Below are 142,279 nucleotides of genomic sequence, written 5' to 3' on the forward strand. Positions count from 1 at the left end.
ACATGTATTCACATATATTGGAATAGTGTTGTTCAGAATATATTTGACTTTTATATTTCTGCTCTATCTGCAGCTATACTTTCTTTATAATTCTTATAACTTAATTATGTCTTTTCTTACTCTAGGAGGATATTGCCCCCAGGGGTGAAAATTAGTCTTTTTTTTTTTAATTCAATACCTTTCCTTTATTTTATTTTATTTTTAAATTTTTTTTTTACTTTATTTTCAGCGAACAGTATTCATTGTTTTTGCATCACACCCAGTGCTCCATGCAATCCGTGTCCTCTCTAATACCCACCACCTGGTTCCCCCAACCTCCCACCCCCCACCCCTTCAAAACCCTCAGATTGTTTTTCAGAGTCCATAGTCTCTCATGGTTCACCTCCCCTTCCAATTTCCATCAACTCCCTTCTCCTCTCTAACTCCCCATGTCCTCCATGCTATTTGTTATGCTCCACAAATAAGTGAAACCATATGATAATTGACTCTCTCTGCTTGACTTATTTCACTCAGCAGAATCTCTTCCAGTCCCGTCCATGTTGCTACAAAAGTTGGGTATTCGTCCTTTCTGATGGAGGCATAATACTCCATAGTGTAGATGGACCACATCTTCCTTATTCATTCGTCCATTGAAGGGCATCTTGGTTCTTTCCACAGTTTGGCGACCGTGGCCATTGCTGCTATAAACATTGGGGTACAGATGGCCCTTCATTTCACTATATCTGGAGCAAATAATCCTAAAATTTATGGAATCAGAAGAGACCTCGAATGACTAAGGAAATGTTGAAAAACAAAAATAAAACTGGGGGCATCACATTACCTGATTTCAAGCTTTACTACAAAACTATGATCACCAAGACAGCATGGTACTGGCATAAAAACAGACACATAGACCAGTGGAACAGAATAGAGAGCCCAGATATGTACCCTCAACTCTATGGTCAAATAATCTTTGACAAAGCAGGAAAAAATATACAGTGGAAAAAAGACAGTCTCTTCAATAAATGGTTCTGGGAAAACTGGACAGCTATATGTAGAAGAATGAAACTCGACCATTCTCTTACACCGTACACAAAGATAAACTCAAAATGGATAAAAGACCTCAATGTGAGACAGGAATCCATCAGAATCCTAGAGGAGAACATAGGCAATAACCTCTTTGATATCAGCCACAGCAACTTCTTTCAAGATATGTCTCCAAAGGAAAGGAAACAAAAGCGGAAATGAATGTTTGGGACTTCTTCAAGATCCAAAGGTTCTGCACAGCAAAGGAAACAGTCAACAAAATAAAGAGGCAACCCACAGAATGGGAGAAGATATTTGCAAATGACAATAGAGACAAAAGGTTGATATCCAGGATCTATAAAGAACTCCTCAAACTCAGCTCACACAAAAAGAACAGACAATCATATAAAAAAATGGGCAGAAGATATGAACAGATACTTCTCCAGTGAAGACATACAAATGGCTATCAGACACATGAAAAAATGTTCATCATCACCAACCATCAGGGAGATTCAAATTAAAACCACATTGAGATACCACCTTACACCAGTTAGAATGGCCAAAATTAGCAAGACAGGAAACAGCATGTGTCGGAGAGGATGTGGAGAAAGGGGAACCCTCTTCCACTGTTGGTGGGAATGCAAGTTGGTGCAGCCACTTTGGAAAACAGTGTGGAGATTCCTCAAGAAATTAAAAATAGGGTCTGTTTTTAATTATAGGACACAGTACATTAAGAAATATAGAGTCAATCAGCAGTGTTAACATTTCAGGGGAGGCTATAAGGAAAAATATGTTTAAAAAAAGCTCCTGGGGGACTGAGGAGCAAGATGGCAGAGGAGTAGGAGACCTAAATTTCATCTGGTTACAGGAATTCAGCTAGATAGTTATCAAACTATTCTGAACACCACCAACTCAATAGGAGATTGAAGAGAAGAGAACAACAGCAATTTATGAACAGAATAGCAACCACTTTCTGGAAGGTAGGACATGTGAAGAAGTGAATCTGAGGTGATATACAGGAAGATAGACCATGGAGGGGAGGGTCCAGATCCTGGTGGGTGATAGAGCAGTGGAGCACAAAATCAGAAGTTTTAGAAGTCTGCTCTGTGGAGGGACATCACTCCAGTTGAGGGGTAGTGAAGTCCTCGCTGGGTCACTGTGGCTCAGGACCATTTGGAGTCACAGAAAGACCAGGGGTGCCTGAGTGTGGTAGAGCTCCCAGGTATTGGAGAGAGAAAACCAGTTGAAAAGATGAAGCCAAGGAGGAGGGGTCTCAGTTCAGGGTTGCCAAAAACCATGATCTGATGCAAAGTTGGGCCACTATTCTTCAAGCAGGGACCCCACAAGTGGCAGATCTGGGGATACCCCCCTCCTTCTTCCTCCACTGGGAGGAGTGACATGCAGGAGGAGTGACTGCAGGAATCTGCTGGGTTTGGAGACTCCAAATGGAGCTGTGTGCCAGAGACAGCAATGCTTGTTCACAGGCTAGGTGACTTCAGAGTACATCTGAAGACCAGGGAGACAGGAGTGATTGACTGCTTTTCTCTAAGGGCTCACTGAAGAGGGGAGCCCCCTGAGCACTTGGCTCCTATGGGGTTGGAGATTTGGAGGCTGTCGTCTTCATTCTTGTCCTTCAAAGCTGTATAAAGCTTTCAGGAAACAGAAGCTACCAAGAGCAAACCTGAGCAGATTACTTAGCTGGGCCTCTGGCAAGGGTGGTGCAACTCCACCTTAGTCAAAGACGTTTGAGAATCACTGCAACAGGCTTCTCCCCTGAGAAGATTGGCAAGAACATGCAGCCAAGAAAAAGTTCATTAATCAATGAGAAATGCAAAACACCAGTGCTAGGAGAATACAGCACATAGAATTCATGGCTTTCCCCCCATGATTCTCTAGTCTTTTAAAGTTAAATTTTTAAAATTTTTATTTGTTATCTATTTTTCTTTATCTTGAATTTTTTCTCTTTCCTATTTTAACTATTTTATCAATACCTTTTTAAAAATCTTTTTAAACTTTCATTTTTATAGTCACATTCTGTTATTTCATTGTATTTAACCTTATTTTTGTATACATATAAGTTTTTCTTTCTTTAAAATTGTGGGATATGGTTTCTTCTAACAGACCAAAATATACCCTAAATCTAGCATATAACTTTTTTTTTTAAGTCTTATCCTGATTGTATTCCCTCCTTTTTTTTTCTTCATTTTTTTTCAACCAACTTCTTATCTTATTAATTCCCTTTCAAAATCTTTTTAAATTTTCATCTTTACAATCATATTCCACCCCTTCATTGTGTTTACTCTTATTTTTACATATATATGGTTTTCTTTCTTTAAAATTTTGGGAGGCAGTTTCTTCTAACGGACCAAAATACACCCAAAACATGTGTGTGGCTCTGATCTATTCACCAGCCTAATCATATTTTTCCCCTTTCTTCTTCCCCTGGATTCTGGTATTTTCTAATTTGGTTAATGTATATTTTTCTGTAGCATTTTGTTCTCTCATTCTTCTATTCTTCTCTGGAAAAAATGACGAGGCAGAAAAACTCACCGCAAAACAAAAACAAAAACAAAAAACCGAGGCATTATCCACTGCTAGAGACTTAATCAATAAGGGCACTAGTAAGATGTCAGAACTAGAGTTCAGAATGATGATTATCAAGGTGCTAGCTGGGATCAAAAGAGGCATGGAAGATACTAGAGAATCCCTTTTTGGAAAAATAAGACCCTTTCTGGAGAAATAAAGGAGCTAAAATCTAACCAAGTTGAAATTTAAAAAAAAGCAATTAATGAGGTACAATAAAAAATGGAGGCTATGGTGGCTAGGATAAATGAGGCAGAAGAGAGAATTAGTGATATAGAAGACCAAATGATGAGAATAAGGAAGGTGAGAAAAAGACAGATAAACAACTACTGGACCACAAAGGGAGAATTCGAGAGATAAGTGATGCCATAAGATGAAACAATATTAGAATAATTGGGATCCTAGAAGAAGAAGAAGAGGGGGCAGAAGGCATATTGGAGCAAATTATAGCACAGAACTACCCTAATTTGGGGAAGGAAACTAGCATCAAATTCCAGGAGGCACAGAGAACTCCCCTCAAAATCAGTAAAAATAGGTCTACACCCTGTCATCTAATAGTAAAATTTACAAGTCTCAGAGACAAAGAGAAAATCCTGGAAGAAGCTCAGGACAAGAGGTCTGTAACATATAATAGTAGAAATATTATATTGGCAGCAGACCTAACCACAGAGACCTGGCAGACCAGAAAGGACTGGCATGATATATTCAGAGCACTAAATGGGAAAAATATGCAGCCAAGAATACTATATCCAACTAGGCTGTCATTGAAAATAGAGGGAGAAATAGAAAGCTTCCAGGACAAACAAAATCTAAAAGAATTTGCAAGCACCAAACCAGCCCTACAGTAAATACTGAAAGGGGTCTTCCAAGCAAAGAGAGAGCCTAAAAGTAAACAGACTGGAAAGGAACAGAGACAATTAACAGTAACAATCACCTTATAGGCAACACAATGGCACTAAATACATATCTTTCAATAGTTACCCTGAATATAAATGGGCTAAATACCCAATCAAAAGACAGGGTATCAGAATGTATAAAAAAAAATAAGACACATAGATATGCTGTCTGCAAGAAGCTCATTTTGGACTGAAAAACTCCTCCAGATTTAAAGTGAGGGGGTGGAAAACAATTTACCATGCCAAAGGACATCAAAAGAAAGCTGGGGTGGCAAACCCTCTATTAGACAAATTAGATTTTAAGCCAAAGACTATAATAAGAGATGAGGAAGGACACTATATCATACTTAAAGGCTCTGTCCAACAAGAAGATCTAACAATTTTAAATATCTATGCCCCTAACATGGGAGCAGACAACTATATAGACCAATAAATAACAAAATCAAAGAAACACATAGACAATAATACAATGATATTTAATGTCCCCTTCACTGAAATGGACAGATCATCTAAGCAAAAGATCAACAAGGAAATAAAGGCTTTAAATGACACACTGGACTAGATGGACACCAAGGCTCTCTCCAGAACATTCCATCCCTAGGCAACAGACTACACATTCTTCTCCAGTGCACATGGAACATTCTCCAGAAGAGATCACATCCTGGGTCACAAATCAGGTCTCAGCTGGTACCAAAAGATTGGGATCATTCCCTACATATTTTCAGACCACAGTGCTTTGGAGCTAGAACTCAACCACAAGAGGAAAGTTGGAAGGAACTCAAATACATGGAGGCTAAAGAGCATCCTTCTTAAGAGTTAATGGATCAACCAGGAAATTAAGGAAGAATTTTAAAAATGCATGGAAACAAATGAAAATGAAAACACAGCTGTTCAAAATGTTTGGGATGCAGCAAAGGCGGTCCTGTGCAGAGAGTATATAGCAATACAAGCCTTTCTCAAGAAACATGAAAGCCTCAAGTACACAACCTAATCCTACACCTAATGAAGCTGGAGAAAAAACAGCAAATAAAGCCTAAACCCCATGGGAAAAGAGAAATAATAAAGATCAGAGCAAAAATCAATGAAAAAGAAACCAAAGAACAGTAGAACAGATCAATGAAACTAGGAACTGGTTCTTTGAAAGAATAAATAAGATTGGTAATCCCCTGGCCAGGCTTATTAAAAAGAAAAGAAAAAGGATCCAAATTAATAAAATCATGAATGACAGAGGAGAGATCACAACCAACACCAAAGAAACAAACAATTATAAGCGCATATTATGAGCAACTATGCACCAGCAAATTTGACAATCTGGAAGAAATGGATGCATTCGTAGAGATGTATAAACTACAACTGCACCAGGAAGAAAGAAAACCTGAACAGACCCATAACCAGTAAGGAGATTGAAGCAGTCGTCAAAAATCTCCCAACAACGAAGAGCCCAGGGCCAGGCAGCTTTCCCAGGGGAATTCTACCAAACATTTAAAGAAGAATTAGTACCTATTCTCCTGAAATGGTTCCAAAAAATAGAAATGGAAGTAAAACTTCCAAATTCATTTTATGAGGCCAGCATTCCTTTGATTCACCAAACCAGACAAGACCCCACCAAAAAGAAGAATTACAGACCAATATCCCTGATGAACATGGATGCAAAAATTCTCACCAAAATACTAACCAATAGGATCCAACAGTACATTAAAAGGATTATTCACCATGACCAAGTGGGATTTATTACAGGGATGCAATGTGTTTCAACACCAGCAAATCAATCAATGTGATACAATACATTAATAAAAAAAGAACAAGGACCATATGAGATTCTCAACAGATGTTGAAAAAGCATTTGACACATTACAGGATTTTTTATTGATCAAAACTCTTCACAGTGTAGGGATAGAGGGACATACCACAATATCATAAAAGTCATCTATGAATAAACCACAGTGAATATCATTCTCAATGGGGAAAAAATGAGAGCTTTTGCCCTAAGTTCAGGAGCTATGGCAGGGCTGTCCACTATCACCACTGCTATTAATATAGTACCAGAAGTCCTAGCCTTAGCAATCAGACAGCAATAAGAAATAAAAGGTATCTGAACCAACGTCAAACTCTCACTCTTTGCCAATGATATGATACTTTATGTGAAAAATCCAAAAGACTCCACTCCAAAACTGCTAGACCTCATACAGGAATTCGCTACAGTGTCAGGATATAAAATCAATACACAGAAATCAGTTGCATTTCTATACACCGATGACAAGACAGAAGAAAGAGCAATTAAGGAGTTGGGTGCATTTGCAATTACACCCAAAGCCATAAGATACTAGAAATAAATCTGACCAAGGAGGCAAAAAATCTGTACTCAGAAAACTATAAAGTACTCATGCAAGAAATTGAGGAAGACACAAAAAATGGAAAAAATGTTCCATGCTCATGTATTGGAAGAACAAATATTGTGAAAATGTCTATGCTACATAGAGCAATCTACATGTTTAATACAATCCCTATCAAAACACCATCAACTTTTTTCAAAGAACTGGAACAAATAATTCTAAATTTATATGGAACACAAAAGACCTCAAATAGCCCAAGGAATGTTGAAAAAGAAAGCCAAAGTTGGCAGCATCACAATTCCAGACTTCAAGCTCTATTACAAAACTGTCATCATCAAGACAGTATGGTACTGGCACAAAAGCAGACACATAGATCAATGGAACAGAATAGAGAGCCCAGAAATGAACCCTCAACTCTACAGTCAACTAATCTTTGACAAAGCAGGATAGAATGTCCAGGAGAAAAAAGAAGTCTCTTCAACAAATGGTGTTGGGAAAATTGGACAGCCACATACAGAAGAATGAAACTGAACCACTTCCTTACACCACACACAAAAATAGACTCCAAATGGATGAAAAACCTCAATGTGAAACAGGAATCCATTAAAATCCTTCAGGAGAACACAGGCAACAACATTTTCAACCTCAGCTCCAGTAACATCTTCCTAGATACATTGCAAAGGCAAGGGAAGCAAGGACAAATGTGAACTCCTGGTATTTCATCAAGATAAAAAGCCTTTGCACAGCAAAGGAAACAGTCAACCAACAGATAAGGAGAAGATATTTGCAAGTGAAATATCAGAAAAAGGGCTACTATCTAAAATCTATAAAGAAATCGGCCACAGCAACTTCTTTCATGACTTGTCTAAAAAGACAGAGGGAAAAAAAGTGAAAATGAACTTTTGGGAGTTCATCAAGATAACAAACTTCTGCACATCAAAGGAAACAGTGAACAAAACAAACAGGCACCCCATGGAATGGGAGAAGATATTTGCAAATGGTGCTACAAACAAAGGTCTGATATCTAAGATCTATAAAGAACTCCTCAAACTCAACACTCAAAACATAGATAATCACATCAAAAAATGGGCAGAAGACCTTGACGAAGTCCCAAGATCAAAAGCTTCTGTACAGCAAAGGAAACAGTCAATTAAACAAAGAGGCAACCCACGGAATGGGAGAAGATATTTGCAAATGACAGTACAGACAAAAGGCTGATATCCAGGATCTATAAAGGACTCTTCAAACTCAACACACAAAAAACAGACAATCATATTAAAAAAATGGGCAGAAGATATGAACAGACTCTTCTCCAATGAAGACATACAAATGGCTATCAGACACATGAAAAAATGTTCATCATCACTGGCCCTCAGGGAGATTCAAATTAAAACCACATTGAGATACCACCTTACACCAGTTAGAATGGCCAAAATTAGCAAGACAGGAAACAACATGTGTTGGAGAGGATGTGGAGAAAGGGGAACCCTCTTCCACTGTTGGTGGGAATGCAAGTTGGTGCAGCCACTTTGGAGAACAGTGTGGAGATTCCTCAAGAAATTAAAAATAGAGCTTCCCTATGACCCTGCAATTGCACTACTGGGTATTTACCCCAAAGATACAGATGTAGTGAAAAGAAGGGCCATCTGTACCCCAATGTTTATAGCAGCAATGGCCACGGTCGCCAAACTATGGAAAGAACCAAGATGCCCTTCAAAGGACAAATGGATAAGGAAGATGTGGTCCATCTACACTATGGAGTATTATGCCTCCATCAGAAAGGACGAATACCCAACTTTTGTAGCAACATGGACGGGACTGGAAGAGATTCTGCTGAGTGAAATAAGTCAAGCAGAGAGAGTCAATTATCATATGGTTTCACTTATTTGTGGAGCATAACAAATAGCATGGAGGACAAGGGGAGATGGAGAGGAGAATGGAGTTGATGGAAATTGGAAGGGGAGGTGAACCATGAGAGACTATGGACTCTGAAAAACAATCTGAGGGTTTTGAAGGGGTGGGGGGTGGAGTGTTGGGGGAACCAGGTGGTGGGTATTAGAGAGGACACGGATTGCATGGAGCACTGGACGTGGTGCTAAAACAATGAATACTGTTATGCTGAAAAGAAATAAAAAATAAATTAAAAAAAAAAGAAATAAAAAAAATTTAAAAAAATGGGCAGAAGACATGAACAGACACTTGTCCAAAGAAGACATACAAATGGCTAACAGACACATGAAAAAATGTTCATCATTGACCGTCAGGGAGATTCAAATCAAAACCACATTATGGAGGGCACATATTGCATGGAACACTGGGTGTGGTGCATAAATAATGAATTATGTTACGTTGAAAAGAAATTAAAACAAAAAAACAAACAAAAATAACCACATTGAGATACCACCTTACACCAGTTAGAATGGCAAAAATTGAGAAGGCAAGAAACAACAAAGGTTGTTGAGGATATGGAGAAAGGGGGAACCTTCTTACACTGCTGGTGGGAATGCAAGTTAGTGTAGCCACTTTGGAAAACAGTATGGGGAAAAAAAGGAAAAGTGAATTGGGGCAAATTGGATGGGGAGGTGAACCATGAAAGACTGTGGACTCTGAGAAACAAACAGGGTTTTGGAGGGGAGGAGGCTGGTGGTTGGGTGAGCCTGGTATTGGGTAATTAGGGGGGCATGTATTGCATGGAGCACTGGGTGTGATGCATGGATAATGAATCTTGGAACACTGAAAAAAAAAGAAAAGAAAAAAGAACTTATAAAATTCAATGCCCAAAGAACAAATAATCCAATCAAAAATGTACAGAAGACATGAATAGACATTTCTGCAAAGAAGACATTCAAATGGCCAACAGACACATAAGAAAGTGCTCAACATCACTTGGCATCAGGGAAATCCAAATCAAAACCACAGGGAGATACCACCTCACACCAGTCAGAATGGCTAAAATTAATCAGTCAGAAAATGACAGATGTTGGCAAGGATGTAGAGAAAGTGGAACTCTCCTACAGTGTTGGTGGGAATGCAAACTCATGCAGACACTCTGGAAAATAGTATGGAGGTTCTTCAAAAAGTTGAAAATAGAGCTACCCTATGACCCAGCAATTGCACTACTGTGTATTTACACTAAAGATACAAATGTAGTGATGATGAACATTTTTTCATGTGTCTGAGAGCCATTTGTATGTCTTCATTGGAGAAGTGTCTGTTCATATCTTCTGCCCATTTTTTGATATGATTGTCTGTTTTGTGTCAGCGGACGAATGGATAAGATAGATGTGGTCCATATACACTATGGAGTATTGTGCTTCCATCAGAAAGGACGAATACCCAACTTTTGTAGCAACATGGACGGGGCTGGAAGAGATTCTGCTGAGTGAAATAAATCAAGCAGAGAGAGTCAATTATCATATGGTTTCACTTATTTGTGGAGCATAACAAATAGCATGGAGGACATGGGGAGATAGGAGAAGGGAGTTGGGGGAAATTAGAAGGGGAGGTGAACCACGAGAGACTATGGACTTTGAAAAACAATCTGAGGGTTTTGAAGGGGCGGGGGGGTGGGAGGTCGGGGTGCCAGGTGGTGGGTATTATAGAGGGCACGTATTGCATGGAGCACTGGGTGTGGTGCAAAAATAATGAATACTGTTATGCTGAAAATAAATAAAAAATAAATTTTAAAAAAAGATACAAATGTAGTGACCTGAAGGGCACATGCTCCCGAATGTTTATAGCAGCAATGCCCACAATAGCCAAACTATGGAAAGAGCCTAGATGTCCATCAATAGAAGAATGGATAAAGAAGATGTGCTGTGCTCTGTGTGTGTGTGTGTGTGTGTGTGCGTGCGTGTGCAATGGAATACTATGCAGCCATCAAAACCACAAAATCCTGCCATCTGCAATGACATGGATGGAACAAGAGGGTATTATGCTAAGTGAAGTAAGTCAATCAGAGAAAGACAATTATATGATCTCACTGATATGAGGAATTTGAGAAACAAGACAGAGGATCATAGGGGAAGGGAGGGAAAAATGAAACAGGATGAAACCAAAGAGGGAGATAAAACATAAGAGTCTCTTAATGTCAGCAAACAAATTGAGGGTTTCCGGAGGGGATGGGGGTGAGAGGGTTGGGTTGGCGGTGTGATGGGACTTTGGGGAGGGTATGTGCTATGATGAGTGTTGTGAATTGTGTAAGACACAGACCTGTACCCCTGTAACAAGCAACACATTATTTGTTAATTAAAAAAAAAAAGAACCTTGGGGAGTTTATCATGAAAACATAGGCTGGGAAGCACTGTCTTGTTTTTTGTTTGTTTTTGTTTTTAATTCATTTATTTATTTGAGAGAGAGACAGTGAGAGAGAGCACGAGAGGCAAGAAGGTCAGAGGGAGAAGCAGGCTCCCCATGGAGCTGGGAGCCTCATGCAGGACTCGGACCTGGGACTCTGGGACCATGACCTGAGCTGAAGGCAGTTGCTTAACCAACTGAACCACACAGGTGGCCCGCACTGTCTTGTTTTATGATCAAGTTCATTATAACATTATCTATATTAGTAAACTTTTCAAATAACCTTTAGCTTTTTTATTACTTTCTATTGAATTTTCTCATTCTAGTTAAGTTTTTCTTTCTTCAAAAACCTTTTCCCTTTTGCTTTCTAAGGTTTATAAAATTATTCTTATCTAATGTATTTAGTTCCATGCTTAGCTCATTTATTTTCACTCTTTCTTTTCTGTTACATGAAACTCTGCACCTCATATTATCCTCTAAGTTTCTCTTTTAGAGAATCTCCTAAGTTTCTATATGTGATATTTAATGTCATTTAATCTTAAGAATATTCATTTATTTATTTTTAATTTTATTTATTTTTAAAATTTCTTTTCAGTGTTCCAGAATTCTTTATGTACCACACCCAGTGCTCCATGCAATATATGCCCTCCATAATACCCACCACCAGCCTCACCCAAACTCCCAACCCCTGCCCCTCCAAAACCCTCAGATTGTTTTTCAGAGTCCATAGTCTTTCAAGGTTTGCCTCCCCCTCCAATTTCCCCCAACTCCTTTCTCCTCTCCATCTCCCCTTGTCTTCTGTGTTATTTCTTATGCCCCACAAATAAGTGAAACTATATGATAATTGGCTCCCTCTCCTTGACATTTCACTCAGCATAATCTCTTAAGAATATTTAAATTAAAAATTTGATTTGTCCTTTGATCCATTATTACTTACACATAATTTAAAATTTGAATTTTATGTGCTCTTCAAAAATTATTTTTGTCATTGGTTTACAACGTAATTGCATTATGAGAACATGGTCTGTATGATGTTGCTTCTTTGAGTTTTATTTGGACTCCTTTTAATACATGACTGGGTAGAGGATGCTTTATAAGTCCATTAAGCCAAGTTTATTGTGTTATTCAAATATTCAACAGTTTAATATTTTATAATCTTAAGAAGTGAGTTTTGCAATTTCCTAGCATAATAGTGAATTTGGCAATTTCTTCTTATTGTTTACCATTTTCATTTTATAGGTGCATATCATTTTAAAATTGTGTAGCTTCCTGGAAAATGGAACTCTATCATTAGGAACTCACCCTCTCTAACCCTAGTACTGTTTTCCTGTACTGAAGACTGTAGTCCTTTGGTTTGTCCAGCATTCCTGGCATATCTTTTTTCCATTCTTTTGCAATCAACTTTTTCATTTCTTTATGTATTAGACAAGTCTCCTTTAAAAAGTTTATAGATAGCTTAACAACAACCACCACCTGAGGAATTCTGCCTTTAACTGGCGAGTCAAGCCTGTGGGACCTCTGGAAATACACCAGCCAGATCTCTGACCTCCAGGGAGATGGATGCTCTGGGATCACTACTCACCATCATCACCCACCCCATTTTATCAAGAGGCAGTACCCTTGCTGGCAGCCAAGTACTAAGCCCAAAAGGGACAGTGTTGCAGACTCCTCCAGTGGCCCCAACACTTCCTGTAAAGATGGCTGAAATTTTCTGGAACTATTCCGTTCTTTGAGACCATCCTACTCATCCTACCTTGATTTTCTCCATCCTTTTTAAGAGATAAACTCTCCCAGATGGTGACTATCCCTGTGATTTTCAGTATAGAGGTATTTCCAGTGGTCAGCATGTTTTCCTGGCTCTGCTGCTCACCAATGGTTCTTGAAACCTTCTCTTTTCATCTGAGTTCAGTTTCCTTTGTTCTGAAGCACTTTTTTATTAGTTCTGTTACCAGATTTGTGTGGGTGATAAACTTAAGCTATGTACATCTGAAAATATCTGTTTTCTGCTTACTCCTGAATAATGGTTCAGTCAGATGCAAAATTCTAAATGGACAGATTAGTTTTCAGGCTGTCCTAGATATTTTGCAATTTCACTTAGGCTATATAAATAAAACAAGTTTATTATGTTGTTCAAATATTCTACAGTTTAAGGAATAGTTTATAATCCTAACAGATGAATGTTGAAATTTAGGGATTTGGTATCTCGTTTCCATATTCGCAAATGGGCTTTCTTCGCCAAATAAAGTTTTGCTTTGGGGATGATCCCCCAAAGTTTTAATATATCTTCTGAATCAGCTCTCCCCACCTTAGGCTTCCCATTTTTGTCCGTTACAATCTTATCTTTGTAATAGATTCTCCGAAAGCTTGGGCAAAAGTACAGAGCCTTGACACCTTATGTTGCTACACCATTTCTCCCTGGACATCCTGAGCTTTTACTGAGTGAGTGAATTAAGGAAGGAAGGAGCAGGGACTCAGGACTAGTTTTTCTTTCAGTCCCTGAAGGATTCTCTTTCTTTTCTAATCTGCTTTACACTCCCTGGATCCCTGAACCCCACATCTGCTACCATTGCACCAACGGTTCAGTTACTTGAGTCACTTCTCCCATCTCCTCTCAAGTATCACTACAGGGAGAAGTCCTATGTTGTTCAATTCTTGGCACAAAGGATGCCTACTCAGAAGCCATTCCCTTAAGCCCCTTCTTAGACATTACCTACTCCACCCTGAACCAGTAGTTAAATTCCCAGACTCATTTGCACTCTGTCAGGTCACAGAACTCACTACTACCTGGTATAATCCTCCCATATCATAACTGTGGAGGGTCGCCAGAGGCAGAGAGGCAGAGGGAAAGCTCCCAGTAAAACCTGGGAGATTCTCAGGGTGTAGCAAAGATACAACTTGTGTGGCCACTCAGCTAGGATGGGGAAGGAATATCTTGAACTCTAATGTGGACTCTTGGTTATACATGGTGTATTCACAAGTGTGGGATGTGACCAGCTGGGTTGATATTTCAGCTATCACTTGAGCCAGCAAACCCAAAAAGGAAAGGTCTCAGCCCCAAGGGTGAGTGAGCAGTGGCTAGTGCAGCCTTAGCTCTGGCCCAGGTGCCACCTCCAAAGACAGCATGGGGCCGAATGCACCATGGGGCGGCCTATGCCAAGATGTCTTCTTATGTACCACAGCCTGGAGGAAGCCAACACTGGCTAAAGCCAAGTGGGAAGGTGGATCTAGGTTCCAGGAGGTGAGTCTGCAGTCAGTGTCTGGTGAATGGGTAATAAAAAGAAACATGCTTTTAACACTTTGTTATGGGTGAGGCTTCATTTCTCAGAACATAGTATATCTTGTATTAGTCAATAGAATCATGGGTAGTGGCCCAGGAAGGTTGAGAGATTGAGGGAGAAGTATCCTTTATGGCAGAGAATGCTGGATATTGCCAGAGACCCTATTGACTTGGGGAGCCCAGTATCCAAAGCTTTCTAAGACCCATCAGTTAATATCCTATGATCCAAGTTCTCAGAGAGTTTGGAGAGTCTGGGATTGAAATCAGTTTCAATAGGACAACCATGGGATGTTACTGAAAGATATGTGTATGACTCTGAAAGTTATTTTGTTGAACTTGGCCTGAGAAGAACCAAAGAAGACAAGAAAGCCTCCTCTAAGGACACAATATTAAGAGTGACAAGAACACATACTATCAGTGATGAGAACCCAGAATGAACTGAGTTTCTTAAGGACAGTGGAGGATAGCAAAGTGTTCATTAATATTGGATGGGAGCAAGAAGAAGGGGGCTATATAGACCCATTCACTGCCAGAGCTTCTGTCTTATTACTGGAAGTTTGTAATTTCTGACCATGTTTTCCCATTTCTCCCACGTGTGCCCTTTCCTCTGGCAACCACCAATCTGTTCTCTGTATCTATGAGTTTGGTTTTTGTTTTTAAGTTCACAGTAAGTAAGATCATACTGTATTTATCTTTCCCTGTCTGACTTATTTCACTTAGCATAATGTCTTCAAGGCCTATCCATGTTGTAGCAAGTGCAGAATTTCCTTCCCTTTTATAACTTTATATATATATATATATAACTTTATATATATATATATAAATTTATATATATATATAAATATATCTCCATATTATCTATCATCTATCTATCTATCATCTATTTCCATTCATCTGTCAGTGGGCACTTACATTGTATTTTGGCTGTTGTAAATAATGCTTTATTAAACATAGGAGTGCAGATATTTCTTCAGGTTAGCAATTTTGTTTCCTTCTGATATATACTCAGAAGAGGAATTACTGGATAATATGATAGTTCTATTTATAATTTTTTAAAAATTTTCAATATATTCTTTAAAATTTCTGTATAGTTGACATGCAGTGTTTTATTAATTTCAAGTGTACAATACAGTGATTCAACAGTTGTACAGATTACCTAGTCCTCATCAGTATGAGTATACTCTTAACTCCTTTCACCTATTTCAATCATCTCCAAATCTATCTTCCCTCTGGTAACTAGCAGTTTTTTCTCTATAGTTAAGATTCCATTTTTTGGTTTGCCTCTTTTTTCTTTGCTCATTTGTTTCTTAAATATCAAGTATAAGTAAAATCATATGGTATTTGTCTTTCTATGACTGAGTTATTTCACTTAGCATCATACCCTCTATAATTTTTTGAGGAAACTTCTTAGTGTCCACAGTTTACATTTCTATCAACAGTGCACCAGGACTGCTTTTTCTTCTAATCTTCATCAGCATTTGGTATCTCTTGTGTTTTTTATGATATCCATCCTACTAGGTCTAAAGTGACATCTCATTGTGGTTTTGATTTCCATTTCCTTGTGATTAGTGATGCTGAGCACCTTTTCATGTACTACTGTCATTTGAATGTCTTTACTGGAAAAATGTCTGTACAGGTCCTTTGACCACTTTAAATTGGATTATTTGTGTTTTTTCCCCAGTATTCCAAGATTCATTGTCCATGAACCACACCCAGTGTTCCATGTAATACATGCCCTCTTTAATATCCACCACCAGGCTCACTCAAGCCCCCACACCCTTCCCTCCAATTGTGTTTGAGTTGTAAGGGTTTCCTTATCTATCTTGTATATCAATCCCTTTTTAGACATGTGGTTTGCACATATGTTTTCTCATTCTGTAGGTTTCCCTTTTTATTTTGTTTAACATTTTTTTTTAGCTGCACAAAAGCTTTTAATTTTAATATAGTCCCTCTTATTTATTATTTTTGCTTTTGTTACTTGTGCTTTTGGAGCCATGCCCAAAAATCCTTTGTGAAGGCCGATATGAAGGAGCTTTTTCTTTACATTTTCTTCAAGGAGTTAATGTTTTCAGGTCTAACATTTAAGTCTTCAATTCAGTTACAGTTAATACTGTGCATGGTGTAAGTTAGGAGTGTAGTTTTAGCTTTTGTATGTAAATATCCAATTTTCCCAGAACCATTTATTGAAGAGAATGTCTTTTCTTCATTGAGTGTTTTTGGCTCCCTTGTCAAATATTAGTTAATGGTATATATAAAGAATTATTCCTGGGTGTCAGTTCTGCTCCTTTGTTCTATGTGTCTATTTTTAAGCTAGTACCCACTGTATAGATTACTATATCACTGTTACATACTTTGAAATTAGAAAGTGTGATGCCTCCAGGTTAGTTCTTCTCAGGTATTTTGGTTATTTAGAATCAGCTGTAGTTCCACATGAATTAGAGTTTTTCTTCCTATTTCTATTAAAAAAAAAACTCCATTGGGATCTTGACTGACATTGCATTGAACCTATAGATGGCCTTAAGAGCATGGACATTTTAACAATATTCTTCTAATCCATGAATACAGTATATCTTTCCATTTATATATTCCTTCTCTAATGACTCACAGTTTCAGTGTGCTGATCTTTTACTCCTTGGTTAGAGTTATTCCTAAATATTTTGTTGTCCTGCTATTGTTAGTATATATAAATTCTTTTCTTCTTTTCCATTGTTAGTATATATAAATTCTAGTAATTTTTATATGTCGATTTTGTATTCTGCAACTTTACTGAATTTGTTAATCAATTTTAATAATGTTTGAGTTCTTTGGATTTCCTATATATAAAATCATGTCATCTGTGAACAGATTATTTTACTTTTTCTTTTCTGATCCAGATGACTTTTCCTCCCACATTATTGCTGTGGCTAGGACTTCCAGTACTAAGTTGAATAGAAGTAATGATGCTGGGTCACTTCGTCTTGTTCCTGATCTTAAAAGCTTTCAATTTTTGATGATAGATTATGATGTTGTTTGGGAGACTGTCCTATATGGCCTTTATTATGTTAAGGTACAGTCCTTCCATATTCAATTTGCTGAGGGTTTTTATCATGAATAGATGTTGGTTTTGTCAAATGATTTTTCTGCACTGATTAAGATGATCATAAGGTTTTCTTCTTTCATCCTATTAATGGGATGTATCACATTTATTCATTTGTATATGTTGAATCATCCTTGCATTCCAGGCATAAATCCCAATTGATCATGATATGGGGCAATTTTTGCATTATAATCATCAGTGGTATTGGCTGGTAGTGTCCTTTCTTAAGGAGTCCTTATCTAGCTTTGGCATCTGGGTAATACTAGTCTTGTGAAAATGAGTTTTGGAGTTCTTTTCAACGTTTTGGAAGAGTTTGAGGACAGTTGTAAATTCTTTAAGTGATTGGTAGAATTTGCCAGTAAAAGTTTCTGGTTCTGGACTTCCTTTTTTTAGGAGGATTTTGATTACTGATTAAATGTCCTTACTCATTATCAGTCTTCTCTAATTTTCTATTTGTTCATTATTCAATATTGGTAGGCTGTATTTGTTAGGAATTTTCCGTTTCTTCCAAATGATCCAGTTTGTTGGTGTATAATTATTCATGGTAAATTTTTATGAACCTTTTTATTTTTGTGGTGTCAGTCATAATGTCTTCTCTTTCATTTATAATTTTATCGATATGAGTCCTTTTTCTCTTTTTCTTGCTTAGTCTCAGTAAATGTTTGTCATTTTTGTTTATCTTTTTGAGGAACCAACTATTAACTTTTGTTAATCTTTGTATTTTTTAATTCTTGATTTCATTTATTTGTGCTCCAATTTTTATTGTTTCTGCTCTTCTGCTAATTTTGTGCTTAGATTATTTTTTCTAGTTTATCAAGGTGTAAAGTAAGGTTACCTATTCAAGATCTTTTTTTTCCCTTGCCTTATGTGTTTATTGTATAAACTTTCCTCTTAAACTGTTTGTTCTGCATCCTATATGTTTGGTATGCTGGGATTCCATTTTCATTTTGAAAGATATGTATTTTTTATTTTCCTTTTATTTCCTCAAGTTCCACTGATTGTTCTAGAATGTGTTCTTTAATTTGTGTCTATTTAATATTTTCTAGGTTTCTTCATGTTATTAATTTCTAGTTCCATACCTTTGTAGTTGGAAAAGATACTTGTATTTCAATTTTCTCAAATTGGCTAGGGCTTGTTTTATGGCCTTTCACATGATCTACTTTAGAAAATGTTTCATTGATTCTTTAAAAAATTGTGTATTCAGCTGTTGTTGGATGGAATGTAATGCATATGTCTGTTAGGTCTTGTTAGGTCTGTAGTGTTGTTCAAATCTACTGTTTTCTTATCAGTTCTGTTTGGATGGGCTTTCTACCATTAGAGTATAGAATAGGTATTAAAGTTCCCAACTGTTATTGTATTGCTTCTTTTGTTCTATTAATAATTGCCTTATATATTTAGGTGCTCTAATGTTGGGTGCATAAATGTTTGCAATTGTAATATCTTCCTGATGGTTTGATCTCTTTATCATTATAATAAGGACCTTCTTTTTCTTTTGACCATTCTTGAATAAAGTCTCTTTTTGTTTGATTTAAATATAGCTATTGTTGTTATTTTTTGGTACCATTGCTTTAAATATCTTTTTCCATGGGGTGTCTGGATGTCTTAGTCAGTTAAATGTCTGACTCTTGGTTTTGTCTCAGATTGTGATCTCAGGGTTGTGGGATAAACAGGTTCTGCATTCAGCAGGGAGTCTACTTGAAGTTTCCCTCCCTTTGCTCCATCCCCAACTCATGTGCGTGCATGCACATACTCTCTAAAATAAACAAATCTTATAAATAAATAAATAAATAAATAAATAAAAATTTCCTTTCCTTAATTGTCAAACTGTGTTTCCTTAAGCCAAAGTGAATCTCTTGTAGGTATCATATCATTGGATCTTTTCTGGCTTTTATCCATTCAGGCACTGTACATCTTTTGATCAAATAATTTATTTTTTATGATTAAAGTAATTCAGAAAATCAACAAAGAAACAAGAGCTTGGAATGACACACTGGACCACATGTTCTACATATATCATAGATATATGTAGGACATTCCACCCTAAAACAACAGAATACTCAGTTTTCTTGAGCGTGCATAGAACTTTCTCCAGAATAGATCACATACTGGGTTCACAAATCAGGTCTCAACTGATACCAAGAGAATGAGATTATTCCCTGTATATTCTCAGACCACAATGCTTTGAAACTAGAGCTCAATCACAAGAAAAATTTTGGAAGAAATTCAAACACTTGGAAGCTAAAGACCATTCTGCTCAAGAATGTTTGGGTCAATACCCAGTAGGGCAATTACAGGGTCATAGGGAAGCTCTATTTTTAATTTCTTGAGGAATCTCCACACTGTTCTCCAAAGTGGCTGTACCAACTTGCATTCCCACCAACAGTGTAAGAGGGTTCCCTCTTCTCCACATCCTCTCTGACACATGTTGTTTCCTGTCTTGCTAATTTTGGCCATTCTAACTGGTGTAAGGTGGTATCTCAATGTGGTTTTAATTTGAATCTCCCTGATGGCTAGTGATGATGAACATTTTTTCATGTGTCTGATAGCCATTTGTATGTCTTCATTGGAGAAGTGTTTGTTCATATCTTCTGCCCATTTTTTTTATATGATTATCTGTTTTGTGTGTGTTGAGTTTGAGGATTTCTTTTTAGATCCTGGATATCAGCCTTTTGTCTGTACGTCATTTGCAAATATCTTCTCCCATTCCGTGGGTTGCCTCTTTGTTTTGTTGACTGTTTCCTTTGCTGTGAAGAAGCTTTTGATCTTGATGAAGTCCCAAAAGTTCATTTTCGCTTTTGTTTCCTTTGCCTTTGGAGACATATCTTGAAAGAAGTTGCTGTGACTGATATCGTCAGCTTTGGGTCAATGGGACCAAGTGCATTTGACATCCTATGACTACTCAGAGCTATACACATGGACTATCGAAAGGGATAGATCTGGCATTTAGAAGGACTAATGGCAGTACTTTCGGCCAGGTATTGGAGGGCCTCTAAACATTTTGCTAATTGAGTCTTAATAGTGATGCAAATGTATCTAATTCTTAAAATTAAAGAAGACATGCACAATAAAATTGTGGTGAAACTGTCCAGACAACACACACTTGTCAAAGCACCCAATAAAATGGGTTCTCTGATCATTATGAAGCCAGAGGGTTTCCCAGGTAGGGACACTCTTTTCTAGCAGAATTTTAGCCACAAAGAAACACTGACCTATTTATAAGGGAAAGCTTCAGTCCAGTGGGAAAAAAACCCCAAATCATCGCAACAACATCTTTATATTTATATATTTATATTTATATTTATGAGATGGGGAAAGCTGTATGAAATATATTTGTGCAAATAGGTTTACCTGGATTATGCTTTGAACAGGTGGGATAAGAGCAGTAGGTGCTTTTTGGGCCTTAATATCTCCCCACAAATATTGGCTCATGAACACTATAATTTTGTCAGTAGACTAATGTATATACAATGGTAAGTAGTGAGAATTTTATAATTTCTGGTAGGGCTGGATTATTATTTGGTACAAACTAGAGTTTTTTTTATTAAGCCAATAGTTATTTTTTTAATTTAAAATTTATTTTATTTTTTCAGTGTTCCAAGATTCATTATTAGATTTCCAATATTGGTTTTCCCTTTCTGGGGCCAGTTGTTGGGTATCTCTTGTTAGTTTTTCCAAATGATTACTTGGGGAGTATCCCTTTGGTCTATGACAGTGGTTTAGCCAAACTACTGGTTTCCTTGAGAGCAGAGTTTTTGGTGGAAATATCAGTGAGGTGGTTTACTTCTGCCTCTAGGGATTGAGGCTGGAATGTCCAGGAACCTTAATAATAACCACAGCAGCAGGTAAATATATGATATCTAATAAATTTTGGGTGGAGGAGCCATTTAAAAATTTTATCCTCATTGGAAATAAGGACACATCATTGTTTCAATAATATTCTAAAGTAACGAGGTTCCCCAAAGGCATACCAACTATTGGTATAAATATTTGTGCTTTTTACTCTTGGCTAAGGTACCATCTCAAGTAAGGGCATGTAACTTAGCCTACTGGGCCAAAATAGCCAAAGGGACTGACTAACTTCAAGAAGAAGTTGCAATAGCATACCAATCATGATTCTTATCATTTTCATCGTTTCAACCATCAATAAATCATGAAAAATCTGCTGTTGGTAGGGAAGACTATTGAAAATTGTCATGAGAAGTCAAAAGGTAATCTGTCAATAATAAACAGTCATTAAGAATTTTACATGGATCCATATAGGGTCCTTGCTCCAAGGTCAAATGCCTGAGGAATCAAACATGAGCTTGAGTAAACTGCAATTTTTCTTTGGCTACTGGATGTTCTTTTAAGGTCAAAGGTTTTCACAGGTGGATGCTATTTTCCTGTGAAAAGGTGTGAGAAGGGAAGCAGAGCAAACTGTTTAAGTATTTTAACAAAGCAAAAATTTTTCTATCATCCAAATCAATTTTGAAGGCTTATAAAAAGTAAGAAGGACTCTGTGAAACTCGGACTGTTATTGTCCAGGAGGATTTCCATTCTTCCCAAGTAAAAGCAAAATGATATTGGCTATGCTTCTCAACTGAAATACTAAAAATACATTGCATAGTTAATTACAGTGAAAAATTTGCTGGAATGGATGTTAGGGGGTTAGGGGTTAGAATCAATAAAGTACCAAAGGAAAACAGTGTTATTTATTACTTGAAGATCCTGGACAAACTTCCTTCCTCAGTTGTTGGCTTTTCTCACAGGGAAGATAGCGGCATTATAGAGATTAGTACAGGGGATAGCGAGACCTTAATTCTTGTAATCTTCTGTTATGGGCTTAATGCCTTGAAAGTCGTCTTTATTTATAGGGGATTGATTAATTCTGGGAAGAGGCTTTGAAGGATCCATTAGAATCTTGATGGGAGTTGTACTGTGGATTCTGCCAGTATCGGTTGAAGGATTTTTTTTTCCCGTATAGAAGATTGTAGCTGATCGAATAGGAACAAATGATCATTGTTCCCGGCTGTAGGGCCAGATACAGCAAACAAAAGGTGCTGAAGTGTTACTTAATTCTCTGGCTGGCTATTTTGATTACTACTGTCAAATTTCATAACTATTTCCCCCCATTTGAAAGGAAGAAATTCTGGCACGATAATTTTCTAAAATATATCAGCCCAATATGTGAATAGGGCAAAGGAACTAAGGAGAAAATGGTATGTATCTCTCAAAGGGCCTAAACAAAGGAGAATAGGTTCAGAGACAAGAACCTGTTGAGGTTTATTACAAACCCCTACTATTTGAACTGTTTTAGTACTCTGAGACTGGGGCTGCTTTATAGCAGTGGGGTTGAGTTCTGAGAGTGTAGCTTCAGTGTCAATAACGACAGAGACAAATTCTGTCAATAGCAATTGAAGTTCTAAAGAAGAAAGAAACCACCTGGAGGGTGGTTTTCTTTGAACTGATTAAAAGGGAGGATTGTGAAGGATCCCTGTAGCTCCTTGCCCCATCATTAGGAAATAAGGAGAGACTGGAAAGAACGACCAGAGGTCTGAAGCTGCCTGGAGTGTGTAAGTTTGTAATTGCCTTCCCCATCTCCACAATGTCCTGGTGCTTTTCTTTCTTTCTTTCTTTTCTTTTCTTTTTTTTTTTATATATATATTTTTTTATTTCCAGCATAACAGTATTCATTATTTTTGCACCACACCCCGTGCTCCATGCAATCCGTGCCCTCTATAATACCCACCACCTGGTACCCCAACCTCCCACCCCCCGTCCCTTCAAAACCCTCAGATTGTTTTTCAGAGTCCATAGTCTCTCATGGTTTCTTTTTTTTAAAATTTCTTTTCAGTGTAACAGAATTCATTGTTTATGCACCTCACCCAGTGCTCCATGCAATATGTGCCCTCCATAGCTCACAGCCTTCCCGTTGAGATCAGGAACACGACAAGGATGCCCACTTTCACCACTCTTATTCAACGTAGTATTAGAAGTCCCAGCAACAGCAATCAGACAACAAAGAGAAATAAAAGGTATCCAAATTGGCAATGAAGAAGTCAAACTCTCTCTTCGCAGATGACATGATACTTTATATGGAAAACCTAAAAGACTCCATCCCCAAACTACTAGAACTCATACAGCAATTCAGTAATGTGGCAGGATACAAAGTCAATGTACAGAAATCAGTTGCTTTCTTATACACTAACAATGAAAACACAGAAATGGAAATTAGAGAATTGATTCCATTTACTATAGCACTAATAGCCATAAAATACCTGGGAATAACCTAACCAAAGAGGTAAAGGATCTGTACTCGAGGAACTATAGAACACTCATGAAAGAAATCGAAGAAGACACAAAAAGATGGACGACCATTCCATGCTATTGGATCAGAAGAATAAACATTGTTAAAATGTCTATACTGCCTAGAACAATCTATCATTTTAATGTCCTGGTGCTTTTCAATAATAGCAGAGACTAGGAGATTGTAAGTTCTGTAGAGTAGTCTTCATTTGCTGGAGCTAACAATTTAGAATTGTAGTGGTTTTTCTTTTAGGTGAAACAGTTTGCCAAATTAAATAAATCTGGAGTGAACATAGTTTCCCATTCCTTCTTGGTCCTTTTATCTAAAGAAGAAAGATTCTACCTCAGTCCATTAACAAACACAGAGTTAAATGCTATTTCGAGGGTTTCCGTATCTAAAGGGAAACCAGAATTTTCTTTAAAAAGCAATTTGGAGTCAACTGTAACAGTCACGGACAGGTTTACTAGGCTTTTGAGAGTAAGACTGAATTTTGTTTCAATCAACAGCCTTAGGAAAAGCTACTACAATTGCTCAGTGGAGATTTCTAGCAAGTGTTCTAGCATCTTGACAAAAAGGGTTCTCTAAATCTTTTTCAGGATGTTCCCACTGGGCTAGTTTTATCCAGTGTTTAACCTTGTACTTACCAACAAGCATGTGGAGTAATTGATATAAGCCTGAGAAACCTGTTGGTAAGTTTGAAGTACTTCAGCAAACTTTCCCTCAGTTGCTTTAGGGAAACTCTTTAACTATGTCTTGCAATTCAACCTTAGTCCAAGGAACATAAAATATCTGGGGTTTATTTAGATTCTCAGAACACATAACTTTAAAGAAGCAGGTTTTAACAGATTCAGGAGAGGAGGGAGTAAGGACAGGTTTGGAGGAAAAGTAAGTTTGACAGAGAGCCTAGGATTAGGGCCTGAGCACAAAGTGGTTGCCAAGTGTCTGCGGACAAAGAAGACAGGAGAGGGGGAAAAAGTTCTCAGAAGCCATTTTGACTTATTTTGATTGTTTGCCTCAGTTAATTTAAGAAATAGTCTTTTGCAAAGAGCAACCTTAGAATCCTGAAAATGCTTGGAAATTTCAAGATACCAGTTAAAATAGGCATCCCATTCGGTTGTTTGTTTATTTGTTTTTGTTTTCTGGAGCCATGGCTTTCTAAGTTAATTTAGAGAAAACTAAATATGGGGAGATTGAAAGTTCCCCATAATAGCGATTGAAGTTCTAAATTAGGTTAGGTTGGCCCATTTAGTTATAAGTGTGCGTAAGGAGAGACCATGGTTTTTAAATATAAAATCAGCTAGCATCCCAGTGGTGGTGGTGGGGAGCCTCAAAGCATTTTGATAACTGGGATCTCATTTCTTGGAGGTTTTTTCCCCTGGAGCATGAAGAAAAATTTCGAAGTGGCACAGTTTCGATATGAATACCCTGGTTCAAGAAAGAATCAGACGAAAGGCCAGCACAGTACTATTGGAACAGTCCAGTTCCAAACAATAGTCAGGCCAAAGGCTAAACAGGATTCCCAGAAAGGACAAGGCCTTAAAACAGATTCTGAATAAAGCCAGGAGAACTCAAACACAGAGAGTAGGCCTCAAATCCAGGAGAAAACTTACCCTCAAACTCCAGGGTTGGCAAGAAAGTAATGAGTCCAATTAGCTCTGGGGATACCGGCATCTTTTTACTCACCAGCCTTGGAATTGTTGGGGGTCTTCTCTGGATCCCGCTTCTGACTGCCAAATACTGTTAACTTTAGAAATAAAACTGTCAGTTATTTTACCAGCACAGATAGGTTTATTCAGGAATAGCAGAGAATTGCAATTTGGAACAGGCAAGTTACTGCAAAACCATACATAAGTCCTGAGAACAAAGGAGAGGAATGTTCTTTTACAGAGGAGTAGGTAAGTTGGGAAGGCTATTATGAACAAAAAGTCACTAGAGAAAACTGAGAGTCTGAAATATAGTGAATCTGCATTGGCTGAGTTAAGACACTTTCTCATTAGCAGGGCTGTTGCTGGAGCGGGAGGAAACCTTTCTTCCTCCTGTGTTGTATAAGCTAAAGTACTGGGACCTTGCAAGATGGGTCTCTTCACACCTGTGGAGTCTGCAACTGATGCCCCGAGAGAGGGGTCTGAGAGCTCCCCCTGCTGGCCTCCTGACTCCACTTCAGTGAGGCCTCTATTTCCTTGACCTCCTTTGGTTCTGGCATTGTTTTACTAATTTTGTTTAGTTTTGTGTGTGTGTGCTCATGTAGTTCACTAAAATTCTTTAAGAGGATTATTCTGACTTCTCTGTCAGAAAGCTCATATATCTCCATTTCTTCAGGTTCACTTATTGGAACTTGATTACCTTCTTTTCATTGTGTCATTTGTACTAATTGTGATTCCTGGCGTTTTATGTTGGTATGTGTACATTTGACTGAGCAGTCTCCTTGTTCTGACTTTACAAGTTTGCTCTGGCCAAGACAGTTCTTCACCAGTCAGTTCAGCTTGGGGTTCTGGAAGGGTCAGTAGACGGTGTACTTGAATAAGTGGGGCTTGCTATTGGGGTTTCTATTTGGGGGAGACCACTATCCAAGCTCAGAGGTCAGTGGGATGACACGGGCTGGGAACAGCTGGATAGCACCACTTTCTTGATTCCAGCCTGAGTACGCTTGTAGAATGGGCTCTGTAGTTGCCCCAGTTGTCTGCTCAGGCTTCCTCTTGCTCTACTCAGTAGTATGTAGAGCCATGAACCATTTTCCTTAACTATACAGGATCGCAGAACAGATTCCAAGGCCAGCATGGTTCACTGGTTAGGGGAAAACATCAGGCAGAACTGTCCACAAAGTTCCCTGCCCATATAGAGCCACCACATTGGTTCTGCAGTTGGGAAGAGTTAGTGGATGCGTTCTTTGCTTGGATGCCATGGTCACCAGTGCAATAGGTTGGGCAATACAGCTTTCAGGTGTTCTAGTTGGGCTTCCTGAACAAGAACTGGGGGCTATACTCTTCAGTGGATGGGGACAGAAATTTGCTTCCTTGCCTGGGTGAGGGACTACAAAAGGCTCCAAGGGCTGCATGTCTTGTTGGCTGGAGACCTGAATCAGGAGGAACTGCCCCAAAGTTCCTTGGCTAGATGGGACCATTGGCTTGAGTCTGTGGTGGGCAGAACCATTAGCTGAGGTCTCTATTCAGGGACCACTGAGAAGAGGAACAGTCTGCCAATATCTGAACACTGGTTGCTATAAGATCTGCCTATCTTTTCCATCCCAGTCCAATATCACACTCAATCCCTGCAGCTTTCTCCTTTGATTCTGGTAAGGAGAGAATAGAATGGGCCTCCTGGGAATGTGCCCTAAAACTGGGAAAAGCTAGATGTTCACCTTAGGCTCTCTTTTTCCCCCTCAAGAAACCACAGGCCTGGTGGGAGTCTGGGGGTTCTCCTGCAGTGCAATGACAGCCTGGGAGAGGGGTGATGAAGAGGGAGTTCAGTCATTTCTCCTACCTTTCTCAGACACTGGGGTCCATAGAGATATTTTAATCTCACTCCCATGTTCTGGGATTTTCAAAATGGAGTCTTTTCTATAGATAGTCTTCAAACATGTTAGTGTGGAAGAAAAATGTTGATCAGGTCAACAAAGGCTTAATGAGAAAGGATTTGAAAAATTGGGCGGTCTGCCTCTGTCAGGAGGGAAGCAGATTTTAAAGCTCAGGAAAGTGGGTACCATAATTTTCCTTTGTATCATGAGAAATACTAAGGGTATGGAAAGGGAATTAACATTTCTGGAGAAGGCAGTTGATGCCAAGGCCTTTCCCAATGGTGTCATGGCAGTCACGTAGCGGGGTGGATCTGAGGGTGTACTATCCCCATGCGCTCGTGTCCAAAGCAGAAAGGCTCAGACATGGCCTCCACTCTGACTGCCCTGACCTCACCAGATATGTCTTGATATCTCTTGGCTCATCTTTCTGTCCACTCCTGGAGCACAAAAAGAAGACGTTAGTTCCTGGATACCTGAGTATTTACCAGGCACCTGGCCCTGTGCTGGGCTCATGGCAGCCCATATCACTACCCTCAAGGTGATTGTGTAGAGGAGATACAGTTATCCCCATCTTTTCAAAGAGTTAATTGAAGCACAGGGAGATTAAGTGACTTGCCAAAAATACTAAATAAGAACCAATGACTGGTAGACACAGGGTGTACTTCAAGGACATTATAGACTTTCTTCAAAGAACAGAATTTGGCTAAACCCACATGTGACAGATGAAGAACAGGCTGTGGGGAGTGAGACTCATCTATGTCCACACCCACAGGACACCAGAGTGCTTTGTCCAGACAAGAGCAGTACAGACTGTACGTCTCATGCAGTGAAACAATGTTCACCAAGTAACAAATTCTTGTTGATCAGCAATAATTTCAACTCCTTTTGACCATAAGCCAAGCCTCAATATATATGTCCAATTCAGTACACAGAAGGCTCTTAACGGTCTTGGGTTTTGGGGGTTTTAGAGGCTGGACTGTGGGAGTGGGAGTGACAAATAGTTCTTCAGAGAGCCTGGGAAGAGGGAGAGACCAGTGACAGCATCTTGGTGGGTGGCTGGGAGCACACGGGTGGGGGGTGTTGGCACTGTGAGCACCAGCTATCGAGGGGAAAACACTCCTAGCTGGGTGGAAGGCTGATCTTTGCCTGCAGAGTGGCTTCACTAGGATGAAGCCAATATACCTCTCCTGCAGGGAAGAGAAGAGAGAGAAGGTCACTGAGGAGCCATTGGAATGAGGGCCAGAAGGCTGTAGTGTCCTTGGCCTAAGGGAGTTGAACTCAAGAACTTTCAGGACATGCATGGTAGGCCTTTGTTGATACCCTTCTTCTCCCTGGGTGCTGGCTTCCAGGACGGGCTGCTATTTCAAGACTATGTTCAGGTGATGGAAGTCAACCCTGCCTCCCCAGACACCCCAGGTGTTTGGATTCTGAACACCTTTTGCTTTGCATTGGACTTGATGCTCCTTGCTGGACTGGGTGCCTTGAATCAAGGAGGAGGCCTTGAAGCTCCAGTGTTTCCCGGGCTTCCTCAGGGAGTGTGCGATGAAGGGATGAGCCTTCAATTCAGCCCTCAGCCCAGGATGCAGGCCCCTAAAGCCAGGGAAAGTAGGGACATGCTCCCATGGGTTACAGACTAAGGAGGTAGCAGAACCTATGGGTCTCTTGGTATGAGAAGAAAATGAAACTGGCTCAAAGATTCTGAATGACCACAAGCCCAGTCACAGATAGTGAGTGTCTGAATGTGACCAAAGCAGTCCTAGCTATAGATACGGGTGATCAAAATGTTCTCCAGACTTCTGGCCCAGTCTGAGCAAAGGATCTGAACATGGGAAAACCTAAGCATGTGGCTCCCAGATGAACCAGGAATGTGCTCTTCATGGGGTCTAGGTCTGAGCCCTACGAATATTGTGGGATAGCTATCACGAGATCACTGACCTCAGTGCTGACATGACAAGGGGTTCAAGTGTTGACCAGACCCTGAGGTTCAAGACCAACTCTGCCATGCCCAGGGTTTGTGATCTGGGGCAGGTCACTAGACCTCTCTGTGCCTTATTTCCCTCCTTGGTAAAATGGGCATATTACTTGTAACTGCTTGGAGAGATACTGGCAGGATTAAATACTGAAAATACGGAAACTTCTTAGACTGGCAGCAGGCCCACAGGAAGAACTCTATAAAAATGAGACATCACTACTATTCAGTTCCATGGAGGACACCTTTAATAAGCTGGCTTCACCCTACTGTCAAAGGCAATGACAGAAGGAGGGACTCTACTACCTGGTAAGGCAGTCAGTGTTGGCCAAAATATGGAGGTGTCACCACACCCCCCACCAGTCCTAGCATGCGGGTCAACCACACAGGAGAATCTCAGTGGGTGGGGGAAGCCAGCAGACCTCCAGGGGGGAGCTCAGTGGTGAGGCATGATGGTGAGGGGTCAAGAAAACTCTCTGGCTGGCTCCCATTAAAGGAAAACTCCCTTTACAGCTTCTTTGACTTAAGTTTGGAGGCACTGGGTCATAATAACTTTCCTGTTATTCTGGAGAGGATGTGCATGAAAATGTAGGTGCCAGACCCAAATTGGCCTGTGAGCCTCATGAACACCACCTCTCCATGTCTTGGAATCCTCCTGGCAGGTGCCTAGACACAATCTCTGACCCACAGTCCCGGAGTGCAATGGTCAAGGGCAAATAGCAAAGGCCTGCTGGCCCATGGCGAGCATCCCCATGCTCCTGCTTACCTGGTCACCAGGCTGACACTGACACCACATGAATGGCAGCTGGTTGCAGCTTTGAACAAAGTCACACAGGGTATCCAGTTTGTCCTGAGAAGCAGATGTGGCCATGAGGAAGCTGTAGGCATGGCAGTCACCTCCAGAGGGTACAGTCCTCTCTGGCTTGAGATGGTCCCAGAGGGCTCTATCCCCAGGAACACACTGAGTGAGCCCTAGAGCATCTACCTGGGGGCAGGGACCTAGTAGCCTTTTATATTTGGGGTCTCTGGAATCGGAAACATGTCTTCCTCATGCTGGGCTGCCTAGGGCCTACCCATCCTGGTTTTCACAACCCCCTGCAGAGCTGGGGGCTCCCTATTGGGTGGGGGCCTAGCACATCCTGAGTTGAGAACATTTCCTGCAGGCCTTCTCCTTCACGAGGCCCTGGTCCCTCCATGTCACTGGGTCCTCAGGACAATGGAGTTAGCTCAGTCCCTCACCCTGCTGAGCAGACGCATGAAAGGCTCGCAGGAGCCACTGGTATTTCTGGATACTTTTAATAGTGAATAAATCTTGCTCAGAATTCTCCTGTAAAAATTTTTGTTTCTGACCCATAGGAGCCTGCTTATGACTGAGTTTGTGTTTCGTCATCCCCCTGCTGGCTGGTGAACCCCAAGCCATTGCTGGAGCTGCTGAGCAGCTCTGAGCGAGCCCGGGACTGCCAAGCTATAGCCAGCTACCAACTTCTGCAAACCTGGGCCCATGCCAAGGGGGAGACACTAGTGCTGGGCCCCGCGAGGTAGTGGAGGCAGGAACCATCCCTTCTGTTCTCTCCTGGGCCTGGGGATCAGGATGCAGTCTGCTTTTCCTCTAGTGCCAAGGGATCAGTGTCCATTTCCATAAACTTCATCTCCCCGAAGCCACGGTTCCCGTGGGCCATGAACGGACTGCTCCCTTTTCTTCCTCAGCCTACCTGGTGGTCACAGCACCCTCCCTAATGCTCTTCTTACCTCTATGCGACTCATGTCTTCCTGGTAGGGACAACAAGGGATGACCACTGGAGTGCATCTCTGTATACACGTGTCTGACTCCTACGAAGAGAAAGTACAGCTTGCTTCTTTGTCAGCAGCTCCTGGACAGAGGCACATGACATGTGGCCCCTCAGTGGCCACTCAGGAAAAGAGCACTGCTAGGAGGTTTAGAGGAGCCTCAAGGAGCACCGTGCTCTGTGACAGTCTCCCCAGGGGGAAAACAAGCAAACCCAATGCACTTGCAAATATGGCACTTTCCCAGAAGACCACCAAACTCTACCCTGTCCCTTTGGTCTCCTGGGGCTACCCCTGGGGGAGAAGCCCAGTCGTGGGTTTCTGCTATCCGGGTGGGAGCACTGGCAGGGGACAGGGCCGCACTCACCCGACCCTGGCAGATTCTTTCTCAGCACGTGGCACTGCACCCAGTCCCTGTACAGCCACAGGCAGTGAGGCCTGCTTCCTACCAGCCATCCTGCTCCAAGAGGGCTCCAAGAGGCTCTTGTGTTTTGGGGTTGATGACTTCCCAAATTCTCAGTCAAATCCCTCCTTCCCCTTGTCCACATGGGTCTATCCTCACAATGTTCACAGTGCATGGTCAGCAAGGGCTCTGAAGGCCTGGCTGGCTGAGGGGAAGGCAGCCTGAAGTGGGGGATTTGTCACTTGGAGGCAACATTGGGGCTACTTACCGTAGAAAATGCTGCTTTGAATTCCAACTTGTATCTGCAAACAATTTCATCCTTTGTGTATAGATCTAAGGCAGTATCATAAAATGTCACAGCATATTCTTCTGCAAAGGCAACATTTGAAGGTCTGTGTGAGGCAGAACTTAGGGCTGCCTTCCCTCTTATCTGCTAGTTATAGCAGGTCACCCCAGAATCTTATTCCCAGGGTCTCCTCCTGAGGAAGCAACTATGTTCAAACCAACATGTGTGACACTCCAGGGCCAGATCCTCACCCAGTGTCACTGAGAGTCCTCTCGGAGTGCTGAGGGGACTTGAGCACTCAGGGTTCCCTCACATCCATCCCTGACCCACGGAGCCCATGAAGGCATCCAGCCTTACCTCCTCCATGGGGGCAATGCTAGTCCTGGTTTTCAAACCCTGAAATGCCTAAGTACTCCCTGAGGGGTACAGGCAATGCTCTCCATGGGGTCTCCCACATGAATGAGAGAAGAGCCAGGACCACAAGCCTGGAGACAGCCCTGACCCATGCCTGAGCTGGTTACCCAGGCCTGGTGCCTGTGTGACTTTCTGATGCTTAGGGTTTTCTCATCCTGCCTCTCCTCCTCTGTGCAGGCTGGAGATCCCAGGAGTAGGACCTGGACTAAGGCGTGGCAAGCAAGGAGCCCAGGACCCTGTGCAGAAGAATTCGCCAGGGAAAGAGAAGTCCAGTCTCAACTGTGGTTCTGGAAGTCTACAGATGATTACATTTCCACTGCCTCCTCCTGAAGCTTCATGGACATAACTAATCCACCTGGGGTTCAGCAAACACTTCCTCTCTCAGTGTGGAGACACTGAGATACTCAAGTGCAGGTCTAGGCCCTAGACCTTCACCAGGCTGCTGTATGCCCCTGGTGCTTCCTGGTGCTGGAGGTAAACAGCAGGGGACAGAGAGGATAGTTAGTAGATAGGCTCTAGCCAGGAGGGATAAATCCTAGTAAGGATTTAGCCAGGATAACAGGCAGGTCTTCAGCTGCAAGTGCAACGTCATTAGCATCCTCCTCTGTACCTTTCCCAGCATAGGTCATTCCAGTTCCCAAAGCTTGATTTGCCTTAGGTCAATGAGTTATTGGAACAATTTCTCAGAATTCCAGTGCAACCTTGGATATGGCTGTCCTGATTTCTCCTACTTCAGTTCTTACTGCATCTCCCCCTGATTGAGGGGAAGTTTGAAAATTTTCTGCTTTAAAGAAAACAGATTCTTACTCTGTAGATTTTGCAGACCTCCTGACATGGTATGTTTGTCTCTCAAGTATTTTCTAAAAATGGAAGTCAGCATTCAAAGTCTACATAGTTTCCCTAAAAATCCAGATTACTGGATTTTTGGAAAATGGGAACACCTGGCATCAGTGGGTTTACATTTCTGCATGGCAACAATTGGCTTAGCCAGGGGCCACTGTCCTGCTCACAAGCGAGCATATCCCTGGGGCCAGTGGCTGCCTTTTCTCCATCACACTGCAGCACATCATCCTTGGCTTTCCCTGACTCACTGTTCCAGCTCATGGTACCTGCTTGGCCTCTGAAGGCTCCTGACAGCAGCGTCTCTGCCTTAAAGGAGCATGAACCACATGGAAGCAAGATGAGAGTACTGAGGACTTGATAGAGGACAGAAAAGTCCAGCTGTTGGCCTATGCAAAGAAATCTGCATGTAGTCTACTCTGGGTAGGCTTCATATCCCTAAGGAACACATCCTTTCCCACATACAGTAGCCAGTACCACAATGCTGCTTTGAATTCGATTGCGCTAGGCTGCCTACTCACTGCTCACCCTGCCAGCCATGACACAGCGCTCCGTAATTGGCCTGAAACAAGCAGTTGGGGTTATCTCCCCTGAAACCATTTGCCAGCCCAGCTAAGGCCACCCTGAACACAGCTGCTGCCCCTCAGTCTCACAGAAGTAGCATTTACACATTATCCCAGGATTTTTTATTGCAAAGAAGTATTTCCTTGCAAGACAACAGTAAATGCATAGCCCACATTGTTATTAGATACAGGCAGAGAAGGGAAAATTCAGCGGGCTGTGTGTGGCAGCAGGGGAGATCAGGCTCCAGAGGAGGCCAAAACAGCAAGTAGACTCTTCCTGCCACTAGCAAACAGGCAGAAGGAACCAGAAGTGGGCAAATCTGTGCCAGGCCAAGGTGTGTAACGCCGGTGTTCATCCAAAATAACCCTCCTCACGAACAGCATATACTATGGGATGATTTTTATTTTCCCTCACCTCCCAACATGCCCGCACTAGGCATTATGCCCTAAGTTACACAGAAGGAAGCTGAGGCTAAGAGAGGGCAAGTGGCTTTCCCTGAAGCCCTGGCAGGTACAGGGCTAGTATCTGATCTTGTATGCCCAAGGCAAGTCCCCCTTCTGCCGCCTCTGCTCTTCTCTTAGTTCTGAGCAGCTATCACCAGTTTGCCCAGGATATAGGACAGCTGCTGAGGGCAGGGCTGCCTGACAGCCTGGGACCTCACAGAGCCTGCACTCCTCGGCAATCCTGCACACTGTCCTTCTGCCCACATGCCCCCTTCCCATGAGGTGTGCACTGTAGCCCACGAAGCCCTCCTCAGTCATCACTCCTCCTCTGTAGCAGTGCCATCTGTGTCCCCAGACACTGCTGCTCTCAGAGGGTCCTGTCACTTTGGCAAAACTCTGTAAGTGGAAAGCAGGGTGATGGGCTCAGATTTTTGAGCAGAAGAGATGTGGAGTTAAAGGATTTTGCTCTGTCCAGTAACTGCGCCTTCTGCTCCAAGACCCCCCACCCAATTCCTCCAACAGTAACCACCACTGGATGAAAATGAAGCACAAACTAACATCGGCTTGAGGGAGCTGCATTTCCTACACAAGGGGCCATTGCATCGCAGCGGTTGGGTAGCATGAGGACCCGGATCCCCTGGAAGGGAGACTGGTCCTTCTGGATGGAGAATTTTCTTTCTGGAGAAGAAGTTGTACAGTGGGCCTCCCAGGGCTCCAGAGAGAGGAGCTCCCCAAGGAGGCCAGGAGGAAACCAGCAGTGAGGAAGGGCAACCCACTGACCATGCGACTGACAAGGTCACACGAGTGGACGTGACTGCCCTGGGGAGGGTCAGGCTCTGGGAATACTCCCTGCTGTTCGGCACAGGCTCTTTGGGAGAAATCCGACTCTACTGACCAATATTTATCCTGTGTGTCCTCTTCATGCTGCAATCCTACTTGTGGGATTGACCCAGGGAATCCTGACCCATGCCCACAGAGTGAGCCTCACGGTGTTCACAGCCTGCTGTAGCCACGTTAGGAACAACCAGAATATTGACCGGGGAGACTAGTGAAAGAAACTTCCTCCATCTGTAGAATGGAATATGGGCTGATGGTTGGGGAATGTTACGTACTTCATGACCCCATTCATGTAAAAACATCCTTGGAAAGCATATTTAGATAGCTCTGTGTAGACATAGGATGAACTGTCTATGGTAGTTATCTCGGGCAGACAGAGGATGGGATGAAAGGGGAGCTTGATCATGGTAGATGGATAGCAGCTACCCACGTTGGTGGCAAAGGTGTCTCTGCCCAGCACTGTGGGTCCTGCCTTCCCCCTCTGGGGGCTCCTGCCCCACACAGCCCGCCCTGCCCTCTGCACACAGTGCAGCCCTGCTCGCTGGATCTCCGAGGAGAGCCCTCCTCTGCCCTGGTCCTGCTACGGGCCACCACGGACTCGCTCTGGGCCAGTCACAGACAGAAAAAAGAATGACAAGGTGCCCCCTCCAGCCTTCCTCCCTGACACAAAACTCCAAGTCCAGCCAGCACACACACAGGAAGGATGAATCTCCAACCCACCGTGCCAAGAGTACCAGAGCAAGCATGACGTTCAAACACAGGGTTCGTACCACATGAGTCCACCGAGAGGATGTTTTAAAGGAGCAAACTAGCCTATGGGAGAAAAACTGAGAAGGGCAGTTGCCTTCAGGATGGGGGGAGGGGGGCAAAGATCGCCTGGCAAGTGATCTGAGGGGTTTTCTGGGGTCAGTGGTAAACTCTTTGTCTTCCTGGGATGTGCATTTACCAGAAGTCATCAAATGATACACTAAAGTTTGCTGCAATTTTAAAAAGAGAACTCTTAACAAATATCGGTGTAAGCAGTGAAATACATACAGAATGATGGGTTTTGGGGATGAGGTAGCCTGTAGCCTGTAACTGGTTTGAAACGCACAAAAAAATAAGATGCACTGTGTCTGTATTTGTGTGTGGGCATAGATGGGTGTGTTTGCAAGACAGAGAGAAAGCATTAGATAGACAAAATTATAATGAAATATGGTCAGATATTAAATATGAACTGTAAAACCCGGGTAGTAGAGATGGGGCTGTTTCTTGTACTGGTGTTTCCACTTTGCTGTAGGTTTGGAAATTTCCTTCACAAAGTCCGAGAAAATATCAAAGTACTGAATGGTAAAAATAAACGGTGACATAGCCAAGGCAAAGTCACGGCAGGTACAAAGTGACAAGTGACTAATGAGAGGGACAGACCAAGGGCTGTGTGAATCCAGAGGGGCCAGTGAATCAGGGAAGGGGCAAGGGGCAGACTCCTGGGAGTGAGGCCTCAAGGGAGGGGTAGGCTGAACCCTGGAAAGTGGACAGAGGGGCTTGCAGGAAGCCCAGTGTCACCCTGCGCCCCAGCCTTAGAGCTGAGGGAAGACCTGCCTGGCCTTGATGGGGGCTAGGGACCTCACACTCTCAGGCCAGGCTGGGGTTTGGGAAGAGGCTTGCTCAGTGCCCTCGGGCCCTGTGTAGGAGATGCCAGCCTGAGCCACCACAGTGGAGAAACTATGAGTCTGTGCTCATCCCTGCCAGCTTTTCTAGGTGCTCTGGCCATGGGATTTATTCACCATGCAAAGACCAGCACTCAACACAAGTCACACTAACACCAAACACCCACACAGGGCCAGAGAGCACTGAGCCGAGGATGGGCTGGGGACCAGACATAAAGGCAGGAAGGCTTGCAGAGGCCTCTGCCTCACCCTGGAGAGCACCCTGAGGGGCTGAAAAGGTCCTGAGTCTCATGCTCGTCCCTGTCTGCTTCCCAAGGCTCCCTGACCCACTGATTTATTTCAACTGACAGCCTGATGAAATGCCTCCTTTGATTTCATTTGGGGTCCAGGATCCTGCCTTGAGCTTGGCCTCTCAGTGACTGTCACGTTGTGGCAGCTTCCTCAAGAGGGCAACAATTGAAAAGGTCAGAACAGGAATGCTGAGTTAAGCTGTCAGTGGGTGTGCGGCAGGCACCTGTCACCCCGGCCTGGCCACCATGGGGGACGGACGATGACTGCCATTTGCACCTGCAGTTTGACAGGCTGCTGCGACGCCATGGCCTGTGCGTGTCCAGGGGACATAATCAGAGAAACGAAGCTGTCAGGTCAGCTACACAGCTCAGTGCTTTAAACCAGAAGAGCCTACTTGTGTGGGGTCTCTTGCCCACCTCCCTCCTCGCGCAGCAGGTGGGTGCAGAAGACAGGAGGAATCAGAGAGTTGCGGGCCCACAGCTTATTTGGCTGGAGATGCTTTCATCCGGGATGATTTCCCCACACCCTCCACACATGGCCTCAGCCCTGGGCTCGGGGGCACCATGATGATGGGAATATTAGTACCACTACTCCTGCTTAGGGCTGACCAACTTCTAGACCCTGTGCCAGTCCTCATAAAATCCCCTGGCCTTCCGTCTCACATCTGCTCATGGGTGTTGCTACTTCTGGGAGACAAGACAGGAGCTCCCAGATGTTCAGTGGTTTGTTCCGGGTGGCACATTCATGATGAAATGCAGCACAGCCAGATGTGAACACAGGTCTGTCTGACCCCATGGTCTGTGGCAGTATGCGCCTACAGTTAGGAGTGCAGAGGCCAGAGCCAGCCTCTGGGTCTGCATCTGGCTAGATCCAGCTCAGTGCTGTTAGCAGTGGACGAAATGTGCTTCTCCCTCCACTTCCGCTGTACTGACCCCCAGTGGGCACACACAGAGCCCGTTACAGAGGGGGGCTTCTGTCCCAGTAGTCACTGCATAGGAGTTCTCACCAGACTGACACAGAGACCCCTGGATGGGGAGAGGGCACCCTTGTGAAGTTCCAGATGTGAGGGAGAGGAGTTTCCCATATAACCACTGGATGAGATGTTAGCTGTATCTGCATGGATGCCTTCTGTCTGGCTGTGTTCCCAATATGACGCTGGCCATTGAAATGTGTCCAATTCTTTAGTCATCCATTGAGATAATGTTTCTCTTCTGCATGTTGCTGATGTGGTAAGTTACACTGATGCTTTACATACTGAATCACACTTGTATTGTGGGAGTTGTCCCTAATTCTTCTTGATATGCTGTGCTTTTTATATATTCTCAGATTTCATTTTACAGTGTTCTGTTGAAGGTTTTTAAATATATTTTTTCTTGTTATGTATAAACTTGACTGTGAGATTTAAAAAGTAATGACACTGTTCTTATTGTGGTAATCATTTCACGATATATGCATGTCAAGTCTTTACATGGAATACCTTAAACTTATACACAGGTATGTGTCAGTTATATCTCTATAATAATGGGGAAACAGTTATTAAGGATATCATCACACCACAACCCATGCTTGACATGCACACTCCAGTGAAACATAGCTGTACTACTATGCTCCATGCACACTCATATGCCCAAAATGTTTCTGTACAACTGTGTTACATGCACATACGACACTCTTGAGACACCCACACACTACCCACATACCAAATGTTCACACACCTCATATCACACACGCACACGCACATAGCACATTCTGTCTAGAACAGTTGACTACAGCTCTTACCTCCTACACAGACAAAGTAACTCTCCCCAGCCATGACTTCATGACAGGAATTTACCACCAGCTAGAATAGAAAGAGGGGTGGCAGGTCAGGGATAGTGAATGGAGCGGACAAGGTAAGAAGCCACCTCATTCCTTTTCTCACATTTAGCCCACACTCACCAAGTTAACAATGTCTTCCAGGGACTTGAATCCATTGTCTACACCATACATTTGATCCCTTCTTTGTACAATGTCATTCAGCTATAAGAGAGAAGAAGTGACTTGAGCCCATGGCCAGGAGTTGAGGACACATACGTCCCCATCCCAGGAGAGGGTCTCTTCCCTCATGCCATGTTGGACTCCAAGGGCCAGGCCTTGGCATCGGTCAGCAGCCCACCCTTAGGGAAGGGAAAGCCCTTCCACCTGTGCCTCTGGTGGCAGGTTTTACACACTTGTCATTCATTTCTGGAGTGGCTATTTGCTATCCAGACACTACAGGTGGGTTAGAGGAACATTCCTAGGAAAGCTGCCTGTCAACGCTTTCCCCATCTAGGCTCACGAGGGGCACCTGTTTACCTGTTCTGAATTACCTGGTCTTTCTTATAGTCTTTTACACCCATGCAATAAACTTTGGCACCCATATCTCGAGCCTTCTCAGCCTAAGAGAAAGAACCCTTTGAGTACAAAGTAACAAATACATGGAACAAAATGCTGGTAACAACTGGTTGGACTCACTTCAGACTTAGTCTCCTCAAATGCCTTTTGCGTCAGTGGTCCTGTGTTCAGAGCAATAATCAGACTGGCAGCACTGTTGTCTGCAGGGGAAATGGGGAGTGACTCCATTGGTAGGGGCATAGAAAATGAGGCTTTGCAGGCTGCTGGAGCCACAACACTGCTCCCCGTACTTCCTTCTCCAAGTGAAAAGTGCCGAGACCTCAGCACCTGCCATCACAATCATCTGGAGGACTAGAAGGCCAGATCTGGAAGGAAAAGGAGCCTTAGCCAGGATGTTAGATGAAGATGGTCTGGGCAGAGCACAGCCTTTCCCAGTGTTGGAAACACAGTCGCAGGATGATATCAGCCAAAGGGAAGGAAAGGAAGGGAAAAGAGCCAGGACCAGAAATGTAATGGAGACAAAGTGTGGGCAGCAAGGGGGAAATCCATCACTTTTTTCGGGAAATGGAATCTTGTCTGCTCTAGGTCCCCTGGCTTTTCCGTTTTCTTGTTCAGGCATCCCAAGTATAGTTCAAGCACCTCTCAGTTACCAAGAACTTAGAAGGTACACATATGGCCCCATGTTACTCTGAGACACATCACTAGGGATGGTTTTCATTTTCAATGCAAGAGGAGGGAGCCATGGTCCAGAGAGGACAGCACCTTGCTCCAAGAGTCAGTGATAGTAAGGGGCTGACCAGGGTCTGCACCAGACCTCCCTGAGGCCCAGGCCTGCTCTGCCCCCAAACCTGCCCACAGTGAAGTCACCAGGCAATTTACCTTTAGCATTTTCTTGTTCAATCTGCTCATTTGCCTGCAAGGAAATGAAAGAGTATTGGGGGAGGACAGTGGGAGGACCCAGGAATACTCTAAAAACTCCATAAAGCAGAAGTCCTCAGAACTCTAGATTCGGTACCTTTTTTAATCCTTCCTGCATATTTGTGGCTCCGGTAGGCACTATATTCTGGAGTTTAGTGAGCCCATCACTTATTTCATTTCTAAAAAAAAAAAAAATCAGAAAAGTGGTTGAAGTGTAATTTGGTCTTGATATTAAAGGCAGCCCCAAGCCGTTCTGGAGCCACTGTGCTGTGTGTACATGTCTGGCTGGGACAGGACATAAGTCAATTAGCTGGGTCATGACCTTCAGCCCCCTGTCCTTGATATTGACAGGCCATGCTCAGGCCTCCACTGTCTCCATTCAGGTGAGCATAGGGTGGGAGATGCTGCTTTGCTAGTCCCATGGGTATGGCCTGGCTTTCTCTGCACTCATCACTGTGTCAGGCACACAGACCTGGGGGACCCCCAAGGCCTTGCCTTGACCATCCACAGTCAATATGGGGCACAGCCATGGAGGTGTCACTGTGAATCCCACTCACGATGTGATGGGCAGGGATGCTAGAATTTACTAGGTCCCTCAGGAAGGCACACTATCCTCCAACATGTAAGGCTGAGTTTGGAAAAGTCATCCTTCTGATTGATGCTCCTGCTCTGTCCCATCCTCCCTTGCCACAGACCCCTGAGGTTGACCCAGTACCCCCAAGCTTCTTTCCCTTCTGGACTGGTGCTAAAGGAAGTAGCAAGCTGCTTTGTGAGTACACTGGGGCTCCTGAGCTCATGTGCTCCTGAAGAAAAAGGCCAAAGCCTGGGCAAGTGGCCCTGAGGAGTGATCCCCTGGCAGCCACGGGTCTGTGGCCAGACAACTGCTGTGAAGGCAGATCTCAGAGGTGGGATGGGGACACAGGAGGGGCTGGGTGTTTAGGTTCAGGCCAATCCCATGTGACAATCTGGGCTGGCACAGCCAGTCTAGGAGAGTGTAGACCCTGAGAAGGCTTCTCACTGTGGGAAGTGCAGATGTTGCTGTGGGGGAGACTTAAGAGCCCCAGGTCCAGCCCTGCCCAGCCCACCCAGCCCAGGAAGTGAGGCCTGGGACCTGTGGCCAGTGGAGGCCACACCAGGCACTACCCAGCCCAGCAGAATCATTCTACTTCTTCTTGTCACATTTTGGATTTTTTTTTAACTGAACCCTCAAATATGGGGTAACTCTCATCCCTTCTTAATCTCTGGCCTAGGAGCCCCCTGGCCAGGCATACACTTGCTTGCCCCAATGTCCCCAAGGAAGTGTTGCCTCTCCAGCCCTACTCCTAGCTCTGAACTTGGAAGGAATACAGGCTCTTATCAGCCTCAGACAGACTCCTCTTAAAGTATTACTCCCTTGCCAAAACATAATTACTCATCATTTCCACTCTTCTGGGCACACTGCTACTCCTGTACCTTCATTTGGGGAAGATGTCACTATGTTCACTGCCCAGAGAGGACCAGGAGGCCTTCCCTAAGCCCCCACACAGCTTCTCACATTTGGGCCCCGAGACTCTCACCTTGGAGAAGGCAGAAGTCTTCCCCTCCCCAATGGATGGCCCTTCCACCAGAGCCCCATGCCCAGTAGTCTTGCATCTCTCTGCCACCTGCCAGCATCACCCCCAATGAACTTGCTTTCTTCCACCTCATATGCATTCAGGTCTATCTGTTCTAAACACATAACCACACATAGGCATAAACCCATGCCTCCACTAATGCTTGGAGCAGCCAGCCCACTCCCTGCTTCTCCTGGAGTCAGACATGAGAGTGCTGTTTCCATGCACTGACATCAGCACTCTGCTGCTCCTGGTTGGTCTCCATGGTATTGAATGGTGGCTCTATGTTCCAAATCCTGGGTCCATCCAGTCCTAAGGGTGCTCAGCCTCTTTTGTGTATCCCCCTTCTCTAAATTGGGTTTCAGCCATTTGTGTTCATGAGAATCTTAACCGCCATAATTTTCCACTTTCAGACTTTTGGGTAAACTGCTGGGCCCACCATGGTCCACCTAGGATGCAGGCACATCATGCCTTTCTCAAGTTCCCTATCCCATCCTTGTGCTCAGAACCCTACTCATGTGCTCTCTTGTCTCAGACCCACCAAGGGAGCAAAACCCCTCCACTGAAAACATCGATACTTCGATGCTGCCCATCCCTTCCTTCCTGTATCTGATCTGTCTCGCATCCACCCCTCCTCCCACACTGGACCAGGGCAGAGAGTGATACACAACACAGGTCACTGTTCATAAAGTACCTGCACATCTGCTCCATACAATCCTAGGAGTCCTCACATATAGCGCATTCTTCAAAAATCAAATAGCATGGAGAGAAGCATTCAGGACAGCTCTAGGTCAGGGCTTAGAGTGGCGGAGATGGTCTAGCAACATATCATCTGCCAATGTCAGTGAAGCCAGGGCTCAGAGAAGGCTAGGGAGTCAGATATGGGAGTCAGGGTACACAATGAGTGGACCTCAAGTCAGTGCAGCCTGCACTCCACTGGCCTTTCCAATGTGGCTTCAGGGAATACTTCAGCTTCCTGGCTGTCCCTGAGACTCTGCTCTTCATGTCTGCCATGGGGGATCCAATCAGTGCTTACCTGTCTGAGGTGAGCTCCATAAGGGTGTGGCCCTGTGTGGAGTAGGTAATGAAGGACATCCGCATTTTCAAGCTAGGGAGGAAGCATGTGCTTGTGAGAAGCCATCAACACAAGCTCAAAATGATGCCAATAAAGCTAAAAACAAAACAAAACAAAACAAAACCAACCCCCCCCCCCAAAAAAAAAGTTTCACTGCAGCCAGTGAGAGGCAGTCTATGTCAGTTTCTACAGTTCCCACTATAACTCTTCTGATTTCAGGTCCATTTCCCAAACACTGGAAGTTCCCACAAATGTAGTGAAAAACTTTGAGGCTGGTAAGATGTGTCACCTCCTCAGAATAGAATGCCAAGATGGCATCCTGCTCCCTTCTTACATTCTTAAAGAATGTATTCCACACACACATGCACATGCACACACACACACACACACACACACACACACACATACACAGAGGCATATGCACAACATATCACAAGGAGATAAACACCTTCACATTCCTGCATGCGGGGCTCGCCCCTGTCCTCTCTTCTACTTTAACGTTCTTTGGACCTTCATTCCCTCCCCTCCTAACTCCTTCTTCATCTCCTTCTCTTGCCAAAGAAATTATTCTCTTTCTTGGAAGCCATTTATGTACATCCCTTCCTTTCCATCCTCTGGCTACCCTCAGTATCATCGAGCTAAATAGTTACAATAGGTCCCTAGCTGAGCTCTTTATTTGCTCTTGGCTCTTTTCCAACTAATTTTATCCACTTAGTAATAGACTTCTTTTCATGAAGCACATCCTTGATCATGTGAGACCCCTACTCAAGAATCCTATACTTTCTATAGGAAGTAGGAATTTCCAGCAGGAAATTCAAGCTCTGTGGCTTGGCATTAAGAGCCCCTATACTCTTGGCTCCAAGTTGACTGGTCCAGCCTCATCTTCAAGTCTTCTCCTGACTAAACATTCTACCACCAAACAGACCATTTCTTCCACAAGACTTCTTCTTAATGGTTCCTGTTACTTTGGCTTTCCCCATTCTTCAAGGTCTAGTTCAAATTTCCACATATTCTAGGTAATTATCCTTGACTTTTTCCTCTAGGAATTCTTGCTTTTACCTTTATATTGCCATGTAACTTTTGTCCCTTTCTCTTGGTCATTGGTATCATTTAACCAGGTGTTCAGTTACTGAACTACTGGTCAGTGTGCTTTAACTTCCTTTCCAAGCTGGTAAAGTTCTCAGAAGCAGACTATGTCTCCTTTAATTTTACCTCTCAGGCAAGAGCCAGCAAAATCTGCTGAGAAGCAATGGACAATTTGACTTTCCCTCTTTCCTGTTTCAGAACACCATTGTGAGCACTGTCCTTTTGGCCTGAGGGACTCCCATGTCCACTGAATCTAAGCAGCTGTGTATCCTCCTGGCAGAGGAAAATACCCTGCAGCATGGAGAGCCTTACTTTGGAAACTTCTTCACCGCATCATCCACAAACGTGTAAATGTCCTTCCAATTGTTGTTCACGCTCTCTGACCTAAAAACAAAGACTTGAGTCAGACAGAAGAGGCATATATATTGGGTGGGAAGTTTCTGCCCAATACTTTCCATAGCTCCTTTAGCAAGTCCTCTTTATCCCACATAACTGAAGTCTGCCACACACCCTTGGTGACCTCTTTAGGTCACCCTGGTGGTGATTTTCATCAGTGTGAATGGTGGGAATGTTGAATAACCAGACCCATATGCTTGGGACCATGTGAGTTCCAGGGAGGAAGCACTTTGGGGGCAAACCAGGATGGTTGGTTTGGTTATGGTAGGTGGTTACAGTAGGTGGACAAGAAATGAAGGAGGATACATTTGCTGGAAAACACATTCTGATTCTGACATGTTACCTCTCTTGGTTCCCCATTTTCCTTTGGAATAGCTATTAACAGCTGTATGCTCCTCATCTATTCTTTAAAGTTGTATAGTGGGGTGCAAGGCAGGGCTTTTGGCACTGCATTCTATTATATACCTGTTTGAACCAACAGATCCAGCCTCAGAAGGTAGTCCAAGCCAGTCCTGTAATCCTCTGCTGGATTCTGGATTCTTGGGTATCAGGCTACCCTTACATACCTCCTTAGATTGGGGATCCATTTGTAAGCCTAAGTCTGACCTGCCAACCATCCCTCATGATACACACAAATTCTGCTCACACCTTCATGGTTTCCAGCACTCATAGAGCAGGAAGAGACATTCACAATAGGGTACTACACCTCAGGCCAGGAAGGATGTGCTACTCAGACAATTTTATTTTCCTCCATCCTTCAAAGCTGAGCCACTCTGGACATGAAAGGCCTATTCGAAGACCACTGCAAGAGGAGAGATAGGAATAGACCTGGGACACTGATGTTCTGTTGCCATGATGGGCTGACCAGCAAGGAAAGCCACAGATCCTTCCTCTCCCTATTTTCCATTTCTTACTCATCAGCTCCCACCTTAGTTCCTGGATAGTGAAGATGCTGAATGGGGGTGGAGCCTTATGATATCCCCTCTGTCTAGATGAGAAGTTCTTAAATGTGCTCTACCAGCCCAGGGTTCAAAGATCTTTGCAGTCCAACATACATTACTAATTCAAATTTATGATTCGCAAATGAGGTTCACTAAGTGTTTTGGTCAAGATCCTGCTGATGACAAAAGGTGAAACAGTCGGATGCCTAGCCTAGACTCTTTTTCTGGATCTATGACAAGTCATGTCTTTCCCATGTCATATGAATTAAAGAAACCCACAAGGAGGCCCTTCCTCTTTCCTCCAGTAATGACTACATCAATTTCCAAGTAAGATAAAACATGGAAATATTAATTACTCAACATAAGTTTATCTACATTGGTCTTTTATTACAGAGGAACTAAAGCTATTTGGGTTTAATAAACATGTTGTATGCAACACTGAAAAGTTTATAGTGAGGAAGAATATACTTCCAGAAATTAGGAAATGTATTCATAAATTTGCCAATCTTCAGAATCTTGGGAGAAGAGTACATAATAGCTCACCTTTCAGTTTTCACTAGTAACTGAAGTTTCCAAGGGCTAATAATTTTAATTAATATGTGCAATTAAAACTACTAGAAATCATAAGACAAATGACTCTCTACTGGGAAAACAGAAAGTATTTTTGTTAAGAAAAGGTATGAGATATGAAAACGAACTTTTGTTAAGGGAAAAGAAAGTAAATTTGTTCTAAAGAGGATGGTCATTTTAGAATGGAAAAAAAAGGAATAGAAGATAAAAACCAAATGGAAGTAGAAAGCAGAAAGCAAGATAAAATCTTATTTAGTAAAGCTGATGAAAAATGAATGAATTTATTGTTGGGTTTTAAAAATAATGGTATACCTATGCAAAATTAAAATGTAATTCTTTCTTTTGTTGAACAGAAAGTTTTCTTAAACTATTGGTGTGCTCTTAATAAGAGATTAAGAAAGGTTGTTATTTACCCTGTAATCTATTTTGAAAGCAAATATATTTCATCTTACCAGAATAATTTCTTGTGCTTCATGTTATCATTATCAGGTCTTTGATTATTTGGGGTACTGAGCCTTCTCTATTAAAAGAGCTAAACTTTTTTTTAGCAACTATGTAACTTTTTTAGTTTGCCTTAGAAATCTTTGTCACTTTTGTTGAATAGCTAACCCAGATCACCTTTTGATATTTTTTATAAACTTCCCATAGAAATTCTAAATGAAGTCCTTTTGATCTTGAATTAACTTTGATATATATAAGAAGGTCCCTGGAACATCTCAAAAGATTTTTTTCTCTCTTTATAAAAGATACATGTTAGGGACGCCTGGGTGGCTCAGTTGGTTAAGCAGCTGCCTTCGGCTCAGGTCATGATCCCAGCGTCCTGGGATCGAGTCCCGCATCGGGCTCCTTGCTCAGCAGGGAGCCTGCTTCTCCCTCTGCCTCTGCCTGCCATTCTGTCTGCCTGTGCTCGCTCTCTCCCCCTCTCTCTCTCTGATAAATAAATAAAATCTAAAAAAAAAAAGATACATGTTAGACTAATTAGGTTAATTTAACATGTCAAATTACATGGGAAACATTGTCAAATAATAAGTGATGCTAAACCTTCTTTAGGTTATATTTGTATGGATATATGTTACTGATATGTGTTCCAGAAATTGTATGACATTTCTAGAAATCTGATATGTGTTGGTATAATGTTATCAGTCATAATTTTAATTATTATCTTAAAATGTCTGTCAGAAAAAATAAAATTTTCTTGTCAATTTCATTGTAACAGACTCTCATGAAATCTTTCCAATTGGCTACCTTTAAGTCTTTTGACATTTACAGTTATTGCTTTACTTTAATGCTTTTGCAAAAGTGCTTCCTCTTCAAAGAGATTCATGAAAGGGTCTGACAAATACAGGTTTTTTTTTTTTTAAAGATTTTATTTATTTGACAGACAGAGATCACAAGTAGGCAGAGAAACAGGTAGAGAGAGAGGGGGAAGCAGGCTCCCTGCTGAGCAGAGAGCCCAATGCAGGGCTCCATCCCAGGACCCTGGGATCATGACCTGAGCTAAAGGCAGAGGCTAAACCACTGAGCCACCCAGACACCCACAAATACAGGTTTTTGATAACTTTAAGAACATACTTCCAGCTGGTTATACTACAAGAATTTTTTTTTAACTCTAATGGAGAGAATGATAGATTCATAAAACTGTTAACAAGAATTAAGTACACAGGACTGAAAGAACTGATAAGGATGATTATAATTTTGTAAGACTTTGAAACATTGCTGTTTTGTCTACATTTTGTTTTCCAGAGTTAAGAAGCATCATTTCTCTTTTCTTTTAATCTATCTATAACATAGCAATTTGCTAAAGCAAACTTTTTACAACAAAAATGGAATACTGTTGGCCTTTGTACAACATGGGTGTTAGGAGTGCCAACCCCTTGTGGAGTTGAAAATTCACATATAAATTTACCTCCCCTCAAAATTCAACTGTATTTTAAATCACACTGTGATTTAAAAGTAAGGTAGAAGTTGCCAAATGACTAGAAGTGAAGGGAAGGTGGAGGAAAGATGTAGGGAAGGCTGGAACAGCAAGCAGCAGGGTTCTGATCTGTTCCTGGCCCTCTTATGTGAAACTTAGATCATGGAGATCCCGAACTGAGAGGCATAAAGAAACCAGTTCTGTGGAGGGATTCTTGCCAAAGTGGTGGGTCCGGTCACTGGCCAGAGTCAGCGAAGGACTACAGAAAAAGGACCTCTGGGATGGGGGTCTAACAGAACACCAGGTGCAGGATAACAGCAGAGCAGAGAGCAGAGAGCAATAGGGTGCTGTCCATGGTGCTGAAAATTCTCTGGGCTTGGTAACTAATACCACCAGGGAACTGGAGGCTTAAGGCTTGTCATAACTTCCTGCAAGTAGGAACTGCATTACAACCACATAAGAGGGGTCAGGTGGAGCAAGTGACCTAGAGAGATGATTAAAAATGCTCTGTCTTCCCCCAGACTTTGCTTGGAAGAAGGGTTCCCGGGGCACCTGGGTGGCTCAGTGGGTTAAGCCTCTGCCTTTGGCTCAGGTCATGATCTCAGGGTCCTGGTATTGAGCCCTGCATCGGGCTCTCTGCTCAGCACGGAGCCTGTTCTCCCCTCTCTCTCTGCCTACTGCTCTGCCTACTTATGACTTCTTTCTCTGTCAAATAAATAAATTAAAAAAAAAAAGGAAGAAGGGTTCCCATATTCCTGGGTAGAGAGCAAGGAGTGGTATAAGTACTGCCTGCTAACTGATTCCACCACTGGAACTCTGTGAGCTCCTAAAGGAGGGCATGTGATGTGATGAGCACTGGGTGTTACATGTAACTAATGAATCATAGAACACTATGTCAAAAACTAATGATGTGCTATCTGTTGGCTAATTGAATTTAAACTTAAAACAAACAAACAGAAAACCCAAAAACAAGAAAGAAAGGGAGGGGAGGGAGGAAGGAAGGAATGGGAATCATTTAAGGATCCAGCTTTGCTAACTTTGGATGCAGATGAGGAGAAATGTAATGTCTCTTTCTACTGATGTCCAGTATTTATATTAAAAAAAATCTATGTATAAATGGACCTATACAATTCAAACCCCTGTTGTTCAAAGGTCAACTGTAGCTGTCTTTTTCTATCTGACTCCTCTATTATCCAGAAATTCTTGAGTATTTTTGTTTTATATGACAATATAGGTATTTGCATAAGTTCAATGAAAATTTGTTCTTGTTACAGGACAAAATTGGGCAACTGCTTAGTCTGGTTTCTTAGCCTATAAAGGCTTTTAAAAATGAAATCTAAGTTATGACAAGGTTTAAGAAAACAACATGGACTTTATAAAGGCAATAAATCCCCTTAGCTATCACCAAAGCTTTAACTGGAATATTGTATTTGAGATTATATGCTAAATCACTATTCTTGCTCTACTTAGGAAAATAACCATACCCAGTTTAATAGGATTAGACACGTTTTGCAAACAGATTAGTCTTACTATGATAGTTTCTGGTAGAAATTGGAGGAATTGTAGAGATAAAAAGTATTTTCAGTAGAAACTATAACACACCCTGATGGGTATCAGATTTTAGACCTGTTCACTGACTTTGAATGTTGTTATCTACTTGTAAAATGAAATGGATTCTAAATCATTGTTTTTCTCCAATATCTGTCTCCAACTCTCCAAACTAATGGTTTCAATTTTCTTCCACCTTTATATTAGGAATTACCAAGAACAAAAACTGCCCTTTTCCCAAAGCCCTGCAAACTGAGCTGGATAACTTGATATGAAACTTCATAGAAATCAACACAATGACTCATGCACAGATAATTTTTGTGTCTCTTGCTATGTGGGCCACTCAGAACATTTACTTTAGGACCCAGTAGCATCACCAGAGACAATCAATTTACAGAAGATGCTTTGAACCAACATCTAGGAACCCAATGACTAGAAGTCTTCTCATCTGGCTTCTCTCTGAATTTAGAACCTTATGAAGAGTCTGCTTCAATCATTGACTGTTTTCACTGAAATGCCTTGAATTAAATACCTGATTGCCGACATGGTATAAGTCAAACTTTGGAAGTGCACCTACAATACCATCTCCTGAAATGAGATGTCACTGTTTAACTGAACTGACCTATTCTTGAGACTAAGGGATGGGTTCAATGGGAGGAAACAAACTACCAACTCAACTTCCAGACTGAAAATTCTTGAGGAAATTTCAAAGTGTGCCTGCTTTAAGGATTATTTCAAGCTGTTAAGGTGGTTTTATTTATTTATTTGACAGAGAGAGAGAGAGGGAACACAAGCAGAGGGAGTGGAAGAGGGAGAAGCAGGCACCTCTCTGAGTAGGCAGCCTGATGCTGGGCTCGATCCTAGGACCCTGGGATCATGACCTGAGCTGAAGGCAAATGAGTTAAGGTGGTTTTAGATACAAGACTCAAGCTAACAATGAGGAGTCTCTGACATAGCAATTACTTCCTGCTGTAATTATTTCAACACTGATATTATATACATTAAAATATGAGAAATTAATAAATAAGCCACTTAACTAAACAGGTGGATGTCTCTTCTGGTATATTCTTTGATTTATTTGATACCAACTGGTTTTATTCATGTATGCACTGGCTAAGGAGCATTCTTCAGTTTCTTACTAGTGTCCTCCTGATAGTCAGCATGGTAGTCTCCCTGGTGTGCTATATTCTCTCAAGAGTCTTAAATATATGTCTGCAACCATCATCAGTACATCAGATGGTCTCAGTGCACTTGGAGAAACAAAAAAGATGAACAGATAAATAGCAAAAACAATTCTTCCAATGTATCTGACATCATTACCTCAAGCTTAATGACAAGACAAGAACAATTTAACCCTAATGGTAACTAAAAGTGGCACTAATATCAATTTTTTAAATTTAAATTCAATTAGCCAAGGTAAGCTCATTGTTTGTCTTTGACATAATGTTCAATGATTCATTAGTTGAATATAACACCCAGTGCTCACCATACTGAATTGTTGATCAGTCTCTCCTATATGAAAGGATGACCAAAAGGGGGGAATTATTAAAGTGTTAACACAAAGAGCCATTGTACTGAGGTGGCTCTAATGCCTTGAAAGCATACATATGCACACCAAACACAAGTAGCGAAATAGGCTTTCCCAAATAAGGCAACTGCTTAAACTATAATTATTCAAATAATTTCTTTGATTTTCTTCCACATCTTCTCTATATAAAATTCCTATCAGTGGAGTGTCCCTAACAACTGGGCTTTTGAGCTTCCTGATTCAAATCTATGCACACTCAAATCCTTAAAAATTATAAAGTGCCTCAGTTTATCTTTTAACACCAGGGAAGGTGGCTGTGAGCTCCTCTCCCATCCCCAATGCACCCACAGTGACAATGTCTAGAATTCCAATGTCCTTAGAATGAATGGATCTTGAAGCTCTGCTTCTCCCCTCTACATCAGCTTCTCTTTCCACATCCATACCACACAGGCAGGAGCTGTCTTGGGGTCAGTCCATCCATTCTCCTTTCACAGGACACATCTGCCCTGGGATCCTACCCATTTTTCCCTAGCCTTTCAGGCCTCCTGGGAACTCCCAAGACCTTCCCCTTTTCACTACAGCTGTTACTTCCAACCTTCACTCTTTCTTACCCATGCTCCCCAAGGAAGCCAACTGGCTCTAACAAAAACATAGATCTGATCCATCTCTCGTCTGATAAGAGCCCTCCTTCCATGGACTCCCAGTTACCCTTAAGGTGAAGTACACACCTCCTCCTTCAGCTTAAGGTTAAGTACCACTCCCACCCCCATCAGCCTGTCTTCTTCCTTCACCCTCTTTCTCCTTACACTTGGATCCTCTGGGATCCCCTGAGAGCCTCAAAGCTCAGGTCTTTGCAAAGTCCACTCCCTCTGCCTGGAGCTCCCTGGCTTTCACATACCAATAAGGCAGGCACACTGGGACAGTCACTCATTTTCATCCTTTTCAGTCTAATGAATCACCAAATAAATAAGGAATCCAATGAATAAACTGGAAGAAAACCTTCAAGACCTTCCTACAGGTGACAGATTCCTTTTATATTTAAGATGAGCACACGTATTCTCAGAAATTTACCCAGCCTTGAAGTCTTTGAAATGGGCTTTGGAATCAGACATTTCGGAGTGTCAGTTCTGGTTCCATGTCTCTCTCTTTGAGGGATCTGAATCAGGCAATGCCAAACCTAAGGGCCTAATTCCCTGCCCTGAGAAGCCTCCCTCCCTCATCAATAAAATAGGGATAATTACGGGCGCCTGGGTGGCTCAGTGGGTTAAGCCGCTGCCTTCGGCTCAGGTCATGATCTCAGGGTCCTGGGATCGAGTCCCGCATCGGGCTCTCTGCTCAGCAGGGAGCCTGCTTCCTCCTCTCTCTCTGCCTGCCTCTCTGCCTACTTGTGTTCTCTGTCAAATAAATAAATAAAATCTTTAAAAAAAATAGGGATAATTACATTTATCTACAGTTGTGAGGAAGATTCAGTGATGAAGCTGTTTTCCTACCTTACTCTTACCCCCAGTCTAGAGCCATACTTGGTCTCCCCCATCCAATCTGTCTGGATTCCTGTGAACTCTAGTTTCAAATTAAATGTAGAATCTGGCCATTTATCATTATCACCCCTACCTTATTGGTCTATACCATTATCAGGTGACCTGTAGACCTCTGCACCAGCTCCTCACTGCTGTCTTTGTGTCCACAAACTATGATCCTTTTAGAACAGGTTCTAATAACATACCTCCTCTGCTCAAAAACATGGTCCCCATACCAAACCTCCTCATAGTCCTATCAGCCCTGTCTTTTCTGACCACCTCTTTAGAATGCCTTCTCATTCCCCCACCTCACACCTTCTTTGGGAGAGAGGAGAAGAGACCAACCCCTATTGTTTAATGTTGTGCAGCAAACTAGCTTAAATGACACTGAGAAAATCACTTGACTCTCCAGAATCTGTTGCATTACCCCAAATAGAAAAATAGATCTTGCTCCTCCAAGCAGGAGGAGGCTTAAAGTGGTCAACACATTGCCTGGCATACAAAAAGTGCTCAATTAATATTGTTTTATATTCTACCTGTGCCAAGAGCCCTTCATATCCATTGCAGGGTTGGACTGTGCCCACATTGGGCATAATAGCAGAAAAAGAGTTATGGACTGGGGCACTGTAACAGGATGGCACCAGAGGGAACCCTTTGGACTCAATGCTATTCTCTGCAAAAACTGACAGAAAGGGAAACTTCATTTCCTCACAATTCCCATCCATACCCCAGCCCCAATGCCCAAGTGAGAAACCACCATCCCTTTGGGCTATGCCAGGTACCAATGAGGCACAATCTGCTCAGGACAACTCAGAAGTCCCTCCATGGGACAGTGTGAAGGGACTTATTCAGTGGGCACAGTAGCTTCCACCTCTGCTGGCTTTCCTTAAATGCTAGTGGACCGGGCATACATCTCCCCAGTCAGTAGCCTCCATGGAGAATAGAAGGAATCAGAGGCAGTACAGCCTAAGATGCTGCAATCAGGGCATGCAGGAAGCTACTTCAAACCTCTAGATGCCTCCCACCTTTCTAGGAGATCAAAAATGCAAATACCTTCCCTACTCTACATCCCAGGATGCTTTTTTCCCCCCAGTATGGCTTTGAGAATGACAAAAGTGCAGTAAAATGGGCTCTGGAAATAAAAAAGTGCTTTAACATTTTATTGACTGTCATGTTACTGTTACTGTAGATTTAGTAAAGTTCATTCTCAACCTATTAGAGAAGTTTAAAATGGAACCAAGGTAATGTTTGCAATCTCTCCAAGCATGAAGATCCACCTTCTTTCCTTCTTAAGGGCCACAAATTGTCTAATGCATAGCACAGCTACCTAGGACAAAACCTGGTCAGATCAAACTGTTCTGAAAGTACACACTTTCAGAAAAGTGGTCTCCAAGTTGTCAAAGAAAGAAGGAAAACACTTAGCAGCAGGAAAGCAAAGAACTTCCCAATCAGTGATACTATAAGAATGCCCAATGGAAGCAACATGTCAATCTCTGTGGTCCTATAAAAACAGAACTCATTTGGGTATAAAACAACAGACAAAAGCCCAGACCCATAGATAGCTTCTAACAAATGCTGAGGAGGAGCTTCTAGCAATCACCTCCCCTCCGACTGTTTAAGGGCATTCACATTACAGAACCAGGCCATGCTGATGGAGGGACTGAGAGCCACGCAGAAACTCTATGGTGGCCTTTTTTCCTTTCTAAAAGGAGGAGTCTCACGGAACAAATTCTTGGGGCTTTCCTTCTATCTCAGGAATAAGGTGCTTAAAGAGGGTTTTATGTTAGGTCTGTCAAGAATTTTACCACCTCCCCTTTCCCAGAGGCTGGGGTCTCCTTGAACACCTTCATTCCAACAGTGACCATGGGGTCAGAAGTGCCCTGAGGGGCACCCCAGATCAGGGTGGGAGGGCTGCTTACGTGTTCAGGATAAAGTAGAGATCAAAGGCACCGTCGCAGGTTTTCACCTTCTCTGTCTTGCTCCTGTAGTACCTGGTGCCCTGGTGGGAGTTTCTTCAGCCTGGGAGGTGGTGCAGGAAGCTCCCTGTGCTCAGCAATGGAGGTGGCAGCAGCAGGAGCAGGAACAGGGAAAGTGCAAGGCCTGGGATGCAGATGCTGCTGCTCCCTATTTTCTTAGCTGTCCCTGAGGCCCCACTCTCTCCTGGAGCAGAAGTGGGATTAGTGCTGGCCATGCCCAACCACCATAGGCCTCTGCCTCACCCACTGTCTCCCTGCAACCCCTGTGCCCTGAGGCCTTGTCCCCTCCAGCCCTTTCCCTAAGATGCTCTGAGAGCCCCACCTGGTACCTGCCCTTTGGGCAGAAGAGGCCAATGGCTGGCTCTGGAAAGATGGCCCCACTGCCTTAGTGGCCCTTCCCCTGCCTCCACAGAGGCAGAATTCCCTGTGGTGTTCCTTATGATGGACAGGAGGGTTGGCATGGTGACTTTGTGACCTGTAGCTCTGCTCAGTGTCCTGCCTGTTGACAACCCCATGTGGGAGTCATGGGATCTTTGAATGGGGGATAACATGAGGCTGCCATTTGTCCCTTATCCCAAACCCTCCAGATGGCCATTCAAATCCTCAAGACCCTGCCCTTTTATAACTCAAAGCAGGTAGCTGAGGTGGTTTAGATGAGGACATCCCTGTGGGTGAGAAGGTCCAGGAACCGGGATACTAGAGTAATAGTAATAGTCATTGGTGTGAACACCCATGGACATGGAAGGATCTAGAAGGTCAAGAAGGTTTGTGCAAGCATTCCAAAGTCCTTTGTGAATGAGGGACACTCCAGTTAGGTACTGCTGTGTAACAAACCACCCCAATGTAATGACATACAAGAGAACCATTTCCTATCTGTGGATCAGAAATGCAGAGAAGGCTGAGAGGGGATGGCTTGCCTGTGCTTCATGGAAAAAACACAGGCATGGACAACTCTGAGTCAAAAGTGATTGCAAAAAGTCAGTAAGCAATGTAAAAAGCATTTAGAAATTCATTAACTGGTTTTATTTTCTTCATTTTTTATATACATGAAACAAGAATGATACATACTAAATATCCTTCTAAGTTTAAAATAGATCTTCCAATGTTTATTATATAAAAATTACAAGTGATAAAAAGGCAGTTTTGTTTTCTTTTTTTGGAGTGGTATTTAAAACCATGGAACATCTTTTTTTATTATTTTTATTAACATATAATGTATTATTTGCCCCAGGGGTTACAGGTCTGAATCGTCAGGCTTACACACTTCACAGCACTCACCATATCACATATCCTCCCCAATGTCCATAACCCCACCACCCTCACCATACCCGCCCCCCCCCAGCAACCCTCAGTTTGTTTTGTGAGATATAGAGTCTCTTACGGTTTGTCTCCCACTTGCTCCCATCTTGTTTCATTTTTCCCTTCTCTACCCTCCAAACCCCCCACTCTGCCTCTCAAACTCCTCATATCAGGGAGATCATATGATAATTGTTTTTCTCTGATTGACTTATTTCACTCAGCATAATACTCTCTAGTTCCATCCACACTGTTGTAAATGGCAAGATTTCATTTCTTTTGATGGCTGCATAGTATTCCAATGTATATATATACCACATCTTCTTTATCCATTCATCTGTTAACGGACATCTAGGTTCTTTCCATATTTTGGCTATTGTGGACATTGCTTCTATAAACATTTGGGTGTATGTGCCCCCTCAGATCACTATGTTTCTATCTTTAGGGTAAATATCCAGTAGTGCGGTTGCTGGGTCATAGGGTAGCTCTATTTTCAACTTTTTGAGGAAACTCCATGCTGTTTTCCAGAGTGGTTGCACCAGCTTGAATTTCCACCAACAGTGTAGGAGGGTTCCCTTTCTCCGCATCCTCTCCAACATCTGTCCTTTCCTGACTTGTTAATTTTAGCCATTCTGACTGGTGTGAGGTGTATCTCATTGTGGTTTTGACTTGTATTTCCCTTATGATGAGTGATGTTGAGCATTTTTTTGATGTGTCTGTTTGCCATCTGGATGTCTTCTTTGCAGAAATGTCTGTTCATGTCCTCTGCCCATTTCTTGATTGGAGTATTTGTTCTTTGGGTGTTAAGTTTGATAAGTTCTTTATAGATTTTGGATACTAGCCCTTTATGTGTATGTCTCAATACCATCCTTTTCGATTTGTTGACTGTTCTATTTTCTTCTGGATGACTTGCATGTCACCTCTGATGTGTTGCAAGTCCCATGCAGGTATGGATGTGGATCTGTGCTCTCTTATCCATTCCGTGCATCTATCTACTGGTTTATATTGATAGTGTGAATACCACACTATCTCAATTATTATAGTGTGGATGTTTGTATTATTTTTCCTTGCTGTCCCTTCCTCTCGTAGAGAAGAACTGTGCTTCCCTACCACATTCAGGACAGGCTTGGACTTGATTCCACCAGTGAAATGTTAACAGAAGTACATGTGCCACTTCTGGACAGACACTTTAAAAATCTAGATATGATTCAGGTGGACCCAACAGCAATCCCAATGGTAGTGCCCTCCTGGGAATCTGAGGTGGTTGTATATATGTGGAAGAGTGAGAAACATGGGTAGAAAATAATATTTGTGCCTTAAGCTGATCAGATTGGGGGGTTGTTATCAGAAGACAGCCTGGCCAAATATGATACACACAGGGCATTGGTTACTAATCTAGCATACAGAGGTCTACAGCAAGTTCTGGCAGGGGCAAGATAAATCAGCTACCTTATTTTTCTTATAGTCACTTGTTCTTTCATGTAAATCTTAGAATCAGATCATCAATTCTCCACTCCCCCAAACCCTCTTAATATTTGATTACAATAACATTAAATATATAGATACATTTGAAAGGATTTGAAATTGTCATCTATTTAAAAATAAATAAATAAAATAAAAAAATTTAAAAAAATGAAATTGTCATCTAGCCTCACCTATTGGTGAACATGGCAATAGCTCTGTTTGGTCTTTTTTAATGCTTTCATATAAACTTCCCTACGAACATCTTAAACTATTTAGCCACATGCCTTTCTATACTGTATATATACCAATATATGTCTGCTTATGTACATGCATACATATACACACATATATTTACATACATATACATATACATATAGCTGCTATTATAAATGGCATTTTAAAAATACAGTTTTTAAACTGTTAATTGGTGTTGTGGACACATTTATTAATTTATTGATTATTCATCTAACTTGCTAAACTCTTTTATTCTAAAATATATCTGTAGAGCCATTTGGGTTTCCATAAAAAACAAAAAACATGGTGCTGACTAGTTCTCTAATGACATGTTGACTGGAAGATGTGATAGAGGCATTCTTGATTTTAGAAAGAATACTTCTTCTGGTGGACATCTTCTAACAAATTAGGCAGTTTCACTACTCTTCTTAGTTTGCTACAAATCATTAATGAGTTATCTAAGTTCTTTTTCTGACCGTTTTGTGGTGGATTTAATATTTCCAGTAATTTATTAATATGATTAACTACATTAATGTGTACAAAACCAATTTTAATATTTTATAAATAAACCCAACTTGGCCATGATTTCTGTAAATACTGCTAGATTGAGTTTAATATTTGTTTAGAATTTTTTTTTATTTATGTACATGAGAGAGGCTGATCTGTAATTTCCTATTTTTGTGCTGTCCTAACTCGTTTGTTAGGTAATAATAGCCTCAGAAAATGTGCTTAGTGTGTTTTTGCTTTTCTTTCCAAGATCTTGGAAATACTTTCAATGTGATCCTAACAATCTGCTCCATGTATATTTGGTATAATATCATCTGTGTCTGGTGTTTTCTTTGTGAGAATTTTTTAAACTACTGGTATCATTTATTTAATGTTTCCTGGACATTATATATTATTATATATTATATATTATATATTATGTATTATATATTATATATTATATATTATATATTCTTGATTTGTGTTCCCCAACCTCAATTCATATTATGAAGCTCTAATAATGTGACTATTATTTAACTATATATCTAATATATAATGTCACATTACAGTCACATAGTACTTTATACTATGAGGAGGTGATTCACTTTAAAGGAGGTCATTAGAAACTGGCTCTCATCCTATAGGTCTGGTTTCATAAGAGGAGGAACTTTTTTTGTGGTACTTTGTTATGGCAATCTGAGCAGACGAACACACTGGCTTATTTTGTGCTTGTATTTCTTTTATCAGTCATTTAGATACCTTTTTTTTTCTAGGAATTTGGACATTTGTTTCCATGTATTGGCATAAAGTTGTTCAGAATATGTTTGAGTTTTCTATTTCAGCTCTATCTGTAGTATATCTTTTTAATTGCTAATATTACTCATATCATTCCTTAGCCTATGCATTCACAACAGGGAGCATATTGCCCCAAGAGGGTGAAAATATTTCTTATGGTTTTTAATTACAAAGCACAGTATGTAAAGAAATATACAGTAAATTCTTGGTATTAAGATTTCATGGGGGTCTATAAGGAAAAAAAATTTTTTTAAAGCTCCTGGGGGAGGTTATAATCATCATCATAATCATCATTGAGAAGCACTGTCTTGTTTTATAATCAATTTCATTAGAATATTATCTATAGTAATAATCTTTTCAAGTAACTTTTGGCTTTGTTTTACTACTTTACTATTTTTTGGTGTTTATTTTTTCTCTAAAATATTCTCCCTTTCATTTTCTTTGGGTTTCATTTTAGTATTCTTTTTCAAATACTTTTAGGTTAATTATCAACTCATTTATTTTTCACCATTTTTTCCCCATAACATAACCATCTTTGGCCACAAATTTTTCTCTAAGCTTCTCTTTCACTAAAGCTATATAAATACTCACATTAGGGATTTGATGTCTCATTTCCAGATTCATCAAAAGAAAAGTTTTGCTTTGTGGATCTTCTAATGTATGTTCTGAATCAGCTTCCCCCCCACCCCAGATTTACCATAAAACATTTTTTTCTTTTTTGACGATCTTATTCGTTTAATAGATGCTCCAAAACCTGGGGAAAAGCAATGAACCTGTCCCCTTCTGTCCCTGCATCCCCTGTCCCCCAGGGACATCCAGAAAACTGACTGAGTGACTGAAGGAAGGAAGGAGCAGGGACTCAGGGCTGTTCTCTCTTCAGTCCGTCAAGGATCTCCTTTCCTCAGTCTAATCTGCTCTGCACTCCCTCTGCGCTCCAACAATGGGACCCTCACGTCTGGCTGCCATTGCAACCATTCTGGTGACCTGATACACTTCTCCAATCTCTTCTCACCTGTCACTACGAGCTCATTCGAGTCCTGTCATGAAATGTCCCCCCTCAGAAGCCGTTCCCTTCCGCCGCCCAGCGGCGCGTCCCACCTCCGTGGGTGCTTAAGTTCCCCGACACCTTTGCTTTCTGTGAGGTCGCGGAACTCACCGTGGTCTGGCGCAGTGCTGCCATCTCCCCGCAGAGGAGTCCCCGAAGCAGAGGGACAGTTCCAACGAAGTTTGGGAGATTCTCGCGGCGATGCAGAGATGCAGTGGGCTCCGCGGCTCAGCGGGCAGGAGGAAGAATTGCACGGACTCCGGGAGTTGGGCGGGGGGGGTCCCCGCACTAACACCCGAGCCGCAACCTAGGACCCCGGGCCCCACGGACAAGTCGCGGCGCCTAGGGCGGGTGAGCAGCGGCAGGGGCGGCTCCGCCGTGGCCTAGGCGTCACCTCCCTAGGCACTCGGTGGCGTGGCCCGCATCGGGACGCTCCGCTTCAGCCCCGCTGCTGCGAGGCGTGGGCGGACGCCGAGACCCCTGGAGGCGGATCCCGGCTGGCCGTGCCAAGCGCGGGAGGCCTGCACGCCGCTCCTCTCAGAGCGGGTTGCGTCGACTCGCAGGCCCCTCCCGGAAGGGGCCGTGGGGGTGGGCTGCCCGAGGCCCCGCCCCGGAGGCGGGAGCAGTCCGGGAGGGCGGGGTCCGGCCGGGCCCCCGGGGTTCGCGCGCCAGGTTCCCACTCGCGTGTGGTGCGGTCCGACCTGGAAGCGGTCGCGGCTGCCAGCGCCTCTCCAGCGCCCAGCGCCGCGGAAAAGCCGAGGTGAGACGCGCCGTCCTGCCCCCGGGACGGGCTGCGAGTGGACGTGGGGGGGTGCGTTTCATCCCACTTCTGCTGGCCTTTCCCCAGGGCATAGTGAGCAATTCTGCCCTCGACTGCCCGGCTTATTCCTCCCCTTCGGCGCCAGCGTCCTTCACCGCGCGCGCCCCCCCTTTTTTCTCCCCGTGCCCCCCAGTCCCTGCCTTCTGCCTCAGTCTTTTGTCTCCTTGTCTCTTCCTGTTTTTCTCCGTCGTCTATCTCACTTTTTCTTGTCTTTCTCTTCTTCATTACCTACTTTCCCTGTCCTACCCCTTCTCTTTTTCTTTCTCTCTCTTGGTCTTTCCCTTCGCCACCCACCCCCCCACCACCGCCCCAGGAATTTTGCCTTTTGATTTTTTTTTTTTTTTCTCCTAGGATGACTTTTGAGGCTGCAGTTCTTTTCTTCCATCCATTTATCCATCCACCCATCCTCTCATCCTGGGTTGCTCTGTTATACTCAGTTGGAGCTTGAGCTGGGCACTAGGGTAATAATGGTGCCTCTGTTCCAGATCCTTTCTCCAACAGACTCTATCCAAAGATTTGGGCATTCAGCGCCTGTTTTGGGAAAAATACATAAATGATCTAGTTATAAATATCTGAGGTTTAGGGTGAGCTGGAAGAACATAGTTCTTAGAGACAAGGCATCGAATGAATCGTTTTCTTGACATTTGCCTGTAGTAATAGACACAGACAGCACACCAGGAAGCTAAATCATGCAGAAACATTGAGGGGACATTGGGACCCACAACATCCTTCCTTGGAAATCGTGTAAGGCCAGGTTGATAGGGAGGGGATGGGTGGAATTCAGAGCTTACTTGTGGGAAGACAATAGAGATGACAGGGCTTTTCATGTGAGACCATTGATAGTTAAAATATGAAATTAACTGTATGTTTCTAAAATAGATACTTGTCAGTGCTGCTGATGTGCAGAATTTAAGTTCCATAATTATGGTGAATCAGGCAGGCATTTTATAGCAATTATTGTGGCATTTAAGATTAATGTTTTTGTGTACATTAGGTTGGACCACAGTTGAAAGGATCCTCATCTTAATATCAAAGATTGTCTTAGACACATACTAAGTGAAGAAATCTAGAAAAACAAACCTGATTCATTTGGGGAGAATAAAGTAGAAGTATTGTATATTAAAGCAATGTTTTTCTTCTTGTTAAAAATGTGATTTTGTTGGAGAGATGTGATTTCATTGTTTTATGTTATTTTTACAACATATAGCTGTATGTTCAAACACACACATGCACTATATATATATAAAATTATATATATATGTTTGTTTTTAAAGCTATTAATTACCACCTAACGCAGGTTTTTTAAAAATAGTTTTACCTTTTGGTTTATTATGATTTTAATGATATTTCAGTTTCTTTGACTTTTCAGTTGTTATGGGAAAGGAAATGTGACCTTACATAAATCACACAAACAAAAATGAAGCACGATGGAAGAGGATTGCAGTGTATTTATTGAAAGAATTTTTTCATTTTTAAATCAAAGAACATTAGACAAATTCTTAAGTATATGCATGGAACTTTGATTCAGGGGGTTGTTTTCTGCGCTGAAGAGTCAAGTTGACTTTTAAGTCATTGTACTGTGGACTTCCAATGTATCAGAACTCTGGAGAGGTGGGATGGAAGGGATGCTTTTACAAATGATTTAAAACCATCATGTCTGCTTTGCTTAGCAGATTTCTTTTTCAGAAACCCAGGAAATGACAACTTTTCTTTAAAATAGGTAATATTGTATGGTGACTAACATAATAAAAAATAAAGTTTTATTTACTTGTTTTAAACATTCATTTTTTTAAAAAAGAGATAATTACAATAAAAAGATTTTTTCAAGGTTATGTGTTGAGCTGCAATGCTTTTGAATTTCATTTCCTTCTTTTGGTAGGCTGTATCTCTCCTTTCTAGTAGATGATGATGCTATTATTGGCATCAGGTCAAATCTGGATGAACAGTTTGATATACAAGCTATAGACTTTCCCCAGAAGGTTGTCAGTGGCATTGGTCTACATGGCCAAGCTGTGTTAGGACTCCAGTTGAACATATTATGGGCCTGGTGACTGGCTACATTCTGGGAATTCTGCATTTGGTTTTGCTTGAACACAGCAGGCATTGTTGCTGAAGGAGTATAGGCAGAGCTGGACGTAGAGCCTGTGGGGATTGGCTGGAAAGATCTCTTTTCTCCCAGCTCTGTGGCATCATCAGCCAGCCTCCAGGAAAGCCTGGATAGCTCCCCAGTTTTTAATTTTCTCAGGGTTCTGGAGCAAGGAGGATGCATGTGTATTTCCCTTTCAGGAAAACCCAGGACGTAGAAGAGGTGGATAGATAATTATTCTCTGGCACCTTCCAGAATGGTCTGAGAAGCATCTCCAAGGTCTAAGGAAACCAAAGGATTAGAGCACAGGAGATATTATCTGCCTTGTTTGTTTTAGCTAAAGAGGAAGGCAGGCAGAGGAAGACATAGGTGGTGGTATAAATGGTATCACTGAATAAGATCCAGTTTTTAAGTGAGATGCAGCTTGGAAAGGCTGAAGACAGGTCAGCTGACTGAGGTTGGAGAGTACCCCCAGATACCTCAGGAAAAGGAGGTCATCCAGTTGTTTACTAAAAGTTCTTTCTTACATGAATGAAGGGGGAAGGAAGAAAACAGGCAGGCCATTTGGTCACTCATTGTGCACTGGTTCACTGTGCACTGGTCACTACTGTGTACTGGCTCCTGGGAGCACATGAGGAGAGGAAAGGCAGCCAGGAAGTTGACTCTTACCCTTTGCACTAGTGTGATAATAATGAATAAATTAATGGTACCTAACATTTATTGAACCAGGCTCTTTAGCACTTTCGATACCTTAATCGATCTAATATTTACCAACCACCTGATGAAGTAGGCCCCAAGGTGATCCTTTTTCAGAAAGTGTCTTTTTAGTTGAGAAGATAGGCAGAGAGAGGATCAACACCTTGCCTGTGGTCACCGGGTTGGTAAGAGCAGAGTTGAGTTTGGTCGCAGCATCTGACGTGAAAGCCCATGCACTTATCCTCTGTGTGATATGTGGCTTGATGATCATGGGATGGCCTGGGCATAGCATGAACGGAATGTGACCAGGTGAAAGAATGATCAGAGTCTGCACTTGGTGCCCTGGAAATGGGTAATAAACAAGGACACATGTGCTTTTAACATTGTGAAGTGGGTGAAGCTTCATCTCCCAAGAATATAGCCCTTTTTGTGTTCCATCAGTGGAATCCTCACTGGTGGCCCAGGAAGGTTGAGAGCCTGAGAGAGAAGTATCCTGTATGGTAGGGAAGGATGGATATAGTCAGACACCATGTCAACTTGGGGAGCTCAGATTCAAAAGGTTTCAAAGAAGATCACTTATAAACCCATGATCTAAGGGCTCAGAAATGTTGGAGAGTCTGGGATCAAAATGAGGTCCTTTCAATAGGAAGACCATGGTGTGGTACTGAACGATGTCTGTGTGGCTCAGGGGGCTTCCAGACTGAAAAAAATCCAAGGAAGACAAGAGAACCCTTCTCAAGACACACACAACAGACTGACGAGGACGAGCAGATCGTGTCAGGGGGTGAGAGCACAGAATGAACTGAGACCATTGAGGAGAGTGGAGGGACAGCAAAGGGTCCCTTACTATTGCATGGGAGCAGGGAGAACAAGGGCTGCATAGATTCACTTGAACGTCTGGCAGAGAACCATCCTCCAGTTACAAAGGGCATTGGAAGGTCCACGTAGGAAGAAGGAAGAAGCAGCAAGGCAGCACGAGCAGCTGTGCATGTGGTATTCTGACCCAGAACTCACGGTCAGGGCATGATATGACCCCAGAGATGACATCGTGCCTCTATACAGGTCATCTGGGAGGTGGATCACAGGAGAGGTGCGTGAAGCCTGGAGCTGGATGAGACCCAGGGTCCGCTACTGACCCTGGGCAAGGGCCTGTGAGCCATTTGACAGGAAGAGATGAGCATCAGGAGTTGGCACAGGCTCACTGGGGACAGGCCACGTCAGACACACATCATTTTCCTCGTTGAGAGGCTTCTATCTGGCAATGTCACATAGTAGACCGGTTAGATGGAGCCTCAGCCAGTGTTGTAGGATGTGGTTTGTACTTAGCTGAGTAACCTTAGCCCAGCAAGGCTGTTGCATGAGAGAGGTGACCCTCAGGGAGCTTGGTCATGCCAAAGGTCCCCAGCCAGCCAGTTCAGTACCCTTGTCTCCTCCTTTTCTTCTTCTTCTGCTCCTCAATATTATCATTATTATTATTATTTTATATTATCTCCTTTTCTTTCTCCTCCTCCTATTGGTCCCATTATTATTATTAAGATTTGAATAATAAAATTGATGGAGAATGAAATCGGATGGATATCTAATACAGTGATTGACAGAAATCAGACCCACAGTGGTCTCAGGAAGCTGGAAGGCAGCACTGCACTCAGCAATGTGGCATTTGGCAGGTTGGAGATGAATACACTTGGGTTGAATCATGCAGCTTCCTTCGTGTGGTTATGGTGAAAATTCCATGCAATAAGGCGTATGAAGCCTCTGGTGTCTCTGGCATGTGTTCACCTACATGCTCAACAAACAGTCACTGCTATGTTTACATGATGAAGCATCTCTGGCAGTAAATATTTCATTCCGCAGTAAGATCCCATGTTTCAAATCTGAATGCTGAAAGCAGAGTTGTCACGTCTGTGGCTCAGGGCACTCTGGGTATTTCTGATGATTGGGTCTACATGGCTGCGGTTGGCTGAGGTTGCCCAAGCTGAGAAGGCGGCCCAGTGAGCCTGTATGCAGAGGGGTGCAGGGTACAGCCCAGCCCGCTGTAGCATGGGTGGACATGGGAGGACAGTAGCATGGGTGCCTGTCCAGGCTTGGGAAAGACATCATGTCATTCTAAATTGTCATCTGGAGGGTTTTCTGAGGCATATCTGGGGGGAGAAAGAGAGATGGATTGGGGGGAATATGTGTGTGTGTGTGTGTGTGTGTGTGTGTATGACGATATAAGTGCGAGTGTATGTGTGTGTATGTGTGTATGTCTGAGTGTGTACAGGTGAGTGTTTGTATGTACGTGCGTATATGTTTGTTTTTCTGAGTGTATGTGTCTTTGAGTGTGTGTGTGTGTGTGTGTGCATGTGAGTCTAGTTCAGCCAGTGCTGCTCACAGTGGGGGGGATGCTTGAAGATGGGTGTTCTAGCTTCAAGAACTGGCTGGTGGAGTTGATTAGGGAAGGGCAGGGAGGAAAGCCTCCCCAGCAGGGCTGATGGTCCTCTCTCGTCCTCATGGCCATGAATGACTTTCCTCCAAGCCTTGAGCACCTCCAGGGCAAAGTGGAGGCTGGTCTGCCTGAGTAGGCCCAGCAGACCGGCCTAAGAGGACAGTTGAAATGTGAGCAGAGGAGAAGGAAATGGATTAATGTCCGAGGAGAACCAAGTGTGGGCACTCTGGCGAGTGGATACAGGGTAGACCCACGCTTGCTCCAGGGCCAGGGCCAGGTGGAGAAGAGGTGGCTGTCCCCCAAGAGTGGGGTCAGGGCCCAGACCCACACAGGCATGCCTGGGCATTTTATTGTTCAGCCTTTACCCTCTGGCCACGTGTGCTGCAGGAACTCCATTCCCAGGTGCTCAGTGTCCTGCCACGTCTGATGGTGTGGAAGGAAAATGGACACACTAAGCAGCAAGACTGCTCTAAAAAATTGAAAGCTTTTCATAAATCAGGGTATAAACACATTAGATTTGTCAGCTGGGTCAGAACTCCCAGGTGGTTGACACCTTGTGTTCTGTGCGAACACAGTAGCTGCTGCCTGGATGCGGGCAGGTGCAGGGGCAGTGCTGAGCCTGGTCCCTGTGGGGCAGGGCCCGTGGTGTGGGCCTTCCTCCCTGAGGGAGTCCTGGAAGTGAAAGCCGGTGGCACAGTGCTCTGAGTCTGGGTGAGCGGCTGGATCTGCAGCAATCAGGCTTCTTTGGATGCGCAAGACAAAAATGAAGAGCGCATGTCTCACTGCTGTCGCTTCCTCTCTGTGCAGAGTCCTGTGGTCCAAGCGTGGCTGGTGCAGCCAAGGGGAGCTCTCCAGTCTCAGGGCTCCTCCCTGGGCCAACCCCTCCAGAACATCAGCACCCCCGAAGACCGACAGCTGTTGGGGCCTCCACCTTTGTCAGCCGGCTCACACCCTGCTGGTGAACATGGCTGCTGGGAAGGGTGCTGTGTGGAGCTCTTCGGCTGAAAACAGATGGCGGCTTAGTGAAGCTGACCAGGGCAAGGGTTGCAAGCCAGTGCTGCTGGAGAAAACCAACCACCTGGACTCTGAGGCTGCCCCAGGCAGTGGGGGCCAGCATGAGGCCTGTGCTGAGCTGGTGCCATCAGCCACTCCAGGCAGACTCAGACTGGGAAGGCCAACGTCGCAGAAGGTATGCTGGGAACAGGGGCAAAGCGCCTTCACGGAGGTGCCTCGGCTCAAAAAGAGGCTGGTGGGTGTGCAGGTCAAGGAGAGGGAGCATGATAACCCCGCAGGCCAGCGTGATCCCCAGCAGCTGACCCAGGATATCCCCAGGGATCCAGCTGGCAGCAAGGTCTTCTCTGTGTGGCCCAGCGAAGCCCGAGGGGAACAGAGAAGTGCCTTCAGCAAACCAGCCAGGTGTCCCACAGGGAGACCGGGGCCAACCTCTATATTCCAGGCAGGCGGACCGGCAGATGTCCTTGGGGAGCTGTTGGGACTCATCAACACGGTAGATGTCCCTTGTTGGGGTCAAGTTTCAAATTCTAAGTTTTTGGTGGGTGATTTCTGGCACCTGCAAATGTTGCCACAAAATGCTCCTGTCTGGAGTGCTTTAGTGGGTGCCCCCACATTGTGGCGAAAGCATGCCATGGGCCAGATGCCCATGCCCTCATCGTCCTCCTCCTCTGCCTCTTGGGCTCTGCTGCCACCCACGTTCACATCCCTGGGCCTGTCCACCCAGAACTGGTGCGCAAAGTGCAACCTTTCCTTTCGCCTGACCTCTGACCTGGTCTTTCACATGCGGTCCCATCACAAAAAGGAGCACGCAAGGCCTGACCTACATTCTAAGAAGCTGAGAGAAGAAGCCCTCACATGTCCCATTTGCCATGAATACTTCCGGGAGCGCCACCACCTGTCTCGGCACATGACTTCTCACAGTTAGTTAGTGTCCGTGGAGCAAACCTGTAGGGGAAGCTTCTAGGCTTTGGCATGGAACCAGAGATGGCTCATGGGTGTTTCCTTTGGAAAGGCTGGTCAGACTTGTCTGCAGGACCATCTGCATTGAGTTTGTAGACGAACAGCTTGGTCATCATTTGAAAAAGAGAAGTCCTTGAAAAAGAGAATCCTCAGCTCTGATGTGTTTTGATCGAAATAAAGTCATGCAATAAAATGATATGCTTTGTAAACCTAGGGCATCGGGACTGTGAGGCACAACATGGAGGTCCTGCTCCTGTCACCTTTCTGTTTGTTCCATGTGGAGGCAAGTTTGGGCTGTGGAGGCAGACAAACCTGGATTCAAAGCTTTCACATATTAGCTCTGACCTTGGACACATTGCTTTATCCGAGTTAAAGCCCCAGTATTCTTATCTGTAAATGCAGAGGGTGAACACCTGTGTCTTAGGGGTGTTGTCAGGGTTATTTGGGAAGATGTGTGGAAATAGCTTGCATGACACGTGGCGCAGTGTGATCACTAAGTAAATGATATTTATTATTGTCCAGGTCGGTCAGCTATTGTTAAATAACAAAATTTCACTGGCAAGCAACTTAAAGCATCTATTTCTCACTTGAGGGTCTGTGGGTTGGCAGGGTTGAGTTGGTCTTGGCTCGGCTTGGTTCCAGGTCACAAATCATCTCTAAGTTCATATGTTTTACTCTAGTACTGATGGGCTTCTCAGGTAATACTTCTCTCATGTTTATGCCAAGAACCCAAGAAGGAAAATCCAAATACAGAAGCACACGTCAAGTCTCTGCTTGAGTCACTTTTTCCTTTTTTTTTTTTTTTTTTTTTGAGAGAGAGAAAGAATTCAAGAGTATGGAGGGAGGGGCAGAGAGATAGGATCTTAAACAGGTTCCATGCTCAGCATGGAGGTGGACATGGGACTGGATCTCAAGACCCTGAGATCAAGACCTGAGCCGAAACCAAGAGTCAGACATTTGACCATTGCCTGAGCCATCCCGGCATCCCTTGGGTCACTTCTACGTACATCCTCTCAGCCAAAGCAAGTCAATGGCCAGGCCCAAAGTAAATGGGTGATGACCACAGTGAGGCCATGATGAGGGGGCAGATGTGAAATCTTACTGAAGGGGCATGAAGAATTGGGACGAGTAATTCAACCAACACTCGCTCCATTGTTTTTCACATTCTAAATATGTGAATTCAGACCCACACACCCCTTAGCTCTCAGGAAGTGATCATGTACAACAGTTTAGGCTTAAAACCTTGTGGGAATTAAGAAAGCTCTGGCTACCAGAACCTATTGCATATTGTGTTTCTCTCGGTAACTGCTCTGTTTATCTGCCTTTGTCCTTGTAAACCTCCGGTCCTAAACTCTGATGTAACTCAGGCCAGTCTGTGTGTAAGGCCATCAGCTGGGAGTTCTTTTGAGTCAGTGAGTTCTTTTGACTGGTTTCCACTTCCCTTTGAGGACGTGTTCATTTGATCTGCAATTTTCAACCCTCTGGTGGGGCCACCTGTGCAGAGCTCAGGCTGTGGTTGGGAAACTGCTGCTGGGGCATCTCAGAGACCAGTGATCCACCCACACAGCCCCCAAACCTGACCTTTTCTCTCTCTTTCCATGTGCCCACCTGGTGCAGGCAGCAGCTCATCCCACCTGGCCCACCCGACTTCCATCCCCTTGACTCTCTTTCCCCTCCCTTTCCACCCACACACCCCTCTATTCTCCACCCAGAGCCAGCTATTTATTCACTCATTTATTGATCTCCTCCAGGCACCCCTGCTGTGTCATGCTCAGTGCCAGTCCCCGGGGGAGACCCCTGAATTCAGCCCATGGTCCTTGTTCGGGTCTGTAACCTAGTGTATGGCATGACAGATGCCAAACAGAGGTCTGTGTGGGGTGCCGGGCACATGGGAGCAGGCCCGCACCAGACTTGTGGGAGGGGAGGGCAGGGCTCCCAGAGGCTCCTGAGGATTTGGGGCAAGAGCAGATTGTGGAAGTTCAGCAGGTGCTGGAGGTTTAGATGGAGGATGTTGGATTGGGGGGGGGGCACCATAGCTACAGATGCTCTAGGATGCTACAAGGTCTGTGTGAGAACCGAGTGAGATGGAGATGGAGGAAGGCCTCCAAGGACAGGAGTTTGGCTCAAAGCACAGGACTGCTGGCTCTAAGAGGCACTTTGGGGAATCCTCTGGCTGCAGGGGGAAGGGTGGTCTGGAGGAGAGGAGAGGACCTCCTGAAGGAGCCTCTGCATCTGGAAGGAGCCAGCGGTGCTCCCTGCTGGCACCAACGGAGCACCTCCATTCTTGCAGGCTCCCTTCCCTGATAGAGACAAGGGATGCTCTGTAAGATGGTCCCTTTCCCCACAGAAGGGGGCTGAAGCTTTGGGGAGCCTCCTTCCTCTGCCATCCCATGTGGGTAAGGAAAGGGCGCCCCTTGGAGTGTGAACCTGAGGCTCTCCATGATTCAGGGACATACATGGTTGAATCTGCATGACACACGTGGAAGGTAGGTCTTTAATTCCCATATTACTGCAGAAGAAACTAAGCTCCAAGAGGTTAAGCGTCTCTTCTAAGATCATAGGTTCAGGAGAAATGGTGCAAGAATACAGTCCCAGGACCACCGAGTTCTGAGCTCACATCCTTCCCAGCCTGCCATGCATCTGCTCAGCATGTGGTTATGTGGCATCATGGATGGTTTACAAATAGGATTAAGGGTCAGGTACTAACCGCTTCTAAAATTTCACCTTGCACCCTCCATACATGCCCACATTTCCTATCACCCTTTCCTTGAACACTTTTCTATTATCATGTATGCTACATGAGTTTACTGATTTGTCTTATTTACAATGTCTCTCCCATTACTGGAACATAAACTCTACAAGGGATTTTTGACTTTGTTCACTTTTGTATCTGCAGCAGGAAGAACAATGTAGGAACGTAGTAGATGTTCAACAGATATTTGTTGAATGAATGAATGAATGAATGAATGAGATGCCTGATTCTCACCCCTGACAAACCCGGAATCAGCTGCTCATAAGTGTTTTGACAACTGTCAGATTATGTGCACTGCTGTCCTCTTCTGGCTTATTGGATTGGTCCATATTTCTGTGAAATCACTTTGAAAGGCACAAGTGCACTACACTAAAGCAGAATTGAAATTTGGAATGGAAAGGGACTCTAGAGCTCTCCTGAATCCTCTCACTTTATAGCAGTGAGCACTGAGGTCCCCTGATGAGCAGACCTGCAAAGTGAAGCAGGGTAAGCAGTGGTGAGGTCAAGGCTGGGACCCCTGAAATGTCAGCCTGGGCATCTTCTGTGATGTGCCCTCATGCCTCTAAGAACATTGGCTATAACCACACGCAGAATTACTGCTAACAGTGACCCCATCATTTTAAAGCAAGGGAGGCATTTTGAAAAATATTAAAGCTAACCAAATAAAAGTTATGAAGAAACATAACAGAACATCTTCCCCCAACTTTATAAGATGCATTCTGTTTTAATAAAAAGTAATGGACACGTAAGTTGCTTTGCAGCCATTGAAATTGACAAACTCCAAAATGACTTGTGGAAATGATGATTTACAGTTTATGAATGTGGCAGCTTCTACTTGTCACCAGGCTGGGTTCCCAAAGTCCCTTTAGCAGTCAAATCCTGTCTCATCCCTTCTTCTCTCCTGCCCTTCCAGAGTAGTCACTCTGAATCATGACTTTTTTTAAGCTCCCTCTGCCACCTTCCATACTAGTTAAGAGTTGGCTGGTGATGTTGCCACAAAACATCACATCAGCAGATGAGAACTTTCTTCTTTAAGTCTGGGGTAAGAATGACAACATTCCTTAAATTCTCTATATCTAATTTAAACTGCTTTGCATCCCAGTCCTGTGGTTCTGGTAAGATATGCCGTTCGTCATTTTCAAATTCCTCCCCTGTCTTTCAAGTTCACAGAAAGTTCCCCCAATGTGCCCCACCTAGGATGGTGGCCTCCCTGAGTGTCACATGGTCTCCCCATGGGGCACTGGTATCTTTGTCCCTGTCTTCCAATGTGTTTAGACTCCTCCTCTCTTCCAGGATCTTGGGTCTTGGCTCTTTTCTGGCCATGTTGTCATTACTGATGTCACACAGAAACCACCAAGTCAATGAACAGAAAGGCTTGGCTAATTTCTTGGAAGAGGCGAGGGAAAATACCTTCTAGTGGTTGGGACCATGGCAATGTATATCTTAATCTCCCAAGAAGCAGGCATTCAGTTTAGAATCAGGACAAAATATGCTAATGAGGATTTCTGAATTCAGGTCGATTTTAGTTCTCGGTTGTAACCAAAATCTGCTTTATACCTCCTTGTTTTTATCTGGAGAAGTAGTAAAACCTTAACAAGGCTGGGATCCTAGATTTCAACTTCTGTCCAGTTCCTGAATCTTAGATTGTAAAGACAGGGTATCCTACTCAAATGACTCTATAATTAGATTAATGAACATGAGTGAAGCCCCCTGGGCTTAGGGAAGGGGAGGGAAGAAGAAGGAGGGTGGGTCTGACACCTAGAATTCCTGTGTCCTGGGTGAAGGAAAGTTCTTCAGCCACAGGATGAATGCAGGCCTCAAGAAAGGCTAGAAATCAGTACTATAGGTGAAATTAGTGATTCAGTTGGTTTTTGAAAGCTGATGGACAGAATAACATGGACTTAAGGAAGTACATTTGTGGTGGTGGTGATGGGGAGGGAGAGGAACGGCCAGCTGGAGACCCCTGCCTATTATGTATCCAGACTTGGAAGAGGCTGGGTGCTGGGCCCAGTCCTGCTAATCGCACACAAACCACCCTATTCTTCTGAGCAGAAGAAGAGAACCTCCCGCAAGGAGCTGACACTCACTAGTTGTTCTGAGGTTGAACCAGACATCCTCCCTTTTCTTGAAAGGTGCTGGCGCCCCCTGGAGGCAGCGTGCCTCCCCAGCAGTCCACTTATCTTCAGAGAGGGTTTTATATACCTTGGTTAATTGCATAGCTTTTTTTTTTTTTTTTTTTTGGTAGTAGAAGTCATGAGAAAGGACTAAATATATATTTTAAGAGATAAATCCCATAGAAAAATGTTTGGTTTTTCAAAATAAATTATTCTCCACAGTGTTTTGATTTGTGCCACTTCCCAGGAGAGAATTTCCAGAAACCAATTTTGAATGGGGGTTGGGAGGCAGTACATTCTGGGGGGAGGGTTGGGGTTCCTTAAATTTAACATTTTCTTCCCTGGCTGTCTTGTATTTTCCTGGGGGAGGGAGACAGGAAGCCAGTGGCCTCTGATACCCTTGCGATTCTAAGCTGCTTGGATTAGCAAGCTATTTTCACTGCCAGCTGTCCTCATCAGCAAAGGAGGTCCTCACGCCAGGTGGCGGCTAATCCTATAGGGCCCAGGAGGCAAGAGATGAGCGCCCTCCAGTGGGGGTCTCCTAGGCAGGTTACTTGGCCCGCAAGTGTTTTTTTCTGAGCCATGTCCTCTCATTGCATTAAAGGTGTTATATACAAACAAGGAATCATGGAACACTAATTACATCAAAAACTAATGATGTGCTGTATAGTGACGAACATGACACAATAAAAAGATAAATAAAGGTGTGTGGATAACCAAGGCCCTCACTGACATGCAAACATGGTCATTGGCTGTGTGGGGAGATGCAGAGACATAGCAAGAAGGAGGGCAAGACGGAAAAAGGGCTGGGGTCGTTCTCTCTGATGCTCTAGTGTGGTCCGTGGCTCCTGCTGGACTGGAAGCTTCAGACAAGTCTCCATCAAGGATCCGGACGGTGAAGGTCCAGCCTGTCTGTGGGCTGGGGTTACCTTGGGAAATGGGGAGGACAGGTTGGCTCAGCCCTTCTCACTGCAGGTCGGTGGGTGCCTTGGTGGGGGTTAGTTCTTAAGCAGGGGGAGACCTGAGAAGGTTTCATGTCAGAGCTATAGCCCTGATTGCAGGCTGAGTCACAGAAATGGGGGTAGGGGTCTGCAGTGGGGATTTAAGAACCAAGCCAGGACCCCAAAACAAGGGACAGGGAATGGCAGGTGAGCCCAGGGCAGAGTGCTATAACTCAGACAACTCATCATCCTGGTGACTGTGTGGACACAGTGGGGTGGGGGTAGAGAGGAGGAAGTTTGGCTTAGTTCTCAGATCTCTGCCCTAATCTTAGGAGGGAGGTGTGGCTGTGCACAAGACAGGGTCTTGGGGACAGGAGCAGGCCTTAGCCAAGCAAGGTGAGAGAAGGTAGAGGTGATGAGCTCATACTGGGATATCAAGAGCTCAAGAGGCCTGTAGTCTTTTGGAGCAGAGGCTCCTAGACAGCTGGGGGTCACATGGCTCTCCCATTGGAAGAGAGGCCTAGTGGGATTTTGTTTTCCTTTTCCTATTTCTTGAGTTTTCTGTCTCCAAGTGGGTAACAATGCAAGAAAACTGGTTCAGGAACACTGACGCTTCCTATTTGGTCTGAACAAGACCCTTTTGGTCCATTTCTCCCACCTTAGTCCCTCTTCCCAGACCAGGCCCAAGGCCTCTTCATGATATGGTAGAAACAGCAGGGTTTTTGGAGCCAGGCACGTGTGGGTTCAAAGCTCACCTATCCCCTAGCCCAGCTTCACCAGACAGAGCAGTGCGTTGTTTAAAAAAAAAAAAAAAAAGTCTGTGCTTGATGGAAGCAGAAAAAGAGGTCTTAAGAGGAGCCTGACCTGCACCCAGTTTTGGAGAGCCATGCTGAGGGCTTGGGGTGGACAATGGGCAGGAAAAATGAACTCAGCAGGACCTCAGCCATGGTCAGGCAGGGGACTGCTTCTGGAAAACGTTTCTCTCATTTCTGCTGAGTGGGGATATAACTCCGCTGCCCTGCACACTGGGCATCTGGCCACAGCTGCTGCCCAGCTCTCCTTTGCTTAAACATTCAACTTGCTTACACTGATGGAATATTCTGCATAGAAACCTCTCTGATTGGCCCAGGAAAGACCTTGTACCTATACCCTGCTGGCCAGGGAGCTGGGAAAGTGAACTTCTGCTGTGTCCAGCTTAATGGTGGGGAAGTGGTGTGGATGGCATTGGCTGGACCCTGGATTGGTTCATTTCATCTTCATAGCCCCGAAGGTGCTATTACGCCTCTCATTGTACAGATGGGAAAACCGAGGCCCAGAGAAATGAAGCAAGTTGGCCAGACTTACACAGCTAGGAAGTGGCTGGCCTGGCCTTTCCCCCAGGACAGGTTCAAGACGGAACCTGTCTTGAACCTGGGCTCCCAAACACCTCACTGCTATTAGTGAGTCTGTTTCCCACAGGTTCATATGGGGAACGATTCTCTGAACATTTAAAGGGGGTGCATATGTTGGGTGGCCTAAAGGAGGACACATGTCCATTGTGCTACCCATGTGACCTCCTGTGAATTATTGAGCTTAATTGAGTGTCAGCTGACTCCTGCTGAAATGGTAAGAATGGTTGTCCAGTGCTCGCTTCAACAGCACATACACACAAATCACAAGGATACAGAGATTAACATGGCCCCTGTGCAAGGGTGACATGCAAATTCGTGATGTGTTCCATTAAAAGAAATGGTTGTCCATGCACTGTGAAGCTTGGAAGAGAACTATTTATGTCATCTACCCTAAGAGCTACCCCATCCCTTCCCCTCTTTAAGACCCATGATGTGTGCCGTTGGCAGACCCCCAGCACCTAGCCTGACACCTTAAACAAAATCAACTGTCAATAAATGTCAGTTGTGTAAATCAAGGAAATCCAAATGATGTCATAAGAAAACCCATGGAAAAAAACAAGTAATTACTAGTGATCACTAAGGCGTGGTTAGTGACTCAAGATGTAATTTGTTTTATTTATTTCATTTTTGGAATAATGACTGCTACATTTGAAAATTATGATCTATGCTTAATTATAAGGATTTAAGAAAAAAAAGAAAAGTATAAAGACATACACATTAAAATATTACCCCTGATTCTACCACCCAGAGGAACCATTGTTTGATTTAGGTGGTCTTCAGACAGCTGTGTGTGGGGAGGGGTGGGAAGGAAGAGGGAGGAGAGAGAACCCCTAGAATATAAGCATGTAGGGGTATCACACATCTGCTCGGATATTATTAATAGGTCTAACAAAGAAAAGGGTGAGATCCCCGTATCCATGCTCCCGCTAATGTTCAATCATGCACTTAACCTTATTTGAATTTAGCAGAAGGAAGAGGAACTGGAGTGCCTTCCATCAGAGCTTTCCTATTTAGACAGGGTTGGTTCAAGGTTTTCCAGGTGACCATGTCCCTAGATATTGGTGGTGACCTACGGGTGTGCTCAGACTCCACAGCTCTCTGGGACCTGGAGAGGGGGCTGTGAAATCAGGGTTGTGTAGTGAAATCAGCTCAGTGCCCTGGGGGACGTCACCCATGGCAGCTCCAGGCTGGACTCACCAGACAGCAAGCCCAGATGACCTGAGGACTTTATCCTCATTAGACATCTTGGAGCCCAGATTCTGAGAGCACTAACTGGGGCTGTGGATGTCCCCACTATTCCAGCTTCATCCCTACCATGACTTTGGGCAGGTAGCAGAAGTGTCTTACTTTAGGGTCCCTGGTGATTCCCAGCAGAGTAAGATTGCTTGGATCCCAGGGCCAGCCAGGGGCCTCATTCCTCCAGGTTACCCCCAAGCTCCCCATCTCCTTCTGGGGCTTGCTTGGCCTTGGAAGAGGTCTTGAGGGCTGCCAGCTTCTCTTCCTGTTAGGAGTGCATTTGGTCGCTGGAGTCAGCACAGTGATAGGCTGCACGAGGCCAAGAAGGGCACCCTCTCCCCTCAAGTTGTAACTATGCATGGCACTAGAGCTCACTTTTTGGTCCCTGGCAGAAGCTGGAGAACAAGACCATGGGAGGAACACCTGAACGGATGAGAGACTTGCCATATAGAATTGGGCTGGGAGGATTCTAAGTGAAACTGGACCTGTCTTCAAGTGTCTAAGGACTGCCATCTGGAGGAAAATAGACTTGCTGCCAGATACTCATGTGTGTTTTTTGGGCATCAGGTGCTGTGCTAAGTGGGGGGCAGTAGGAGCCGGGGTGAGTAGGAGGTCATGGCCCTGGAGAAGCATGATGGTGACAGAAACAATCCTAGAGCACGGGGAAGGTACAGATGCAGGGAGAGCAGAGCGGGGACATTGTGCTGGGGAAGTGGGGGGGGGTGTCCCTGGCCTGCGGGCCTGCGTTGTCTCACAGGGGAACCCCCAGCTGGAGTCAGCCCCCGAGGACTGGGTGTATGTGTGTGAGGAAGGGAATACCCAGTGACTGCAGACTACATACCAGCTTTCAAAGTCTCCCTGCAAAACATCTCATTCATGATGTTTATCCTGAGGAAATGACACTACTGTGGATATAGTTGCTTAAATAAATTACACTATGAAAATAAGTATCACCTGTTTCTTTTTACTACTAGAAAATGGCGCATGTGCTGGTACCTGCGACTCTCGTTGTAACTCTATTGGTTGGAGCTGCTCTGGACCAGGGGTGTTGGCCATTAAGAAGCAGGGGTGCAGGTGCCCCTGGACCTCACCTCCCCAAAATAACTACTATGGAGGGGGCTGCCTCTGCGGGGTGAGGTCCCTGTCCCTAGAGGCCCAAACAGAGATGTTGGCAGTGGTGAGGAGACCACTGGATGAACTCCAAGGGTGCCTCCAGCTCTGACTCTACCAGAGTTCAGCAGCCCCCTTTGCTGCCCTTCGGAGCCTCAGGCAGGACCCCGAGCTGGAGCGCCCTTTGTCTGTGGCCCGGAAGTGCCGCCCACCCCGGGGCTCCGCCTGGCCCTCAGCAGAGTGTGCTGGAGCATCTCCTTGGCTCTGGTGAGGGCTGCCTCAGCAGGAACAGCCACATGGGGCACCACGCCCACCCCTTCCCAGGAGCTGCCATCAGCAGCCCCCACTGAGCGGGCCGTGGGGATGGTGATGTAGAGATGGGTGTCGTCTACGTGGTAGGTTTGTGGTGGTTGGCAGCCACCACTGGTCACCTCCCCAATGATGAGTGCCCGGCCCAGCCTCTTCATGATGTAGGTAAATTCCTCTGCGGCGCCGGCTGTCAGGGCGCTGGTCAGAATGGCCACGTTCTTCTTGGAGCCGTAGCGTTCACCTGGAAAATAGAAGGTCCTTCAAGATGGGGAGTACCAGTCAGTACCCCGGGGCACCTGCCTTCTCCATGCTGTCTGGACCAGCGGAGAGGAAGGCCTGGAATTTAGTTCTGTGACCTCGTGTCCACGTGCAAATCACTCCTCCCTGAGCCCCAGCTCTGCATCTGTAAAATGGAGATGAGAACGTGTGCCCCAGAAAAGGAGGTGCTTCCTCTTCATGAATAATGAGAATGCCTAACCTGACCAGTCTCACTTTTTACTCCAGAATCCAGGAAGAGCCAAATGTGCAAATTCAGGGCAACAACTCTCTAGGACAGCGATGTCTGATAGAAATGCGACACGAGCCAAAATGTGAGCCTTAGATGTCACTCTAAGTTTTCTAGGAGTCACTTTAAACAAGTGAAAAGAAACAGATGAAATGAATCCTAATAATGTTTTATTTAACTCAGTAGAGCTCAAAAATGTAATCCACAAAAATTATTGAGATATTTTACATCCTTATTTTTCCATAAAAAGTCTTCCAAATCTGGTGTACACTTTCCACTTTCCGCATCTCAGTTCATATGAGCCCTGTTTCCATGCTCAGTGTGGTGTACAGGTCCCAGGTTAGACTCCACAATTCTAGGGCCTCCTGATCTGCAGATTGGAGTCATTTGTACCTTTCGGTTTTGAATGTCTATTTGAATTTACAATTCACCTGGTTCTAATTTTTATTTACCTTTTACAGTATTTTTGAACTAATGTGTTGCAGCTCCCCTTAAATCCTCGTTTGATAAGGGGTACCAGTGAGAATTGTGGGGTGATTTTCTGGTAATATGCATCCCCCACCTTTGGTCCCCCAGCCCCTTGTTGGATGGGAGTATAAGTTCCTTGGTTTGTCGTGCTGAGCAAGGGAGTCAGAGTGAGCCTGTCACCCACAATGGAGCTGTGAGACCCCTGGGCCCGCACTTGCTCCTCTGGCCACTGTTCTGGGCCCTGAGTCACAAACTTTCTTCAAGCAAGTATTCTGAGCTTCTGCTGGGAGCTCAGGCAGGATGGGTGGGCGCTAGACACCATCTAGGGTTTGGTGATGGGCAGGGGGATCTTTCTAGTTTTGGATTTGTTTTGTAGTCTGATGCTTGTAGTGGTGGGAATGGAGGGCATTTGGGTTTTAGACAAACCAGTGTTCAAGTTCTGGCTCTTTTACTTACTAGCTGGGTGATGTTGGATGAGATACTCAACTCAGTTAAGACTCATTTTTTCTCCTCTAGAAATTAAATATAATGGTAGCATTTTGCAGGGATTAAGGATCATTGTAAAAGTGCACAGCATAGGGCAGGGACTTTATATTCCCATTTACTATTATTTTTCCTTGAACTCAAGCTATCTTTCCTTTCACTGATTTTCCAGAAGCTTCTGGAATGAGAACAGGAAAAGGAAATCTTCTACACATACCTGCGAGCCGGGAGTGGGTCCAGAGCTCACTGACAGAGTCATTGGGCCGGCTGTAGATTTTGTCCAACAGAACTGGAGGGCCTTCATCGAAGAAGTAGGAGCACAGGGCAGAGATGGAAGAAGTGGGGCCACCAATGTTGAATCTGAGGGAAGGGAAGGAGGAACCACTAGGGAGGAGTTCACAGGGAGGTCCTCAGTTCCCCTCTGAAGAGCCTGGGATCTCTGCCTTGAGGAGGACACTAATACCAGGCAGCCTCAGTGCCCCATCCTAGTGCCCCATCTTCCTCCTGCAGAATTCCTTGGTTGGTATTTCCCAGCATATAAGTCTTGAGAATAAGGAGACTTTGTGGTCAAGTTTGTATAGAAAATATTGAATGCCATAACTACCCCTTCTGATCAAATACTAATACATTATGCGGTATATACTGTAGAAATTATATTAAAGGCTCTGACAAGTCATGCAGTTGTGAAATTTTTGATAAATTTTCCCCACTTACTGATTACGGACGGCTCTCCTGCACCCTTGATGCCTGTGAGGATGCAGCCTTCCCTGGCTGTATTCTCCATAATTCCACAAAACCCACTGGACTTTTTTGTTGTTGTGTCCTCATGGGGCACTTAGTGTAGCGGAGTGCTCAGAACTGTGGAACTATATTGGGTGGGGCAACAGGGTGGGGGAGGGGAAAGCCTGTGCCTATCCTAGGACATGCACAGGGTGAACTACTTGGGCCTCTGTCTTCTTATTTGTGAACAAGAAATGTGGGCTGGTAATATATGAGGAGTCTCTTCTGGTTGATGGTCTAGGATGGTCTGACAGGGCTTAGGACAGGGTTTAGGGCCTGTGACCTCAGCATCTGAACCTCCCCCAATCTCTGGGTGGAAGGGTCTTTAAGCAAAGCACACCTGTAGGCTGGGCCACTTCCTTTTACAAATGTGGCCTCACAGTTCAGCAGAAAGGGACTTAGCCTGAGCAGCATCTGCATGTTCAATATGTGTTTGAAGGATAAAATCTTCAGGAGTACTACAGAAGCACTCGAGCACAAGTTCTGGACATAGACACACACACACACACACACACACACACGAGCCCCAGGAGGTGTTTCCTCTTCCAGGGAGAAAAAGCCTCTGAGATCCGGACCCCCTAGTGATGACCAAGAGCCATGGCTGAGCTGCAGGTCATGACTCCATCAATTCTGGCAGCTTCCCTCATGCAGCTGGCGATGGAGGTTTCGGCTCGGTGGGGAAGGGGAGCGGGGAAACAGTCTGCCTTGCCCTGTGTCCACAGAGGGTGCCCAGGGCAATCATGGAAGCCTGGGCCTGGTCCCTGCAGGCCTGGACTGTGTTCTCCCACCCACTCCAGGAGAGGGGTCCCTAGGTGAAAGCATCCCTCTAACAGTCATTTTGTGATGCAAAAAATTCTTTTTGCAACAATAGTGGCTAATTTGCAAATTCTCTCTGGGACTCTGGCTTTCTTTCTTTCTTTCTTTTTTTTTTTTTAAAGATTTTATTTATTTATTTGACAGAGAGAAATCACAAGTAGGCAGAGAGGCAGGCAGAAAGAGGGGAACTCTGATTTGCCTCTTTCTTTCTTTCTTTGTTTCTTTCCTTCTTTAAAAATTTACTTAAATTCAATTAGCCAACTGACATACGGGACTCTGGCTTTGTAATTCTCATGATGGAAGTGGTCATAGGCTGATTTTGTATGACATGAGAGGCACAGCTGCAGGTGATTGATCATCAGAATCACCTGGGATGATGTCTTTCAAGTACACAGATGAGGAGCCCTCACCCCTGGTGCTCTGGTTTCAGTAGGATGACATTGGGGCCTGGGAATCTGTTCTCAATGTCTCCCTTTGCCCCTCTCTCTCCACTGAATCCTATGACCAGGCAAGCCTGGGAGTCAAGGGGTAGCCCAGTGACTCTCAGCCTGGAATTAACATTGGGGTCATCTGAGAAGCTTAAAAAGACCACCATTGCTGGGGCTCTCTGCAGCCAATGAAGCCAGGACCCCCAGGGCCAGAGACCTCTGCCCACACCTCCCCCCTCCCTGGACCACTGACCTCATGTCAATAATCATGGCGTCCGTGTGCACAATCTTCTTCCAGACGTGCTCCACCAGCAGCTCTGACACCTGGGTGAGCAGCTCACAGTCTCCAAACATGTCAAACCTCAGGTAGCCAAGGTTGTCCTCAAACACATTAGTATGAAAAGAGAACTTGATCAAGTCCTCAAAGACTTCAGGGGAAGGGATCTGAAAGATCGGTGGGGAGGGGAGGGTAGTGTCAGCGAAGGAGCAGGTTTTACAACTCGGGAAAGTGGGCACCAGAGTTTTCCTTTATACATGAATGACATGGAGGGCCGGGAAGGCACTAACACTTCTGAAAGAGGCAGTAGGTGTCAGGACCTTTTCCAGTGGAGAATCTAGGACATTATGTGGGTCATGGGCCTGGGATGTGGACCCGAGTTTGGTAGGATGTGGTTGGCAGACTCCTTACAGAGAACACTCTGTGTGCCAACCCTACTCCAGGGGCCATGTTGTCCAGAGCTGCAAGGCCCAGGTGTGGTCATGGTCTCCACTGACTCCTCCTCCCACCCAGACCTCACAAGACACTACCTTGATGACTCTGAATTCAACTTCCTCTCCTTCCCTGGGGAAGGGAGGAAGACATTAGCTAGCTCCTGGGCCTCTGAGTCTTTAGTAGTTTAGTAGGGGTTTGGCCGACTGCTGAGCATATTGGAGCCCTTACCATCACCCTCAGGGCACCCTATAGCATCCCTATCCTTTCAATGAGGAAACTGAAACACAGAGTGATTAAGTAACTTCCCCAAGGTCACACAGCCAGTATAGAAGCTGGTATAGAAGCTGAATCCACATGTGACTCTAAACCATGAACCCTGGCTATACTGGAAAGGGGTGAGTCTTCAATTTGGAATCTGGTGGGCCTGTGAGCCTAGCACAGTGCTGGCACATACAAGGCTCCCCCAACCTGCCTTGTGCCTCCTCTTCTTTCTGCAGAACTGCTAGAAGGGCACAGGCTCTGTGGGCTGGAATGAGAGCAAGCAGTGTACAGGGACACTGCTATTAACTGGGACGCCTGGTCTCCCAGGCCTCCTCTGCCCTCGGTCTCAAGCTCTTCGACCATTGACCCCTCTCCTCTGCACCCCCTCTGGGGTTCCATTCACTTTTTTGTAAAACGGGAATGGCGATTCTGCAGTAGTTGCTTCTGGTGCCCTTAGCTCTCCTCTGACTCTGGCTGCCCCCGGCCTTGGCTACGGGGGCCTGCCTCTGGCATACTCCACGTCTTCCCACCCTCTCCTTCAAGACCTTCTCCAAGTTGCTTCAGAGTCTGAGAGAGTTCACACTGGCAGGGGGATGAAGGACAGGAGCTGCAGGTCTCATCTGCAGATGGGCTTCCCCACACACGTTAGGATCCCACTGGAATCTTCAGAAGCAACAGCCTCAATAATGCACCCACCTGTCCCCCTGCCCGGTTCCCTCCTTCCCACTCTCTTTGCTCCCTCCCGCTTCAGCGACTGCCTCCCCCACAAACTGCCTGCATCCAAGACCTGCTTTCCAGGGAACCCGAGACAAATTCTGCCCTGCCTACTCAAGACGATGCAGTGAAATGATGGATGATAAACCAGGTGGAGAGATATTGCAAATGCTGCCTTTCGATGAAGCTCCTAGTTGACAGGAGCGTTTGGGGAACCCTTGGTTCATCTGGGCCAAGGGTCTGGAGAACTTTTCCCTCAACCACCCGGCAGCGGAAATCCTCAACCTTGATTGAAACAACTTTCCAGTGTTTCCCCAGACATCCTTACTGGCTTCAAATAAACTGATCACAATAGCCTTGCTCCAAATTTCCCATCCAGCTGGCCCTCGGTTCAGAGTGCACACCCACTGAGCGAGCTCCTTCCAGATGTAGGGAAACCCCAATGACATGCGTAGTGGGAGGGGAGGAGAAGACAGTCGGGGCCTCACCATGGCTGTGGTTCTTGGGACTGTGCCTCGGCACCCCGACCATGCCCCAGCTCATGTCCCAGCTCCATGCTTCAGCTCTGAGACAACTGTGAGGCCAAGACTTCTGTCTGCTTCTCTCTCCACCCCCTCAACTCCTTCCCACAAATTGCAACCTCCCGAGGCAGGCAGGTGGTGAGAACGAACACAAACCCCGTGTTGCTAGAGGAGGAAACTGTTGTCACTTCTCGTGACCTGACCTTTACCTTACCACTGACTATAAGAAGTGCTGCAAACACTTGCCTTCTGCCCCGCTAAGAGTGAAACTCCTTCTCTACGAGGGCTTTTCACACTGAGCTCCTGTGGGTACCAGTGTTCTACAGAGCTGCTCAGGGACCTCATGGATGCGAGAAGGGGAAGGGATGACGTGAGGAGAGGAAGGAAAAGGTGTGACTGGTGAGCCCTTAAACCCAGAAACAAGTCTGGAGGCCTTTGACTTGCACCATGAACAGAGTCCTAGGCTAAGTGCCCCTCGTATCTCACCTGCATGGGCACGATCCCGGGAATGCGGTCCTTGGCATCCTCGGGGATGTGGGCTGTCTTCAGGTGTGGGTCTCCAGACAGCATCTGCAGGTCGGCACCCAGCATCTCAGCCAGGGCCCCTTCTGAGGTCACCCTGGAGTAGCGGCCCTGCAGACGGCTCAGCTTGGCAGCCATCTTGGCCCCCAGTTCTGGGGAGGCATAGTTATCGGCCACCAGCTTCCCGGTGGTCTGCAGCACCGTGGGCACCTTGGCACGCAGGGCCACTATGTCCCGGGCTGTGGAGAGGGCCTCGCTCATGGGCACAGTGATGTCTGGCTCCACCCCAGCCAGGTCCCAGGCCTCACCTGTGCTGGCACTCAGGGCCATCTGCGTGGGCATGGAGGCATACAAAGGGCTGCTGCCCACCTGGTAGATGCCCACGGAGAGTGCTCCTCCAGCGGTGGGCTCCCCAATGACCGTGGCTCGCTGCAGGTCCTGCATGGTGTGAGCAAAGGCCTCAGCGGCTGACCCACTGATGTGGCTCATCAGGATGTAGAGGTCCTTGTGGGGGCCGTAGCGCTGACCGGCCACCTGTGGCAGGGTCCACACCTCCGTGACCCTTGAGGTGGCCCTGTCAAAGACAGAGTAGAGGTGCTGGCGGGGCTCTGCCTCGAAGAAATAAGAGCAGAGCAGCGGCACTGCGGTGGAGTAGCTCCCGGGGTTGTACCGCAGGTCGACGACCAGCGCTGCCGTGTCTACCAGCCTTTGCCACACCAGCTGCACCAGCTGTGGCCCGATGGCCTTCACTGTCTCCAGCTCAGCCATGGCGTCGAAGCGCAGGTAACCCAGGTGGCCAGGCAGCACCTCTGTCTTAAACAGGGCTTCGATGAGGTAGGATACCTCCTCTGGGGAGGGGACGGCAGGAGGTGGTGGGGGCACCTCCTCGGCTACCATCTCACCGGGGCTGTGGAACACCAGCAGGCGGTGATCCCCAGACATCTCCTGCAGGTCGGCGGTGAGCTGGGAGGCCAGTGACTCCAGGTCCACAGCAGTGCGGTATGCCCCCTGGGCCAGCTTGGCCCGCAGCAGGGCGCTGGTCTGCCCCACGACCTCTGGCCGCGCGTAGTGCGCCTCCACCAGGTGCCCCGTGCCCTCCACCAAGGCCTCCAGGCTGCGGTGGAACTCTAGCACCTCTTGGGCCCTGTCCAGGGCCTCTTCGGCCAGCACGATGGCATCAGGCACCACGCCGCCGCCCAGCCAGCATTCGCCATGGTTGTCAATGAAGGTGAGAACGGGCACCGTGAGCACCAGGTCCCCCTCAGGCGTTTCCAGCAGGGGCACCGTGCGGGTGTGCAGCAGGCTGCCCGCGGTGATCTCACCCACCAGCGTGGCCCAGCCCAGCGACTGCATGAGGAAGGCCAACTCCTCCGCGGCAGTGGCTGTGCGGTGGCTGGTGAGCAGGTACACGCCGCGCTGGGTGGGGTAGCGCTGGCCTAGCAGCTCCATGCGGCTGAAGTGCTCCTGCGTGACGTTGGTGCGGCGGTCGTACGTGGTGAAGAGGCGCACGGAGCCGGCATCCGGACCCTGGAAGTAAGAGAGCAGCAGGGGCACAGCCGAGGATGGCCCTCCGGGGTTCTGGCGCAGGTCCATGATGAGGTGCTCCGTGTCCTGCAGGGGCCCCCACACCTGACTCATGATGTAGGGGCTCAGCGCCTCCAGCACCGAGGCGTTGGCAAAGCTGTCAAAGCGGAGGTAGCCCACGTTGCCGGGCAGCACGGACACCTGGAACATAGCGCCCACTAGGGCTCGCCGGGCAGCCTCATTGTCGGGCACCGTGGGGACCACCTCCGGAGGGTCGTCCTCTCCAACTTCGGGCCCAGAAGTTTCCTTGGGCCTGACGGCCCGCACCAGGAGCCTGGGGTCCTCAGACGCAGTCTGCAGACCTGCGTTGAGCTTCGCGACCAGGTCCTCCTCAGAGACCACCGCAGAGAAGTCCATATTGGCCAGGTGGTGCAGCAGAGCTGGCACACGGTCCACCAGTGTGTAGTAGGCCTGGAGGGCCCCCTGCAGGCGCCGCACCACTCCAGGCAGGGCCCGGCGCAAAGTGAGGATGGCCAGGGCTTTCTCTAGGGCCTGCTCCGCTGGTGTCCCCACACAGGGCAGTACCCCGCTGCCCTCCCAGGTCTGGCTGCCCCCTCCCAAGGGCCCTAGAGACCTGGACACGGGCACGGTGAGGAAGAAGTCGGACTGGCCTATCCTTAGCTTCTGGAGGTCAAGGGCACCCCCCACAGTCCGCTCGCCCACCACAATGGCTCTGCGCATCTGTTTGAGGATGTAAGTGATGTCCTCAGCCACACCCCCCGTGTGGCCGCTGGTGAGGACCACCACATCCTTGTCCGCACTGTACCTTTCTCCCAGGACCTGGGGCAGGGTCCAGATCTCAGTGGTTGTATTGGAGGGGCGGTCGTAGATGGTATCCACGTGCAGGACTGTGTTCCCTGGGTGCAGGTAGGAGATGAAGTAGGGGATACCAGAAATGTGGCCCCCAGTGCAGTGTCGGAGGTCCAGGACCAAGGCAGAGGTGCCCATGAGCTTCCTCCAGACGCTGGCCACCAGGAAGCTCCCCAGCTTGCTCACCACCTCCTGGCCTGGGATGTCGTCCACACGCAAGTAGCCCACGTTGCCCTCCAGAACTTCGTGGCGGATGCCCTTCTGCAAGCGGGCAAGCAGTTCCTCTTGGGTGAGGTTGGTGAGGGCTGAAGCTTGCCGGGGAGCCTGGAGGGTGCTGGGCTCATAAGAGATGACCAGGCGAGGGTCATTCAAGGAGCTCTGCACCCCGGTGGTCAGCACATGGGCGAGAGTCTGCGGGTCTGAGATGGCGAGTATCTCCCGGCTCTTGATGGCCTGCTCGATGGCTTCCTGCATCCCCATCAGGTTCTCCGGGAAGCAGTAGTTATCCAGGAGGACCTTGGCCATGTCCAGCACCAGGCTTGGCTGGAACAAGTGCGTGGGGCCGGCCAGACCACAAAACAGCGTGGACAAGATCAGGGCCCATTCTCTCGTCATGGAGATCCGGCAGGAGAGCTGCACAAAAGCTCCCTAGACTGTGCGTGAGGCCACGGCACTGCTGTGTGGCTGTCTTCCTCCCTTGTCCTTCTCAGCAGGTGGACAGAAGGTCTGGGGCTAAACTCGGGAGTTGGGGTGCGGCTTCCAGCTCCAGTAAGCCTTTAATCCTGTCTAATTCCAGAGCATCAGCCCTGGGGACTGGGGAGCAGGGGCCCAAGTGGTTTGACCCAGAAGGTGCGCTGGATCTCGTCTTGCTGTGCCACCTCTGTATATAGTAATCTGAGTAACTACCATTTACTCTGAGTTCCTGCCACACGTCAGGCGCTGCGCTACACTTCGCAAGGTAACCTTTTTTTTACTAGAGCCTAGCAAAATAAGAACTATTAACTGGCTCTCAACAGCATTTCCCCACCACACCAGGTGATCTGCATGCCAGTAACTAGGTAGGACTCATTGGAGCCCTGGCTCTGTGACTCTCTACTCTGTGGCCTTAGGGAAGTGGCTTACTTATTATGTAAATTAAGTAAGAAACTATGCGTAAAGCATCTCTTGGTTTCAAGCAAGAAGGGAGCATTCCCTTATTGGTAATTTCTCCGTGGTGGAAATGATCTCCACTGCATGGCTGAAGAAATGGAGCTCTGTAGCTCCCTGCAACCCATCATTTTAGGTGGGGGTTGAGGAGACATTGAGACCAAGTCTGGGGAGGGTGGTGTAGTCGGCTCTGACAGTGCAGAGGCTGAGTCTGAGGCTGCCATCCACTTCAGAGGTGGAAGTTAATTTCTATGTCTTGCTAATGCATCCAGGGAATTGGCCCCTCAACCCCTTTCCAACAGTAAGAATACAATGTCTGGACCTCACTGGTATATGTGGTGTATAGGTGGGATGTCTGCCTTCCAGACACCACGGGATCAGTGATTCCAGGTCTGATGAGGTGGTCTCTGTGACCTAACAGGTTCCATGCTCCTGGCTCAAGAAGGCCCCTGCTGGTTGAGGGCTCCGTCCATGGCCTGGTGTTTGCAGGGAGAACCCAGCTGTAGAACTTGGGTCTCTGCAGTCCCAGGCCTCCCAGGCCTCCAGATCATTCCCCCACCTGCACAGAGAACAGAGGCTTGTCTCAGGTGACCAGCCAGACTCTAAGCCTCCCTCCCACATGGAAGTTGACATGCTTGCAGCTGACTTGCCCCAGATCTCCAAGAATACCTGCCAAGGACCCTACGTCAAGAGCCCCTGCTTTGTCTCCGCATCTCTCTGGGGATGGGCACTTCCCATATTTAACAGACACCCACTGCTCAGAATATGCATAGCCGGGGAGAGCGCTGGGAGAGCGGTTCCCCTCAACTCACTTTGCCCCATTAGCCCCACACATCCTCCTAGGGCCCTGCAGACAGCTAGCAGGTGCACACGTGTGCCTCAGCAGGCAGCTGCAGGAGCTGTGCCCAGGGACAGGGGGCTTTCTCAGCACCCTCGAGAACCACAATCTGCTCTCTGGAACTCATTATCTGGGGATGTTTACCAAGTGGTTTATGAAGGCCAAAGAGGTCAATTAGCTAAAACAAACATATTTTTAGCTCATTAGGATTTGTTTAATGCCCAAGTGACATATGGTCACATCACTCCACTGTTCACAGCCAATGCGGTAAGCCTGATTTATTATAACAATAAGGTCTCCTTAGCCCCCACTGGGAAGACTGGGCCTTCCGATCTGCCTCTACTTGGGGAGTCACATGTCAGAGTGTGCCATCCCGGCCCTCCGAGAGCACTTCTCTGTCCTTGCTTGAGCTCAGGTGAAGCCTTGGGACCCGGAAGGGCAGAGGATAAAGATGACCAGGAAAAAGTCCTTCTTTGGGGAAAGTGCTTCTCCTGGACTCTTCTTAAAATGCAGTTATAGGATGGGATGCCTGAAGCCATTGCTGGGCACCGACTTGTGGGGATGGATGGCCCAGAGCCTCGCAGAGGATGTGGGCAACAGAATGGAGGTGCGTCGCATATCACCACAGGGGCAGAGTTAGTGCCTGCAGGGAGACATGGTGTTTCCTCCTGCGGGTGTGGCCAGAGGCCAGTGGGAGAAAATTCTCTCCCCAGAGTTCGTCTTTCTTTCTGTGTTCTTTATGGGCATTTTCAAGCAGTACAGCAAATATCCATGTCCTCAGATTTTAACATTGATATTTTATTACCCTTTCTTTATCTCACCTCTGTCTCTCTGACTCTCTCCCTAAACCTCAAACTAGCGTATTTTTTGGATGCATTTCAAAGCAAGTTATATCCTGTCTTTATTTTATTTTAATCCTTTTTCTTTTCACTTTTTCTTTTTTTAACTTTTTAAAAAATAAGAGTAAAACATACTCATTTTACAAGTTAAATAATTCATAAATGTGTGAACAATATTTTTCCAAAGCTGTTCCAATCCAGCCAATAATAATGTGTATTACACATACATAAATAATGTTTAATGTGTGGCTGTCCTCTCTTTTCTCTGGGTTCATACATGAATGCACATATATAGGAGATGTACAGTCTGTTCATCTAAGGATGTCCATCCATTCACCCATCCATCCATCCATCCATCCACCCATCCATCCATTTAGTGTCATCTGTGTTCACATAGAGTCCATACTGTGTATACATGGTAATTTGCCTTTTGTTTTACTTACTTAAACGTACAGCAGAAACAACCTCACTGCTGAAGCATATACATAAAGTTCATCCTTTTAATGACTCATTGTAGCCATTTTACTGATCTATTCTCCTCCTGAGAGAGATTTTAAGTTGTTTCTGTTTTTATTTCTATAAACAGTATCATTATAAATGTTCTCAAAGATGGGTTCTTAAGGACTAGTGTTTCTTGTTTCTGTAAATTCCCAAAACTGGGCTCACTGAATCGAAGAGTATGTGTATTTGTTCACTTGTTTCCTTTATCATATTTTTAGTAATTTTTTAAAAAATTTCTTTTCAGTGTTTCAGAATTCATTGTTTATGCACCACACCCAGTGCTCCATGCAGTATGTGCCCTCCATAATACCCACCACCAGGCTCATCCAAACTCCCACTCTCCTCCCCTCCAAAACCCTCAGTTTGTTTCTCAGAGTCCACAATCTTTCATGGTTCGTCTCCCCCTCCGATTTCCCCCAACTCACTTCTCCTCTCCATCTCCCAGTGTCTTCCCTGTTATTCCTTATGCTCCACAAGTAAGTGAAACCATATGATAATTGACTCTCTCTGTTTGACTTATTTCACTCAGCATAATCTCTTCCAGTCCTGTCCATGTTGATACAAAAGTTGGGTATTCCTCCCTTCTGATGGAGGCATAATACTCCATAGTGCATAGGAACCATATCTTCTTTATCCATTTGTCTGTTGAAGGGCATCTTGGCTCTTTCCACAGTTTGACAACTGTGACCATTGCTGCTATGAACATTGGGATGGTAACTTTTAAGTTATCTGTAAATGTGTATTTTTTCTGTTTTTGTTTTGTTTTGTTTTTGTTTTTGTTTTCTTAAAACAACTTAATTAATGTATGACTGACACCCATGGAACTGACCATATTTGAAGTGTACCGTCCGGTGAGTTTTGGCATGTGTATTCTCCTATGGAACTATCACCCAGCTCAAGATCATGTACATTGCCCTCATCCTCAAATTTTTCTTATGCCTCATTGTTATGCAACCCTCTCTTACATCTCCATCTCCAAGCAGACACTGATCTGCCTTCTCTCACCACTGTGGATTCATTCTTATTGTCCAGAACTTAAATGGAATTATAACATGTGTACTGTTTTTTTTTTTTCCCTTCCTGTCTTCCTTCACTCAGCGTCATGAGTTTGAGACACACCTATGTTGTTGAGGGCACCATTAGTTTATTTATTTAATTGCTGAGTGGTATTCCATGGTATGGATCTACTGCTATCTGTTATCCACTCTTGGGTTGACTGACCTGCAGCTTGCTTCCACATGTAACTTTACAAATGCAGCTGCAGTGCGTGTTTAAGTATAGGATATATGGTTTTATTTTCACCAGGGCAGGAATGCATGTTTAGCATTTTTAGAAATAACTGGTTTTCCAAAATTTAAATTTATACCAGCAGTGTATGAGATTTCCAATTCCTCCACATCAATGCCAACAATTGGTATGTATGGTCCGACTTTAATTTTAGCTATTTTAATGGCTATGGAGTGACTTCCCATTATGATTTGCGTTAACATTTCCTTGATGACTAATAGTGTTGAGCATCTTTTAATATATTTATTGGCCATTTGTATATATTCCAAGATGAAGTATCTGTTTAGATCTTTTGCATATTTGGTGGGGCTGATGGGGATGTCTTGGAGTGGAATTGCTGGGTCATGCAGTAATCATCTGTTTAACTTTTTGAGGAACCGCCAAACCATTTTCCCCTTGCAGCTGCACCAGTTTGCGTTGCTGCCAGCACGTCTGAATGTTTGATTCCTCTACATCCTTGTCAACACTCATTATCCTCTGGCTTTTTGATATTAGCCATCCTAGCGAGTGTGAAGTAGCTTTGATTTGCATTTCCCTAATGACTCGTAATGCCAACAATTTTTTCATGTGCTTATTGGCTATTTGCATATCTTCCCTAGTGAACTGTCTATTCAGGTTCTTTGTCCCATTTTTAAATTAGGTCACTTTCCCCTTTATTACTAAGTTATAAGCATTCTGGTACAAGTCCCTTATCAGATACGTGATTTGCAAAAATCCCCTTCGATTCCATGGGTTATCTTCTCACTTTCTTGCTGGTGTCCTTTGAAGTCCACATTAAAAAAAATTGGAGGGTGTCTGGGTGGCAGTTAAGTGTCCAGTTCTCCGTTTCAGCTCAGGTCATGATTTCAGGATCTTGAGATTGGGCCCCATGTCAAGCTTTGCACTGGGCATGGAACCTGCTTAAGATGCTCCCTAAGCCCCTTTCTGCCTCCCTGCTCACACACATGCACGATCTCTTAATTTTTTTTAAAATTTTGATGATCACCAGTTTATCTAGTTTTTTTGTTGTTGTTCTTGTTGCTCTTGCTTTTGATGTCATACCTAAGACTCCTTTGCCAAATCCAAGGTCATGATGACTTATCTTTATATTTTCTTTTCTTTTTTTTTTTTTAAAGATTTTATTTATTCATTTGACACAGAGAGATCACAAGTAGGCAGAGAGGCAGGCAGAGAGAGAGAGAGAGGAGGAAGCAGGCTCACCGCGGAGCAGAGAACCCGATGCGGGACTCGATCCCAGGACCCTGAGATCATGACCTGAGCCGAAGGCAGCGGCTGAACCCACTGAGCCAACCAGGCGCCCTATATTTTCTTTTTTTAAAGATCTTTTTTTTTTTTTTAAATTTGACAGGGAGAGAGAGAGAGATAACAAGTAGGCAGAGAGGCAGGTAGAGAGAGAGGGGGAGGCAGGCTCCCCGCTGAGCAGAGAGCCCGATGTGGGGCTCAATCCCAAGACCCTGGGACCATGACCCGAGCCAAAGGCAGAGGCTTAACCCATTAAGACACCCAGGCTCCCCATCTTTATATTTTCTTTAAGAGTTTTATAGTTTTAGGTCCTATGTTTAGGTCTTTGATCCATTCTGAGTTGATCTTTGTATATGATGTGAGATAGGGGTACAATTTCATTCTTTTGCTTGTGAAAATCCAGTAGTCCCAGCACTTTCTCATTTGATCTTTAGTAGTAGACCCAAGGAACAAGATACGGAGATAGATGTATAGATAGATAGATGATAAAAATGATTTATTTTTAGGAAATTGGCTGGCTCATACAACTGTGTGGGATCACAAGTTTGGAATTTATAGTGCCAGTCCCAGCAGACTGGAAACTCAGGCGTGATTTCTTTGTTTTAGTCTTGAGGAAGAATTTATTTTTCCTCAGAAAACCTCAGTCTTTCTCCTCTTAAGGCCTTCAACTTATTGGATGAGGCACATTCACATTATAGAGGATAATCTGCTTCACCTTGAATCAACTGAGAGTAAATGTTAGTCACATTCACAAATACCTTCACAGCAACATCTAAACTAGTGTTTGACCAAACAACGTGGCACCAAGCTTCCTTGACATAAAAATTAACCATCACAGGTGGTATTGTTCCCATTTTATAGGTGGAGAAACTGAGTCCTGGAGAGGTCAAAATTCTTCCCCAAATACACAGTAAGTAGCCAGGTGAAAACTTGAACTGAAAACTAGCTCCAAAAAGGTATTCAGTCCTTACACTCACATGAGGTGTTCTGATTGTTCCAAGAATAGTCTAAGCTCAGAGAACCCTTGAGTATTCTGCAAATGGGTTTCAGAAAAAATAGTTTCATTGGCCACAAATTCATGCTGCAAATGACTTGAATTTCTCTAAAGCATATATTCCTCATCCCATTGTCCCTGGATTTTTAGCCCCAATAGTGTCCTATGTCTCACCAAACATGAAGTTGGATATAGACTTTCTCAGCCCATGTTCTCCAGATTTCCAGAATGGCTGGGGCTCACTCGTCCATCTGCTCTACCATGGCCTCCAAGAATTGTGCTTGGGTTAGCACAGCCTCTCCTCTTCGGTGATCCTGTGAGAGTTTGAGAGTTTGCTTCATTATCTTCTATCCTCAACTTTAAATAATGGACTGTGCTGTCCTCTTTCCCAGGACTAAGCAGTCCAGGGGTTTGGCCCAGAGCATGGGCTATACTGACTAGTGGGGATGGCCCATCTCTGCTGGGCATTGTGCATGTGTGGGTGTACATGGATACACATGTTTGCACACAGATATGTGTGTACATTTGTGTATTCACATTTGTGTGCAGTTAGGATCAAACTGTGCTTTTGAGTCTACACTCCGTGCTTAAGAACATGCTCAGCTCTGCAGACTGCATGGCTGAGAAACAAACACAGAGCTGGTCCACACAAGTCTAGTCCCAGGGCCACCAGGATAGGGCCATGCACTGTAATGGTTTTCTGTGGCTCCTGTCACAAATGACCACAAACTGGATGGCTTAAAACAAACAAAATGTATTCCCTCTCCATTGTGGAGGCCAGAAGTCTGAGATAAAGGTGTTGAGAGGGATTCTTTCCCTCTGGGGCCTCTAGGGGACAATGTGACCTTCACTTTTTCCAGCCTCTGGTGGTGGCACCATTCCAATCTCTGTCTCTGTGGTCACACAGCCTCCTCCTCTTTCGTCAGTCCTCTTCCTTATCTCATTAGGATCCACATGATTGCGTCTAGGGCCCACCTGGATAATCCAGAGAATGGACCTTCTCTCAAAATCCTTCCTCACATCCCTTGCCACTAAGATGATAGCCATTCTTTGTGCCATATAAGGCTACACTCATGGGTTCTGGGGACTAGGTCGTGGCCATGTTTCAAGGCCTATACCCACCCCAGGGCAGAGCCAGGTTTGAAATCCTGTTAAATGATGCCAACAACCCTTGTGCTCTGTATCCTCTGGGTCCCGACAGAGTGTCTTCCTGAAGTCCTGGGTCTGTTTCTCTAAAGGACCCCTCTGCCTTCCATCTTCTATCAGCCCTGGCTGCTGCTGTCCCCTGACTGATGTCACTTGCAACCTCCAAGTCCCCTGTCTCTTTACATTTAATTTAAATCTCTCCAAACAAATGATGCTTATTGTAAAACAAAGAGAGAGGGAAAGGCAAAAATGGTCAGAGGCAGAACATGGGAAGTGGAGAATTTAAAAGCAGCTCACACTCTGCCTTAATGGCGACACAGTTAACAAGAATGTTGGTCATCATCGCTTGCAGCTTAAGGATGATTTTCCAGATCTGATGAGCAAATCCATAGTCCAAAGAAAGAATGCTTGATGGATCTTCATGGAGACTGACTTCCAGTGTTATGGACGTGCATTCCCTGGGTGGTCTGGCAGCATAAGAAACTTCTAACATGGGATCCCCCAAGGGGTCTGGGAGCTGGCTCCTCTGCCTGTGTATGCAATTTCAGACCAACAGATTTTTTCCCAGTATAGCCAACATGCTGTGCATAATCCATCCTGCCTCCTAGGAGGTCCCCAGGATTGCCCTTGGGCAGACTGCATAGGGTAGTAACTCTCACAGGCCACTTGCCACTGGGATTCTGGGCTGGTGGGTGGCCCTGGAACCCCACCCTTGGGGCCAGCAGGGCTGTGGCTGCTGGACATGTGTTTGGCATTTAGCTGGTATGTTGGGACATACACTTGTCTCAGTTTATTCTTAGCTTCTGCCGTTTCTCACTGTTTGTGTGGCACATATCTGTCAGTAGTTTCCCTTGTAGAATACTGTTCACTGATCCTAGTTCACAATTAAAGGAAGTCTTGGTCAAATATGTTGTTGGAGTCTTGCCATGTCTTTTCAATATCTCTTCTGGATCCTGGAATCTTCTGTGGAAGGTTATCCTGCCATGTTGTGTGTTGTGTGTTGTGTGTGTGTGTGTGTGTGTGTGTGTGTGTGTGTGTGTGTGTGACAGCTACTCCCAGTGGCACTGGGACACTGCCCTGCTCAGTTCTGAGTTCCTGTGCAGACCCCCCTGTGTCCACATGCCAGCCCCCTGAGCTGCTGCCTGGCTAGAGCCTTGTCCAGCAAAGGAAGGAGAGTCCAGCATTGACACAGAAGACCCTGAAGGCTCTGGGAGGTGGGGCCCAGCACGGCTTCCAGAATGTGAGCATGACACTGGAGTCCTGAGACAGCCAAGCTCACATACCCACCGTCTAGCTCTGCAGACCCAGCAATGCTAACCACCCCAAACCAACACTCTTGACACCTGTTTATCACTGCTTTTCTTGTATCTTTTTTTTTTTTTTAATCACAGAAGTAAGAAAAAAAAAAAAACCTTTATGGATAAACCAAGCTGTCTTTTCGATATTCCTTACCTTCCTGCTATTTGCCGTATGTCCTCCTCATTCTTTCACACACTACTTCCGTGTGTGTCTGCATGTCCCTCGGTGGGTTTTTATTGACATAACTAGGATCACACTGCTCATCTCGTTCTGCAGTTTGCTCTTTTCCCTTGCTTGGTATGTTTGATATCTAGCCATACTGGTGGTGCACATCAGCTAGTTGGCCTTTTAATTGCCTGACCTCACGTCACCATAAGCGTGTGGCATCCCTTTGCTGACGATTCCCCACGGATGGAGACTTCCTCTCTCGCAGGTCAGGTTCCTGGAGAAACAGAGTGAGCCAGGCCTGGCTGCAGGAGGCACACGGGTAACAGCACTGCAGGAGCCGTGCCTGGCAGGGAGAGGAGAGTGTTGGACTGGGCAGAGAGAGAAGTTGAATGTGATACAGGTCTCATGGGGACCTCAGCCAACTTCGACAGACTCTGGAGTGGGGATGGCCCTTTAAGAGTTACCCCAAATTGGGGATATCTGGGTGGCTCAGATGGTTGAGGGTCCAACTCTTGATCTCAGCTCAGGTTTTGATCTCAGGGCATTGAGTTCGAGCTCCATGCTGGGCGTGGAACCTACTTAAAAAATTGTCCCAAATTAAAGCCAGGGGCCAGGCCTTCATACCCCGTACAATCAGTCATTGGATGAAGGTTGTCCCTGAGGAGGGAACATAATCTGGGTGAGTTATTCCTTGTAGGCAGCCAAGAACAAATCCTGGGAAGAAGTGACTTGTTGGCTGACGGTCCTGAAGGTGGGTCTGGTCAGCACCCAGCACCAGGCCATCTGCAGTGACTTACAGTTACAGTGCGCAGCACTTGTCTCTGAGCCTGCCTCTGTGCCCATGTGCACAGCTGTCGCTAGAGTACGTATAAAGAAAAGGAATTTCTGGATCTCTTCACTCTCAAGGATATAGCTGAACTGTCCTCCAAGGTGACAAACCACTGGCTGTCCCTCTTGACTCCTGTGTCCTGTGACAGTGCTCACCTCCCCCTCACCATGGCCTGTGTGCTCTTGAGTCACAGGTCTTCACTCTGGCAAGCCTAATGAGTACAGGATGGAATCTCATGATCATTTCCGTTTGTTTTGCTGTGATAATAAATGAGGCCAAACCCAAAAACTCGCAGGTGGTTAATTCTCTCTTCGATATTGTACTTTGGCTCCGAATAGAAGATGCACTACCCTGTCCTCATGCCTCTTTTCTGCCCCTCTGGACTTTTTCAGTTTGCCCAGGAAGAGGGGCCCTCCTCTGAGATTTCTTACAGTTCACAAGTTGCCAATGTGCCAGGAAGTCCTGGAGATTTTGCTGACCTTTGGGTTAAAGGCATGTGTGTGAGTGTGTGTGTTTGTGTGTGTGTGTGTGTGTGCATGCGTGCACCTATGTGCATAACTGTATAAGATGTACACATGTGTGGTATGTTATGTGTGGTGTGTATGTATGTGTGCATAGGGTATCCATTCATGGGTGCAGTGCAGGTGTGGGTGAGGGGGCTGCCACTCCTGCTTTGACCCTTCTTTGACCCTATGGTATGCCTGGGTGCCTTATTCAGTTAAGTGTCTACCTTCAGCTCAGATCATGATCTTAGGGTCCTGGGATGGAGCCCCGCATTGGGGAGTCTACTTGTCCCTTTCTCTCTGCCTCTCCCCCTGCTCGTGCTCTCTGTATCTCTTGCAAATAAATAAATAAAATCTAAAAAAAAAAAAAAAAAAACCCTGAGGGACACCTGGGTGTCTCAGTCACTGGTTAAGCATCTACCTTTGGCTCAGGTCATGGTCCCAGGGTCTTGGGATCATGTCCCACATCAGTCTCCTTGGTGGGTGGGGAGCCTGCTTCTCCTTCTGCCCCTCCCCTGCTCATGCTCTCTCTTCTCTCTCTCAAATAAATAAATCAACAAAATCTATCAAAAAACAAAAACAAAAACAAAAACAAAAAAACCTGAGTAATTTGGAGCATAACCAGAGACTGACACTTAGGAGTGACCTGAGACTACACGGTCTGCAAAATCTTTCTTTCCAAGCTCAGCGGACAGGCAGATCTCCCGCTGGCTCTCAGTTGTTGTTCCAGTTACTTCTGGAGAAAAATCTGATGCTGCCTATTCTCACCATGAACCAGGTCCAGGAAGAAAGAGAAAGGGAACGAACCACAGTTCATTACATTATTCTCCTATTGTTGTTCATTTTAGATAGTTTTCTGCTTTTCACTGTGAAAAGCAATGTTCTGCAAACATCAAGATTTCTCCATATTTAATATTTTTTAAGGTGTAAACTCAGAGTCGGGATTGCTATGTCAAAGAGTAGAGCATTGTGAGGCTCTTTAACAAAACTTTCTTGTTCTGATCTGACTTCTGCTGATTCATAGTAACAGCCACCTTTCACCGGGGCCTCAGAGAGTGCTAGGCGTGAAGCTAGATGCACTTCTGCCCCCGTTCTAGCTCCTGCTCCCTTTCCCCCTCTCTGCACCCCTGCCTTCTCAGATCCTATTTTCTTCTGTCTGGTCCATTCTTTCTTCATGGTGCAACTTTGTGTCTTTTCCAGTGGAAACCAACCAGGCTTTCCCAGCTCCTTCCATGTTTTTAGCTCTACCCATTACATGCATTAGCCCAGAGCAACCCAGACCAGCCTCAAGGGCACTTTCTCCCCAAAAAAGTGGGGAAAGGAAGAAGACAGTGAACACTTAGGTGATTTGGGGTCCATTTTGGCACTGCAGTTGGCTCAGACAGACCTGCATGAGGAGGCCTAGAGACCCCAGGTTGGGGACTCAGAAACACAGCCATTTCTTGGGTTCCTTCTGGAGATGACCCCTTCAGTGCTTCTCAGGCTGTGTTTCTTCCCAGGTGGGTTGGTGTGTGCCTGCTATTTGCTAGGCTGGTCCTGGCTTCTGCATCTCATTGATGTGAGGTGCTTTCCGGGCAAGGAGTGAGAAGGACTGCGGGTATGGGTCCAACAGACCAGGCAGCAGGCAGGGCATCACCAGTCATATGAGGAGACATAGAACATGATTCAAATCATATCTGAGAGTGAGGATCAGTGTCAAAATCAGAGAGGAATAAACATCCCCCATGGATCTGTGGTGCATAGTTGCTAGAAGCTGGTATACAAAGTCTAGAGTTTGCAAAGCAGGAAAGAGGAGGACCAGGGGAGGCACGATGGAGGCACCAGGGTGGTCTGCCCAGATTCTGGAGACCAAGACTGCAACTAGGGCTGAGGTTGACAGGCCCCAGGTAGAGGTTGGCAAGGCTGGTTCCCCAGAAAACAGCATCAGTAGGCATGCCTGGCTGAGTGGCTTCTATCGAGAGCTCTTAGGTATGTACATGGGTGGGAACCAAACCTAGGAAAGTTCAAAATCATTTTGAACAATGTAGACTTGTCAGTATGTATTTTGTCAAGTATGGACATTATAAAAGAGAAGAGCCTATTACCTCTGATCTCTATCATTTTGTAGAAAGGGGGAGATAGTTGAGCTGCATTTGGCTGTTACAAACAATATTTGTTTGCCCTTAGTTTGTTTACTGGATCCAGACTAGAGAAGGCCCCGGACCCCTCACAGGCCCATGCTGTCAGATGTGCCGTGGCAGAGACCCAGCAGCCCCATACAGACAGCTGGCATGTCAGCGCTCTCTGCAGCTACTGGACCCATGAGAAGGAACAAAAGCTTTGCGGGAGGGAGCTATGGAGAGGCCTACTTGGACCCCCACACGGGTGTATCCTTCTGATGAGCATAGCTGCCCACTATGCAATGGGCTCCCTGGAGGAGGGCCAGTTATCTGAGTAAGAAGTGTTCTGGGAAGCTGAGGACTGAGGTATGAGTTTTCTTCGTGATCTGGGAAGGAAAGAATTTCTGGAAGTTTTATTCAGTCTGATCCAATGTAACCCACCTGTGTGCGGTGCTGCTATCTGTCTGTCTTGTGTAGTTTCCAGTCTCCACATGTTAAGGCAAGTCTGGGAAAATTCAGACCCCTTCATGTCAGACTACTCCAAACTTTCTTTCTTTCTTTTTTTTTTTAGATTTTATTTTATTTGTTTATTTATTTCACAGAGAGAGACACAGCGAGAGAGGGAGCACAAGTGGGGGTACTGGGAGAGGGAGAAGCGGGTTTCCTAGTGAGCAGGGACCCCGATGTGGGGCTCAACCCAGGACCCTGGAATCATGACCTGATCTGAAGGCAGACACTTAACGACTGAGCCACCCAGGCACCCCATGCTCCAAATTTTCTCAGCAACCTCAGCTCCCCCAGGAACTGCAGTATAGATATGACAGGCTTTGGTCACACACTGGAGAATCCTCTGGACCTCCTCAGCATGCACGTGGGAGAAGGGGACAAGGCCGGCCCTTTCACTCAGACCCCATGGCAAGCTCTCAGCAGCAAAGCTCAGACTCCTTGGCACATAGGAATCACGTCGATGTTGAGGCCTGCAGTAGCCTCCAGGGTGTCCCTGGGATTTGGGAAACCAAGATGCTGACTGCACAATGCATTGTGCCAGCTACACCGATGCATGAGGCCAAATGCTGAATAAAAATATGAGACCCTTGATCAAAAGTGACTATGGAGTTCAAGATGGCGACAGCAGATCATGAAACCAGAAGGCCCCATGCTACCACCCAGGACACACTGTGCGCTGTTGTGCCTTCTAGAGTGTGAACAGTGTGGGTTCCTTGTGGTGAAGAGGCCAGCAGGGGCCTCTGCTCATGTGGCTCAGTGCCATCATAGCTACAGGCTGGAGTCCACTGAGGGCAGCACCCACAGGGATGGGTTTGCGCCAGACTCCTCACTACACCGTGGGGAGGAATTGATGTTCAGGACAGAGGGCATAGGTCAGATGAGCTAGATGGAATCACAGCCTTTGAACATGGGAGAGGAAGAGTTTCTGAGTTCAGAGAGATGTGATCTCCCACACCTGCCTGTATTGGCCCTACCAATTCAGTTGGGCTGGGAAAGAGCAAGATGCAAGGAAGGACTGACCCAGGGATTCCTGCTTTCTCCCAATTTTGATAGAATTTTGGAAGAAGTAGAAGCCACAGTGTTTCTTTTACCAGTGGGAAGGTCTGTGTTGTGTGAATGGAGGTCTCAGTTCTTGGATTCGCCAAGAAAGATTTATGTGAGGATCCGCACTCCAGTAAGGACAGCCAGAAGGAAAGGAGCACGCACGGAAGAGTTAATTAAGGGCGGTACACTCTCGAGGTGGGACAGTGGGCAGGCCCAGAGGTGGTCACTGTCCTGGCTGCAGGGGTCCTTCCTTTTTACGTGAACTGGGTCTTGCGTCATGGACAGACAGGGTGGTCTCTAATAGAGGCTGCTTCTAATCGTTTGTGAAACTTCTCCCACAGGATGGGAGTGGCTGTTTGACCCTACGAAGTTTGTACCCAAATTATCATGGCGGCCTTCCCCCATGGTGGGAGAGAGCAAAACTGCAATGCAAATGCATAATAATGAGTCTAGGGGTTACCCTAGAGCAGAGATGGAAGAGAAGAGTGCGTATTTTACATCTGTGGCTCTTGGTCTGTTAGCCCCGGGGTCCTGGGAGCCACAATGTCAGGATGTTGAGGGGTCTTGGAGGCCACAAAGTGAGGATGTTGTGTGTGCAGGCATCTAACGCATAAACTATCACTGTCCTTGTCTCCAGCTCAGGTCTAACTAGCTGCCTGCGCTGTCACTTCGTGACCATGCCAACCAAACGTTAATCAAAGGGAAAAGGGTGTCCTTCTGTACCTTCTCCCCGAATGGATGCCTGGATGACTAGGGAAGCCTACACAAGTGAGGCAAGAGAGGCAGTGACCAAGGAGGGCCGAGCCCACAGGAAGGTAGCACTTGCCCAAAAGAGCACAGGCTTTGTCTTTGATTCTTCCTGCTCATGAGACCATGACCTTTACCTTGAAGAAGGTCATCAGAACAGAGGCCAGTGCAACAGAGAGAACGTGGGGTTAGCATCACAACCAGGGTTCAAATCCTGACTCCAGCAGTTCCTGACTGTGGCTCTGAGCAAAGTGTGAAGCCTCCAAAAGCCTCCATCTCTGCTTCATTTGCAAAAGTCAGGATAAAAAAGGTCTTTTATTCTGTGGTTGTTGTTTGAGCTACCAAGTGCAAGTTCCCAGCATGGCCCGCTGTACAGGGAACCCCCCAGGCCTCATCCCCGGCTCTTCTCATGATCTATCCACACCACTGCTCAATTCACTGTGTCTGCCTGTGGCTTTCCGTTCGGCAGAACAGGGGACAGCCCGTCAGCCCTACCAACTGGTCACTTTGCTGGGCTTCAGCACGATATGACACGATATGACAAAAATGAGCAGACTTTAGGAAACGTTACACGTGCAGCAGTAAAAGCAGACATTAGGCAGATGGCTAAATGGCCATGTAACAGAGTGTCCAGAGGATGGCGCTGTTGCATTTCATTCTCTGGCTGGGGGTGAAAACCCTTTGGGGAATCCAATGGGAAGAATAACCCGTGAAAGGGAAGCCAGAAAGCATTTCTTGAGGGCGCTCCTTAGAAGTTCTCTTCCCAGCACATCCGTCCAAGTCAGGCTGCCTTGAGTCACAGCCCATGACAGCCTTCTGAGAGTGACCCAGGCCTTGTCCCCAGCAGATGTTGTGCCATAGGCGGCTTAGGACAAAAGGTGAGCAGGTCCCCATGCCCAGCCCATAACAGCCACAAGACAGAAGCATTGTAGTGCTCCTCAGAGTAGGAATATCAGAGCCGAGGCATTGGGAGAGGGGCCAGAGGGGGTGCCACTAGAGTTGGGTCTTCACAGACGGTGACTTGGGCTGTGCAGCTGGGAGTGGGATGGCCAGGGCAGTTGCCCCTGAGACTGAGGGTGTGGCCCTGAGGGAGTGTGGCTGGAGCGGGGCGTTGAACAGGGACACAGTAGGAGCTGGTGCTGGAATAGTGGGGCAGGTCGCAGGCCACTGGGCAGGGGAAGACTCATGGCCTCCCTCCCCTGACATGGGGGAGATCAGGGAAAACATGGGGCTAACTGTTGCCCACTTGCAAATGTCTACTCTCTCACAGAACCACATACATGCCCTTATATGGACATTTCCACTCTCCCAGCCTACAGAGACACTGTCCCCATGAGTCCGCCCACTGCCCACTGCTATGGCAACACTTTCTCCCTGCCCCCCAGAGAAAGAAGGGCCTATGGGGAGGGGTGGGGAGGGGACAGCATGGAGGGACCATACTGCCCAGGTCTCACATTCAGGAAAGTCCACAGTTTAGATGTTTGATTGTATTTCAAAGTGTAACTTTGATGCAGGCACAGAAGTACACCACCAGGACTAAAAGACATTCCTCGTCCGTCTTTATGATTCAGCAACATTGTCGTACCAGGAATTAGTATTTTCTACAATTCCAGTAATTAATTGTATTTAAATTAAATAATTTGTATTAACTGTGTTAAAGCTCTTCTTTGGTTCCACGTAAACATTTAACACAAACTTTTTTTTTTAAATACACTGGGAGCTTCAACCAGTGGGAAAGGTCTGGGGCTCTTCAGGCCTTTTATAGGCTTTGCCCTGGCCAGTGACCAGAAAGGCCACGGACTGGAATCTTCACCACTTCTAGACTCTTCCTCACTCCACCCCATTCCATGCGTGACCTCTAGAGTCAGAGGAGAGAATGGAACTCAGAGGAAACGGAAACTCTGTCTTTTTTTGGGATCAGTGGGTGCTGAGTCCAGTCCTGGGGTTCAAGGCCAGGACACACAGCTCAAGAAATCCAGCAGGTGCAGGCAGAGCTGGCCATGGCTAATAAGGACCTGAGTTCCCCAGTGGCTGGGAGCCCTCACCTAGGAAGGCTGGATGTCATTACTTGAGCACCTATCACCAAGAAGTAAAAATAGGGACATCGCAAATACCAAAGCAAGGACACATTTATTCCAGCAAATTCAAATCCAGGTTCGGTCTCCCACAGAGTCCTGGTGGGAGGGAAGCCCACAGTTGTGTTATGCTGGTGAGCCAGTTATGCTGAGTAAATTAACAGCAGCCACATGAGCTGTAGGCTGCCCTGTCCCTCAGGGTAGATCATACCTGCTCCTTCCAAACCATCTCAAAGTTCGAAGCCACAGGCAGCTGGTGGTCACATGTGAGATGCTGGTGGGAAAGGGCCCATGTCCCTCCAACCCCAGTGCATACTGCAACCCAAGGGCTCTGGCACACACTCTCTCCATCCTGCAGTTGGTTTGGGGAGTGTTCCTCAGTGGTTTGAGGGTCATCTTAAAAATCATTGAGCCATTGAAACAGCATAGGCACTGAGCAGTTGGAATGGGCCCTGGGACCTTCAAACAGCCCAGTCATATTGGTGGTACTGGCCAGGGCTGAATCCAGCTTGCCCCATGCTCCCTGCCTCCCAGAATCTAATTATTCTTTCGCTGCAAGGTGACCCGATAAACTTGGATGGGGTATTTGAGAAGCCCCAGGGCTTTGGTGGTGGACAGACCTATGCAGACCTACGGGTTGAAATCACGGCGTTGACCGGTGTTACTTCAACTGCCTGCATTTTGGTTCCTGCATGTGTAAATTGGGACTCACAACACCCATCTCACTGAGTTCTGGGAATCTGTAAAATGATGGGTGTCGAGCACATGCTGTCCCTGTCCCCTTCACCCCCTGGGGTTATTGGAATGTGTCCCACCCTTCTTGCCTCCTTTAATCCCTGTACATCTCTGCACCTCAACTTGTCTATACTCCCCTGTCTCATTTGTGCTATTTTCTGCTGACTCCGGGTTATTTTTCTCTTGTCCTCTTTCCATTGTCACCTCTTGCCCCCCAACAATCCTTCTAGGCTTTCCTCTTCTCCCCAATCCCCACCCTTCATCCCTGGCCATTGCCTACCCCTGCGGTTAGACCCAGTGGTGTATGCTTGGTGTGGGCCGGCATTTACCTTCAGGACATGGCAGCTCCCTTTCCTCCCTCAGGCTGCCATGCAGGCAGACTTAGTCCCCATGATGCCCAGAGGGACACAGGAGCCCTCCACCCTGCTTCACCCTGTCCCTCAGGCCAGCACTACCTGCACCCACACTCTGCCACACTCATTCCTTCGTAATGGTATTTGAGGGTGGGGACTCCCATGTCATCCTTGTAGAGGATGGAGATGGGGCTCAGTTTGGTGGGCACGCAGCAGGCCTTGCCCACCTTCATGGGGAACTTGAGATGCACCAGGGTCTGCACAATGGCATGCTTTGTCGGCGTGACGTCATCGGCTAGGGGGAAGAAGCAGCCACCTTTACATTCGTAAGCATCATACTCCTTGGGTGCAATGATCCAGCTGTCCCAGCCAATGTCCTCGAAGTTCACCCGTAGGGAGGTCTTCTGACAGTGGTTGTTGGCACCGGCACTCCTCTTCCGTCTGGCTAAAGAGGACGCTGCGGCTGTGTGAGCTTCCCCGTCCTCCTCATCCCTGTGGTCACCTGCCTCTGCCAGACCATTCTTGGACACCTTCTTGAACATACTGTCCTGTTCATGGCCAATCATCTCCCTGAGCTCCAGCCTGGTCTCCTTGGTCCCATTGCTGCGGTCATTGGAGAAGACAACAAAGAAGGGCAGGTTTTTGGAGCCTGGGGGGACACTGATATCCAGCTTATCACAGCCCTTCCTGTGACTCTCCACAGTCACTTCCAGTTTATTTTTGCTCTTGGTAGAGTCTGCTCTGACCCACCGCTTCACAGCACTGGAGACCTCAAAGGTCTCCCAACCTTCATCTGAAATGTCCTGGGACACAAGGAATGTCTTGGTGTCTGCAGAAGCTTCCCAAGCATCTGCTCCATCCAGAACATCATAAATAGCCATGTTGCCTCTCAGCTCATGAGAAGTGTCTGCATGACTTTGACAGGAGACATAGAGTCGGAGCTCGGCCCTGGTGATCTGCTCATGCCTAGGAATGGAGATATTGAAGAGCAAGATATGCTTCTGGAAGGGGAAGTCTTCTGTGGCTGTGATAGATACAGCATCTGAAAGGCAAGTACACAGGGATGGTCATCTTCCATGACATCAAAACTGAGATCATGACTTGGGTCAGAGGGCATCCAGGACGACTCTTACTGACTCTGTCAAGTCTTCATTTGGTTTCACTCAAGCCCTTAATGTAGAAGAGAATTTCAAAAGGTACATGTGGGACCCTCCAAAGCAAAACAGAGACAAGAGAAGCCTTGCATTGGAGTGGTCAGATCCAACTTTTTAGTAAGCATCTACTCTGCCCAGGATTGCCCTGGGCACTTTGCATTCTATACTGCCCTATACGTTGCATTCTATACTCTTCACAGTGGGCCTGGGAGGATCTAATTAGTATTCCACTTTCACAGATGTGGAGACTGGATTTAGGCTGTTTAACTGCCAAGTGCACACCCTGTAAAGCTCTTCACATAAAAAAAAAAAAAAAAGTCAAATAAACGACATAGCAAAGCATATTGTCAGCCTCAGAGTGCAAATCCCGAGTGTGCGATATTCAAGCACATACCCTGGGAGGGGATGGTGAATTTCCAACATTAAGACAATGTGAAAAATCTCAGCAACTTAATGGCATAGAAACAGAATTGTTATTCTGAGCAAAGCAAAAGTGGATTTTTTTTTTTTAACGTTTGACGAGAATAAAGAAAGAAAACAGATCAGTCTTGATTGCTTTGTCATGTTAGGTAAAAATGAGGTTTATCTTTGAGCTATACAATTGTCTCAGTTTCCAACTTCTCCTGGCTGGCACATAGTCGTCAGGACATCTCTATTGTGCCATGGCTCGGTCACCAATATGAAGTCATGACACGAGGGGAGTCTGTGTGGTGCTATGAAATCCAGCAGTGTCTGAAAGACTGCCTTGCTAATCTGGACTCAACCCCTTCCTAGGCTTATGACCTTGGAGAAGTCCTGAGTCTCTCTGTGCCTCAGTCTCCTCATCTGTAGAATGGGGCTCATCCTAATGCTCTTTCAGGGTTGGTGTGAGGCTTCCACAAGATGGCATACAGAACTTACTGTCACTTTCCCTGGCCCATAGCAGATGCTCAGTCAATATTTCTGTGTCCTTCCCAGGCCCTCCTCCCCAACATGCATGTCCCCCTCAAAGCACATGGCCCCTCACCCAGTCTTGATGTGCCTGACATTCTGGCCCCTGCAGAACATTTGTGAATAGTGAATGGTGTGTATAAGCGTTAATGGCCTACTGTGCTCTTACTGTGCCATGCTTTGAAATCACTATGGGACTGTATCACACATCTAGAAAACAAACAGCCTCTCTACCTGAGCTTCCCTTGGGCCGTCCATGGAGGGAAGCCTAATTGGCCTTCACAGGAGTGCTGGCCATAAGCACAGCTGGGACTGAGTCAGAAAACTTGTTTAGGGTACATGGAAAATGCTGGACAGGGGAGGGGCTGATCATCGAGATGGTGCCAAACGTTGGACTCCGAGACTATGGGATTTGGTGATTAGGTCCAGCCAATGAAACTCAGCCTTTTCCTAAAGCACAGGCAACAGACATGCCCCAGGGTCATGGTGAGATACTGGCAGCTGCTTGGTGATCTGCGGGTTGTAGCATCCTTCAGATAGGATGTGTGCTCTGCAGGCTGGACAAGGGTGACCTGCCGTGGCACTGAGCCAGGCCTTTTAGGGGTTTGCAGGTGTCAAACCTGGGAGGAGAGAGGCCCCATGTGCATGAGTGTTCAGAGACAGCGGCAGCAGGAAAAGCCCAAGATTTGTAGGCACATGGGATCTGTGTCAGAATCCAGCTGCCGGACCACTACGTGACTTGGGCAAGTTCCCCCAGCATCTGCAAGCCTTGGCTTCCATGCTCACAAAATTATTTCACTTACGTTGGGTGTATTAGTCGGGGGAGCAGGGTGAAACAAGGGTTTGTTACCTTCCAGCCCTTTCAAATCAGGTAAATCATTTTCTAGTTAGAAAATAAGTTGTCCTCTCAAAAAAATTTATTGGACTTGTAAATACCTTTTGGTGGGAGAGAAGCAGATATCCTTTCAAAGTTAAAAAATACACCCATCGGTTGAAAGCTAAATAGGCTGTCTGTTTCAAAGCAGGGAAGGGGAAGAAGAGAAGGAAGGGATGGAAGAAAGGGAGCTGGCATTCCCGTAGGCACCGAATGTGTAAAATTGGCCCTGGGCCCAGAGAAGGAGAACCTTCTACAGCAGAGCTGTCCAGTAGAACTTGGTGCCAGGATGGGAATGTGCTATACTCTGCCCTGTACTATAAGGTATCCATTAACCACACATGACCCTGGAGTGATAGATCCCAAACCAGTGAACTAAGTTATTAATTCTATCTCACTTTAATTCATTTAAATTTAAAACTTAAAGAGCCTCCTATGTCCAGTGGCTGCAGGACCCGGCAGTGCAGCCCTCATCCCTGCGTCCCCCCCAACCAGGGGGAGGGCCCCGGAGGAGCCGACTCTACCTTCCACACTGAAGCTGCGCACGATGTTGGACGCGGGGGTGGTGGACTTGTCGGTGGTGTATCTGTTGTACAGGTCGATCATGTACTGGGGTGGTTCCGCTCGGGTTCTGTCCTGGGAAGGGATGCCGCTGAGGTTGAGGCTGCGCAGGAAGTCCACCTTCATGTTCTCCAGAAACATCCTCAGGTCGAAGGCGTCCCCCTCCCGCTCCCCTCCAGGCCCCGGGAGCAAGCGGTGGGCATCTCCCCCGGCTGACGCCCTTCCCCGGCTCTCCAGGGGCTTCCCGGGCGCACAGCCCGCCAGCAGGGAGAGCACAGGCAGGGCCACCCAGAGCGCCCCGCAGCACATCTTGGGACGGCGCTGTCGCCCTGAACGGGGGACTGCGGGCAGTGGCCGCGGGTGTGCTAGCGGGCGCAGGGAGAGGCCCGGAAGGAGCGGGCCGGCATTTTCCTGCCCACGGCTCAGCACCGAGCCCCAGGGCCAATTCACAGGCTCTCACCCGCAGTTCCCCAGAGTGGCCTCCGCTTGCTCTTATCTGGCCCTCGATGCCGTGCTCCCACCTCTTATCTAAGGGAGCTCTCTGTTAATGAAGGCTCTATAAACATCTGACAAACACGCAGGGCTTGTGGGAAGGACACGGCCTGCTGCAGAGAGCCCAAATTTCTCCGTGGGGTTATCACCCCCTAATTAGGATCCTTTCTCATTTCCTTGCCAGCTCTGGTCCGAAGAATCTTGAGACAGGGTGACACATGCTCCATCCCCTGGGCCACACAGAGAATCCAGGAAACAGACAGGACCAGAAAGTCCTCCAAATATAGAGCAGACCCAGAACTCTCAGAAGACCTTGGTAGGGTCGATGCCGGGCAGGGTCTCCCTGGGTGAACAGGAGGCCTGCTCCCTGGGGAGCACACTGGTTTGCCTGAGTGTGTGGTTGGAGAGCAACCTGCATGCTTTCTCATCTGTCGAGGGAGTCCTGAACCTAGGGATCATGGAGGAATGCAGCACCAGGGGAGGGAGGCTTTGGAGTCCCCGAGAGGAGGACTCAAATCCTGGCTCCCTTACTGACTGCCCACAAGTGTCACTTGACCTCCCCGAACCTCAGGTTTAGAAAAGACATGTGAGAGATCAAAGATGATCGCATACAAACTTCACGGCAGTGTCTGCAAGCTCAGGTCAGCCGGGTGGGCACATTCTGGCTGCCACTTCCCTGCACCTCCCCAACCTGCTCTCCAGAGGACACCATACCCATCCGGACACTGGCTGCCCAGCCCTCAGAAGAGCTCTGTCCCTGGCTTGGGGCTGGGGACGGTCCTTGCTTGTGTCAGCTGGGTGATTGCTTGGGCCACACTTGTCAGCCAGGAGAAGCAAGCAGTCTGGGGAAAGGAAGGAAAGAGAACAGGGAAATCCTGAGGACAGCACGTGCCCAGGAACTGTCCCGCTGGCCCCAGGAGGCCAACAAGCTGCAGCCCAGTAGGGGTCTGTGAGGTCCTGGGGTCTGCGTTATGGTGAAACCATCATGCCCATGAGTAGACCGTCCATTCCCATTATGTGTGGGTTTGACTGAGCTAAAAAAAAAAAAAAAAAAATAGGAGTAGTTGCACATCTCAGGGGTCTGCTCAGAGGGGGATTTGAACATGAAATCTTTCTGTGCTGGCAGGCCTCCCAGGGAGAGGGAGCATTGTGCTGAGCAGCTTCAGGAAGATGGAGGAGGGGCACCGCTGGCCAGCAGGCGGAGGTCAAGGATCCCAGTGTGTGCCCAGCATTCTTTCCACCCTTAGTGGGGGCAGGGTGAAACCAGGGGCCTCAGACTTGCCGGGCCTGGACAGAACTTGCTGTCCCCATCCTTTGGGGACACTGTCAAGGGAGGGTAGACGGGAAAGGGTGCAGCTTCAGAAGTGCTGCTTGGAGAGGAGGCAGGAAGCACACTGGGCCTTGAGCCAGCTCAGTGCAAGAATTCGCTAGGGCAGGGAAAGGAGGAAGGGATGCAGAGCCTGGAAATGGAGCTGCAGTGTGCAGCAAGGAGGGTCTGGGAGGAGCTGGAGAGCCAGGCACGCATACCCTATGGTGCTCCAGTTCCTGGGGGGCAGCCCAGAAAAAGGCCACATTCAAGAGGCAGAGCCAAGGGACACATGGGAGTGGCCTGAATGTGGTCAGGGGAGCATAAGGGGCTGCTACCTGATGTTTTCTTAAAAGCATGGTAGATCTTATTTTCTGGTTGTAACAGTAGTATATAGTGCAGATGATTTGGGAAATGCAAAACATTGTGAAGAAGGAAATAAAAATAACCTACAGTCTCACTCACCAGTGATGCCCACAGTTAATATTTTGAAATCCAGTATATGAGCTCCACAATCCCCAATTTACAACCCTTTGGGCCAGGAGTGTTTTGAGATTCAGAAATGTTCAGATCTTGGAAATTTGGTATGACATAAAAATTGTAATATTCCCAATGGGGGTGGGGTCAGTACCTTATAATCAAGTACATTAGCGTTTCTGCAGTGAAACAAAAACACACATACCCATTCAGATCAGGTTTTGCCACCAAAGGAGTCAAAAGGAACTTCAGGTTTTCTGATAGTTTTGGGTTTGGGATCTCAAATAAAAGACTGTGGACCTGTTTACATGTGGGGTCACCACATCTGGCCATGGAGGCTGCTCAGGAGCCCTGCCTGTAATGTGGGTGATGCTCCCAGTGCTGTGTACTTCTGGAATTATCTGCCCAGTGAGCTCAAGGTATCACTACGTCCATGGGTCCTTCCTTTACTGTTTTCAACTAATGGCATCAGGCCTCTTGATCCATATCACCAGGAAGTCTGATTCATTTCTTAAACTGTCCGAGTGCCCTACAGGTTTGTTTAGTCCAGAGAGGTAGAGGTGGGATGATATCAGTCCAGCCTCTTGGTGCTAGAAGTGGCGAGGGAGAAAGGCGTTCCAGCAGGTCCTACCTGCTGTCATTTTCAGTGACACCTAGTTTTGCTGGAGATGGGTCCCACATACCTAACAGTGGCTTGAGCACAGGTGCTGGGATGACCTGACTGGTTCACGTTTCTTCCCAGGTCTCCATAAAGTCCCCCCTTTGGGCACTGAGATAACTAATTTCTTACGCACACTCCCAGGCTTACCCTTCTTCAAAGGCAGGTATCTGGACCAAGAGAAGAAGCCATCTATGGCCATATTGTGACCCCATTCTGCACTCTCTCATAAACCTCTAGGTTCTTTTGGGGAGCCTGCACTGCTAGCTCAGACTCCCAGTCTCCTCAAGGTGGTATGATTTCAGAGACCCTATTTAGGAGGGGGAGTGGGAATAGAGTTCTAGGTTCACAGGATGAAAGGATTCTGCAGAGGGACGGCAGTGGTGGTTACAGAACAATGTCAGTGTACCCAATGCCACTGAGCTGCCGATGGTAAATTTTATGATATGTATATTTCACCACAATTAAAAAAAGAATTTTTAAAAAGTATATCATTTAGAGTTCTTTTTGTGGTAGACTGCAGAAAAGCAGAATCCAAACAGTTGTAAGCAAAGTGGATTACGGCTAACTAATGAAAGTTGCAAAGTCCAGGGAAGGTTTGGCTGTAGCCCAGCCTTGTCCAGAGTACAGGCCAAGTTGTAGTGGTGTTTTCTTCACGCCCAGAGTGGCCTTCCACTGTGTGGTCTTCACCCTCTGCCTCCCTGTTTAGAGAGATGGCTGCAGCAGGTCCACACTGCATCCAGTGCGCCCTGGGGTGGGGGTGGAGTGAGGGCAAAAGTCTCTTGTTTAGGAATTCCCCATTAGTCTCAGTGTGGCTTCTCGGTCCCGTTTGGGTCATCTGTCCATGCCCTAGCCAATCACAGTGAATGAGGGGAATGCAATGTGCTGATTGGCTTAGATGGGGGTGATGCTACTGAGGTCGAGGAATGAGAATCAGATTGGGATAATCCCTAAGAGACTTCTAGATCTGGTCCCCAGAGGAAGCCACTACTAAAAGATGGTAAGATGGTGTCCGTGTCTTCGCATGCCATGAAAAATTTCCATATACTTCACTTTTAGTGACTGAATAATATCCAACAGTGTGGACCTATCCTAATGTATCCAACATTCTCCAGCCATAGGACAATTGGGGTATTTATTAAAGATAATGTTGCAAGGCACATTGTTATAGGCTAAATTTTATATTACTTTCTGGAGACAGTTCACCATAAGAGGGATGTCCAAGTCAAAGTGTATGCAAACAACTTCAAAGCTCTTGGTAAACATCGCAAGTTGCTTTCCAGAAATGTTCCTTTACTATTCACTTTCCAGAAATGTTCCTTTACTATTCACTTCCATTAGCAGAGCCTAAGGACCCGTCTTACCACCCCTCAGAGGTAGCTCTTTCTAGTCTTTAGTAATTTGATGAAAAAATGTGTTAACTTGCCTTGCTAGCTAACAGGACCCTATTTTCTCTATGTTTTGATAAGCCACTCCACAGGGTCTAGACTTTCTAGAAGGTACAGCGGTAGCTGCCCCATACCCACACTGGTCCAGGGCTGTGCTCAGGAATCTTGTTTGGTTCCATGTTGTGTGTCCAGGAAGAGGACCGGAGTGATCCACAGAGGCCTGCATGCTCCTAAGGAACACTGATTGCCATGAGTACAGAGCTTGGCATGCGGTAAACATTCATCAAGTACTTGTTCTTGCTCTTGTCTGTACAATGTCCAATCTTTCCATCCCTGTTTTGGTTACCCCTGGAGTGGCTCTGCCCTTCCCTTCCTCAAAGCCCCTGCCTTAGCTGTGCTTTCAGTTTAGAATGCCTCATACTCTTCCTCACTGCCCTCCACCTGGGCCAGTACCCCCTGCCTTTTAGTGCCTGCTTAGGACTGCCTTCCACTGCTTAGCCTCTGTGTTCTGAGTGACAGCACTCAGACATCTGGATTCATCTGACAACCACTGTGACGGATCCTAGGACCACCTTCTGCTGTTGGCTTGAGGTGGCACATCCTTCCGGCAATTTGACATGGCCAGAGTGTGGGCCCTGTGTTCATGGTGGATCGAACACCTCCTCCGGGCAGGCCTCCATGCTTGTCTCTGCACATGTCCTTGAATACTTCTGGGTACTCCCGGCCATGTGTAGGTCAGTCTGGCTCTGCCCTGGTGGGTGCTGACACAGCCTTGTCCCCCTGTCTGTACTTGATGCCCAGACAGTTTGGCATTACTATGCTATGGTGGTATTTAACCAAAGCCCGTGTAATACCATCCCTCCCAGGAATTGTGAATTACAGAAATAGAGTCAGCACATGCAATTGCTATGGGAGAAGTACAGTTTAATGAATAAGAGAGGCATATGTGACTCAGCTATTTATTTCAAGGACCGTTGAAGTTCATCTCTCTAACTAACAGACTTCAGCCTTCATTTATGGAGGTGGGACAAGATCTGCCTGTATTTCAGTGACACAGCTGCCTCCAAGGGGTCAGGAACCCCTCTGTCCCAGGAAGTATGCCATGAAGACACCTCTCAAACTCTACACTTACCCACACACTATCCAGAAAATGAAAACTGGACCCACCCTGAGGCTGTGAGGAGAGAGAATGAGTCAGGTTGAGCAGAGCCTATGCCTCTTCCCAGCTCTGGGCCTAGCCTCTGTGAGACCCTGCTGGCATCTGGCACCTGGTATGTACTCAACCAATGTGAACAGCCTATCTCAGGACCGTGCTCAGCTGGTCATTGCATTTTTTTGGAAGAGTGGTTCTTGAAGTGTGGTTCCTGGACCTCCAACAGCAGCACCTGAAAACTGGTTAGAAATGCAAAATCTTGCCTTGGGTTGGCAACTCTAGAGGTAGGGCGCAGCAACCTAGTCAAGCCTCCATCTGATTTTGATGCACATTCAAATCTACACATTGGGTTTGATAAAAGAGGAAATTGGTACGAGCCTTCCAAGAGATAAAGCATGTCAATATTGCCTACTATGGGATTGGGCACACAGTAGCAGCTAAATAATTGAACAAACAGGTGCATTCCTCTGCTCATCCCTACTCATACAGACAGGATTGCTGGCACAGACTGAGGGATTTAGGGTGGGATTAGAATGGAGAGGGAAGAAAAATATTGCAAAGCTGGAACGAGCATCATTCTCTCCGAGAGTAGAAAAGAGGACAGAATGAAAATCTCAGGGACATCAGTTTATCAGTGAAGGATTTTGTGTTTCCAGCTTTTGGTAGAAGGAAGTAACCTTGAAGAGACAGGGCTGGCAAGCTGGTCCTGCCCTGCTGGTCTTTCCCCCAGAGTCCTGTCCCGCTGCTAAATGCACTTTGCACAATGCACTATGCCCCAGCCAACCCAGCTCTTCCATCTGGTAGAATCAACTCCATTCCTCTCCCTTGGGATCCCCCTCCTCAGACCTTCGCACCCTTACCCTAGACTTCTGCAGACTCTTCCAGTCTGGCCCTGCATGTGTCCTGGCCACAAAAGCATTAGTGGTAGGCCACAGCACATGTGACATTTTATACATGACTGAGACATACAGAGGCACCTGCTGGTGCTAAACCAAGGCTAAACACTTGGTGGCACCTGGACTCAGTTTCCCCATTTGTTAGGAAAAAAGGTTACATCAGAAGTTTTCCAAAGTCTCCCCATCCAACCCTGGCTGCCTTAAAGTTTCTACCTTTCAGTTGTACTGTCTCTATCTGTCACATGAATTAATCTATGAGGCCCCACCCTTTCAGAGGATATAAACCTTCAGAAACAGGGCTCAGGGACGCCTTGGTGGCTCAGTTGGTTAAGCCGCTGCCTTCGGCTCAGGTCATGATCCCAGGGTCCTGGAGTCGAGTCCCGCATCGGGCTCCTTGCTCAGCAGGGAGCCTGCTTCTCTCGCTGCCTCTGCCTGTCTCTCTGCCTGCTTGTGTGTACTCTCTCTGTCTCTGGCAAATAAATAAAAAAATCTTAAAAAAAAAAAAAAAAGAAACAGGGCTCAGTGGCAGGCCACCACACTGCTCCCTCCAAGCTGACACCGATGAAGATGCATGACCTCAGGGATCCATGCACATCTAGGTTGAGTGCTGGAGCCTTTTACTTTTGTGACAATGTGATGCTGATATTTGGCTTTTAAGAGGAAGAAAAAATTGTTTCATACAAACATTTCTTTCTAAACTTTGCTTTACTGTAAGGTCACTCAGTGCCATTGGGAAAACCCTAATCAGCTTGGGGTGGTGGGGCGGATCACTCTCTGGGAAGCTGGGAAACAGCACCAGCCACAGAGGCCTTAAATCAGGCAGCCTTGGGTGTGAAAGCCTACATTGTCCATGGTCTAGTTACGATGGAGTTGGTGGCCATATTATTTATCTGTCCTGAGCCTGTTTTTCTGTCCTACCAATTAGGAAGTTAAGTTGCTGTGAACCTACAAGACGCTGTATCTGAACCGTGTGGTCTTTATAAAGGTTAGCAGCTACCGAAGACACCAGTTCCTTCCAGCACACTCCAAAGTCATCACCGCTGGGGAACATCCATCCTGACACAAATGTAGAGCCCCTGCATGGCTGGACACAGGAGTGATCCTCCCAGCCTGCCCCCCAGCCTTGCAAACTGGACATGAAGGCTTGTAGAAGCTGTAGGGCTTTGGAGTGACCCAGATCTCCCAGGAACTGTGAAGGCCAGAAAGCACAAGACAGAACTCTTACAGGACACCGCAGCTTCATCATGAAATAGAAGGGGAGCAGTGTATGAGAAAAAAACTGAGGGGCACAAGGAATAAGCAAGAATCTATATTGAGAAGAAGAGCCTTGGGAGCCTTATTAAGTTGCAATATTTTTACTCATTTTGCTATTAATGTATATCCTGTTCTGTTCCAAAAATGATTAGATGTGGCGAGCCAGATGCTCCGTGTGCAGATCAGCTTGAGACAGCCCAGCACCCAGGGCACGGGTCCTGTAGGCCCAGCGCAGTCTCTGCAGGAATCAGGCAGCGTGTCTGCTAAGGACCACCTGATCTCTGCCTGTGGGGTGGGGAGCGGGGGCTTGCTGCGTGTCCAGAGCTGCTGTTCCCACACGACCAGTTGGAGTGCTTCAGAGGAGACCCTAGGCAGACTCTGCTGGGCTCTGCTGGGGGACCCGCAACTCCTCCCTCCCCCACCTACCTGTTCTGGGCGCTCCTTCCAGGGTCTGTTGCTCTGCCCTCAGCTGCAGCCACCACAGCCTTCTTCAGAGGCCACATGGGCTTCTAGAGCTACCACGAAGAGGGCCAGAGAACTGGAAGCTTCCGTCTCCCCACTGGGTGCCACCCGGAGAAGAGGTCTGAATGTCCAGCTCCCTTGCTTCAAGGCTGGGTGAACCCTAAGTTATAATTAAGCTCCAGAGCTTCCCACAAGAGCCAAGATCTGGGATGCTTGGCTTCTTGGCCTCCTGACCAGCTTCCCCCCGTCCTTGCCTGTTTCTCTTGGGAGCATTTCCTCATCTATCCCTTGCCCAGACACGCTCAGCTCAGGAGCCTGACCTAAGATAGATGCCATGGGATTCTTTTCTGCTCCTAAGTGTCCCCTCAGGGCACTGCTTATGGCTTCTCAGATTCCTCCAAGTAATATTTGGGGCTGCATCACCGCCTAAGGTCCCACCTGAAGGGCTATTATACACCTGCCCCAAGTCGGACCCAGATTCTCCTTCAGATATGCTGGTCAGTCAGCTTTGGGCACTAGAGTTGATGTCTGCTTGGGGTGATGTCAGCTCAGGGGTAAGAAAACCATTTATGGGAAGCTGTTTTGGGATGGGGCTACTGATGGGGAAGCAGAAGCCCCTGGACCTTAGGAGATACTCCTGACTGCTTCCGATTGAATCTCTTGCTTGAACTACCCCAAGTAAGAATCCTCTACGCAGGACACCTCAAATATTTCTTTAAATGTCTTAGACATCTTTCCACTGCTCAGTGTCCCCTCTGAAACTAAGGAGGTGAGGAAGTTCTGTGGGGCCACTGTGCCTGTCTGGGGCCCTGTCCTGCCTCGATGGGTCCAGGATGGCATCTGTGCAGCAAAGTGGGCGGGTGGGATGCTGGAAGGCATGGGGCAGCTGGTTTCCAGAGCTTAGGAAAGAGACAAGAAGGTGTAGAGAGTCCTAGGGGGTCTCCGCTCCTAACCAAGGCCTGGCGGCCACCAAGATGGCATATTTGTAGGTGGGGATCTATCCATATTCTGAAATGGGTGACATTCAGTTTTTCAAGATACCACTGTACCTTCAATTTATTAGCTTTCCATAAAAACACATAACATAAACAATCTACAGTATAGAAAGTATAACTTACAAAAATATAAAAATCTTGGTTATTTTTTAGTATTCCAACATATTACTGCACATGTTATTTCAATAAACAGGTTTAAACAATGCACACTTAACCAGCCTGATTACCTCTGTGGGGAATGGTGTCCACTCCCTCCTCTTTATTTTAAAATAAAATATATATTAAGAAAAAAGAACCACAATGGGTTATACGTGCATACTGTATGTGTGAAAGCTTTTGTAGTAGGGTTTCAAAGTTCATATCATTATTGAGGCGCTTCGTCTCATATCAGTATGTGGCCCAAAGTGTTTTCAACTCACTGTCTGAACAGAGGTTCATTCCTTATGACGAGAGCAGGTGTCCTCACATTTGCAGCCTTCTTCCCTGGTTATGAGATGATGGTCACAAAAGCCAACATTGTGGCCACATTTGACTTTCGGGTCTTCAGAGCAGAGGGGATGAACCATGAGCAGCCTTCAGGCAAGGGCTAATTCCCTTCAGGGGATTCAGACTGGCATGTGGAGAGCTAAGTCATCAGCAATGAGAGATTCCAGAATGGGCCTTGCGGACAAATCTTTCTGGAACCCGGTGAGGGTGCCTGTGAGCTCTGTCCCGCATATGCAGCTGTATCCCTCATGAAGCCCTTACCCCGGAAGGCCCTGAGGATGCTGCCCTGCTGGAAGTGGGGCAGGGCGGTTTCCTTCCACCCCAGAGTGGCTGGTCTTACCGACAGGCACAGGTCTCCACAGACATGTTAGGGTACACCTTCAGAACCATGTTCCGGTTCTCATCCAGGAAGAGGACCCCAAGAGAGTTCATCTTGTCAGGAACACAGCAAGGCTCTGGGATGCCCGGGATGATGCCCACAGCCCTGACGATGCTCTGGATGGTGGCGTGGTTGGACGGGCGGACAATCTGCCAGGCAGGAAAGGAGCACAGTTACCTAGGCGCTCAGCCCTCACCCACCTGCTCTGCCACCGGCACATCCCCGAGAGAGGCCACAGAAAATGTGTCCACCTAGAAGAAAAGGTAAGATTCCAGGGGCACAGATTTCCTCTGAAGTCAGCCACAGACTGAGTCCCAGGGAGGTGTGCCAAAGCCTCAGGCTTCCTGCCCCTTGGGTCTCCCGGAGGGAAGTCACATCCCTACATGAATGACCACTTGGGGGCACCTGCGTATCGCACATCCCCAAGGAGCCCTTAGACCTGGGCAGGAACTGTCCAGATGGTGATGCCCAGCTACACTGCCCGGGCAGCAGCCTCCCACATTTCACAGTCCCAGCAGTTCCGACACACTTCCCGTGGGAGTGTGTTCTTAGTCCTGGAGGGGAAGGCCTACAGGCATGTGTGCACCAGCACGAGGGGGCTGGAGTGCACATTTCCCAGATGGGTCTAACTGTGGGGTGTCAGCAGCTGCCCCACCTCACCACCCCATCTTGTCATAGTATCCACTCTATGGGGTGGCATTACCTTAATTTTACCTGTGAGTAAGGGGAGGTTTAAAATGTCTAAGTAGAAAGGGCACCTCGGTGGCTCAGTGGGTTAAAGCCTCTGCCTTCGGCTCAGGTACTGATCTCAGGGTCCTGGGATAGAGCCCCGCATTGGGCTCTCTGCTCAGCGGGGAGCCTGCTTCCCTTCCTTTCTCTCTCTCTACCTGCCTCTTTGCCTACTTGTGATCTCTGTCAAATAAATAAAATCTTTAAAAAAAAAATGTCTAAGTAGCTTGACCAAGACCTCTCAGCTAGGAAGCATCCAAAAGTCATAGAAAGTTAGAAACCGTGCTTGCATGTGCCGTGCAGGCTTTCTTTCCCTCCCCGGGCAGCCTTGCACACCCAGAGGAGTCGGGGGCCCAGCCACAAACACAGAGAAGGCTGTTCTCAAGCATTTCCAACAAGAGAAACAGGACCAAGCCATGGGAGTCTCAGCTCACTGCGGACCAAATGAAGTTTTATATGTAGCGTGTTGATGAGAAAGGCCCCTTGCGTGGGGAGGCAGGGAGGACAGCAAGGTAGGGATGTCTGAGTTGTGGGCTCTGGCCGCTGTCAGGGAAGGCGGCAGGCAGCCAGCCAGACTGATAAAGGTGAGTGCCGGGTCAGCCAGCTGGAACCTGCTCACTGCTCATCCGGCAGCTGCCCAGGCCTGTGCTAGGTTCTGCCAGCCCACACCTGCCTCTCTGTCCATCACCTCCCTTCCTCTCCCCTGCACATGCAAGAAAAGTCCCCGAATTCCCAAGCAGGTTAATGCTGCCCCATGTCTGCAGCTGGAAATCCCAGCGACTGATTTATTTACATTCAAATTGGATTTATGCACGGACTTCCTTTCTGGAAGGGGAAAGAATGACCTGGAACTCAGCAGAGGAGCTAAGCAGGAGGAAAGTGTGCACTCCGTGGGGGAGGGCCGACCTCAGCTGGCAGCCAGCCCACCCAGCTCTGATCGTGGGGAGATGGATGGACAGAGCCGCAACCCAGCCTGCAGGGAAGGGGAGACTCTGCAAACCCAGAGCCAGCACGGTGGATGAAACAGCCACGTGCTGTGTTGCCTGCAGACTCGTGTGCAGTGAGAGCCAGTTGCCCCCTGGGTCTCCATTCCTCTGTGGGAGGCAGGGGTGGGTGGGGGTGGGAAGAAGTCCCTAGGAAGCCTCCCTAGGAGGCCAACTCTGCTGGTCACAGACCCCAACGCCCTGAGGCCCAGGCCAGGAACAGAAATGAGAGCCTTAAGGAGGAAGGGGCTTCAGAGGCCTGTCTTGCCTAGGGTGTAGGGAGTGGGGGTTGGGCAGCATGTAATCAAGCTGTGTAAGGCCATTGCTATGTGGGAACACACACCTGTGGGGATGGATTCTCTGTTTTTCGAAAGAAGACATGCTCAGATTTAAAATTCAAACTCAGTAAGTCAGCCCTTTCAAAAGCCCAGCCGAACTACATCCATCTGTGGGCTATGTTACCCTGACAGGCTGACTCCTGAGGACCTCTGCCTAACCATTCCCACCTTGAATAGAGATGGGAGGTCTTCTAATGCCCAGTTCACAGCTGGGAAATAGGTCACAAGGCAGTGAGACTTGCCAGGAGGGGCAGAGCTGGGAGGCACAGCCAGGCAAGGGGCTGGATGCAGCGGTGTTGCTCAGACAGCCTACCTTGGGCATGGGGAACTCGCACACTCCCGCACAGTAGTAGGCATCGAAGGATTTGGGCAGGACGATCCACTCATTCCACCCGATGTCTGCGAAGTCCACCTTCAGATACCTGCGGGAGCAGACCCTCGGCTCGGCCCACTGCTTCCTCCGGGCTTTCTGCATCGTCTTCTCGTCGAAGTCCAGCTCCCGCGAGGAGGCCATGAACACATCCTGGCCCTTCTTCCTTCGGTCCTTGCGCCCTGGCCGTGGTTTCAGGGCCCTGAAGGGGCCGGGCCACAGTTCGTGCCTATGGTAGTGCTGGGCGTTGGGGGAGGGCGCCGGCCTCTCATCCAGCCCTGGCAGCTCATTGTCCTGGAGGGGTCCAGTGGCCTGAGTGGCCCGGCGCACACGGGGATCCGCCGAGCTGTTGGGGGCTGTGCCAGGCTCCGGGTCTCCAGCCTGGAAGGGGTCATATCTCTGCAGTGTCACTGCCACACTGTTGGGCTCTGAGATGGCCAGGTCATCAGCATAAATGAGGATGTAAGGCGCGTGGGGGCTTGGCCTGGACACCCCTGGGGCCTTCTCCCCAGAATCCAGCTGGGCAGAGAGGAGCAGCTCGCCATCCTGGCGGGCTGCCTTGACGATAGGGGAGATGTCCTTGGCCTGCCACAGGCCCCGTGGCGGGGGCTCCAGGGCCATGGCCCCACGGAGCAGCCCCTGTGTGGCTGTGTTCTGAGAGACACTGCGGAAGACCAGGTGCTGGCGTGTGGGCAGGCCCGGGGGCAGGAGGCGGCATGACACGTTCTTGGCCCGCTGCTTGCAGGATACCTCTCGTGCCCGGGGCCACCGAGGTTCTAAGTAGAAATGGAATGTGGCTGAAAGGATCATTTCTGATTCCTGCAAGGAAGTCAGGTTGAAGAAATACACAGCCTTCTGGTCGACCATTTCTGTGAGGGGAGGACAGACCACAACAGGTTAGGTTCTTTCTTAGATAGGTCCGTCCCGGTGTTCACGGGGTCTCCCACCCAGGGCTGGGATGGAGGAAGTGTGTCCATTTAGGGAGCCCCTCCAGGCCAGCCAAGCCTTCCTGTCTCAGGTCATCCTCACAGTAAACTGAGGAGGGTGCCCTTACTGATCCTCAAGGAACAGATGAGGAATTGAGGTCAGAGGGGTTGGGGTTTATTACTATCCCATTACAAAAAGGAAAAGGTAGCAGATTGGGCGGGTGGGGGTGCTCAGACACCTCTGTGCGTCCTCTTCCCACACTTCAGCGCCCTCAACGCACAAATGCACAGATGCCACTGATGCTTCTGGGGAGGAGAGAAGGTGGTGTCAGGTTTTTGGGATGCTCTGAGTCAGGTGCAAGCCCTGTGAGAGCGCCCCCTCGCCCACCGTATGTACCCAGCCCTCTAGTTCACAAATATTAAATGCGGTCATTCTTCCAAACGAGGTGAGTGAGGCCAAGCACCCCTGACTCCCCCATGTGCTGAGTGCCTTCTGAGGGAAACTGGACTTGAGGGCGCAGTGGTCTGGGCTTCTGCTACATGGTCTGCCCAAGGGCTTGTCAAACTTGTTTGACAATGGAAGAGCAATTTCAGGGTTGCACAAGGCTACTCGACAAAGTCTACAAAGTCCAGCTTTGCTCTCAAGAGGCCCATGTCATGAGAAGGCCTGGCATTCCTCAAATATCCCGTGTGCAGCTTGAGAAAGCTCCAGGCCCGACATCCCTGGGGCTGTCAAGCACCTTTTCCTTCTAGCCTGGTTCTCCCAGGTGTACCCCAGGGCCGGGAGGCATAGCACCGTCATCTGTGGCCCCAGGAAGCTGCGCCGAGCTCCAGCCGCATGAGTTCTCTGAATGGACATGTCCTCTGGAGGATTCGGGTAGGAGGGAGGAGTTGTTCCCAGGCCTCGCTGTGATCCTGCAGGCTGGCGGGAGACCAGAGCTGCCAGGGTAGCTGCCTCCCTCACTGCTCTACTTCCTGCTGCCGGGTGTCTGTCTGCGGGTACAGACTGCTGGGTAAAGCTGCCCCACGTACAGAGCTCCAAAGCACAGGACTGTGTATATGTGCAGGGACGCCGGGCCCAAAGGCCCTGGGTCCTGGACACCTGCACCCACAGAACGAGCTGAGATTTGTTTTTTGTTTTGGGGTTTGTTTGTTTTTTTAATCAAAATCTTCCTTTTAAGGTTGTTTCCTTCTATTGTGATTAGGAACTGTCAGGTACTCTTGAGGGACCATAAAGAGAGGAAGGAAGGAAATAGCATATCCACGGAGGACCTGGTAAATATTAGTCAAGATTCAGATGACACTCTAAAGACCCTGCCTAACCTGACCCTCGGAGCAAACCCATGGGACAAGAGTGGCAGCCCCTCATCGTGCTCCACACATAAGGAGCAGCGCAGGGCCTTGATGGCCGATTAAACTTGGCCTTTCCAGATGCTACAACCTTCGGTGTCTCGGGCTCCAGATCTGCGCTTTCCCAAACATTCTGCTCTCTGCCTTCCTCCCCTGGAGATGCTGATTCAGGGGGTTTGGGACAATGAGGCCAAGGGATTTGTGTTTTAGCCAGCATCCCAGAGGACTCTAACCATCAGGCAAGGTCATGTATCTAGGGTTGATGTGTGGGTGGGGTGAAAGGTCGCCAAGAGGGCAACCTCCTCATCCTCCAAGCTAGACAGGGCCCTAGGAACCAGGTCTCCAGGCCACATCGGGACCACACCAAGCTCATCTGCCTCAGATGGATAGTGGGATCTCTGTGTCACATGATTGATTGTGGGATTAAATAAATAGCACAGAGAGTATGCTGGGCACCAAGGAGGAGCTCCTAAGTATGGTTCTCTGCCACTTCCATCTGAAGGACCAAGGCCGGCAGAACAAGCCAGCTCTCCCTCCGCCAACTTGGTATCCCTCCAGTGATCCAAATTATCTGAGTTGTAACCCAGCTAACAAGGCAGATAGTGTTTTTTGTCTTTCATCTAGTTGAAGTCTATTGTCTGCTACAGATTCCTTGCTAGGAAATGCGTTAGGTGGCTCTAGGACAGACATTTTGGACACTTTCCAAAGAGCTGGCCCACTGCAGCAGGAGGCAAGCATCTCTGGCCCAGGAACTTCCAGCCTTTGGTGAGGAAGGGCACGGCAGACTGGGGCAACAGGGATAGGCCTCCACAGTGGAAAGGCAGCTCAGCCACCCTCCCAGTGATGAGCTAACCGACTGGAAGGTCTATGAAGAAGGTCGACTGTGACCACCATATCAGGAACAGCAGCTTTGGCCTGAGGCAGGTGTAGCCCAAGGGCGGTGCTGGGAGGCCTGCCCCTGAGGAGCAAGAAGGGCCTGAAGGGGGGACTGGCCTTCCCTGATGGTTATTCCTGCACAGGATGTGGGGGAGGGGCAGCAGATACAGCTCCTCATCAGCCAGAGAACCATGGAGAGTGTGCTCTGAGACTGGTGGGGGAGGGACCTTTGAGGTCACCCAGCCTGATCAACCCTACTCAGGATAGGAGTCCTTCTCCTGTGTGGCTTGAACACCTTTTGCCATAGGGAGCTTGTCCCTCATGAGGTAGCGTGCTGCCTGGAGACCCTCTCTGTGGGAAGGAGGAGGAGATGGGTCATGTCCATTCTCCAGCGTGTGAAGGGCCACAGACTGGCTCTGCTTTCTGTGTCTGCATGCCCGCCATGCAGTCTCTGGGCTGTGACGAGAGAAGAGGAACCTGCGTGACGTCTCCAGCTCGCATAAGCCCAGGCCTCAAAGGAGAAGCCCCTAAGAGCCGTCCCTATTCCGTGTGAAGTGTGCTGGTGCCATGTCTCATGGTCAGCAAGAAAAGGTCCTCCCTTTCCCCACCCTCCCTCCTGTCCTTTTCCTTCTCTTTTTCGTCCCCTTCTCTCCCAGCCTCCCTCCCTTTCTCACTACACATTTAGGAAACTCCTACTTTGGGTTCAGTGTTGCACAGACTGGGGTCCTGAAAAAGTTGACCAGAGGGGCTCAGCCCAAGGATGAGACAGATGGGCCATCGTGATGATGCCCTTCTGCTGTCGTGTCACAGCTTTACAGAGCACTATCCAAGTGAGGCCCCAGGAATGCTGGATGCATTCACTCACAGGCCACTGCCCTGCTCATAGTCCTCCATTGCCCAGAAAGTAAAATGGAACCCCTTGCCTCAGCCCTGCTTGACCTGGTCTTCCTCCTTCCCCACCCCCATCTCTGCCTCAGTCACCCTGGCTTCTGGTCCCTCCAACAGAAAGCTTCCCCACTAGGGGCTCTGCCTAGGTTGTTCCCTTTGCCATTGTCCCACTCCTCCTCCTCCAGGCCCGCTACCTCGCCTTCAGCTCTCCACTCAAAGGGCATCTCTATTAAAGGGCACCCTTGGCTCCTGTGGCCCGAAGAGAAACCCATCACTCTGTTCCCTGCTCCATTTATCTTCATGTCACTTCTCAGCATCCTGATACGCATCTCTTTGTTGTTATTTCTCTTCTACCATGGAACACAAACTCCAAGGGTGTGGAGCTTTGCCAGCTCTGTGTGCAGCTGCATCCCCAGATCCTAGCCCCAAGACTGAGTGAGAGGCGGTGCCTACAAGTAAGTGGTGAATGGAGGGGAAGCATGGAGTCTTTGCTAGATCTGCTTCAGTTAACAAAGGGGAATCCCTGGCCTGCTGCCCTCAGGCTCAGCAAACACATTCTGAAAGAAGTCCAGAGAGCCTCATTCTATAGGAAGATGGAGCTAAGGATACAAAATCAACTGGAGACATTGGGCAGCAGGATCTTTGTCCAGTGACTTCCGCTTAAGCCTCAGTTTTCTTGTCTTTAAAATGGGAATAATATCGTTTACCAGTTATAAAGGTCCAAGCTCCAAGTGTGTATGCATGCTTGATTTCCCATTTTCACTACGAGGAGAGCAGCTGGGTCATTCATTCTCTGGAAAAAGATGGAGCTTCAGGAAGGATATCTAATTTGCTGAAAGTCATCCAGCTGCAAAAGGGCAGGCCAGGGCGTGTCTGATCCCAAGGCCATGCTCCCCTGTTTACTCAGGTCAAAATGGTGATCTACCTAACAGTGAATGTACAAAGACCAGGTGTTGTGAAGTCCACAACATTTTGCAAACACAAGTCATTATGTGGATGTTTTGGAGTTCTAACTCTCTGAGAAAGAAAGGACTAACTTTATTCAGATGAGCTATTCTCTCTTTGGACTTTCAGAAATCTTAGAATCGTAACTGGGCCCACTCTGGGGCCATGCAGTCTTCTTCCTAAGAGTAGCAGGGAATCTGAGGTGGGAAGAGGTGGCTCCAATCCATGGGTCGCTCCAGGCACCCTCCTGGCAATCCTTCAGGCCACGAGGACTCTCCATCTGCTCTGTCTTACAGGAAAAGAATCTAAGCCATGTGGAGATTTGTCCCTTCATTCACTGTCCTGGAAACAGCCATCAGGGTGACCAGAGTGAGAATGTGGGGCTAAAGATTCAATCACCAATGTAAGTTGGAAGAAGGGAGTCATGGGTCACCAAGGGTGCTGCACAAAAGGGAAGAGAATGACTAAGTATCAAGTGTCTATTTTCAGGCAGGCCTCAGAGGAAATCCTGCTTACATCACTTACTAGCTATGGAGCCTTAGGCAAATCATGGTGCCTCTCTGGGTCTCAGTTTCCACATCTGTAAACTGGGCAAAGGGTTTGTAGGCACTTCCTAAAGTTGTAAGATCATCTTTGCTGAGCTCACACCGTGGTGCCTGGTACCCAACACATGCTCAGAGCATACTGGCCGTGTGGTGTCACCAGCTGCTACTGCTCTCAGGGCACCACGTCCTTGCTTTGCCACCCGTCCACCCCTCCAGCAGGAGCCAGAGTCCCACGGGCTCTCCCTTCTTGCATCTAACCAATCCCAGCTCCTGCTGGCTTGGCGTCCTATTTCTCCACAACTACCCTGAACTCTGCGTCCCTCCACCACTGTCTTCACCTGTGGCCCTACCTCCACTGCCACCGCAACCCCAGATCCCTGTCACCACTCATGTCAGCCACATGCTTCACAAGGAAATCATCTATTATAGATGAAGAGTCAGCATCCTTACTATACAAAAAACCCTCTACTTGTCAGTAAGAAAAAGTCAAGACCACAGGAGGAAGCCATTTCCATAGGAATAATTACAATGGCTGAAAGGCATGAAGAACAGTTCAGGCTGACCAATAATGGAAAAAAAGAAGTGACTTAAATGAGGGTATAGCAGTTAACCAACTGGGTGGCTCAGTTGGTTAAGCATCAGCCTTGGGCTCAGGTCATGATCCCAGTGTTCTGGGATCAAGTCCCGCATCGCTCAGAGGGAAGCCTGCTTTGTGCGGTTTCTCTCTCTCTCTGACAAATAAGTAAGTAAAATCTTAAAAAAAAAAAAAAAAGTAAATTAGGATATAGCAAGTTTTACCTACATGTTAAAGATACAATCCTACTAAGGTAAAATAGGATGCATATATAATACGTAATGTATAGAATATGGTAATATATTTATGTCACATATAATATTTATTATTTATATTCCACTAAACTATTAACTCTGGTCATATTTGGGTTTGTGATTAGGAATGACTTCTTTTCTTTACGGTGATTTTCTATGGTTTCCAGGTCAGTGTGAATTGATTTCATACTCTTCTCTTACCACCTCCTGCATCTCTCTTTCCCTCTTTCTCTCCCCTCCCTCTTCCCCTTCCCTGCCCTTCCTCCCCCACCACTGTTTCCACACCGTACACTGTCCCACTGCTGCAGCCAAACTCAGGCCCATCAAGACTCTTAATGGCCTGTTTGGGCCTCCGGGTCCACCTCCAGCTCCTACTTCTCTGCTCTCACTGTTTCTTCACGGAAACGGAATTCCTTACGGTCCCCAGCACACAGTAGGCTGCTTCACTTCTACACCCGGCCAAGCACCATCTGCCCTTCAGAGTCTATCTGGAGCCCTACATGCTCTGCGAAGGTTTCGCTGGCCCCTCCCCGCCAGCCCTCCCCCTGCTGGGTCAGTGTCCTCCCTTGGCTCCCAAGCAGACCGACAGCCCCTCCCCACGGCACTGTCCCCAGCTCTGCCGCCCATACTCTCCCGCTTACCTCTGACTTTCCCCCAGCTCGTGAACTTTTCTGGGCAAGGCCAAGGGTCTATGCATCTTTATGTCCTCTTGAGCTCACAGCACCTGCTGCCTAATGAGATGCTCAGGAAATACTTGGGGAACTGAACAAATGTGACCTTTGGCATTGTGGGTAGATAGGTATGTATTATTATTCTCATTTAATGATGAAGACATCAAACTCAGAGAGGTTAAGTAAATTGCCCAATTTCACACAGGTCAGTGGAAAAGCTTAGAGTTAAACACATTTGTTTAGGACAGAGGGGAAGGTCTAACCTTAAGCCTAGGGTCAGGCTCCGAAGTGCTCTCTCCACTGCTGTAGGCTTAATAGGGAACAGGACACATTTTAGGGAGCAATGGAAGGGAGGGAGGAAGGGGTGGCTAAAGTAATAGTAACAGCATCTAATAAATTACTGAGCCCACACTCAAGGCACTGTCTTAAGCACTTGACATACCTCAGTTCATTTTAAAAACCCTGTAAGGAAGGAGCATTGTTAGCCCCATTTTAGAAGTGAAAAAACACAAAACACAAAACACAAAAAACAACTGAGTCATGGCCGAATTTAGCCCCTTGCCCTAGTCACAGACTCAACATCTGGAGCTCTGCAGTCCAGCTCACAGCCCAGCTCACGACCAGCACTCTGAACTTGAGCCATGCTGCCTAGTGGCCAGCGAGCGACTGGCTCCACTGTCTCCCGGGCAGCAGGGCCTACCGCACCGAGGCTGCAAAGGCCACTGTCATGCCACAGGATGGTGCTGGAATGTTCCAGGACTGGAGCTAACCATCCCCCCACATTGATGCCTCATCCAGAAGATGAGGGGTCCCTGCCCAGGCTCACTGTTCCTCACAGTCCCCAGGGAGTGGCTCACAAAGCAGGCATCTCTAAGGGGGGCGGGGTGTGAACCACTTGATAATGTGAATCAAGGAAGGAGGTGAGAAACCAAACTGCCTGCGTCTATGCTGTCAGCACAAATCCCCCTCATGCTACTGACCCTTCCCCTCTGCACTGTGTGCACAGAAACCCACACTCAGAGAGAGAAAGCTGGTAGAGCTGGGACTTGTACCCATGGCTGCCAGATGGTTCCAGATAAGCATGCTGGATTTGTCAGACAGTCGCAGACTGGTCCACAATACTCCTGATCTCCCAGAGAATAGTCTGCTGTACCCTCTGTGTCCTAAGTCCTGGGCTGAGTTCTGATGGAGGTGGGAAGAGGAGGCTAGCAGTGGGAATGGCATTGGCTTGGCACATGGGAGATGCCAGCCCCTGCTGCTGTAAATGGCCCCCTAGCCCAGCCTCAGTTTTCTTATCTGTAAAATGGGAGGGTTGGATGTAACGCACTGTCCTTAGGTCCTTTTCAGGGTTAACATCTATGTGTCAGTGTTACTTATGTTACCCCTGTTCTGTGCAAACAGAAAGACAAGATTGAGCACCTCCATGCGGGGGCGGGGGGGGGGCTGCAGCAGTGAATGTACTCAGTGCACATGCTCACCCCGTCACCCCTGACGGACCTCGCTGACCTTGCTTTCCTCAACTACAAGGCTCTGAGGACTGAGTAATGGATGCAAAGTCAGGTGTACACCTATCTGAACACAAATGCTTTGTAATTCCATAGGAACAACATGCACGGACACCTAATTGAGCCAGTGCTAGGCTCTGGCCACAGGAAAGGCACTGGCATGACTTGCCTATTTTGTTGATGAGTACAGTAAAGTCCACAGAGGTTTAATAATTTGCCCAAGGTCATGTTCATGCTAGATGATTCTTGAGTGGCTTAATTTAATAATGATGCTCTGGAAATGGACCCCATGTGACGAAGAAAAAGTACCAAGGAGGACAGAGTCCAGGAACCATACCCAGTGGTCTGCTCAGTGGAGGATGGGGGCACAGGCCTCTCTGTGGCAGGTATTCCCCAGGACACCATCATGCAAGGCCAAACTTCCCAGGCAACAGGTGTCACCTTGAGTCCCACAACCAGCAGTCGAGAGGTGGCCTACCTGATCCCAGACTGTCTGGCCCCAATGTTGGGCTTGCTCTTCTCCACCTCAGGAGGGATCGGTCCCTCGAGACAGTTTTTTTTTTTCCCCTCCGGATGAGTGGCCTTTTCCCCCACAAGGGCTGCTGCGGACCCCTACCCACACATTCTGGAATGGCTTTCTGTGACCATGGGTGGTCTCTATGGTAACCAGGGTTTTCCAGCCTCCCTTGCCATCAGGCTGCACCTCCTCTCTGCTTGCCCAGGGCCCGCAAGCGTAGGCCAGCTGGGCTGGCAGACGACTGAGGCCGCAGGCTGGAAGTGCTCTCGGAGCAGGGCAGGGAGGACTCTGTAAGTGACCTCTGTCCAGCGCCATCCAAGGTGTGAGGACAGGGGAAAGGATCTGCTCAGGTGGAGCAAGGATGGGAGGGGACTGCAACCCCCCCACTGCCCAAGTTTCTGGACCCTTCCTCAAAGCCCCGTGGTCTAAACATTTCATGTTAGTGTCTTGCTGGCCTCAGTGTGTGTACCCAAGACCAGAACCCAAGGCCCTTCTCCATTCACTCTGTTTGCCCAGCCCCAGAACCCATTAAGTGCCCCCAGCTAGAGTTGCACGCTCCCTGCCTGAGCCCGGTCAGGCACTTTCATGCCAGCTGCCTTATGCCCACCTGACTGGCCCCACTCTGTGCCCTTCTCATGCACCAAGTGCCAATACAACCGAGCCCTATGAGCTTCCCAGCCTAGAACCATCTCCACACTGTGCTTAAATCCTTGTGTATGGGGTATTCTACACCAGCAAGGGGGACATCCTCCCAGTCTTGACAACACCCTAGGGGCAGGAACTCTGTGTCACTGCCACTCTGGTGTCCCCACTGGAGGCTCAGGGCCTGAAATAGAGTGCTTGGTGAATGATGAATGAATGAAGAATGAATGAATGAATCTATGAAAAGAAGGAAGAGAAGTGAGTGTAGTGGTGGGGAAGATGAACAAGTGAGGAAGGGGGAGAAGGAGAGGAGAGGGTGTCCGGGACCCCCTCTACTTACCTAGCCGGGACCGGAAGCTTCGAACCGTGTTGCCCCCTCCCGGCTTCGCGCCCCTCCGACTGTATTTCTCATAAAGCCGGAGCATGTGGACAGCTACCATTTCTTGGGCGCCAGGGCCCAGAGTGGTGGCGGCGTCCCCCGGGGACCGCCAGGGGTCCTTGATTCCAGCCTGGCCATCAGCGGCTGCAGGCGGGGCGGACCAGGCGGGCGCCTGGTGGCTGCCGCCTGCGTCCCGAAGCAGCAGCAGAAGCAGAGGCAGCAGCGGCAGCAGTTGGGTCGTCTGAGCAGGGCCACGGGCCATGGTGGGTGGCGGCGGCGAAGGGTCGAAGCCGGGGAGGAGGAGAGAATGCGCGGGCGCACGGGAGGCTGCGGACCAACCCTGTGGAGAGAAGGCGCGAGGGGCGCTGGGTGCCGAGATCCGCGCGGGGCGCGGAGTGGAGCGGGGTGGGAGCCGAGCGCTCGGGTCTGTCCGAGCCGTGCGAGCCCCGGGCCAGCGGTCACGGCCGGCCGGAGCCCCGTGGAGCCGAGCCAAGCCCGAGCCGACGCGACGCCCCTGCGGACTAGCGCCGCGAAACTTTGCAGCCCACAGCGCGCCGGGCTCGGCGGGTTCGAGGGGCGGGGCGGGGCGGGGCGGCCGGCGGCGCCCTGGGGGGGACCGGCTGTGCGCCCCAGACCACGCGGGGCCGCCGCCGACAAGGTAGTCCCTGGGCCGGAGGCGGTGTGCGTGTGCCCGTGTGTGGCAGCGTGCGCGCGCAGGGGTGTGCGCCCGAGTGTGCGCCCAGGAGTGTGGGGGGCGTTGGCGTGGGCGAGCGCGCTCCCCGCTCTCCTGCGAAGAGACAGAAACCCAGGACCCGGCAGGCTCCTGTGTGTTGGCGCCACAGCTGGGCAGGGTTGCGCGGGGGCTGGGGAGGCCTTGGGAGGGGGGCCCGCCTGCCGGGTTGCCCCTGTAATGGCATGTGATGACTATGTGGTTGCAAGATGACAGGTCCCCCGTGAGGACCCGAAAGGGGATGTGTGTGCGCCCGGCTGGCTCTGAGCAGGGTATCCAAAATGCAAGAGTGAGGTGAACACAGACCCTCTCTGGGCAGCCTCTGAAAAGAGAAATCCTAACCCCAAAATTCAGCCAACCCAGGGCAATTGGAAGAAGATCCACATTAAAATTCGGAATTAGTCCATTAACTGACTCTGGTTTTAGCAACAATGATTCAGTTGCTAAAGAAGCACATCAAAGGTCTTTATTAATCTTTGGACACGTAGTCATCAGGATTGTCCTGGAAAAGAACGTGGTTTTACAAATTGCCTTTCAAAACGTCATAACGTCAGGATAGGAGAAGAGAAAGCAGTAGCTTTTCCAAGGTTACACAATAAAGTGAGGGTACAGTGAATCCCTGCCCCACATCTCCTCCTCTTAGCCCTGGGGCAGGATGTCCTGAACTTCATCATGCTTTCAGTGCGGTTTCTTGTCCATGGATAGAATTTCAGGGGGCCTGCGAATTTGGATGGGGAAAATTTACATTTTTATTTTCAATAACCTGTAACTGAAACTTAGCATTTCCTAATATTAGAAATGCAAGCAACCAACCACAATGGTATTAACTATGCCTGTGACTTCCATGAATTAATAAAAAGGCAGATATATTGCTATGTTGCAAAGTTATTTTTCATAATATTTGGGTAAGTGTATTTTAATGTAATTGGCTTCCTTGGTAGTATTGTATATTAAAAGTGTTCTTTTGAAAAGGGGTCCACAGGTTTAATCAGACTGAGAAAAAGGTCCAAGGGCCACACAAAATATTTACAAATTCTTGTGAGGGAAGGAAAGGACCTCTTCAAACCCATGTTCTTTCAGAACTATCTAGGATACTGCCTATGCTACATTTCAAAGGACTGTTTGCAAACTTGTGAACACCCTGTTCCCTTTACTTGGTAACTTTGGGCTCTGTGAGCCAGAATCGTTACTTTTCTTGGAGGGCTCACAATGCAATAATTGGAAAAAGCTTCTGTTGGTGTGTGAAATACAACCTATTTGTAATTCTTTTTAAATCTTGCAGTGTCCAATTAGAGGCTATCCTATTGAAAGCCTCTGAACCTCAAGCCTATAGCTTTTGGAAAACTATAGAGAAGCATTTTATTTATTTTGATAATTCTCTCACATGGCATTCAACTTCCCGTCAATATAGCTCCCGTTTGTTCTGTGAAACAGCTTTCCAAAACTGCTTCCCTGGAGGTGAGATGATCAGAGTCACAGTCTTAGACCTGATGAATCTGTCCTTACAAATGATCTGTACCAACTTTCAGTTCTCCCTTTCCCCCATCCCCACCCCCACTCCCCTCCTTCTCCATGTGCCCCTCATTTCCCCTCTCCCCTCCTCTCCCCTTCTCCCCCAGAATGCCTCTGACCTGTACCGGCTGGGGGTAACCTCTGCTCATGGGTAGTTTTGTCTCTGCTGGGGCCATACACAATCGAGGCCTGTGAAAAGGAGGGTTAGTCTGCAGGAGGTCGGGACAAGCTGGGCTATTCGGGATCCGTGTCCATTAAAGCCTTCTTGCTCTCCTTAACTCATTCCCCCTCCATTCAAGCTAGCCTGAGGGTCAGGCTTTAGCCAGCCCTAAAACCTGTAGGGTACAGATTCTCTGAATTGTTAGGAAAGAATTAAGGCATCAGCCAGGGACGGCTAATATTTCTTGCCTCATTTTATTGCTGAACAGCGGGACTGTAAAGTCTTGAACACTAGAGCACTATGGCTCCCTTTCATGTAGCCGAGATGATGGGATAAAAATGTGTTTGGTGAAGCAATTCAGATTACCACCGGGTCACATCCTCGCTGGCTCTCAGAACGGCCTGCAAACAGCATCACTGAGACAAGAAACAATCGCTGTGCAATTCAGCTCATGCAGAACAGGGTTTCTAGCGTGGAAATGAGGCTAATTGTGGAGTTGCCAATGAGAATGTTTTGTTTTTAATAGCTCAGGCTGTAGCTCAAAATAAGAGTTGAGATGGCGGACTGTGGATTCAAGTCCCAAGAGCTGTGATTTCTGATAGCTTCCTCCTAAAAGGATCGGGGTCTTGGGAGTATCATACACTACTCTTACATAGAGCACTGAGGTCTTGGACTTGCCTGCTGGGACAGAAAGGGCTCTTCCAGGAGAGATAAGAGGTTGCTTGGGGGCCCTTAGTCTCTCAGATCTGTCTGCCAAACTCTCTGGGTTCCTTACACTCAGAAAACCCCGAGGAGGAAGTGAAGAGGCTCAATGGTTAGGAAGCCCCATGCCTGGGACAGTTCTAAGAAGCAAGCTCATTTGTTTTCCTCTGAATCTCTCCCCAAATAAACACCCCATGAAATGTTCCTGAGCAACTGTTTCTTGATATTGTCCAGTTAACTTGGGGTGGAGTCAGTTTTCAGCTCTTGCTAGCTCTGCCACTAGCCCCATTGCCTCTTTGGAACCCTAGAGGTTCCCATTTATTTGAGAAGCCTGAGCCCTGGGCTCTGTTTCAGCTCCAGTGCTGTATTCCTGGGTCTGTGGCCTTATGCCAACCCTTTCTTGGAAGTGAGAGAGTCAACGTGACTAGGTCTGTGTGCCTGTTTTCACCACCACCTAGCTGTATGGCCCTCAGCAAGTTGCTTGAGCTCTCTGGGCCTCAGTTTCTCCAGCTCTAAAATGGGGACAGGAGCAAGGTATTCTGAGGATCATTAGTAAGGGTTTAGCACAAGATAGAACTAAATAACATTAATTCTGTTACTACTCTTTGTATTTCTTGTGCATTCGAAAGAGATTGTAGCCTATTTGAAGCGGGCCCAGACTCTGGGAGATTTGGTGAGAGGTTCAGCCCAGGCTTGCTCTGCCGAGGAAATGCATTTCTTAGTGCACAGTGCCAAGAACTAAAAAGAAAAGGAAAAGAAGGAGAATGTTTCCACGGTTAGGAAGTCACAGACCTCTACCGGTGGTATCTGTGGGTCCCTGTCCAGCGGTTGGGGGGATGACTGATGGCTCTTCATCTAGACTTCCAAAGCTCTTGGCCCTCCAGGACAAAAGAGTTGTGAGTGAGTCCCTGTTCCCTTTTGGGATATGAGCTGTGAAAAAGCAGCTGAAGAGTTTGCAGGGGCGCTGGAGACAAGAATCCCAGGGCCTCCCCAGGCCGCCGGGCCCGAGTGTAATAAATCTGTGAAATAACAAGCACAAAGGACTTTATAATCAATGACAGATTTTATTTTTGCTCTGGCAAAATCCATCCGTGGAGCTAAGGTTTTATAGGGAAATAACTACCCACTTTGTGACTCCTCCTCGGCCCATATTCTCTTTCTTAAAGTCGGGAAAAGCTCAGAGAATCAAAGTCAGCTCCTCGGAGAACTGCGGCAGGAGAAAGCATGACTTCCCCTGGGCGGGAACCCAACCCTCCCGTTACTTCCTAGGGTGGCTTGGGCCATTCATTTCTGTTTTGCTAAAATAGCCGTGACATGTGAATAAAGCAGGATTACAGAACATTGTCTCGGTCAGTAATCTGAGCCGGCATGGGCTCTGGTTCGATGAAATATGGTGCTCTCTGAGCAAACATGGGAATTGGTATGACTTCTCGTTAAGGCTGAACAGTGGGACTATTTAGAACTGACGCATGAATGCTGCACTGTGGGGAGTGACAATCTGAAGGCAGCCGATTTGGGGGAGGGGGTGGAGGGGTGTGTGAGGGGGCCAGAGTGAGGCTGCGGGAGACGCAGCCAAAGAGACACTTGGGAGTTAGCTCCCCCTTCAAGGCTGGCTATGCTCCTGACAACCCCAGAATAATCCTTCTTAGAACCTTTGCAGGAGGGACAGAGACTTATGTCCTTATCCTGGCATTTGAGCCCTTCTGGTCAGGCCGGCATACCCACTCTGTCTTGGTGGATGTATCTCCAGTCTCTCCTCCTACCAGTTGTCTTATGTCCTGAGTTCAGAACGACACGCATCCTCTTGATACAACTGCTAGCCTTCTCTGCCAGTGCTTTCCTGGTGTGCTAACCACCCAGCACCCCTTCCACGACCCGGGTGCTCATTCCCCAGGCTGCCAGGGCGGTGGTCTGCTGCTGGCCCACCGCTGAAAACCTCCCAAGCGACTGTCTCACCCAGACCTGTCCCCTTGCTCCCGACAGCCCCAGTGCAACCACTGGGCACAGATGGGTGTGAAGCCTTGACCTGCTAGCCCTGAAACAGGTCAGCTCTGAAGGCTTCTTGGCTCCAGGATTTGCCTTGGTCTCTGCCGGGATCCTGTCCTAGCCATATCACATTTGCCTTCCCAGTGTGATGAATCCCGGTTTCCATGAGCACATTCCCATGAACTTCTGCAGACACAGTTTCATCTCAGAGTCTGTTTCAAGACACCTGACCCATGGTCCTTGGTGCCAGGACAGATCTGAAGAAGTAGGCTCTAACATGGGACCTGGGGACAGGGTTATCTACTCTGATGTTGGCAAAGAGGACTCTCTCTGACTGGTGTGGCTAGAGTCCGGATAGCTCTTGGTGTGTGTAGTAGTGAACCTGAGCGTTCAGCAGCTCAGATATGAAAGGTTCAGGGAAAGTGATCATTATAAAGACAATGGAGAGGGTTGGTTCTTGCTGAGTGAGAAGGGTTCCTGGGAGATAGATCATGAAAGGTTGAGGGTGACCAATCATTAATTTAAGCCTAAGTGTGTAAATCTGAGAGCCTTTCCAACAGCATATAAAGAACCCCTTACAGCTGGTGTGGCTGAGGATCAGGCCCAGGACTTCAATATGAAGGTAGCAGAGCTCAAGAGACAGTCGAATTTTCAATCCCAGCAAGTCTGTTATGCTAAAGTCAAGGTACTAATTGGGAAGGAGTGGGACCCTGAGATTTTGGATGGGAGCATCTTGGTTAATGCTCTCAAAAACCTTAAAACTCTACCCCTGTTTGCATGCTCCAGGCCTGAAGAAGTAGCTCACACTCCCCTTGCTTGGAGAAGATGCGGATATAACATGTGTCCCTCTTGCAATCTACCCATACCTCCCTTCCTGGCTGCCGGATGAATATTGGGATCATGTCACCACGTAACTCAGCCAGGAGAGTGCTGGGAGCACCAACAGGGAAATGTACTATAGATTGGAATGTTTTAGTACAGAGTCAACATGCATGAGCAGAACATGATTGGGACTGGGTCCTGGGGCTGCTGAATTAAGAGGGAATTTAGAGCTGGATGGGGGAGTGTTTCTCACTACAGAAGTACTGTCCCATGCTCCAGGATTTACACCATGGCAAGGGTCCTAGTGGTTGGGACCAACATGCTTCTGGGTTGGCTCTTGGATGCTTGGGCAAAGCGATGACTTGCACTAAGGGAAGTACCAGTGACAAATTGCCATGGTTAATGATGGAGGAACAGATTAAAGGCTCAGAGAAGTCAACATGTCGCAGTAGAAGTAGTATATAAGGCCAGAAAACCTCAAGCCTATGTGTCCCGTAGAAGGGCTCAGAGGACTCTCCATTTCCTGAAGTGACAAGGAATTCAGTGGTGAGAGGAACATCACAGCTTAAAAGCTTGGTGACGGCTGTTCTCTGTGGACTAGGACTCAGGGCAGGAGATGCTATTAACGAACTGCGATCTCTAGCAGAAGTGGGACCAAAGGATCCACAAATAACAGAGTGCTTTACTATCCAAATCAAAGTGAACACAATTTTCAAAACAGAAGGCATGGTTGGCGTGTTGTCAGAGTGCTTAACTCACCCAGAGCTATGAAGTGCTTACAAGAACACGGAGGACCTGGGGGACAGACAGACAGACAGATAGCCAACTGCAGTATTGCTTACTTGCTCAATCAATGTGTACAATCAAAACTAAACTGAGGATGGAGGAATGAGGCTGAGGGCAGCTACCCCCATAAATTTGTACTTCCTCGTCTGATTTCTGAATGTAGACCAATTTTTAGGCCACTTTGACAAGAAAGGCTCTGTCTCCAGGAGGAAGAAGACAACAGCACAGTGAGAATGAGTGTGATGATTTCTCATCCTTCCCCAAAGGGACCTGTGGCCATTTACTCAGGGAACAACTGTACATGGGGGGAGGGGAGCATCAAGACACTTCAAGGATGGATAGACACAGGGTCCAAGATGACATTGATACTGGGTACCCAAAGCATCATTGGCCCTCTGTTAGAGTAGAGTTTTGTGGGGCCTAGGCGGGAAACGGATCCTGGTCCAGCCCAGCTCACTGGGCCCAGAGTCTTATATAGTAGCCCCCTACTCAAATGCATAGCTGGAATGAACATCCTTGGTAGCCACCAGAACTTCTACTCCTCTTAATTTTGGCTCAGGTCATGATCTCAGGGTCTTGAGATGGAGCCCCAAGTTGGAGCCCCCTTAAGACTGTCTCTTTCCCTCTCCTTCTGCTCCTGCTACCCCTTCCCCACATGGCTCCTGTGATCTCTCTCCCTCTCTCTCAAATTAAAACAAACAAACAAACAAATAAATAAATAAAACAAAAACCTTTTAAATTCAATTTAAAAGTCCCGGGCCCTTCACACACAGAGAGAGAGCGCCTTCTGCTGGCCTTGAAGAAGCAAGATGCACTGTTGTGAGGAGGGCTTTGAGGGAACCAAGGGGAGCCTCAAGGAGTGAGGTGCTCACAGCCAGCAAGAGAGCAGCGAGTTCAGTCTCCCACCAGAGGAGGCTGGGAAGAGGACTTCAAACTCCAGAAAGGGCTGCAGCCTGGCCAGCAGCAATGTGGCCCCCTGTGAGACCCTGTTGGGAGGACCCAGAGGAGCCATGCCAGACTCTGGACCCCTGCTAAGGCCATGCGATCATATACGTGAGTTACTTTAAGTCACTGCATTTGTGGAAACGCAGCCATAGCAGACAGCAGGGCAGGCAGCCTCGGTCAACAGTGGCTGCATGAGCAGAGGAACTGGGCAGGTCTCTGTTCACCTGTGTCCGGTCAGTCATCAGACTGGTGGGCTTTTCCCACCACAGGAAATGGGGTAAGCGAGAGGGGAAGGTTAGCATCTGCAGAATCCTGTGACTTGCCCCCTGAGCTTGCTTGGTGTCGATGAGGAACAGGCCTGAGCATTGCTCCCCATCATTTCAGAAGGGACCCTCTTAGCCCCACCCTTGGACACTGGCCTGTGTGCCCACTCCATAGATCGTTCTGGAAAAGACATCCCAATCCCCTCTCTCCCCCTGGCCTGTCTGCCCGCCCCCTTAAGATCTGAGTTGGGAATTGAATGTGGCCACGACCGCTCTTGTGGACCCTCTGAGGATGGAGAGCCTCTCCTTCACCTACCCACCTAGACCTTCATCCTTGACCTTCAGTTTGAGCACCCAGGATGGCCTGGCCTCTCTGGGATGGTCCAAGCCTCCACCATCTACCTGGCCTTCAGCCAGAAGCACTGGATCTCCCCCAGGTCCCCTGCTGGTCCCCACCCTGGGTTTCTCAGAGCCCCACACCAGGCCCGGGCCACTGGTTCCTAAGCCCGCCAGCCGCACCCCACCACCTCCTCTCTGCTCGTCCCAACAGGTCTCACCCCTTCTGCAGGTCCTCCAGCTCCCCAGCTGCCCAACCTCCCATTCCTGAATGGAGAACGAAGCATCTACACCCCCGAGGACACTGAGGTCCCTGTAGGGCTTCTCCCCTTCCTGTGGAAAGAGCCCCCTGCTTCCTGTGGAGGAGGGCTACCCCCCAAAGCCCATATGTGGCTCAGTGGGGCTGTGTGTCTGAGAGACCACCCTCTGGCTGTATCAGTGGGTCCAGTTCGCAATAAGCCAGTCCGACACCTGTCTGGGGCACCGTGAATCCCAGGGAGGAATCCCAAGCTGGGTCAGTCATTGTTGGTAGCATGTTTTTAAAGGGATTTGGTGGAATAAGCCCCATTTATCAGGTTGTTCCGGTAGAATGACATTAAGGCCAAACCTAGCTGTTGTTGCCACGTTCACTGGAACACAGAGACGCCCGTCTCTACCAGAAGAGACCTCTGCCAGCTGAGGGAGGCGGAGGTGGAGAGGGCAGAGATGAAGATAGGTGAGGACAAGGTAGTTATCTACTGCTGTGTGACAAATTACCCCCAAGCTTACAGTGACGTAAAAGAGTACACACCTCAGAGTTTCTGTGTGTCGGTCATCTGAATGTGGCTTAGTTCAGAGTCTTTCTCAAGGCTGCAGTCAGGCTGTTGGCTGTGGCCAGTCATCTTGAGGTTCAAGTAAGGCAGGATCTGCTTCGAAACTCCCTCAGTGAGGTCCCTGGCAGGACTCATTTCCTCGCGGGCTATTGAGCGGAGCGTCTCTGGTTCTTGCTAGATGCCAAGCTCATGCTTCTCTGGCATTCCTCTCCTCTTTCCATCCCCAGTCCTACGTGTCAACCCAGACCTAGGTCCGAATCATAGGCCAGTATGTCCCACCAGCTTCTGGGCATCGGACCTCTTTCTTGGGTCTGAGGTTTTCCCTTCCACACCTGCTGCTTCTCCTGTGATGGGCGGTACCAAGTATGTAGACCTGAAGCTTCGGGGTCACTGCTGGGTCCTCCCTTCTTTAATCACCAAACTCAACCATGCACATGGCCATCGTCTTCTCCAGGCCTTTGTCAGCTCTTGCTTCTTGTCCCCATCATGGCTTTATCCCTTTCATTGCCCTCCTCCTGAACAACACATTAATGCTCCTCATGTCAGAGTTGACCCTGTCACTCTCCTATTTATAAAGCATTGCTTGTTCCCCTCACCCCTGGCACAACAGACCTTTCAGGCTAGGCCTGACACCCCCTGACTTTCCTCCACACCCTCTCCCATTGGCACCTTGGTTTTGTTTCTCACTCCTGCCTATGCCTTTCATTCTCCCAAGCAAGACTTCCCTTAGCCTAAAACTTCCCCCTATCCCAGACCTACCTGTGCAGTCTTCTCCACCTTCAAGGTTCAGGGTCACTCCATGTTGCCCCAGAAGCCCTCCCAGAGCCTCCCAAGCTTCTTAAAGCCCTTTCTTTACCCTCAGAATGGGAGTTGGTCTAGATGGCTCTGTAAAGAGCAGTTCCTGTGCGTGACCCTTCCCTGTACGCTGGGTCTTCCTGGGGAGACAGTGGTTGTCGAGAGTCTGTCCTATGGAGGTGCCAGGGGACAAAGATGGTTTTGCTCTAGGGCTACGGAAGCAGAAAGGGAGACTCAGAGGCCTGGGTTTGATGCTTCTTCAGTCACTCACCGCCTTTGCCCCTGGTTCCCTCTTGCCTCCCCTCTAAGCCCTTGAATATAAACTAGAAAGGAGGAAGAGTAAGGGAGCAGAGCTTCTCAGCTCTGAGCGTGTTGGTACTTTCCTCTGATTCTAGAAGGAGCACTAGGCCTCCGTGATTTACTGAAGATAGATAGAATCCTAAGTTAAGCTAGCACTGCTGAGAAAGAGGGACTGACCAGCTCAGATAAACAGACTGTCCAGGGTAAGCTGTGCAGCCAGCCCTGGGGAAAACTCAAACACCAGACTTCTATGTTGCTAGCACCCTCCCCCTGTTTCCTTCCTTCCTTCTGTTCTAAAATGAAAACAGCTTTCATGTTAACTGGTTATATGATCACTATTTTGTTATTTAAAAAATGAGAAAAATTTATAAGGTAACCGTATTAACATTCTGGCTACCATCTAAACAAAGGGTAGGCAATTTTTCTTTTCTATAAGCATCCAAATAGTAAATATTTTAGGCTTTGTGGACCTTATGATCTACTCTGCCCACAAAAGCAGTCACATAAGTGATATATAAATGAATGGGCATGGCTGTGTGCCGATAAAACTTTATTTACAGAAATAAGTGATGGGCCAAACTTGGTCTGTAAGCTGTAGTTTGTCAGCTCCTGGTGTGGACATTTTCTTTCTGCCTCAGATATCAGCTCATTCTCTCCTATACCAGAATAACGGGGAGTGGGGAGTGGAGGGGTCATGGGTCCAGTGGCATAGCTTATGGCCTTTCTCCTCCATAGCTCACAGCCAGTGGGGAAAGGCATATGGCTCACTACCAGCCCAGTTTGAAAATCTTGGTGGAGGACTTTGGCTTGGCTTGTCTATTGCCCAGCTCTGGAGCAATCTCAAGAGACACCTATAGGAGGAATTATCTGACTGCTTCCTGGTGGTAGAGTGACATACTGTGCCTTAGGTCAAAGTATATAAAATGTTGTTTGAGATATATAAGATCACCAATGCTCAGTATATTCTGTATCCCTTGAACATAGGTCAGCTTCTGTGAAACCAGTCTTGATTATTACTATGACATGATTTTAAAAACCCAGATTTTTTCACCTATCATGTCCCATCATCTATGCTTTCCTCCTGAGAGTTTAGTTGGTCCCCTGACCACTTTCTACCTTTGTAAATACACTTCGAGCTAGTCTGTTTCTCCAAGTTGGTATTTTTTCATCCAGATGGACTCATATTATTGGTCTCCTGGGCCTACTTGGTCTCTTACTGACCTTTCTTCCTTTCCCCATAGCCTTTCTCCAAGTCACACTTCCTGTCTTTAATAGGTCGGCTTCTAGGGGGCACGAGCAAGCTCCTGTCCCGTTAGACCCTACGATGGCCAAAGATGTGCTCTGTGACCTTCCTGTTTCTGACCCTGATGGTAGTACTCCTCATGCCCACCCCTACCTGTAGACCTAGAGCAGCCCAGAGCAGATGTGGGCATCTGTCCTGGCCCAGGCTAGCAGTGCTGTGGATTGAGACTATTGAGACCTTGGTGCCCTAGTGTCCCAGGAGGAGACCTTGCACTCTGTCTCCTTCCCTGGCTGCCTGAGGTCCCCATGCCCAGTTTACCTCTTGGGTCAGTCTGCCTCTCTGGTATGGCTGCCTTCTCTCCCTTCTCTGGCTTCCATGCACGTCTGGCCTCAGCTTAGGCCTCAGCGTGTTTTACTTAAATTTTGGTCCCTGGAAAGCACCATGGCCCATAAGACAGAGACCACGTTGGGATCAGTGGACAAGGGTCAGGCCCCTGGTTTCATCCCGGAACAGGTGTGGGACCTTGGCAAGCCCTGTTTCTTTCCTCTTCTGTTAAGTGTAGATAATAATGAACTTTCCTCACAGGGTGATTGTGAAGAGATAACAATTGAGATA

At 46.9% G+C, this 142,279-nt stretch overlaps 5 protein-coding genes, 1 long non-coding RNA gene and 1 other non-coding gene across 7 annotated transcripts; 2 read left to right on the plus strand and 5 right to left on the minus strand.

Annotated features, from left to right (window-relative positions):
* Positions 1 to 27,235: 27,235 nt before the first annotated feature.
* On the minus strand, positions 27,236 to 31,123 carry LOC116573567. Its single transcript, XR_004278881.1, has 3 exons — positions 30,985 to 31,123; positions 30,002 to 30,085; positions 27,236 to 27,703 (listed from the first exon to the last, which is right to left on the minus strand). It is a non-coding gene; the product is annotated as an uncharacterized LOC116573567 (long non-coding RNA).
* A 538-nt stretch (positions 31,124 to 31,661) lies between these two features.
* On the minus strand, positions 31,662 to 60,057 carry LOC116572821 (anthrax toxin receptor-like). The gene is made up of 5 exons (XM_032312198.1): positions 59,614 to 60,057; positions 42,667 to 42,738; positions 40,136 to 40,217; positions 40,000 to 40,033; positions 31,662 to 31,792 (listed from the first exon to the last, which is right to left on the minus strand). Exons 2-5 carry the CDS (start codon positions 42,729 to 42,731, stop codon positions 31,662 to 31,664), a joined length of 312 nt encoding a protein of 103 aa, XP_032168089.1. The 5' UTR covers positions 42,732 to 42,738; positions 59,614 to 60,057.
* A 6,363-nt stretch (positions 60,058 to 66,420) lies between these two features.
* ZNF488 (zinc finger protein 488) lies at positions 66,421 to 67,475 on the plus strand. The gene has a single exon (XM_032313929.1). It carries the CDS (start codon positions 66,497 to 66,499, stop codon positions 67,469 to 67,471), a length of 975 nt encoding a protein of 324 aa, XP_032169820.1. The 5' UTR covers positions 66,421 to 66,496; the 3' UTR covers positions 67,472 to 67,475.
* A 7,460-nt stretch (positions 67,476 to 74,935) lies between these two features.
* Positions 74,936 to 75,039, plus strand: LOC116573800. Its single transcript, XR_004279009.1, has one exon. It is a non-coding gene; the product is annotated as a U6 spliceosomal RNA (small nuclear RNA).
* Positions 75,040 to 77,205: 2,166 nt separating this feature from the next.
* Positions 77,206 to 86,578, minus strand: RBP3 (retinol binding protein 3). The gene is made up of 4 exons (XM_032312199.1): positions 83,534 to 86,578; positions 81,093 to 81,283; positions 79,033 to 79,175; positions 77,206 to 77,600 (listed from the first exon to the last, which is right to left on the minus strand). Exons 1-4 carry the CDS (start codon positions 86,576 to 86,578, stop codon positions 77,206 to 77,208), a joined length of 3,774 nt encoding a protein of 1,257 aa, XP_032168090.1.
* Positions 86,579 to 101,977: 15,399 nt separating this feature from the next.
* GDF2 (growth differentiation factor 2) lies at positions 101,978 to 108,361 on the minus strand. The gene is made up of 2 exons (XM_032313387.1): positions 107,798 to 108,361; positions 101,978 to 105,357 (listed from the first exon to the last, which is right to left on the minus strand). The coding sequence occupies exons 1-2, from the start codon at positions 108,141 to 108,143 to the stop codon at positions 104,414 to 104,416; spliced, it is 1,290 nt and encodes a 429-aa protein (XP_032169278.1). The 5' UTR covers positions 108,144 to 108,361; the 3' UTR covers positions 101,978 to 104,413.
* Positions 108,362 to 116,948: 8,587 nt separating this feature from the next.
* Positions 116,949 to 131,074, minus strand: GDF10 (growth differentiation factor 10). Its single transcript, XM_032313386.1, has 3 exons — positions 130,234 to 131,074; positions 120,144 to 121,069; positions 116,949 to 117,929 (listed from the first exon to the last, which is right to left on the minus strand). Exons 1-3 carry the CDS (start codon positions 130,532 to 130,534, stop codon positions 117,738 to 117,740), a joined length of 1,419 nt encoding a protein of 472 aa, XP_032169277.1. The 5' UTR covers positions 130,535 to 131,074; the 3' UTR covers positions 116,949 to 117,737.
* Between the last annotated feature and the right edge of the window lie 11,205 nt (positions 131,075 to 142,279).

Source organism: Mustela erminea, chromosome 14 (genome assembly GCF_009829155.1).
Source record: "Mustela erminea isolate mMusErm1 chromosome 14, mMusErm1.Pri, whole genome shotgun sequence".
Taxonomy (NCBI): Eukaryota; Metazoa; Chordata; class Mammalia; order Carnivora; family Mustelidae; genus Mustela; species Mustela erminea.

Excerpts from the sequence above, each read along its gene's own strand:
- GDF2 (XM_032313387.1), bottom strand. The coding sequence starts at position 108,143 with ATGTGCTGCGGGGCGCTCTGGGTGGCCCTGCCTGTGCTCTCCCTGCTG. Across the intron at positions 105,358-107,797 it reads GCGCAGCTTCAGTGTGGAAG|ATGCTGTATCTATCACAGCC; the intron begins GTAGAGTCGGCT and ends CTTGCCTTTCAG.
- ZNF488 (XM_032313929.1), top strand. The coding sequence starts at position 66,497 with ATGGCTGCTGGGAAGGGTGCTGTGTGGAGCTCTTCGGCTGAAAACAGA.
- LOC116572821 (XM_032312198.1), bottom strand. The coding sequence starts at position 42,731 with ATGCGGATGTCCTTCATTACCTACTCCACACAGGGCCACACCCTTATG. Across the intron at positions 40,218-42,666 it reads ATGGAGCTCACCTCAGACAG|AAATGAAATAAGTGATGGGC; the intron begins GTAAGCACTGAT and ends TTTTTTTTTTAG. Across the intron at positions 40,034-40,135 it reads TGCAGGAAGGATTAAAAAAG|GCAAATGAGCAGATTGAACA; the intron begins GTACCGAATCTA and ends ATTTCCTTGCAG.
- GDF10 (XM_032313386.1), bottom strand. The coding sequence starts at position 130,534 with ATGGCCCGTGGCCCTGCTCAGACGACCCAACTGCTGCCGCTGCTGCCT. Across the intron at positions 121,070-130,233 it reads AAGCTTCCGGTCCCGGCTAG|AAATGGTCGACCAGAAGGCT; the intron begins GTAAGTAGAGGG and ends CTCCCCTCACAG. Across the intron at positions 117,930-120,143 it reads GCGAGTTCCCCATGCCCAAG|ATTGTCCGCCCGTCCAACCA; the intron begins GTAGGCTGTCTG and ends CCTGCCTGGCAG.
- RBP3 (XM_032312199.1), bottom strand. The coding sequence starts at position 86,578 with ATGACGAGAGAATGGGCCCTGATCTTGTCCACGCTGTTTTGTGGTCTG. Across the intron at positions 81,284-83,533 it reads CCGGGATCGTGCCCATGCAG|ATCCCTTCCCCTGAAGTCTT; the intron begins GTGAGATACGAG and ends CCGATCTTTCAG. Across the intron at positions 77,601-79,032 it reads GACCCACTCCCGGCTCGCAG|GTGAACGCTACGGCTCCAAG; the intron begins GTATGTGTAGAA and ends TCTATTTTCCAG.